Source organism: Anoplopoma fimbria, chromosome 23, assembly GCF_027596085.1.
Source record: "Anoplopoma fimbria isolate UVic2021 breed Golden Eagle Sablefish chromosome 23, Afim_UVic_2022, whole genome shotgun sequence".
Taxonomy (NCBI): Eukaryota; Metazoa; Chordata; class Actinopteri; order Perciformes; family Anoplopomatidae; genus Anoplopoma; species Anoplopoma fimbria.
In genome coordinates, this window is record NC_072471.1 from 6,550,647 (window position 1) to 6,694,825 (window position 144,179).

Genomic DNA, 144,179 nt, shown 5'->3' on the forward strand with positions numbered 1-144,179 from the left:
TGATAATGATTAAAAAGGCCCGTGAGGAAGAGAAAGAAGCCCCCTCTTCCTCTCTTTACGATACTCACTCTGTACGTCCTACCCTGCTCTCTGGCCTCGCCACCTCCCCCAACCACTCAACCACTGCGTGGCTACACTCTCTCTGAAGTCAGTCCGCACCAATTAGCCTTTGCTGCAAGCTGTGCCTTCTCACTGTCAGTGCAGATCACCTGCTTGTTCAACACTGCCTATTAAAGACGGAGATGACTGAACATGGAGGTGGTGGAGGAGGCTGGCTCTCAGGAGGCTTGTCTGCTCGTTGCGTGTTTGACTCGAGAGGAGATGCATCTGCACCAAGCAGGGTTTCTACAAATATGTAGCCTTTCTTCTTTTTGTTTGCCAAATTTAAGGTGAGAAAAAGAAAGGGAGGAACATGCGGGTTGTGTGTGAGTGTGTTTGAGAGGGAGAAAAAGGCTGGTTAGTCTTTGTTGGTCTGTGTAAATAGGGGCATAGAAAGTAGCCATAGGGAAGCTGCATCTCTGCTGCCCCTCTCAGGTAATGAGATGCAACTGCACATTCTCTTCTGGGAGTTTCAAAAAGGTGTTTCACAGACACTCTCTCCAATCTTCCTGGCTCTCCTCCCTCCTCCTCCAAAACAATTCTATCTTGCTCCTTTTCCTCCATCATTTTGTGATTGTTCTCCTTTGCTTCCCCATTTTCCTATTGTGTCTTTCATAGCGTCGCGACTCTCTCAGTCTCCCTGTTCTCCTCCCTCTCTTTCTGCTGCAGTACTGTGTAATGGATGCCCATGGGTTATGCGTACCTGCTGCGTACAGTGAGCGCATATAATCTGTCAGCAGAGATAAATTACTATGTGACATTCAAATGGGAAAAGGCAGATTCAAAAACGACTAAACAGACCCTTCAATATGGCAGTGATCTACACTAACAGGGCGTGAGCTGTATGGTAATCTGTGAACAGTAAATGGAAGTGTTCCCCTTTCATAATATATTTTACACAACACCATATAATTGAAGTGGAGTCACATTACTGGGCTATGCCACGGAGATCCACTTGAGACCAATAACAAGGACCGCTGGTAATGACAAAATTAATTAAATGCAGACAGCCATTGGAGAATAGGCATGTTTTCACTAGCATCAAATTAAAGAACTGCAGTTCCTCCTGAAATCATTGATTACATTTCCATTAAAGTTATACTAACCTTTCACGCGGTTACGTTTATGACTACCATTAGGCCAACAAGTTCGAAAGCATACGGCACTGAAACCACACAACAGCTTGTCCGTCAGTGCCTTCCAAAACAACACAAATGACTGTACCAAGAACAGTTCATGAGTGTTTCAGCTCCACCACCCCTGTAATTAAAAGGTTCTACACCTCAGTGCTCCACCTACAAAGATATGGCCTATTAAAACGCCTTCCCAGGACTGTGTGGAACTACGAAGACATTGGTGGTTATATAATATATTATCTCTGACCGTCTATTTATTGTTGTTCACCAGTCTTAGTGGGAGAAGTTACACCTTCATCATTCTTATTAGTTTTTGAGTATGGTGGCCTTAATTCAAGCAAAGCTCCAACCAGCTTCAACAGTAACAGAATTAACCAAAAGTGAAAAAACATGAGTGGGTGTTATAGGGCCTTTATGGTAAGGTTAAGTTTAGAAAAAAAAATACTCAAAATAATAGACAGAATGGGGTTATGGTTAAGGCTACGTATGTTAAAAGTTAATGACTATAATGTGTGGTGACGAAAACACAAACTGTTGTATTTTACTTTTTATGGCACAATAAGCTTGTTAATTGTACACATATGTTTGTTACAAGAATTACAACCAGCGGCCAACAGTGTTGTTTTCCTAATGAGCACAGCATCCAAAGCACAAAAGGGTGATGATTTTAAATGACTTTGAAATCAACTTTTGAAAAGAAACTCCTAGCTGAAATGAGCCTGGGTGTAGAGGTGCTGTCCTTTGTCCTGAATCACATTGCATAATGACTGACTGGGCCTGGAGCTGTCTGTGGTGCTGAAAACAAACGCTGTGAAATACCAAGCTCACGGCCATATTCATAGCTCTCTCTATGTGTAGCCCAGATGCTCAGTCTCACACAGTAGACGGAAGATGAAAGTGCCACATACGCAATTAAATGTACATCTTTTTTTTTTTTTTAAATCGCTGCAATTCTCATGGTATATTCAACTATATTGTGACGAAGGCAAAAGGTACTGAAAATGTCTGTGCTGGCGCTGTGTTGTGCTTGGGTAGTAGGAGCTTTACAGCAATGCAGTGACAGCACCACAGCTAAGTACAGAGTCTTGGGAAGATGTACTTAGAGCTTTAGTGGCGTATGCTAGACAGCAAAAGCTGACTGCGGCGTACTGAGCACCACAGGGATGCCAGAGGGAGACACGAGAGGGAGCAAGACGGGGGAGAGGGTGAGGAAGGGGAAGGAGAAGAGAGAAGGAGGGGGATGACAGAGGAGCTTCCATTACTAAACAGAGGGAACATTAAGAAGATTTAATTTGCCTAATGACAAAGGCAGATCCCTAAATGGCTGCGCACTATATTGTGGTGAAGCATATTCCATTAATGCAATACATCTCTGAATATTTAGGTCTGGCTCCCTCAGCTTTTTCTATCCTTCCTTTCAGCTTTTTGCTTATACCCCCTCTGTGCCAGTTTTTTTTTTATTACATAATATTGCGGACAAAAAGTACAGAGAAGCAAGTGCATGTGCATCAATGCTCTCTTTATGTCTCCCTCTTCTCTTCTACTTCTCTATTTCTTCAATCCCCTTACTTCATCATCAAAAAAAAAAAAAAAAAAAAAAAAAAACACAAAAAGTACACATACGAATACAAATAAGCTTTTAGTCACGCACGGATAAAGTGCACACGGAGACAGACACAGAGACAAATACCAGTTACTATAACACGAGCAGGTCCACATTCTTGTCTTGTTCCACAAGCACTCAATCAGATCAGTGCAATATGAAATCAAATCAAAGTTTACATACAGAGCTGCAGGTAGTGGGTAGAGCTTACTCATTTAGAATTTATGGCAAATACACTCAACCCCCCCCCCACACACACACAAAGGGGGCCTTAACTTCATCCTGCCAAAGTGGCCATTACTCAAACTGAGCTAGAGGGCCAAAACACAGAAGAAGTCTCTACACAAACTAATAGGTGCAGAAAACTCTGCAAAGCATACAGTAGCCCCCATTGACCCCAACACTTCATGTTATCCATAGAAGTACAGTTAGAGCAGAGGAAACCTGTACACAGTGAGTGTATCATTTCTATACACGTATAAAAGATGGATCACCATTTCTTTTGTCAGACCTTGGTCGGTGGGGTTTGTGTTTTTGTGAGGCTTCATTTGTTTTAGGTGCTGCTCCAATTTGTTGCACGTAAGCAGCTCGTTTCTCTTTGTTAGCGGGCTAATAATGTTATGAAGCAGAGGACTTTGTTCTGCTAGGCCACAGAGCCGTCTGAGGGGCTGGAACTCTCTATCCTCATCTTATTTCCTGTGTAGCTAGGCTCGCCTCTCCTTTGTGGACCGTCCCATATGACCTTGCTTTCTGCGGCTGAGTTAGAGATTAGAGATTAGATGAGGGGAGAATACAAACTGGGGGGATTTGGATGGTTAAAAAGAGAATCTGCGGTTTTAAGCAGGGATGCGGGAGAGAAAAGAAAAGGTCTTAAAAGATACATTTAAGCAGAGGCACAGCAGTGCTGGGAGATGGGGGGGGGGGAGGCAAAGGCCGGGTGTGCGTGCATGCTTTTCTCTTTGTACGCCTTCGGCTAGAAGTGGTGGGAGGTCTTTCGTTATTATTCTAACATCGCTGTTAATCCTCTAATTGTGCTTAATTACCTGATGGCTCTAATTAGGGGCCATTGATAGTAGGAGAGGAGGGACCCTCCTGATCGCCCCGAAACAGTGGTAAAAAGACCCCTCGCTGGCTGAAGCCCCCTAAGAAGTGTGGGACTATATGTTTGTGTGATGGGCCAAGGACACAAGGGAAGATGAAAAAGAAGTATGAAGATGATGAGAAATAAGGTGGTATTGCAGATAATGAGTCCATGTCAGAAAATGAGTTAAAGTGACTGAGCATATGTTCACTTCATTTTTGTCCCTCTCCCCCTTCTTTTCACCCCCATCTTCTCCTTCCTCTCTCTCTTCTTCTTCTAATAATGATGAGGGGTTGACATGGCAGTGGGCCCTGCTCTGTTAACCAGCTTATGTAACCATGCCCTGGCGGCTTGGAGGATGTGCTGACAGCATGCTTTCTCAGCGTCATTAGCAGAGTTACACAGCTGGCTCCGAAAACAGGGGGAGGGGCGAGGGAGAGCGAGAGATGAAATAAGAGGGAGGAATGAAAGTGTGAGTAGAGAAGTTGGGAGCAGAGCAAAGGCATCAGCAGGGATGAGGTGGAGAGATGGCTGAAGAGAGGAGGCGGGCTGTGGGAAGAAAGGGGAGGATGCAGGGCTGCCAGGAGGTCTATCCCAACATCACCACCATCACACAAACCTGTTTATCCTTTTTTTCCCACATTTTCTCAACTTTTTTTTACTGCAGCAATGCAGTAGGAGCGCTGCTGTTCCAACTGTTTTTATTGTTTTTTTGTTTCAAAGGTGACAGACATGGAAGGTTTCCTCCCATCGGGCGTCCGTACAGCATGCTATCGTGCCCCACATCAGAGACAAACAGAAAAAGCAATTCACATGCAAATACCAATCTCCCTGTGTACTGAACGCAGATTAGAAAACAGCAAACTTGCATCACAGACCCCCGAACAAAGTCGGGCAAGACGCGTCAGATAACACAGATGAAACGCGTCGAAAGAAACATCAAACGGAGCAGAAAACTGCGCGACAGAGGAAGCTGTCAGTCATAATGTGTGAACTCCGACATACTGTGAGGATCAAACAGAGTATCAAGACAATACACCACGTGTGCCACCTTTTTTTGGGGGTATTCCTTATACACATTCTGCAGCAAAAACAACTTGTGCAGTGAGTGGTTAGTGCAGTCAACAAACCTTTTTTTTTTATTTGGCAGTAAAGCTGCCATGCACATAAAACGAAACGCCGCAACAGGAGTTGAATCGGCGGCCAAACTATCTCTGAGGCAGTTACGGTCAATTTAAATTAAGCTACAGCAGCTATCATTTCTTGGCCACGGGTCTGGACGGCACACAAGCATCATAATGAGGAGGACAACTGATGATGGAGAAGACCGACTGAGAGTTGATGGGCTGATACTAAAACACAGGTGCAGAACCATATTTCCAACTGTGTTTTTCTCTTGATTTCCAAAGCACATAACCCCAAACTCCCCCTAAACACAGACACACACACTCTTTTCTGACTCTCTCCCCTGCATGGTTTAGCACAAGCTGCTCGGCTTCGCTCCGAGTATGGCTGGTGGAAGGCCCATTCCAACGAGAGCTGCGAGCTCAGGGCCTGAGTAAACATCCGCTGGGCACAGAACACAGTCTGAGAGAGGTGGGGATACACTGCACATCCAGCAAACAATACCCTCGCCACGAGCAACAGCGGCAGCAGAAGCGGCACAAAAACCTTCTCTTTTAAAACTTTGATGCTGAGGGGAAACTCTGCCGCAATCTGAGGCCTCTCGTCTTCAAGTGTTGACAAGACAGAGTTGAGTCTGGAGGAGGATTTGGTTAAAGCATGCTTAAGGAAGGTTTTTTTTTTATTATTCTTTTTTACGGTTTAAAAAGTGGTGTCAGCAATGAGGAGAGTGTTGCTCGGCTGCTCGAGGAATGAGAAAAGGATTTGGGTAAACAATACAGGAATATATGTATGTGGGAGAGAGAAAGAGGCCAACATATGCATTTGTTTGTGTTCGCTGCAGTGTATAAGACTTTAGAGCTTTCATCGGTCAGTCAATATCTCTTTGACAGCTTGCTTTTTTCCTACCTTGCATCTTTTTCTTTTTTTTTAAACTCCTTCTCACGCCCTCTTGCCTTAGGTAGAGACACACACACACACACACACACACACACACACACACACACACACACACACACACACACACACACACACACACACACACACACACACACACACACACACACAGACGCAAACACTGATGTTTTATTCTAAGTCTTATTCCCTCTCTCTCTTACTCTCACATCATTTCCCACAGTCTCCACCTTCACTTCTTCTTCTTCTTCTTCTTCTTCTTTTTGCTACCGCTCCCATCTCTGCTGCTGCTGCTGCTGCTGCTGCTTCTCTCCAGAGGGGGATATCTGTGGGACAAGTGCCATGTCATGGTTTATGGTTATATAACGTCTGTTTTGTTTGTCTGGTTGTGGGTTTCTAAGTGTGTGTGTGTGTGTGTGTGTGTGTGTGTGTGTGTGTGTGTGTGTGTGTGTGTGTGTGTGTGTGTGTGTGTGTGTGTGCCCGGGTGGTGTCTGTTCTGCGTGCGGCAGTGACGTCACAGACATATAACAGGCTTAACTTTGATGAGCCCCCCCTTCCCACAAAAGCCTTGGGGCAGTGCAGTGACACGGTTTCACCTCGAAACCGCAGAAACATCCTGCAGCAGCGCTTAACACAGAGAGCTCTGGGCTGATGGTGAGTCTGACATCTCCACACGTACGCACAGAGGTGCGCCTGAAGAGTCGTAAACAACAACTAAAGAACGGGGGAAATGAAACATGGCCGCAGGGTACAAATGAATTTGCTTATTAATGAGGTCCCTCTAAACTAGGGCGCGACAACATACGCAGTCTTATCTTATATGCGCTGTTATTGTCATATTTGATTGTCAGATTCACTGTTCAACTGCAAAGTCAGAGGTAATTTGCACATCGGGTAAAGTAAACCAAATGCTATTCTCCAGTGCACCCCTTACGTGTTTTTATTTGGATGATTACAAAGTTTACAAGGTACCTTTTGTACTACATATTTTTTGTCTTGACTTTTTAACAACTAAATCTGAGTCTAATCTGATTGTTTCAAAGAATTATCATTTCAAAGCCTGAGTTACATTTAAATGAAAATACAATTCAAATAAAAAGTTGAATTCATAAGAAAAGACATCATTTTGTTGAACAGTTTCACTTTCTTTCTTATCCCTTAACTCATCTGGTGACCCCCTGTGAGTTATTGTGGGATCCCTGGTTACAGCCAGTCAAAAAGACGAACATTTGACCCGTTCTCCACTGTCAAAAGTGGAGGCCTGTGATTTTTAACTGGATCTCTCAAAGCGGGTTGAAAAGTGGACAATGCAGTGAAAGAGCGTCGCCTCCGGGCCTCAATAGCGCCTAACTGGCACTAAGGCTCCTCCTAAAGACGGTTGGTACTCGCTGTGCTTTGGCTGCTGAAAGAACATCCCTTGAAGAAGGAGACAGAGCTGGCGAGTGATAGATGTGAGAAATGCTGCACATTTTCTATTCCGTGTGAGGTACGCCGCCTGCGTGCGTGTGTCTCCTGCAAATTTTTGTGTTTTTTCCTTCTTTTTTTCCAGAGCTCCTTTTAAGTAGCACACTGCAGGCAAACACAAATATCCCTGAGGCTGGGGCGGAGGGAGGGCTTGAAGATGGCACAGAGAGAATCGATTAGGACACACACACACACACACACACACACACACACACACACACACACACACATGTATACACACACAGGGCCCCCAGACACTTCCTGGTTGGATCGCGCATGCACATTCCAACACACACACACACACACATGGTGGATGAAACACCTACCCCATATCACTTTACTCTCCAGAACTGGCCCTCTGTCCATTTATCATTCACAGTTTTCTCATTTTGTGCCATTTTCCCTGGTCTCTGTTCTCTCCCTCGCTTGTCCTCCACATCCTAAACCCCCTGTCTCACTATTATTTTTCACAACATATGGGAAATGAACTTTCTTGTTCTTTCACTCACCCTTTCTTTTCACTTTGACTTTGATGAATCATTCTGTTCCCCTGCAGAGTCCAATTATATCTTAAGGGGATAGCTTCCATGCCATTGATGTTTACCAAGCTAACTATCCACTGCCGGGACACTGCTGCTGGTTACAACATGGCTGTCACTCACTTGGCTGAGCTGAGAGTATAAAACACTGTAGTGGGGGGTTCTAGCTGCCAGTGGCAAAAGTAAACACGTCACGGTGAGCCAAAATGGTGACAAAAATGTCATTGTTAAGAGACTGGAACAGTGACAATGTCCTTTTACAATCACTTCAATGTTCCTCCTTGGAGCCTGTCAGTAAGTTATTCGAGACATGTCTGTCATATTGTAGCAACTGGTACAAAAGCTGATTTGTGGAATTTAATGAGGATTTTCACTTTGCCAACTCTCCTCACAAAGATGAGAAATAAATAAACAGATTATTAGGAATACTTTGAGCATTGGCTCAGTGTGGACTCTGCTGGTAAAAACATTGTATTCGGTCTGTTTCCAAGCTGCACTTGCCATGTTTGTAAGGGCCGCTTTTCAGCGCACTCTCTGTTTTGCAAATCACTTTGGATAAAAGCGGCCGTTAAATTATAGATTAAGCACAAACCAGAATTGCACTTGTGATGAAATTATTTCTTTTTTAAGAGATGCTGGCACAAACATTTTACGCCGGCTGGCTTACAACTGGGTGCAGGTGGTCGGAGCTCAGTAGTGTTTGATTAGGATTTCTACATAATGAGTGTATGCATGCAATCGCATACAGGCACATAGAAAGACACACACACACAGGCTGTCTATCCTTGTGGGGACTCCCCAGTGGCTACATGCATTTCTTAACCCCATCAGAACTACATGTTAAACCAAAGAGTCACCCTGAACCCAAAAGTAAACTGGCAAAGTAGTGCAATACCAGGTATGGGAACTCACACTATAATATAATCAAGAGCCAACACACATATACTGTATTTGGCATAATGTCCACCTATTGGTATTCAACACACAGTGCAGTCTTGCTTTGATCTATGTCCCACTCGTGCCCTCCCCGTTCGCCTTCCTCTCTCTCTCAATCCGCCTCCGATCACTCTATTTACCTCAAAGACAGTTTGTCCATATCTTAGTCTGATTTGCATGACAGCTTTGGTGAGTCTGTCCTCCAAGTCAAGGTGGAAGAAGAGAGACTGTCTGACAACTTGATCATACAAATGCAAACTGGGAGCCGCTGCCAAAAATCAATAAAAGACAGAGCTAGTGACAGACACTCAAAATCATGTGGTGTTTGTATGGGTGAGCTGAGCTTAGTTCACAGAGAATGAAGACACTGTTTGATGTTGGTTTAGAGATTGAAGTGGTTCTTGTTTTTACAACTACATGGGTTTGTAATTAGCTCTCAGATTCCCAAATGCTTTCATTCTGTGGTGCACTCATATGATTTTGTTGACTAATCGATCTGTAAAACTGTCAAACTGAGTTTTTCCACAAAGATTTAAAACACCACTTTAAATCTAGTGTTTTCCAGACACGTTCTTACAAGTTTCTTGGAAATAAATCATTCCAGATAAATTTAAAAAAGTAGTCTGCCTGTCTGTACTTGTACTGAAAGATATTTCTATATATGATGATTATTACCTTTATAAATCATAGTGAAAAAACAAATTCCAACACCAAAAGGTATACTGCCATAGAAAAAGTGAGAAATCCAGTTTGTCTATATATATATATATTTAATGAAAGTGAAAGTAAAGATAACAATGAAAGTGAAAGTAAAGATAACAGAAGACTTTGCAGGGTGCTCTTCATCAATACATGCTCAACTGGGGCTTCTTTCCTTGTGATCTATAACAATAAAAAGGCAATTCTGAAGTTAGCCTGGAAGGGCATTGATCTGGCCCCGTGAAATATCAGCTTCGCATCCAGCCACACTTGGCTGAGCCCACCGATCGAACTTTGGCAAGTCATAAGAGGTACGTGTGAGTGTGTGTGCGTGCACATGTGCAGGTACGTGAGCAGCGGAAAGACCTCAACCCGCCAACACAGCACGCAGTATCGTGCCATCCAATAACACTGGGATTATGGGGATAAGATTGGCGAGTAAAAGTGATGTGTGCTCTCTTTGCTTTAACATTACAGTGTGGAACTAAGGCAATCTTTTGGCAGTGTACTCATGCATAGTCTGACAGCCTTGCCCCTGAGTCGCCCATGCCTAAGGGAAATGTGCTGAGTTAAGAGTGCTTCATTAAACTCTCACACACATATAGAGAAACACACACATCCAAGCACTCCCCGCTCCTTCAGCCCCTATAAATGTGCAGGTGCACAAACGCACATACAGTACGAATGCATACAAAAGCACAAATACGTACACACAGAGATAGGACCCTTGTCGCCTGAAGTGGGCTGGCTGGCACCCTCCCTTCACCTAACGGTTATTGCATTAGCTGTATAATGTAATGATGGGCAAGGTTTTGACTGTTTGCCATCCTTGAGGGGCCTAAAGACACTGTAGGCTTTTACACAGCAGAAAGGGACACACCAAGGTCAGGAAGGATTGAGGCTGACACACGAGTGTGTAAACTAAATTAAAATCAAGTGTTGAAGCGGCGCTCTGAAGAAAAGAGGACATGAAAGGAGTGGAGAGGAGGTTTAGTGCTTGTGTGTGCATGGGAAAGTCAATGACAGAAAATCGTCTGTGTGTTGATTTCATTCTGTAAGTGTTGACACTCAAACCGCGTTTTATAGAAACTTACAGACAGCGATGAGCAATTTCCCTCAAAGTCATATCGGCGTTGTGTTGCCAAGCAATCACCATGTTTCAACAACTTGTAAAAAGTGAATGAAAAACACTTACTGATGATAAACACTCATGGTTAAAAGAAATGCTGTATGGCTCCAAGACAAGTGCTATATAAGTATCTATAAGTGTAAATATAACACTTTCCCAGTGATTTTATGGTTTTAGAAAACATTTTAGTGGAAAAACAAACATAGAAACATAGAAATCATCATCTAAGTCTCCATAAATTATTAAACAAAAGTTGTAATACGTTTTCTTTTTGTAAGCAATAACAGGAACAATGCCTCATATCTAATAAATAAAACCCAAACTCTAGAGAGAGAAAGCCAAAAACTCCTTTAAAAAGACACAACAGGATTCCTGAAAGCCTCAGAGGAAACTTACAATGCATTAATCTCAGCAAGAGCAATATATTTCAGTGCAGCAAACAGCAAAATGGCCAGAGTTCTAAACAAAATAACCGAATAATAAAGATATACAGTTTTATATAGGGAACAAGCCGCAGTGGAAAATAATAAAAAAATATCTTAGATATTAGTGTGTCATGTTGCACAGCAGTAAAAAGAGTGAGTGACGGCAGGATCAGTCCAAAATAGGACAAATTGTGTTTACAATACTGGCTTGTAAACCGTTGGCCCGAGGTGCTGTTGGATTTTGTGACTGCTCATAAACAGAACTTTTTTTAGGGCCTGCTGTTTGGCTCAAATTGTCTGAATCAGCGAATCGGAGATCAATCAATCAGTCATTTGCGGATGTAGGGCAGTCTCTCCCCCATTTTCTTCTCCATTAAAGTCCCAGTGGAACACAAGTTAGAGCAGTTTTGGCTTCTGTGATGGTTTCAACGGTTTTGAGGCCTCATCCTGCAATCAGGGGCGTTAACAAAACATAATCCAATCAAATGAGAAGGACTATCTAGCCACACCAGTCATATTAAACCACACTTAAACCACAGATGTGTGTTTGGATTTCCATAAAATGTGGTACTCGAGCGAAATGTTGCCAATTTTCTACCAGCTCCATGTGACTACAGCACTGGTAGTGTGCGGATGATAGTTCACCGGATGACCCAAAACAACCTTTTTCTGACTATTGAGGCTAGAAGAAAATTACGAGACTTATGTTGCATCGATATATATACACACGTTATCACAACTCAAAATACCTTTAACTAACTACAGGCATCCCTATGCCCTGCTGGGAAAACACTTTTCTTCTTGGTTTCACAGAAAATGAAGCAGTATCATAAATAATTGAAAAAAGCGATGATGTTTATTGGAAGCAACAGGTCGTAATCAGATGGTAAGTGATGCTGACACATTACTGCTGTATACTACTCTTCTTATCTCCTGTCCTCAAGGGGCCATATTGATCTTTTGAGCACTGAAGTTGAAACAAAGAGCTCCCCGGCTCCCCGATAGCTGTCCTTTAAAAAGGGTTTCACTGTGTCAGAGCAGGAGGGCAACTTTTACAGCTCTTTATTTCACCATCCCAACTTCTCCCGCTGGAAGACAGTGTGAGCACGTAGACAGTTAAAAGAAGAAAAGTTTGGAGGGAAAAGGAAGCTGCTGTATTTCAGCACAGTTTACTGAGGTGAGGTGACCTCTAAAAGTGTCTTTTGATGGAATGTAAATTAAAGTATAAATCATGTCAAACCCGTTTCAATTTATTGCATTGTAGCGATTAGAGGGTGGAATTATATTTCAATGGAAATGTATTCCAAAATAATAAATTGGCACACTTCTACTTCAAGATGGAGGTTGACTTACTACATTTTCACAATCTATGCACAGAAATATATGGCTAGAGACCTTCAAATGAGATTATGATAACAATAACCTTGTCTTTAGGTATAGGAATAAAATGTGATACTGATGCTTATCTCGTTTATAATATTGCATTAGCTTTGAAATCTCCAGACACTCTTAAAGACTGATGGCTGGTGAATAAATGAGTGATCAAGCACCTTAAATATATGAGGGAGAAAATCACTGCATATAGTAATAAACTATGACCGTTCAGGGATTCTACCATCTAAAGATGTGAGAATTATCTTATTAATGGGAAGAAGACCTTGGAACATGTCATTAGCATAATACTCTGTGATGAATAGACAGTTCCCAAGGCGGTGTGCATTGAAGACTGAAGGTAGGCCGGCAGTGTGGTTTGCTGGCGCTCTGCCAGAGCACTCAAGGGTCAATTAGGGCATATCAGCTGAGCGCTTGACAGTCTAGTGGAGATCTCAGTGGGCCACACACCACTGAATCTTTGGGGTCCAGACAGGCAATTAAGGTTCTTCAGGTGAGGGGAGGTTGATGGAAGCGGCTTGTTTTACTGCAGCAGCATCGAATATAGCGTAACGGAAGCTGCTTCAGTGATTTAACACTGGTTGGGTGGTTTTTGGGGTGAGACAATTGCAGCACAAATCTGTTTTTTTTTTTTTTTTTTTTTTAGAAAGGTTAAGGGATATGGAGAAGCATGCACACTTAAAATCTTAAAATCTGTCTCTGTATTATGGCCAAAGTAGGAATGCTTTGTTGGAACGTACTAATGTTATAAATGTTCTCCAGCAACAGTCCTGGTTAATCCCTCAGATGCTACTTGTCAGATTCTGGTCCTCGCTCTCACTCACTCCTGTGTCATGAAGGGGCAATTGAGAGAGGTGAAATGGCCAAAGTTGTGTGCCGCAGGAGCAGGGGGCAAAGTCATCCTCGTGGATTGCGTTTGTGTGTGTGTCACAGCAGTTTGTGTACACACCAACTCTTGACAATAACAATGTATGGCACTGAAAGCCTGCAGCCACAACCCTGCTAGAACAGCATCCTGCATCACTCTGCTGTCTACATGGGGTGCACATTTAGAGGACACCGCCACACACGCACAAACACAAACACAAACACACACACACACACACACACACACACACACACACACACACACACACACACACACACACACACACACACACCGTACAAACACTGTCACAGGAAGTTGTGCTAAAAGTGTAGAGGACAGATGCGTACTCAGCTGGGGAGAGAAGAGAAAGCTAAAAGCATCGAAGGGCACACCTAACACTACAGCCACAGTGAGTTTGACGGAGAGAGAAACAGGAACGATACAAAATGGACAGCTAATGGCTGCCGAATCAGGTAGCTAAATCCAAACAAAGTACAAACAACAACTCCAACCTTGAAGCTGTGCCACTTAAGTTCCATTTTACAGCCAATCACAGCAGGAAACAAAGACGACAACAAAAAGGTCTAAAGAAAAAGCTGAGCCCGTGTCTTTCCTTGCTTAGAGAAGTAATCCAATGTGATATTACATTACATTACAGTCATTTAGCAGACGCTTTTATCCAAAGCGACTTACAATCAGTAGTATATTACATATCATTCACCCATTCACACACTGATGACAGGCTACCATGCAAGGTGCCACCATCAGACTCTAACTAACATTCATCATCCAGTCCACACCGATGGCAAGCCTTCGGGAGCAACTTGGGGTTAAGTGTCTTGCCCAAGGACACATCGACTGCCGAAGCCGGGTATCGAACCACCGACCCTCTGATTGGAGAACTACCTTACTCTCCACTACGCCACAGCCGCCCTTCATATGTTATAAATGTACGTTCATTTAGAAAATAAGGCAAGAAAATGAGAGAGGTAGAGGGAGATGAGAGAGATAGATGATTTGAAATGACCTTGTATAAGGACAGGGCAGGTGTTTTGTTTATTGATTGGACGTCTTGGTGTGAGTGTCCTGATATTTGCTCTGGAAGGCACAGAAACCCTGCATCAGATATGAAAAGTTAAAATGACTCTTCAATCTTCTTCCTACCATTGCCTTTTTCTTTATTTGTGTATGATACTTAATTTGAAGCAAAGATGTCAAGTATTTCTCCCTTAATGTTACAAATAACACATTTTTAGCCATATAGGGAAGCTGAATATCCCTCAATACAATGTTCTAGGCTATACGGGCATAGCAGTGCATCAGTGTTTGTTTTGTAAATACAATTCGTCAAAAAGAAAAAAAATAATAATCACTTACGGCTTCCTCAAGTCGATGACCTTCAGTGCTTGTAACTTTTACTTCAGCTGAATCTGTGTTTTTCTTCCGCTTATTAAATAAAATGATCTGTCTGAAAAGAGGGGCAAAATATAGTGCTGTACAGCGACTGCAAACCTCTAAAGAGCGATAAAGTTCACAGAGTCTGACCCACGCTGTTTTCAGCAGGAAGGGACATAACAGCCCGTTCCGTCAGTGTCCACACAACTGGCTCTACTGCAGCCAATGTGTATCGACTCTGTGGCCTTCATGTCCATTGTGCACACACATTTCTGACTCATCTCACCCACAGATGCATTCAAAGACATTGATTGTTTCCCGCACATTTCTCTTTCTCTTTTTCGCAGTCATGTTTTTTGCCTTGATCCCCTCTGTTAAATGTTTTGGACCGTTAATGATCTCATTCAAACTCTGTGAAAAGAGTCACTTGACGTGGGAGAGGGGCAACTTTGTTCCTGTCGTACCCCTTATCTACTCATTCCTGTTCAGGCGGCCGAGGAGGTGGTTTTGGGGGGTTGGAGGATTGGGTCAGATGGGGTCAGATTAGGTGTCCTTTCATATGAGTCCAAACACATTCTCCTCTTTTGCCAGCAGCTCATATTCCCCAGTGGACTACCCTTCACTCTCGCACAGCCAGTAGCCTAAATTAACCGTCTGGGGCTGCAGACAGTGGCAGCAAAACACAGACAAAATGTTCAAAGCCAAGGAAATAAAAGAACAAACTAACTCGAACTGCAGTCGAGCCACACTTGCGAGTACACTTCCACTGACAAGCAGGCCTGATGAAGCGTGTTGTTCGCACAGTTGCACTTGTGATTGAATAAATATGGACTAATAACGAACACCGACATGAGCCTCCCGGTGTGTGATGATTTACTGTCGCTACCTGCGTCTTGCTGTCGTCAGCAGGGACAAGAATCATTTCTGCTTTATTGATACACTTCCACTGACTACGCACAACACCTAAACCCTAATCATAACTTTAAGCCTTTCCACACAATCCTTAACCCTAATCTCACTCAATTTAAACCAAACTTAAACATGAGCAGTGTTACTTCTTTCAAGATATTCAAACTACAGTTAATTCGCTTCCTGTGAGGTCATATGAACCGGTACTGCTCATCAGACAGATGCAACCCATAGACTGTATATAATAAGAGGACTTAGTTACTTTGCAAAGTGACCTCACCCATTGGTTTGTGGAATGCGGTTTTGAAGCCACAAGTTTGGGATTTTGGCCAAAGTCATCTTGATTGTTGCGACCAGAAGTGACACAAGAGGGAGGGGGCCAAGTACTCTCTGGCAACCAACGTTTATGAACTGAAAACACATTGTGAAAGGGTCAAAGTTGTGGTACAAAAACAACAACAACTCCCACACAGGACATTGCCGTGGTAGCAACCTGTCAATCACAAGGTAGCCACACCCTAAAGCATGCCCTGCTTTATTGTATATTTTACTCTAAATGGGACTACAAATCTAAATTAACTTCAACTTGAAACTAGCGATTGAGACCATAAACTTATATTTACAAAAATGAACAAATCAAGTGAGAAGTAGGGTCATTTTCTGATAGACTTCAATACAATCGGACTTCTTTTTGCACACCGGAGGAGAAGCCCCCTGCTGGCCGTTATATAAAATGCATTCTGAAGGCACTTCCTCGTTGGCTTCACTTTTCAAACCCGGAGGTTTCCGACTGATTCAACCCAACATACCTTAAATATCAGAGTATGTAGAGTGTCTCCAATGACAATACTAACATGCTGATGTTTAGAAGGTATAATCTTTACTATATTCACCTTCTTAATTAGCATGCCAACGTTTGCCAATTAGTAATAAAAACAAGTCTGATAGATTTGGAGATTTGAGGTTTGAGTCCTTTATCATGAAGTGTCTTGTAAAAATATCCAGTTGTGCAAACTGGTTCTAACAAGACTGGCAACAAATAATTCACACATACCTCTTATCGAACAACACAGACGCATGCTCATCAAACAACAAACACCATTGATTTGAGTCACACACACACACACACACACACACACACACACACACACACACACACACACACACACACACACACACACACACACACACACACACACACACACACACACACACACACACAGGTCTGCTATTCACACACTCCCAATTCTATGTGGCATGGTAAAGAGGATCAATGTGTCAACACAACAAAGCCAGGGTGGTGGCCTCCTTGCGGCATGACAAGGTGGAAGATATTGAGTGCCTGGCCCCTGATCCCAGTGGTGGAGACGGACCCTCCGGGAAGGAAAAGAGAAAACTGAAGCCAGGAGATGGACAGACAAGAGAGCTCAAAAAAAGGTGGCAAAAAAGAGTAGAGAGGGAGAGTAATGATGGGAAAAGAATGAGACAGCGGAGATAAAGGTCTTAGAGGCATAGTGTAAGAGGCAGAGGTGGGGGAGAGGAAGAGACAGCTGAGAGGAGAGGGAAAGGTAGATAAACACTACTGTATGAGGGAGCGTGAGAGAAACTGTCTGTGTATGTGTGTGTGTCCTGAAGTTGAATGACAGTGAAAGGAAGAGAAAGAGACAGCGTGTGTGTGTGTGTGTGTGTGTGTGTGTGTGTGTGTGTGTGTGTGTGTGTGTGTGTGTGTGTGTGTGTGTGTGTGTGTGTGTGTGTTAGTGCATGCATATATGTGTATGCCATGTGCATGTGCACGCCTGAAGTGCAGTTGTACAGCACCATGTTCCTAGAAATCATATTGTTTGTTGTTGAGTTTCCGTCAGCAGTATTAAGTCATATTAATTGATTGATAATTTGATTATAATAAATTGCTTTTGTTTAACTAGCTGCAATTTGCTATGCGATACATTTTACTACCACTAGCTTCTGCTTCACAATAATGCGAGCATGATAATAGAGAAACATGCCTCTCTGTTTATATCAGTCCTGTCCCCACATGCTTTATAGGAATGTGTGTTCTCAGCTAAAAGGTTTTGTCCTGCAGTAGAGAGTAGAGAGTTGTCTTAAGTGTTTGACAAATAAAAGCAAAGCGTGAACAGTCATTAGACGTGCTACGACAGAAACCATCGGTAAAAGCAACTTGGCATTTGCGCAGTGAACATCACAAAGTCCACTGAAAGCATCTTTATTTTCTACATCTGTCACTCAGATGTTTATGGGCTCATTGAATGAACTACAGAATGAATTCTCTTTACATACATTGCTGTTTTTAAGAGCAGAGCGGTCTGACACATTGCAGACAAACACTGAAACTGGCAATGTTGTCAAAGTAACAGGTCTATGACATGTAAGGGTATATGTAGGCTATGCCTCAGCCTCACATGTTTTATTTTACAGTTCAAAATGTCATGGGATGCTTTTGTATTGTCTACAATTAACCAATTATGCAAAGTTGACTCAGTGGATTCACATGTTTCATTTTAAGTTTCATTTTATAATGATTTCATTTAAAACTAATACATGGACCGGATAATAAGGTGTTAAAAACATGTTTGACTTTAAAATAAAATTGTTTGTTTTTGTTGAAAAAGAGTGCATTTACGTTTCTAGTAAACAGTACATTAACATCTAATAAACACTGACAGTGAACGTTTCAATAAATGCATTCAAAAAATATATATAAAATGTAATGAGTTTCAATTACAAGAGTTTTGATCAGCGAGTAATAGGTGTGGCTTTAAATATTTATAGATATTTACAGTGTGGGCTAAAACATAAGAAGCCTAATTCACCTTTAAAACTAAAATGTGGAAGAAGCCACTATTTCTTTTTTATTACCTGAATTGCTCTCTGAGGTAACATGCCCCATAACCCTCCAACTACCTCTTCCCACTGGTTGGTTTTTTCCATATCCTTGTGCAAAGCCCTGCATTCAATAACACAAACAGCACTGCCAACATTCATCAGAGCAAAGTCCCAGCTTCTCTCATCACTAGGCCCTTCTTTGGTGTTTTTCCTTGCTTGGCTGTTGCACATTATTCTCAGATTTCACAAGTGGATGAGCACTGAAAGGAGTTGGCCGATGCATAAACAACCATGATCAAGCATATGTTGTAGAGTTTGAAGATAAAGAGTTTTTTTTACTGGGACCCTGCGTGTGCATGCAAGCATATGTGTTGTCAGTTCTGACACTGGGAAATGAAGGCAGCAAAATCTTGATTTACATACTGATAGATATTGAAGAGTACCTATTAATATTTAAAAACAACAGTGTGTACAAATTATGCTGAGTGAGTGCATCACAACCTCTTTTTTTGCATCTTTTTTTTCCTTTATGGCTGGGAATGTCTCAAATGCCAACATGAATTAATCACATTCTTGTGCAAGGGCCGCGTTTCTCCGTTATACAACAAGTGCATTGCGGCTGCAGAAGGACTACATTACTGATAAATATTTGAATATCTATACGGGCTTGCATCTGACGGCTATGGGGGCTCACTTCCCCACTACAATACTGCATTGCGGAGGATTCCCCTGGAATCAGCACAGAGGCAGTAAAGATGTTACCGTTCCCTCCGTATCTGGTCTTTACATGGAATACACTCCCTCCTTCTCCCTCCCTTTACCTTTACATTTCACCTATGAGCATAGACACATGGATGGACATTCAGGTGTTCACAGAGAGGGCTGTGTCTGAAGGAATCTTCTTTCAGCCTGTGTGACCTTGCACTCAAGAAAATATGTTTTTATCTGATGAATGTGAGTTAGGAATTACAATGAATAAATAGAGGGGGCATCTGCATAGATATGGCAAAGAACTCTGAGCTCAACATGAACATATTTACATGAATGAATGCAAATATGTATGCAGTATGCACGTTTATTTGTTCTGTACATCAGCAGCATTCCTAGCTTGTGTGCATTACTTTGTGAACATTTGTGTGTATGCTACAGTTTTGTTGTATAACGCTGCTTTGTGCACATTATTAGTTGTGTTGTGTATGCATACAGTATTTGCATTTTTGCTCTACCGAGGGTTAATATGTGTGTGTGTGTACGCCTGTGTTTTGTGTGTGCACATGTCTGTTTGTGTTTATCGAATGCGGCTGGCTTCGGTTCCTGATGGCCCAGCTCTGGGGGAAAGAGAGAGAGAGAGAGAGAGAGAGAGAGAGAGGGGAGAGAGAGAGGGGGGGGGGGAGTCAGGGAGGCAAGGATAAAAAAGAACGGGTCCAATCCTCTGAAGCTGATGACTGTGTGTTTGTCAGAGTGAATTTATTTATCACAGATGCCAGGGAAATTAGCATTGAAATGATTCTGGTGACAGACTCGCCCTGGATATCTCTGATGGCAGACACCCAAAATGTTTATGTTTACAGGACATGGGGAGAGAGTAGAAAAATGGACGATGGTGTGAGAGAGCGAGGGAGAAGAAGAGAGAAAGAGACTATGCCGTATGTATGGGGAGATAATATGAGAGGTAAGATTAGGTAGAATAAAAAGCCAGGGCAAGAAATCTGGAGGAAATGCTGAAAAATAGATAAAATATGTAAGAAGTACGAGAAGGGAAAAAAAAAGCAAGACTCTAGAGGACAAGCTCCACTGTAGAAATAGTTGAATTGTGAGTCACACTTGATAAGGACTCCAACTGAAAAAAAAGAGTGTGCTCCTCCTACACAGAGGGAGTGGGAAAGGAAAAAGCATACCAAAAGAATAACAGAAAAAAAAGATACTCCTCTATGTATGGGAGCGATGCTGCCAGTAGACGAAAGATGCTGGGAGAGCAAAAAAAAAAAATGTAAGGGGAGATTTAAAGAAGAAGAAAAAAAAAACATACTGTAAAAAAAGTTGGGCGAAGAGAAGCAGAGAAGTAGGGTCAATGCAGAGGAAGACATCAGGATGAAAGCTTCTAAGAAGAAGTGACAGAGCGGAGAGAAAGGGGCACTAAAGGAAAGAAGAATTTGCCAGAAAAGGAGCCAGGGGTTGAAGTCACAGGCAGGTATATAAAGTATACGCACCACCTTCTCCGATGTGGATGATAATTTAATCCATGCTATTAGCCTTTTTATTATTAAACAAGTATGTCACAGAGAACTACTGCTGCACCGCGGGCTAAGGAAATGGATTAAGAGACCGAGGGGTAGGTAGAAATGCAGAAGAATAACAGTGTCAGAGGAAGAAACGGATGAAGAAGAGAAGAGAGAGGATGTTTTCAAATCGCTTCTGGAGAACGCCGAGAGTAACAGTGTGTTGCCATGGTAATAGATACACTGTGGGCATATAAATGCGAATTTCTGCAAATTCAATATCTCAATTGAATTCTCTCACTTATCGCAGACTTTTAATGTCAGGGTTATGTCGTCACGATCCCAACCTCTCAACCATATTGAAGAGGTTTATAATGTGCGCCGGCATCCCATCAAGGCAATCTATTCACTAAATGAAATGTGTGCTTTCATAGAAAATGAATCAAGTCAAAATTTCTCTTAAGACTCGTACAGCTTAACAGAACCGTTGGGTAGGACTCATTAATAAGCAATGGAACACCAGTCTGCAGATAATACTCGCATCTAACTGAATCGCTGTGATATCTGACTGTGACTAAACAAGGAAAGATTGCAAAGCATTATTCATCACAGAGCCAGACTGTAAGCAAATCCATAGGGGCTCTATGAGAACCTTATTAAATCATGCAATAAAAGCTCAAATGAACCACTTATCCTCTTCATTTGTGTTCATTATTCAAGAAATCAAAAGCTTCGGTTAATGTTGTTTTGGGCCATTCAATTAGGAAAGTAATTGTTCACTGTACACCAGCCAATATTACCATCCGAATGTGTACCAGTAACAAAATCAGAGCACACTCTCACGCAGAATTAAACCAAACACGGACTGAAAAGTTAGGCGAAGCTAACAACTTCAAAATGCCTGCATAATACCACGTCAAAAAGTATGACTTTTTAAATGAGACGGAGCAGAAGAAGCAAAGTAAACAATCCGGGTGTTTAATCTTCTAATGCGTAGATGCTACAGCATAAATCCCTCACAGGCTCAGACATGCACTTTATCCTTCTGTTTACCTCTGATTTTGCAATTAAGCAGCATATTAAAAAAGGGGAGAAAAAAACTTCTTAAGCTCCTTCTTTATATAATAACGCATGCATAAATAAAGTACGACAATAGATAAACAACTCAAGGGGCTACACTGCAAACGTGCCTCGACTGCACAGCTCATGCCGTGTCTCACTTGGTGTGGAATGCTGGAGCAGAAGTAGAGAGTTGCATAAGCCCGATGTAAGTTTAACTCTGTGTTCTTTGGCCGCCTTTTCTGTTTGTTATCCGTGTTTCATTATGGTAATTAACCGCTGTACTAAGAGCTGAGGCTGGATGCATAGTGACTCTCTCCCTCTCTCACTGCAGTGATTGCTGCGATGCTGGAAAAGAGGAGAGGATGTTTCTGGGTCACCAGCTGCCAACATTTTCTGCAAACACAGCACTGCTAGACCTCACCAGCTGTTTTCTCTCACCATCGCTACCCCTTCGAACTTCCTCTCGTTCTCTCTCTGTGTGTTTTTTTTTTTCTTTCTTTCTTCTCTTTCTCACCACGCGTTTCTCTACACTGTTTCCAGATGCTTGCCTGCGGCTAGTGGAAAATTAACTGTCTCCTCTTTTACTACGGCTCTATGCCTGTGTGCAATTTGGTTTGCATATCAAATAAGAAAAGAGATAAGCGAGACTCAGGCAAGTCGGAAACAGTAGGACATATTGATCATTAGGGGCAGGGGGTGGGACAAAGGGGGGGGGAAGACATAAGTAGACCAGTTCTTCCTTTGATTTTGGCTGTGGTGTCATAAGGAGAAAGGGCTGATCATGCAGCTCAGGGAAAGATGTGATTACTCTCTACCCTCCAATTCATTTAATTATAACCTTGCAAATTAAGGGGAAGATGGAAATGGGAGAAAAAAATTTGAGAGAAATATAAAAAAAAAAAGGATAAAAAAGAGGACGGAGAGAGAGCAAGAATGAAAATGGAACCCGGAAAAGAGTAATTGGATAAGAGTGATAATTCTAATCATACAGCAGTTAAATATGAATAAATTGGATTTAATCCATGGGACGGCAAATGCGTGCAGCCGCAGTGCTAGAATGTGTGTGTTTTAATATACATGTCCTGTATTGTGTGACTGCATGCTGCTGTTTAAAATGCATGAAGTCTGTGTGTGTGAGGGGAAATGTTCTCTGCTCTTGGACGTTGAGCCAGTGGGTTGGTAAGTGTGTTCAATATTGCAGGTTTGTCTCTTTCACTGTCTAATCTACCTTTGTATCTCAAAAGGACATCCAAGAGATGTTCAAGTGCATCTCTACCTTTACTCATAAATATAGATAACAGTGTGTGAAAGCAGGTGTGGAGGGGAGCTAGCACAACTCCTCTTATAAAGTCATTTTTTTTTTAATTTTAAAAGTGTCCTCTATAACTGATGAATGGGCTTTGCTAAATTCCTGCGGGCCTGAACTCTAAATATAAACTTGATCAATATGTTCTGAGCCCAGAGCTAATCTCTTCATAGTCTGCAAGTACAGTACTATTCAATCTCTGTGTTTTGGAGGTAAAAGATCAAACACAGTCAAGTACGGGGATTTAAATTAGGAGGTCACATGCACCTACGCACACACACACACACACACACACACACACACACACACACACACACACACACACACACACACACACACACACACACACACACACACACACACACACACACACACACACATATCCACTGCGATGATGAGCACACAATCTCAAAGTCAGCTCATGTTCACCTATAGATTGAATGGCTTCCCTGACACATGCACACACCTATACAGGTTAAGTTAAATCAAATTAAATGATCCATTTGCTACTTTTTGCACTGTACACAGACACACAGATACACAACAAATGGCAGGAGGAGACAGTAACACTTAAAGGCAATGCTCATTTGAATTTAAAAACAAGAGATCAATCAGTTCAAGCAAATATTATCATTTCACACACTCGCTTTGAACAGACGCTGGTAGAAGATGCTAAGCACTCCGACAGCATCCGACATGCCCTTGACGCTCTTCACACTACGCCACTGTTCAGTGGATCCGCCGGGAACAGTTACAGCAAGCTACAGCAGCACCACCTCACCACGCCTCAGCTCTTCAATACAAACTTTGGTCTTTAACAAGTCAATATCTTCTGAACTTCAATCACTTCAAAGCAATCTGTGACCCTGTGTTCTCATACTATTCATCATATATTGGTTGTTTGAGCTGGGCTGGCAAAGGCTGTACACTAGGGCTTTCCATATGTGTGTTTCTTGAAAGTATCTGAAAAAGTTTCCATCTTGCTCATGCCTAAATCTTAACTCAAATGTGGCATTCTTTTTCTTCAACAAAATACATAGGCTACTTTGAGAAATCTATACTAAATTACCTCCAACCACTAGTTGTATAAATGCATCAAACTGTAATGTGAAATATAACAGAAATGTAAAGATTGAGTCAATGCTGAATCATTGTTTTCCCATCTCTTCAGCTATCTTACTTATATATCTTCCCCAACGTTCATATCCCCCTATTTCCACTCAGTCCATCTTTTGCTCCACCTGCCACTAATAGTTTTTCGCTCCTATATTCATGTACAGAATTTTAAATAGACTCCCTTTAAGAGTAGTGAGGAGTCAGCAGTCAATGACGGTATGAAACAGTTGATAAAATATGTTGACATTTCAAAAAATGTGAGTCACTGCAACCACAAGAGGTCATTGAGCGTACAGTCATTAATGAGCAGCCAAGAAAATATTACTAGCTAAAGGATCAGGCAGTATGCAGGATTAGCCCTGGACTGGACAGACAAACACAGAGATGCCCACGCTTGAGCACGCACGGCCGAATACATAATCTCCTGCCGGAGATAACCAGGTCTGTTGTAATGCTTAAGTAAAAAAGACAGCAAAAAGGAAAGTACAAATCAGTACATGCGATAACAGCATGAGGACAGGAAGAACTGACACGAGCACAGAGATGAAGAATAGGAACTAACATGAAAGGGATCCGACGTAACAGGAAGGATGAGCGAAGGTTGGAATTAGGGAGAGACATGGAGAATGAACTGTCAGAACCACATAAGCTATGTCACCATGAAATCCACACTTTTACCAGCTCATTTTACCGCTTAATCAAAGTCTAGCCTGAGTGATTACATGGGCCTTTTTTTTTTTTTTTTTTTTTCATAAAAGTGCCACTAGTTAAAAAAAAAAAAAGCTCCTAATACTGCGCTCTAGGAATCATTTCTAATTTATTCTCACCAGTCCTGGTCTGCCAGCCAAAGCTATTATAGGAAAGTCAGGATGATGTGCTGTCAGAAACCGGAGAAATAGATGTCATCCACAGCAATAAGCCTGTAATAACTAGCGTCAAATTATTTTCAGGGCCTAAGTAACTTTTCTCTCATCTCCCCATTTGGCCCCCGGTGCCTCCTTTGCAGCTTGTAAAATGTGTATTATCATAATTGCATAACTACCCATGTAGCATTTGAGATGTTGAATTCAGGCAAAATAGAGGCCTCTTCTCATCATTAACATACAAAGAGATTACTGAACTCCACTCGTGCACAAAAAACATCCTCTCGAGTGGATGGATTTTCTGTAATAGTCATGATGAAAGAATCTGCATACAAGTAGTACTGCCATGTTCACGCACACACACACACACACACACACAGTCTGCATTTACAGTGCGGAGAGCAGTTAATTACAACACTGACTTGGCATGGAATTTATATTCTACTCATTTCCTCAGGAGGGTAAATCAGGTGTGTCTGTAAATGAGGGAACGAGTTCAAGAGGACGAGAGGAGGGAGGAGAGCGAGGGAGAGCGCTCGGTTGTGTTTAGAGCGGCTCGCTGTAGTTAAAGTGACATTTTGGTGAGATGTGCACTTTCCAAAAGCCCTGTGGGGGTGCAAGGGGCATGCCCAGCCACGCCAGCCTCCTCTACGCAGTCACACTGTATCCTGACACTAAGAACAACAGGCAGCCCGGGCCACGTGCCCAAACACATTATACTCTTCCCCGATCTCACACTCAAATAAAAAGTCACACTCATTTTATCCTACCTGACATTCACACAATAACCTCTGATAATACATAGAATGAAAATGTGCACGTGGGGGGGGGGTTGATTGAGTGAGAATATTGTGTGTTTTGAACTTTGGCACTCTGTTATTGAATCCACTCGGGCTGGATTTAGAGGGGGCTGAAAGGCTACGGTGTGCTCTCATTTCCAATGATACACAGTGGGCTGCAGTATTGACTGAAAAGCATCACTTGGTGGGGAGAATGCTCAAAAAATACACATAGCGATCAGTCGGTCTGCTATCCTGGGGCGCCAAGGGGAGGGGTGGGGGGGGGGGGGGGGGGACAACAGTACGAGCTGATTCTTTCACATTCTGACAGATCCACCAATGCTAAAATGTCAGCACACTGTTGGAGGAGCATGCACAAATAAAATGAAAAAGAGAGACTGGAGGGAGAGGGACAAAGAAAGAGGAAGGGGGTAATATGCTAAACCAAAAGTCACAACTCCTCTGAGCTCAGGTTGGGGTTAATGTTACAGCTGCGCTTCAGCGCCCTGCCAACAGCAGTATCAAACTGCACACAGCTTGTGACCTAAAACTGTCAGAAATTAATACTGAGTGAGACACTTGTCTTTCTCTCTATGTATCCGACTTTCTGGCTGGTACGCACATTATTTTAGTCAATGAGGGAATATCAGATTTACTCAGATTCACCTCATTAACCAAACTGTTTTGTGCCACAGGGGGCACAAAGTATGAGGCACTTTTTTAAGCTACTGTATATCAATGCCCACAGCTAATCTAATCAATTAACTATGGCGACATTAGTGTTGGAAACTGTGGCATTAGTGTCAGTCAGTCAGTACCAGTCAAAGCACATTTAAATTTTTTGCTGCTTCGAGCTGCACTCTGAACGACCGCATTGAACTTGAACGTACAAGGGAGCAGGATCAGGTGAACTGTAAAACACGACAAGAAGCAGCCAGGCACAACAAGGTGATTTTAAATAACAGAAGCCACAGGACCTGGTCCGGAGCCAGATCTGTGCTGTGCTGTCAACAAGAGCTGTTTATTATAAATGGATAAGAAATGAAGTATGGCTCGTTGGAAGGGCGAATAATGTGCAGGGCGATTTGATCCCAAATATGAAACGGGGATACTATCAAAATAAGATATACAGTTGCAATCAGAAATATTCAACCCCCCAAAGATTTTAAGGATTTATCAATTAAAGTTTTTTCAAAGAGCAAGATTCTGCTTCAGATGACTTCTTTATGAGTTGAGTGATACATAAAATCAACACAAAAAATGCATGATGTAGTATTTGTGTGTAACAGTATATTTTGTTAAGATAGCCATGTCACAATTATTCAACCCCTATATAATATTGTTGTTTTTAAAGCTGTCTGACAGTTTTTATGGCCTAAAGTGGAGTTGAAACAAAATTAAGCCTTTAGGAACTCTATAATGATCCTTCGTTTGCTTTAGCTGTGATGCATATATAAACCCCACCCATGAAGGTATTCAAGGTGAGCTGCAAACATGGGAAAGACAAAGGAGCTTCCACAAAAGCTGAGAGAGGAGATTATTTCATCACACCTGAAGGGCCTTGGGTATAAGAAGATTTCCCAAAAATGTAATATTCCAAGAGACACCATTGGGAGCATTATAAGGAAGTTTAATACTTATGGAACAGCTGCAAACCTGCCTGGCCATGGAAGAAAGCCCAACATTTCATCAAGGGTCCTTAGCAATTTAGTCAGAACATCTAAGAGAAACCCCCGTGTGACTGCAAGACACCTACAGGATGACCTGATGAAGGCTGGTACTAGTGCTTCAGTGGCAACTATAAGACGTGCACTGAATAAACAAGGACTCCAAGACGCACTCCACTCTTGACCACAAGGAACATCAAAAGTCGACTAGAATATGCCAGGAGGAATTTGGATAAGACTACAGAGTTTTGGGAGACAGTTCTATGGACTGATGAAACCAAACTGGAACTGTTTGGACATATGGACCAGCGGTATGTCTGGCGTGCGAAAGGCCAGGCTTATGACCAGAAGAATACCGTCCCCACGGTCAAGCACGGAGGCGGGTGATTGATGATGTGGGGCTGTTTTTCTGCGGCAGGAACTGGCAATCTTGATCGTGTACCTGGCATCATGGATTCCCAGAAATACCAGGCCATTTTAAAGAGGAATGTGATGCCTTCTGTTGGAAAATTAAACCTTTGTGATCATTGGACTCTCCAGCAAGACAATGATCCCAAGCCCACCTCCAAGTCAACCAAAGCTAGGTTGAGAAAAATATCCTGGAACGTCCTGGAGCGGCCTTTTCAGTCACCAGATTTAAATCCGTTTGAAAATCTTTGGTGGGATTTAAAGATGGCAGTTGCAGCACAGAAGCCATCAAACATCACTGAGCTAGAGGCTTTTGCAGGTGAAGAATGGGCAAAGATTCCGATCGAGAGGTGGAAGAAGCTTGTCAGCACTTACCAAAAACGTTTGTTAGAAGTTATAAAAGCTAAAGGATTCGCCACAAAGTACTGAAGCTGGGGGTTGAATAATACTGCACATGCACATGTGTTAAAAGAGTTACATTTTGTCATTTGAACTTCAAAGTTAAGTCAACTTCTGTTGTCAAAATAACTCAAATATGTATCAATAAATATTTTTGTTGTTTAATGAGGTTTTTTGTCATTTATTGTCATTATCTTTCATTCACATCACTATAATGTCTTTTGAGGTGAGGGGGTTGAATACAATATATATCTGTACATATATAAATGACAAAGAGGGTTTTGATTTCACACCGGCTCGGCCCTCTTATGGGACTCCATGTGCAGTGTGCTGCTGGGGCCAACTTGTCTAGTTGCCTTAGAACTCTGAGAAATTGCATGCATGTGCACAGCCCGTAAGGGTTAGCCCATTCATCCTTATGGGGCTCTGGGGCCCTTTCACCTGCTCACTATGGGCAGTGTAGGGTTATGTTTTGCCGAAGGAAGACTAGCCGAAAGGTGCTGTATATAAAGGTGCAGCTTAACTCTGCAATGCTTTGGATTGTCTTTAAAGTACTCAAATGGCCAGCTACTGTTAAGGCAAGACAGCAAGCCTGATCTTAAAAGGCGAGATAAAGAGAGATCTTAATGTGTAAGATCTGGATAGAATTATAATATAGCAGTTTGGTAAAGACCTGCATATTGTTGCTCTGCTTTTGCGTGGAAGTTGGCTCTTTATTAAACTTGAGGCTGTAAATTTAGGTAAAATCTTACACATTGTACATTTACACACTAGATTCATCCAGAAGAAGCTTTGGCTAGAGTGCCAAGAATTGTCTCTTTGTTAAAGGAATAGTTTTAAATTTTTTGGGAAGTAAGCCTATTCATTTTCTTTCCGAGTGTTAGATAAGAAGAGCACTCTCATGTCTGTACGGTACATATGAAGCTTAGCGATCTAGTTCTGCCCAAATGTAACCAAATTTACCAACCAAATCTTCTAAGTTTCTATGGCCATGATGTAAGCTCTTCCTGTCCTTCATCGTATTACTTCACATGCTGGAAAGACTGATATCCCAAGACTGCATTGTGGTACAGAGAAAATGATTAATGTATTTATAGCCCAGCCCAAGAAACGTCCTCAGTATTGGTGAGCACTGTGGAGCTATAGGCACAACGCCCAGTCTGGTCCAGCAGCCTCTCCAGGTTTGGTTCCTCAGACAGACAGGGTGATGGGGCCCGGGATTGTATCGAATGTGGGCGGATCAATGATTTCACGCTGGGAAAGGAGGATGTCGATCCATTACACTGCTGGCTGGCTAGTTTAATCTTCAATCACAGAGTAATACTCACAAAGTATTGATACTCTGTTACAATCTGATCATGTGGTGTTTTGACAGAGGTTCAGAGACCTTATCTTTACATGTTTATTTTTTTTTATAGAGAGATGGAGAAAAACACTGCTGCTTTACTTGGTTTTGGAGTGTGTGATCCAGTTTTGGACAGCTTTGTGCTCATAAGAGGAAATATGAGTCCATCAAAATCTGACAAAATATGCCCGACATTCTTCCAAAGAACACAGGGAACTCATTAAGCCAATGATGATTCGGCTATAATGATTCTATCCTTCTCCTCAAACAGGGAAAGAAAGGACGAGTTGCACCCGTTGTATCCCATATGCAACATTAACAGTATAACCCCAGTACAGGCTGACCAACTGCCAAGCTGACAAATAGACATGATACTTTTCATGCTGTTCATGTTTGCTTATTGTGTGTCATCTGTGTTTTAATTTGTGATAAGCATATCTCGCAAATGCCCAAATTGTGTTGCAGATTTTGGAGCCTTGAACAAGCAGGTAAAGACAAGCTTCAAGAGCAGCAGACTTTTTCAAATAAGTCTGCACTTTTAAAAGCATCATCAATAAGGTACCTTTGACAAAACAAGACATCGCCGCGATGGATTACATAGCCGAAGCAAGTTTGAATTCCCTACAATACAGAAATGAATGGAAAGAAATGTCTCAAAAGGGTTTGCAAAAAACCTTCGCTTTGTTAGGAATACATGATATGATGAGCTAAAAGCCCTGTCACACTGTATAAATGTCAGCAACAGTAACTTTGATGTCTGAATCTGACAATGGAACAAGGACACCAATCAGCCTGTAACCTCACAACGGTGTCATATGTAACCTACATGAACGATTCTGTCAAACACTCCACGGCTTCAGAAAATAAATATGCTCTAAACAGAACAGGCAAGGGGTGAAGAAGAAAAAAAAAAAAAAAAAAAAAAATCAAACCCAATCACCACAAGTGTTAACCACTCTGTAAGGACATTGCTGGGCTATGACCGTCTTCTTAACTTTAATGGAAATAGTTCTATGGTCCAAAAAGCACAATCAAATACAGAGTGCTTACAACCTTGCTGACCAAGAATGTTCAATTTGTGCTTCTTCCCTCTTGTTCCTTTCTCTATATATACGGGGCTGAAGTGTATGTGTAGGCATACTGCACACGCACACACACACACACACACACACACACACACACACACACACACACACACACACACACAGTGGTCTAAGACTCCAGAGACCCAGAGCGCCCTTTCTCTCTCCCTCTTTTTCTAATCCTGGCAATTAGCGAGAAATAATTAATGATAAAAATGAAAAAAGTTGAGGGCAGAGAGCCTTGAAGATAGAGTTCTGCACCGTAAGCATTCAATTCCCCTTCTCAAGGTCCTCAAGGTCTACTGCTCTCTGGCTCTGATCCTCATACTGGGGGAGGTTTCGAACAAAGGCCTCTTTGATATCAGCCCGCCCTCCGTCACTTGATTTCACTCTCTACTCCTTGGTTTTTCATCTCCTGTTTTTCTAACCGTCTTTGCAAACAACTCACTTGCTCACATCTTCTTTTTCTCTCTCTCTCTCCCGACTCCCCTCGATGTCATCCACCCAACACCAAGGTTGTGGCCTGCCTGCTAAGGGTCTAAGGGTCCATCTGATATACTTCGGAGGTTACACCAGACATCTGCTGCAACCCCCCCATAGTAAGGCTTTGTTTGATTGCCTCCCTGTGAAATTAATAAGAGCAGCCATTAACAATCTGGTATGAATAGGAGGTCCGGTAGATGTGGAGCTGTGAAGGGCTGTGTGATGCAGCTGAACCTCGGTCGTGTGGTGCAGCGATGGAGCCGAGAGTGGTTGGGGAATGGGAAGGTCGTGACCTTGTGAAGTCACTCCCGGGCCACATACAAGCATAATGTGGTCTCGTGATCAGAGAGAAACTGCAATGTCATCCCACTCTCGGGAGCAAATGGGATGTGATGTCTGTACAGGCTTTTTTTAAATTTATTTTTTATTAAATGTGTGTACAACTGTTTGGAAACATCTAGAGTTCCCCCAAGGAAAATATTATTCATGTTCATGTGATATTCAGTGTATGCGTGCATGCATGCATGTACGTATGGACATTCACTCTGAGCAGACAGACAAACAGCTGAGGAGAAGGTATGGGTGAGAGAGGGTGGGAGAAAAAAACCAAACACTCCTGAGCACTCCTGCCCCCTGGTGTCTGTTTGCAGTAGCATCACTGTTCTGTGCGAGGAAGGCTGCGACTGAGTTTCAGCAGGAGAGGGACTGCTGTGTGAATAGTCTGGGGGTTTCTGCTTATTGCACCACCTTTTCCTCCTGAAGGGTGGCTTTGATCTTTGCATACATTTAAAATCCAAAGAGGCACCGAAATACCGATGGGATGGTAAAACTCATTCATTCATAAATAGAGCGACTGGGATTTAGATCTTGAATTACAGGGAGAGCGGACATCATTTCGTAATACTTCTTCAAGCTAATTGTGTTTCATTGGGTAGATATTTCAAATATGTAATGTCAGACTTTGAATACCGCCATCATAGAGATGTTTCATTGCCACTGGCAGAGATGATTTAGTGAAAATGTGAAGCATGCGCAGATACACCAGTTCTATAACAAGACTTCCTCTCTTATCCTATCTTTTTGGACACATCTGTTTGTTTCATCTCAACCAAACCACGGCACACTTTAGAGTAACCTAGTGCAGGAAAGCTGATGTGCAAGTGTAGAGCTAAAATGAAGTAGAGAAGGCAGTGGAGGATGATCACAGAATAGGAATTGCTTGCAGAAAAAAAGCTTTGTAAATGACCTGTAGAAAGGTATTTGATCTGGTGGATCAGAGCCAACACTGTGACTGTAGTTTTTGCTTCTGGCCAGCAGATGGCATCAGCAGTTAGTGCAGTGTGTTGTGGTGCAGTGCTAACACCCTGATGTTGCCTGTCACCTGGGTCAGTGTCGCAGGTGTCACAGGAACGCAACTGCATCTTGGAATTCTCCTGTTGGACCAAAGACACGTTTAGTCATTTTGAACGTACAATCTAGGTTCCAGATTCCAGGAAAACTGTGCAAATGCATGCAACTTGTTTGCATAATTCATTCCACTCAGTCTCCATCAGTCTCTGCTTGATATTCCAATCCTCTCAACTGCTAACCCTCCCACACACTTACACGCATCCCTGTCAAAGTGTCTTTGACCCAGCAGCACACCAGTTGCTAGTGTGTGTGTGTGTGTGTGTGTGTGTGTGTGTGTGTGTGTGTGTGTGTGTGTGTGTGTGTGTGTGTGTGTGTGTGTGTGTGTGTGTGTGAACAAAAGAAAGAGAAAGCGAGAGATCATTAATACACATGCTAAGGAGCATGGTAAAGCTAGCCTGGGGAATCAATAGAAACATCAGAAGGAGGAAGAGGAGGATTAGGTATTGACTGAAGTAATGGGGTGAGGTAAGAAAAAAATGCATTTGGCTAACTGCTGTTTTCATGCAGTACTAATGTGGCCAGTTTAAATGGATGGAGCATTTAATGCTCTGAACTGTAAAATGTAAAGAGTATCATCATGAGAATTAAGAGTGTAGGAAGTTGTTTAAGAATACGACTGCACATTCACTGCCATATTAAAACATTAAAGGGCAAACATTTTCCTTAGATGGATTTAACACGCTTTTCATGTAACCATCTTTGGACAAGACCACTGTGGAGAAGATATGAACCTGTTACAGATTGGGGTTTCTGTGTTCATCACATCTCTTCTCTGGGCTGAATAATAGCAAATGCTCGCTGGCCTCAGGACAGTAGATAGCTGCACCGACACATTAAAATCAAAAGCTCACTATCCAATCAGAAAAGTGCTGAAAGGAAACTACCAGAATCATATATTGTCCTTATAGGCTCTCTGCTTTTTGACAGCTCCTGACATCTGATTCCCACACAAAAAGGAGTCACAGGGACACATGTAGGCCTACACATACAGAATATCATCTAGTCATCTAGTTGACAACCATCAGCATCATCATCACTGTCACCTCGAAACCACAACGCTCAAACTCTCCAATCAGTCAGGAATCAGCAGTTATAAGAATTGTGAATAATCTGGCAAAACAGACAACAAATTTAAGTTTTTGTATGTCTTACCTATCATACATTATAAGGTTTTTTTGCAAATTAGTTTTATCAATGCAATAGATGAATCAAAACTCAGTGTTTTGATTTAACTGTGTAACAGGTGATTAAAAAATATGTAAGTACAAAGGTAATACCATATAAAATGTATTGATACCATGGTATTTGTAAAATGTACACTCATACTGTCCCATCATGGTAGTGACCAAGTTGCCATGGTAATTGGTTGCCAAACAGACATTAACCCTAAAAGTTGCACTTCAAGGCTGCAGCAAGGATGACACCAGCGTGCATTATAATATATTTCAACTCATGCAGTGAAAATGTCGCTGAACTACCAGGTTATAAGAACGTGAACGTAGAATAAATCTATCATATCCCAACATCCTTGCAAACTTCAGCCTAAAAATAAATAAATAAATCGCAACCCCTCTCTGAAAACCTCAACAACAAAAAGTGTGTTTGATAATATCACAACGGTATGATTTATCATGGCTGGAATAAGTGTTACTGTTTTCTAATATTTACACTGCTGCCACTATAATTACAAAAACAAACAGTGAAAATATGCATAAATCATCCACCTACCTGAAATGCCAACTAATCGTGCATTGCTAAAACGTGACACCTTTAAAGCTTGTTAATGTTAGCGTACTGGAAATGTTTTAGCATATATACAACAAGTTAAATCACCAAAACATCCGCAACATATACAGAATATATAATACATTTTATCTAGCAGTTAGCTGGTGGCTGCTAAATACTTTTAGCCAACAATAAGCTCCAGTTTTATGGAGTACCTTATCGCTAGTGCTAACTTTAAACTGGTTTTGAGCTAACATTAGCCTGGCTAACAAGTCTATCCATAATGTGGTAGTCTTGTTAGCTTAAAAGGTCGACACTGTGCTAATAAATAGCTCAGCATTAAAACAGCATGTAGTGTAAGGTTATAGTAAAGCTAAGCTAACTAACTCAGATCATTAACTCGCCATGTGTATGAAAGTTTGTGGCGTTTTAAATGTTTTTAGTTAAAACAACATCATAAAACCTGGTTTAAAGGTTCACTTAACCCAAATGTAATTGCATTTTCCACTGGTGGTATAAAGTTGGTCAACCCATGTAGCAACAAACTGGTGACAGATTAAAAGAAAACCCTGAATAAATGACTGGAGAAACCTTGCAAATGCACACGCTTCCATACAGCTGTAAACAGTTAAGCAGTTAAACAGTTAAAAACAAAATGCCTCCACTGTAAAACTGGCCACGGTAAAGTGTGTCTGCAGACCAAAGCATCTTTTTAAGATGGTTGATAATCTTTACTTGACAAAGTTTCAGTTGTGAATGAGAAAACATAGAAAGTCTCTTCTTCTTGGGCATGACGTGGGAGAAAGTGACCCTGCCAGTGCAGGTTCTATAGGCTCAAGGTGAACCATGCAGCCTGTGACAAGTTTGTCATGAGAATAACAGATCCACAGCGTTTTTTTAATGGTAACTCCCCCATACCTGCTGATGTAGGTTGATGTAGAAGCGGCTTATAGGGTTAAAGGACATGTATCATTTTCCATCAGCTTGTTGTGACAAAACATCCCTTAACCCATTCTGAGCTATCACCTGTTTTAGTCATGCCGGTTCCTCCCCATCAGGGATAAATTCATGAAAACCACCATATAGAAGACAGTGCTGTGCACAGATATTTTTGGGGAAGGGTGCCAAGACGATTTTTTTAAAAATAAAAACACCCCTCTCACAAATATTTATAAAAATGAAGTTACATACAGTAGCACATATTTTACTGACTGCATATTCATCTATTTCAATACGCACAATTATGCAGATTTTTTACACTCGACAGACGATGGATGCAATGTTGGACCCGTAGAGCCATGATAGTACAAATACATAGGGGGATTCTCCCCTGGGATTTTTTTTTTTTTTTTTTTTGATAAGCAGGCTCTATTTTGATGTTTACTTTTATGCAATCTGGCACCTTATTTAATAGAGCGAGAGAAAAGAGGAGAGGGAGAGGCGGAGGACAGCTGCGTTTGCCACGCAAGATTTAGTGGTTGAATGAGCTCATAATTTATATTCATATTAAATATTTTAGCAATAAAAAATAAAAAAAGACCCATGGCTATAGCCCAATATCCAGGCTCTAAACAAACACCATCGCCACCTGGCTGGCTGTCACCGATGCAGGCAGGTCAGGGAGACGTGGATGCTGCTCTGCAGTGCTCTCGATTAGCGTACGTTAACTGGGGTGGCTAAGAAAGTGAAAGAGGAAGGGGCTTGTGCAGTCTCGCAGTCCAGCAATCTTGGAGTCCTGTTTCATTTAGGTAAAATAATCAAAGAGAAAATAATGAAAATTTTGGGATTAGAGTCTTTCTTGTTCAAAACAACAGGTAACCAGGAAGTGTTGACAGAAGTAGTAGAAATCCCTCCATCAGTTATCTGCACTTGTTGGTAGCCAATCAGACCACATAGTTGCTGTGGTCATTGCTCACTCTTCTATGCAGCTAGAGTAATAACTGAGAAGAGTAGTGGCACATTTCTCAGAGAATTTTTTTTATAATAATGTGTCATGGAACACATACATGCTATGGTCAAAACCAAAACACAGAAATAATTTGGAAAGTATTATTTATTTTTGATTTTTGTGTGGATATTATTAATTTGGAATTACGAGCAATGAAAAAAAAAAGTGAAATATGTAACAAATATGGACAACAGTACCAATACCTTTTTTAAACTTAGTTTGGCAATAACTGTAGAAGCCTTATATATTAAACGAAACAAATAATAATCAAAATATTGAACAGAAACAACTGTTTGTGGGTGGCACGATTGGCAGTTTGCCATTGCTATCATCTCGCGATGCTGATGCTGCCAGAGCTTTCTCCTCTTCCTCTTCTTCTTCTTCTTCTTCTTCTTCTTTAAGGCCACAGCGTGAATGCAGCATCACCACTCATGTGCCAGTGCGCGTGCCTCCTGTCGGGTGTCACGAGGCTGGTGCGTGTGCTCGCGAACACGTGCCTGTGTGTGAGCGGTGGTGCACGATGGAGGGGTGCATTGGAAAGGAGAGGAGGAGGGGGGGGGGGGGGGGTGTCACTTGATCTCGAACATCGCAGCAGATAGAAGAAGCTAAAGCGCTTAAATGGGAGGAGGGCTTTGCGTCACTGGAAAAGGTGGCTGCCCTGGATATGTGAATGGATTAAGAAGACAACTGCACCAATGACTGCATGAATGGAAGAACAATGAATGAATACCATAGAACTATTTCCTACATTGCAGAAAGTAGTCCAGGAGTGTCGGCTTCATCATAATCATCAACTTAAGGTCACATATTGTCATTTACCAACTTTCAAACTGACCTGTGATTTATTTATTGCACATGTTAGGCCTACATTATTTATAGGAAAAGACACAGTGAAAGTAAAATGTCGACCTGGGGATAGGTGCATTATTATTGTGATCAGTAAGGTTAGAGATCACAATAGTTCTTGTTCATGTATTTTTTTGTTATGAGTAGAATTTAAGACTATGAGAGCCAAAATACTCAAAAGCTGTCCATCAAGTGTTTGGTTCCCTCCTCCATGAAGATCTCTATGTATAAAGAACTTACTATAAACACATTATCTTTTTAGGGGCTTTACAACTATTTCAGCGGAGAAAATTACATATTTTTGGCAATGACTGATGTGATCAGCTAAAGATACAATCAGTGTTTTGTTTGGTTCTTATTGAGAGCAGGCGTAGGGGTGGGAATCATTTTTTGGGAGTACAAAAAAATGTGACACATTTACTAGGTCCCTCACCATCTTTGAATCAAACTGTTTAAAATGGACCCACATTTTGTCTCTCCAAAGATGTCCAAAACAAAAACAGCAACATATACACAACAAAATATAGATTATTTCACATATAACCATTTGAGCTTGGTGCCGTTGATCATTATTCCTAAACTGTGATACGACTGGTTTGTAATTCTAGGAGGTCTTTTGTTATAACTGCACATTAGTTTTTGATTTAACCTGCACCCAGTGTCACAGGCATCAACAACTTGCTGATTAGATGGTATAAGAGGACAACCAGCAGTGCTCTATAGGTCCAGCGTCCCAGGTTTCCTGTATGGACAGTTCACCATGGCTCACTACGCTCGAGGACCATTAACTTGATGTAGGTCTTGCTTTACTTCTGGATCCTTAATTCTAGTTTGGAGACTTGTATTGCTTCAATTTTGCACTTGCATATTCCTTCAAATGAAAATGTGTTTGATCAATTCACCTAGCAGACCTATAAACCTATTAGAGGAAGAGGGGTGGGGCCCATCGAACATTGGGTTAGATCTGTCCATGAATTCACCTAAAAGGTTTCAGCCGTGACACTATAGAAGCATGTCTGTTAAGAGTGTCTTCTATAAAAAGGTTGATAAATGTGAGGAAAGCATAAACTATGGAGTGCCTTGGTAGCTGAATGGATGCATGCATTCAACTGTAGGACCCTTTTTGCATGTCATACCTCTCTCTCTCTCTCTCTCTCTCTCTCTCTCTCTCTCTCTCTCTCTCTCTCTCTCTCTCTCTCTCTCTCTCTCTCTCTCTCTCTCTCTCTCTCTCTCTCTCTCTCTCTCTCTCTCTCTCTCTCTCTCTCTCTCTCTCTCTCTCTCTTCATTCTTTATCTGTTCAATAAAAGGCAAAAAATGTAACGACCAACTTACTACAAAGGATATTATTTTAAGAGAATCACACAAAAAACACAAGAAATATTTTACTGAATGTGATCATTATAATTTAAAAATATTAAATAGCAATAATGTATTATCAGGTTGGATGAAAAAATGAAAAAGGGATATTTCCTTATGATTGGAATGAATGTGTGAGTGTTTGTTGAGATGGAGCTCAGAAAGCAGTGAAGGAAAAAAAGGTGTGTGTGTGTGTGTGTGTGTGTGTGTGTGTGTGTGTGTGTGTGTGTGTGTGTGTGTGTGTGTGTGTGTGGGGGTGTCCGGGGGGGGGGGGTCAGAAGATTATGGATTGATAGAAAGAAATAGTCGCCAAAAACAGCCCCCAACTACCCTTTACCCCAGCCCCCTCCCCCAGCCTGGGGTTTGAATTAATGTGTTTCTATTTTTGGCTCTCCCGTGTTTCCAGGGGAAACCTAATGACGCAATGACGTCAATGCAGGTCACCAGCAAGAAGCAGACTGGAGGAATTGAGTGGCTTCCATTAGAGCTTTTGCAGCATTTTCCACAGAGGAGGGAGGAGGACAGATTAAGATTAAGAAATGCACAGAAATAACATAAAAAAATAGCCCGAAATGAATGGGAGGCAATGCGACTGACGTCTGGGAAGAGAGAAGGATGGAGGGAGGCTGAGAGGGTGGAGGTGGAGGGGTGGTGGTGGTGGTGGTGGAGGAGGGGAGGGGGGGGGGGGGGGGGTACTGCTGCATATCAATGGGTGCCGTTCAAATTCCCAGGGATTATTGGAGGGAAAAAAAGGGGGAAAGAGAGAAATGATGCACGCTTCCTCGGATCGGTGACGACTGGGTGAGCCAAATTCTGTTCTTATTATTATTATTATTATTTATTTTTCTTTCTCTCTTTGCTTATTGTTGAAGTGAGTGAAACAACAAGCTGCCGTCCTGTTTTCCTGCTTATAGACAGTGTTGCCATCCAGAGAGCCATTGAGAAATTCATTCCCCGAGTTTTGACGGTGACGTGTGAGTGCATGGCCAGTGTTTTTCTCTCCGGAGAGACGTGTCGATGTGTGTGGTGACAGGGAGGGAAAAGAAAAGAAAAGAAAAAAGAAAAAAGAAAAAACATGTAACAACTAAAAGTGTCTTCGTGTTGACTTCCACTGAGTTGATTGCAATTCTTTATCGTCAACCGCAGCGGCGGACGTGCTCCGTCTACAGCCCGGTGATGGGCACGATACACATTCTGCATCCATCGATACAGATTCACCGCTGAGAGAGAGAGAGAGACACAGAGAGACACAGAGAGAGAGAGAGAGAGCGTGTGCGCTGAGGGGGAAATGCATTTTAGTGCAATAATTGGATTTTTTGAAGACTATATCGGTGATCTCCGAAATGTTAGAAACAGCATTAAAAAAAAAGCATTAAAGGCAAGACTTGAGAGCAGTGTCGTCTAATTGCACCGCCAATCACTCCACACCTTACATCAGTCTGAGTAACAGCACAATGTCAACCATCCAACGTCGAGCTATCTATAGAAACGGAGCTGCTTGATCACCATTTGTCAAGAAGCTACACTTTTGCACTGTGTGTGTGTGTGTGTGTGTGTGTGTGTGTGTGTGTGTGTGTGTGTGTGTGTGTGTGTGTGAGATGGGATGGGAGAGGGGTGGGGGGGGCAGTCGTGCGCGTAGAGCCCAGAAGAAGTAACGTTACTTCTTCTAAGCGTGGAATAGCGAAGATTAGACAGTTTCCACGGGTCAAACTCATATATTTGCCACAGTCGGCCTTTTCGATGCGTTATGGCAACAAGTGCCAATTCATGCAGGATCAATTCATCCCCAGACTGCTGCACACCCCGTAGTGACGCCCAAGAAGAGAGCTTTAACACGGTGGTGTCAGCTGCTTTTATTCTATCTCTTTTATTTTTTTTATATATATATATATATATATATTTTTTTGGATTGTTGGTGTTTCCTGTCACCCTTAACATTTTTTTTGTTTTTTTTTTTTTTTTTAAACCAACTCCACTCCTCCTCCCCCCCCCTCTTTCCACACAAACTGGGCTCCAGTGCAGGGCGTTCACCACGCAGCTTGGTTTCAGCACCGCGGACAGCTCCCGGTGCTGTTTCAGGACCACGGAGAGCGCTCTCCCTGGATCTGTGAGGCCGATGAGCAGGTGCCAATGCAATCGTCTCTGAACACCGGACTGATCATCCTCTGCTGCAAAGGCGGATCTACCTGATAAGAGGGGGGGGGGCTCACACGGGTTAAGGGGCCCGTGGATCTGACACAGCGAAACTGAATTAACTGGAGTGCGTTTAAGCCCTTACAGATACACAGTTAGTCATGATGGTTGATAAATAATCAAAACAGACAAAATGAAGTCGAATATGGGACAATGTAGGACACGTTTTAAGAAAAAGAGCAGTAGGGGATGTGACACTTCTTTTTTTCCCCCCTCACATATGACGCATGTGGTGAGGTAAGTGTGGCAGATGCCTACGTGTGCAGATGGTCCAGTCTGCTGGTCCCTATCCGCCCTGGGCTTAGCGGAACGCCCATGTACACGCATAGGCACCGCCGTCCAGATGTGGTCATGTGCTGGGCACGCCTTCCTCAATACACATCACAAAAAACCCTTTTTTTAAAACTTGTTCTTTACTGGAGCATGAAATTTCATGAAGTAGGCCTACACATTGAATGGATTTACACTCTCAGTTTAGGGTTTGATGCAGGATACCCCCCCTTTTTTTCTAGATTTGAGTCAAGAGTTCAATTCAGATGTTGATTTCTGGATTTATATTTTTTGGTCATTGTTTATGAAGAAGACCAAAAAATGTATTTATTTAGATATTTTTCTGTACTGATGATTGCTGCAGGTTGTTACATTTTTTTAGCATGTGTAAGGATATTCTCTGGAATATAACCCCTCAATTCGCACACTCCCTCCAATATAGAGGCGTATAGCAACGCATTACAGTTTATATAAGTACAAAATGAATTGCTCAAACTCAAAGAATTACTAAAACAACATCTATCAAGGTTTCTGAAAACTGTGAATTGACAAAATACAAGCCGTCTGACATGACGAAATTCAATAGTTTTTCTTGAATGTTACTACAAATAAAACAAAATACAATAGATCCCCATAGATCGAGTGGTAAAAAAAGAAAAAAGTTATGATGACAATGTCAACCTTCACACAGAACCTCAATTGTCTAATTTTTAAAGATGAACGTAAAAATTGTGATTACAAGAACTTGGTAGTAAAAAAACATTTTATTATACCGTGTTTGAAAAAAAATGAGACTAAGATTTGCAGGTAATTACTTTGTCATGATAAGGGGAGTGGCATAGAATGGCGTTTGGATAGAACAACAACCTGTATTCCCTGAATTCACACACACACACACACACACACACACACACACACACACACACACACACACACACACACACACACACACACACACACACACACACACACACACACACACACACACACACACACACACACACACACACACACACACACGGTGGCTGGCACGTGATGGTGTGCAGGGGTTGTGGAGATTGAAGATTTTATACTACCGTGTTTTCCTGTCGGGCAATTTGAATGAACTGAATAATCAGTATGTAGAAAGAAAAATTCAGACATATATGAGAAATTAGCTCATTAAATCCGTCACGTTTTCATTCCAATTGTAGCAGCTATTTCATCCCTGCGTGGGGTGTGGATGTTGTGGAATTGTGTACTTGTGGTTTAATTGCCTTAAGCAACCTTCAAGAGCTTTTATGTGGATTAGTGGTTCTATCATAGGCTCTGACATGGTAGAAGCCGATGAAGTTGAGTTTTGAAATATCTGCACTGAATGTCAGAGATGTATTGCTGCTGCTGTGGTTTCCTGAATGGAACTCTACACTTGAACAGCTGGAATTGTAAAATCAGTTTCAGTTTCAGTCCAGTTCTGTAGTGTGTTGTAGGTCTTTAGGGTAAAACTCAAGAGGTGGATGATGTAAAATCTTAAGTAGTGTGTTTCAGTTAATCAAGAATGAAGAGGTATTCATCTGTATTTCACCACAACAGTCAGATAATTTGATAAAACTGTTTCACATAACTAATGTGGTCTTCAATATCAGAAAAGAAAGTTGAATTTACGTTCCATCTGAGAAACCATATTCAAAGGAAGTTGTCGTTTGTAGATATCATCTCCTGAGTTCTTGAATTTTGCACGAATGAGCTTCTGAGATGTTGAGCCTGCTGTGTTCGTCATTACGATGAGAAGAGAATGGCAGCTTCTTTTAGTTCTTTTGGTGATTAAACAGGGGGAAGAGTGTGTGTGCTTCCTTCATTACAGGTGATTCTTAAGGCCTTGTACTGCTTCAGAACTGGATGAGCATGTATGTTTTCTGGTTGCAGATGGGGACAAAATATAATGTAATTATGACAAAGATTGTAAAACGAGAATAAAGGGATACTTCAATACAGGAGTGCCAAAAATTATCCAAAGAAATTCAGAAATTTGCTATTTGACTCCTGGATATAGTCGGTATCACTAACAAATCGTGTTTGAAGTGTAAATGTTAAATCTTTTTCTACCTGAATCAGCATGGAGAAACTGAACAGGTTACACATTGAAAGTCACACCACCAACAACAACTATACAATGTTTCAGTTAAATTCCAAACCGACTTTAAAATATACAAAACAGATTGCATTTGGAAACATTTGTCTTGTTTTGTCCTTTTCTGTAATAGGGCAAGGTATCCAGTGAGATTAACCTCTTTAAAATATCACAGCTTTAAAACAGCGGTTCGGTTGTACACCATGTTGCTGCTGAAGAAGTGAACGGACACTGGATTAACAAGGGTCTGGTGATGAACAAGATGGCCTGTTGGTGACGTTATGACCAAAATAAGACCTTCAGAACACTTTCATTTTATTTCGGTATCATACAATCACACCATACATGTGCTGGAGATCGTGTTTAGACACGGCAAGCAGGAAGCTCAACAGTAAAAAAAATCAACAGTATCATGTAATCCAGCCTGAAGCCCCAGTTTAACATCTGATGAAGACGATATGTGAATTCAATCAGTGTCCAACTCTGCTGGTGGCTAATTAACAACAAAAAAATGTAAACTGTAATTCTTGCAATGACGTCTTTAGTATTATTATTTCTAGCATGTCTTTCATTCAAATTTCATCCAGTGTTTGAATCTTATGTAGCAGTAAGGACGTCACATCCAATTCACAAATTCATCTCATTCAGTTATACCTGTAATACATCATAAATCCTGCTTAGATTTTTGTAGCTACACTTTAGTGGATGAGGCCTGTTGTGCGCTCTGTGGATGATGGAGGAATCACGTTTAACAGGAGACATAATTTAAGCTTTTCTGGACAGAAGAGTCAAAAAAAAAAAAAAAAAAAAAAAGATTCAGACCAAAGTGAGATGTGCGAGTTGGCAATTGATCTTACACGCTACCAAGTGTATTGAGTTTCCAAACACTACATGCTTTATGCATTTCTTGCGTGCGTCAGATGTGCTAATGGCTCCGTTTCTTCCTATAGATGCTGAGGAGTTCGCCACAACATAATGAAGTCACATTTTCTTGTCCTTTGTGGGTCTTTTTGCGGTCTGGGCTTGCTGTTCCTAAGGCAGTAGCCAGGAAGCCCTTACCCCAAAAAGTATCTGCACTGGATTCTGGCATCTGAACCAGGCGTCGCCCGTCTTTCTTCCCAGTGAGTATCTGTCACCTCTGCGGGTGTTTCAGAGGGAGGCCACCACACATATGAGGCATACACGAGGCGCTCTGAGGTCTTTAAAGCTTATGCACAATCTGAGAGTGTCAAGGATTGTCCAAAATGGCTTTTGATCAGTTGTGAAAAACAAAAGATGTGATTTTTAAATCAGGAAGTGTTTAAGATACAGGATATGGCAGAGCAGATGTCTTAATGTCTTACCCGAAGTGAGGAAAATCTGATGCACCTGTTCTGCAAAAGGTCTTATTGCAGCAAGAAATGATAGCAGCTATATTCACCCTGACCTCAGAAAGAAGAGTGTAAAGCTTTACTTCCTAAAGTTAACCCTTTTGTCAAAATATACATTTGGGAAAACATCTATATAATATACTTTTATATTTTTCAAACATGCAAAGACAGTATACATTCTCCACTATCATTAGGCTCCAGAAAAAGCCCTCTACTTTAAATACACAAAACAAACTGTCTTTCACAGAGAAATCCAGGTAAATCCATTCTTCATTCACCATATTACATATAAGTCCATACTAATACGTATAATAACACAGGACCAGGTCAAAGAAATGCAGATGAGTTATGCAGATGTGGATTTTGGAAGAAGGTTAAATTACTCAAAATGTCAACCAGATTCTTCTTATATTTTATACATGCATATGGCAAATTTTGATGTCATTGTGTTATATAATTTTACTATTTTTATGCCAAAACACTATGTCTTGCTTTACCAATGAATGTAAATCTTTCATGTTTCTTGTCGTCTCTCCTCATGCATTTGTGTTGTACATTTTTTGCATTTGTGTTGTCATGTGATGTCAAAATAACTGGATGTAAAGAATAGAGTCTTTTAACACCTCCAATAAATCAAAAGGAGTCATTGCTCTTAGTTCATCAATTTATGCAATATTTTTATTATATAGTATTATATTAACAGATGATATACTTATACATTATGTCACATATGTTATAGGAGTTTTTGTTTCATAAAAAAACCCCCACAAACTATCAATTTCAATGTATACACAGGCCAGACAATTATAGAATTACCTCGAGAAGCAACAGAAAAAAGGGATTCACACACTGAACAAACGAACTGAGGGGGAAATTAACATGTAGCTTGGAGCCTCTGACGCACTATGTGTTACGTAAACGTGATTATTTACCCAAACCCGTGAGCCTTCACAATGTGGCTTTTGTACGTCAAAGCCACTTCGCTTACACTAACCATATGACTTCATCGCTCAGGGACTGTTCACATGCATGAGCGTGTACTGTACATTTACAGTGCACACGTGTGTACATGTGACGTTCCTCGCAGCACAGTGGGCAAACACAATCAGGAGCATGTGTTACGTGAGATTATGCAGATGTGTAGCGTCCCTCATTACCTCATATTACGTGGTCATTGTTGTGAGCGGGACATTTTTCTCTTAAGTGTTATGTCTTGTTGAATAAAGATTTGAATAAAGTACATTAAATATTGTACTGTCTTGTTGTCAACATATTATAACCAATATAACCTTTCCTTTGGCAATTGATTTGGTACTTTATGTGTCTGCAGCACTACAGTAAGTGTGTATTTTTTGAACATACTTAATGCTGCAAAATACTTAATTATGCTAAAACAAAGGTTTCGTTCATGATTTGTCAGTGAAAAGAATAATAAATAAAGTAATTGGGAATTCCTTTTTTTCTGTTTTCAAGAAATGCTTCACAATAATTTCTCGGTGCACAAATAACAAGTAGAAATACACTACAGTTACTACTGGAGCAAACCAAAAAGTACAATGCACTGATTATTGATGCCTAAAAGGAAAACCTGCTGACTCTTCCTGCCTTGTGGGTGGCAGTATCACACGGAGTAACATGTTTTTTCCGGTAGACCGCGCCTCTGCATCCATTAATTGACCCTAACAAATCTCTTACTGACCTTCGGATTGGAGCCAGAGATTCCCAGTTAAAGCGCAGCCGTGGCACCCAATTTGTGTGTCACACTTCGCCCTGGGAAATAGGGCAGTGCCTCATCCATGTCATCAGATAGGGACGTGGGTTATAGTGGATGCACTTGTGCTCCTCTCCCACTTGTAATCGAGTCAATTAAATTGGTGACCGCAGGCGAAAAGACACTGGAAAGGGATGTTTTTTTGGGAGTCTCATATCACTGTACAATATCTATTTCAATAGCATGTCCTTTAATACAGAATACAATTAGGAAAAAGGAAGTCAATTTGTCGGGGATGGATTCAAATGTCCCTTTGCCATTAAATCGACAGGACTGATGATTTTAAGAATATTTCTAAAATAAAATTGAAGGCAAAATCAAACTGTCATGCCAGTCGCAATAAGATAAACACTGAATATTAATTAAAAGAGTAAAGAGGAGAATTGTTAAGAAGAAGAGAGTGAAGGAGAATAAATTCCAACAAACCATGGTGAGCGTTTGGCCAACGCTACAGGAAAATACGTGCTGATGTTCCATTGTGAGTCAAGGACATGAATAAGAAAGAGAGGAATGTCATGCGGTATTGAGACATACTCAACACAAACGGGCAAACTGCTCCTCAGTTGAATATCTTGGTGTGTATAGCTCTCCAGAGGATGTTTTGGGAACTGCAATCAAGAGGACGTTGTGCAGATCCATCAAGATAAACTGAGAAAACGGTTTAAAAAAAAAAAGTACAGAATCAAATTTAAAAGTGTTCCAGGAAAGTTTTCACAAGACCCAGCTGGACACAGAATGGGTCGAGCAGGTTTATTTAGATCTATTATGATATCTGTACTGGTAGTCTCCTCCCCATGACACATTTAGAACAAGGTTACGGTAAAAAGGGTTGAAACGTGAATAACAATTTAATGTCTTGTTTGGTGTATGCTATTCTTGGCTTTCTGCCTTTCCAAGATCTGCTAGATGTCTCGGTGTTTTTGTCAAACACTGCCAAGAATTTTGTTTCAACTCAATGGAGAAGGTAAATGTTTTTCCAGTCACACATGCTGCTGGAAGGACTGGCAACAATATTGTGTTTTCACTCAGCCTCCTGGAGATGACGCAGAAATCCAAAGGAATCTGGAATCATGGGGTAGTTTTGGAACCAACAGCGACGCGAGAGACATTTCTAGGCTACCCAAAAAGTTACAATTAACTTTCATGAACTGAAAACACACTGTGAAAGGGTTAAAGCTCTAAGATGAAAACACAGACGACTTCCAGACCAGGTACACACCGTGGTAACCACCTGTCAATGTCATAAAGAATACCCTGCTTTATGGACTATTTTCATTAGCGATTGAGACAATGAACCCGCGTTCACAAGTTCTCAATTTCTCATAGACTTCTATACAATCTGACTTTCTTTTTGAAACCCCCTGAATGCTATTTGAAAGAACGCAAGTGTAAGGCACTTCTGCATTGGCACTTATTATGGGGTGAAGAGTTAGTTTTTTATTAAATATTAGAAATATTTGCCAAATTTCATTGCATCCGTCCAGGTGTTTGTCTGAACCAAAGTGGTGGACAGAACTACTGGCCCACATTGCCATCCTTACAGCCATGACGCTAGGGTGGCTAATACAATGTGAGTAAAACTACTTTGGTTTGAAATATAATATAACAAAATATAAAATATATTTTAAATATAAGTTAAAAACGAAATTTGGTTGATTAAAAGGCATAAGTAAAACCATGCAAGACGTCTAACCCACCAGATACCATGACTGCAAAATATCTTATTGTAATGACTCATTGTATTTTATGAATTCTGCAGGATTCCAAGGAAATACATCGTCATTAAGTAAGCTTTAGATAAATCTGTCTGTGACATTTGATCGTGTGGGGAGTTTTATTTCTGTCAAACTGAGTCGGACCCGTGCCATGTCAGCTTCCTGGAATTGAAGCAGGACCTTCCAATGAATTTTCTCCTCCCCAGGTCTCACGCCACGTTGTTCCTCCGAGATAAAGGAGCGATGTCTCTGTGTGCAGTGGGCCCGACAGGATGGCCAATTTTATGATTCTCGCTCTCAGTTTAAAGGGGAGTCTGTACCCGGTAACAGTAAGGGACAAGAGCAGTGAGTTTGTGAAAAGAACAACGGGAATTAAATCAGTTAACTGGAATACTTCACTACTACTAATTACTTTTAATTGCCAACAAGTGCAGCTTAAGGACAGATTTCCTCCGTGACTCAAGGGTTCCACATACATAAGCGTGGTTTGGTATCGAGGAGGAACGCAAAAGAAGCACGTTTCATTGTGTTCTGACTGTGTTGACGACTGGAAAATATGGCTCATCGATTAAAGTGTCATAATCATGGAAGCGTAATGTATTTATTTGAGAAAAAAAAGTTTTTCTGAACTTATTAAGGTTACTATCTCATAATTCTGAAAAAGTTTTCAGAATTAACAAGATCATTATCTTAGAATTATGGGAAAAGTTAGTGTTTGCTTCCATGAAATCATATTCTAAAGAAAATGAGAGCTTCTCTTGGGATTTTAAATATATTCAAACAGCAGATTTCTTTTTTACCCCCCATGTAAAATTCATTCTTTAATAATAACGTTAATTCAGAAAAAAAAAGAGCGTCTCTTTTTTTCTATGAAAACGTTTCTCATAATTCTGATTAAACAATCTTGTAAATTCAGAAAAAAGGGCAGATTTTTATCCATGAACACTTTTCTTGTCATTGTAAGATATTACTGTTACTGAACTTTTTTCTCATGAAAACTTTTTGCATAAATTTGAGATAATTAACTTATTTTTTCTCAAGTGAATACATTTTGCATCCTAAAAAAGTCCTGGATGGGGCCCTACTCTTTGGCTCTCAACTGAATTAGTCAGGCCCAGTAATATAGCCATAGCACTGAGAAGCTGTGATGACACATTTAGCCTCACTTCTACAATTTCTCTTTGGCAACAACACACAAAAGGTCAGCCAAAGAAGTGTGAGTACATCAGGAGGAAATCATACACACATGTGAGGGCCTTTTCTGACATAGGCCTGCCACACGACACAGGCATGAAGCAGCCTCTTATTTAAAAGACACAGAGGAACATTCCTGCTATATGCAGCAAAATGGAAAATGCATTCTTTTTCACGCATACAGTAGTGAGACAGAATTTGAAAAACACATCCGGAAACCACCACAGTTTAAAAAACCGCGTGCCGTAATTATGTTTCTATTTTTGGACATCTTATTGCTGCTTTTGCGTCTGGTCAGTAGGAAACGTCATAGGAACCATGTTCCGGCAAAGACAGATAAATTCCCACTTCTTCTTTTCATGTATATCATTAAAACAATATCAATGCTATCACAGTCTTGTGTAAAGAAAATTCACGGAGGACTGTCAAAGACGAGAAGATGTCAAATGCGCATATCAATACAATTCACCTGTGTGTAAAATAGCATACACATATTTAACGATACTTTTCTTCTCTACCTTATCATTCATTTCTGTATTCGTACACATGAGTATTATTGGGTTTGCACAAGAGGATGCCAGTTCAAGCTACAATCTAGCTACACATTTTTCCAGTTCTTATAGTTAAGACAGGCTTACATCGGCCGACACGCACGCATCAAGTGAAATCATCTTACGGGAAAGCAACACTAAGAACACAGGATGTGTGCGAGTTCCAAGCGTCTGACTCAGAATGAAGTAATGAAGGATTGTTTATTTTAAAATGGCATTTACTTTGATTTTCCTCCATAAACCAGAGCACGTTAGTTAGTTGACCTGTAAAGGTCAGGCTCAGGTTTGAGTCGGGGGAGGAGAGAGAAGGGGGAATGGACCCGGGCAAGGCTCAAGTCCAGATCAGAGACTATTTAAAGGGGAGAAACCTGCAGAGAGGCACGTGTCCTCTCTCTGTCATTCAGTGTTACAGGAGCAAGGCCAGACAATGGAAAGACACAGGTAAGACTAACATATTATCTATATAGCAGACCATTATGAAGGAGACAGAAATAATGATTAAAAATGCCAAAATGCATTAGTTTGACTTGTATTATGATGTTCTTGTCGATAATATAAGTGATTTTTTTTTATTTTTTTAGGATGCACATCTTTCTGGCTCTTCTCTATGTCTCTCTTGTAGCGGCTCCTGGGAGCTCAAGTCTTCCAACAAATGGAGGATCCATCAGAAATTCCATACACAGCATAATAAACATTGCTCAGATAACACTGGTGCACATTAAGAAACTACAGACAAGGGTATGCCTATAATAATATGAACACAAGTTACCAGTTGTTGCACAGAGGAATCTAAAATCATATGTATCCTGCTTTATTCATTTAAAAAAAAAAAAAAAAAGATATGTTATCCGCCTGGTAATAACAAGCTTAGGGTAGGGTAAAACTAATCAAGTTCACATGTCCTTCTTTTCTTTAGATGCCGGTGTCTCAACAGATAGAAACCAAAACTCCTTCCATTCAGGGACTAACTAGTATCAGCCATGATCTTGGACTTTTGGATAATGATCTGCGGAGCCCTCTCACGGAGCTCTTCATCCAGATCCAGGCCGATGTCTCCAGCTTGGAGGGACGGGTGCGCTCCCTCGCGCTGACAATGGACTGTCCCATCGCGGCCAGACCCGGAAGAGAGCCCAGCGACAATTTGTTCCCCGACAGTCAACATCACCTGACTCTGACCAAGGCGCAGCACTACCTGGAGGAGTTTCTCCTCCACAAGGACAAACTCAAGGTCTGCTGAGAAATCCACACTAATAGCACAAGTATGATAAGCCTTTCCATAAAGCAAATATAAAGTCAGCAGGTTATTTGCAAAAAAATAGCTCAGTGTAATCAACAATGTAATTTGTCTTTGCATATACTATTTTACTTTTATATTTCTGCAAAAATGCTCTTCCTTTGGTTTGCTAAACATTTTGCATGTAATGCAAGTAGCTCTTGACTTGCATATTTATGTATGACAAAGGTTATAAAGTTTGAAAAAGATTGGAACTGTAGCTTTATTGTGTATCATTTTTGCAGGGGGTATTTTGATTACGTAATGGAGCAGAAACATTGAGCCTGGCCTACGGTTGCTAGGAAGTGACAATGTTTAGCTGAAATGTCATTTGTTAAGTCCCACTTTGCTATAAAGACAAATATATGTTACATCCTGACTTTCATACACTGTTCCTCATCATTTCTTAAGAAGACAATGAATAAGAAATTACGCAAATTATACAAATTTAGTTTCCTACAGAGGTCATTTGTCAAAAGCGCAAGAATGTGTCAGTAACAGCTGAACTCTGACTCACATAAGATCTCACCAATACCAACGTCATCATGCAGTGCGGCTTTGTGACACACACACACACACACACACACACACACACACACACACACAGCTGTAAAGTATTACAGTACACTAATCACCTCATTCATCACACATTAGATCTACAAAAGCAACTAGTGAAGAGCAGGGAGTGCTCACAGCTGCATTTTATGCTTTAGCGAAGACACGAGGATTGATTTTATATTTATGCTCACATTCATCACGCACTGATTGACGTTACAATGAAGGGAAAATAATTCAATTCGGGATGAATTTAGAAAGAAGCGTCTGTGCGAAAGATGGTCAGTCACTGCTGTACATTCCACATATGGGGATGTAAAAAAAAAAAAAAACTAGTATTGGTAATATGCACTCAGCAAACTCACCATTTAGAACAGGGGTAGCAATACAATCACACTGTAGAGTACACACAGTAGGCGATCTGTTTAAATAAGCACAAATCCATGACCAAACAAGAATAAAGTTTGATTATTTACAAGTCTTATAATGAGTATGATTCTGAAATGAGTCATTCTGCACTATGAGTACTCTTGCTTTTGTTACTTATTAAGTCATTTTTGAATACTTTTGGACTTTCACTTTTAACAGTGTTTTCAAACTGCAGTATTGCTTCTCTTACTTAAGTAAAAATGTACATTTGTAAGACAACTCAATTTAAAACAGAACTGACTGTTTTGTGTGGTCTCAGATTTAATCGCAGTACATAATTTGGCCAGCAGGTGTCGCTGTTTTCTACTAGCATTAAATGCATCGAAACAGTTTTGTCAACTGAACTGCGTCACAGTGCGTCAGAAAGCAGTTTCCCTGCAACATTTAAAGTTTACTAGTGTGCACTTTCGTAACATAAGCCCAGTCACTCACCTTTCTTCTAACCTCCTGGCAGTGTCGGCCATGTTTTGCTCCACCTGCTTTAAAATCAACTTTTTTTTTTTAATACCCAGTTCAGATAATGGAGACTCACCTGAGGTTTCCTGACATGCTCCTGTGACGTCAGCTCTGCATGCCCATGATGAACACCCATATATTAACAGCACCCGAGTTTCTCCCTCTCATTTCTGCTTTTTAGCTGCCCGACATTATGCCTGTTCAAAAGTGCTTGTGGCCTAACCTGTTATCTTTAGAATTCCACGGTTCACCCTCACCAACAAACAAATCCCATCATGCACTATGGGAATCTATGCGGGTTTTATATGAACGTATTGTTGCTTCTCTGCTGAAATAAATACAGGAAACAAAAAAAAATAAGACAATGAAATTCACATTAGAGCTCTAAACATTTTATTCCACATATTGTGCAAAAACAGATCTGGTTTCCAGGTGCAAACAACCAGATCTGGTATTAAGGTGCAACAACAATTCATTAAAGAACACTTCCTGTGCAATGAAAGCACCACGTGACCCCACAGTAATCAATGAAATAGTGCATATCACTTTAAATGTAACATTTGTTGAAATCAAAAACAACAACAATCAAACAATTGAGGATGCTTAAAAAGGAGAGACAAAACATCTTTTGTTTAAATGACACCATTAATCATGCTACAGATGCAAGATAAAAAGATTCCAGTAAATTATCTCTGAAATCATAAAGCGTCATGCAAAAAAAAAAAAAAAAAAAGTAAAACGAAACATTCACTCCCCGAACGGTTTAAATATTTGCTTTGAGGGAGGAAATGGGAAGGGAGTTCAAGAATTTTTCCAGTGTAGAGAGGTATTCTTCCGGGTGGCATCGCAAGTGGGCGGCATGTTTCGACTCCTTCCACTTCTTGCTCTCCACAGTCACGCCCCTCTTCCTCCAGTGGTCGATCAACTTCCCCACGTCAGCCGGGTTGCACAGGGCGTCGTTTTCACTGAAGAAGAAGAGGGCTGGTGTGGTTATTGGGCTGTTGTGGAAAACCTGGATGCCGTTGTTGTAGAAGTCTGCTGTGTGTGATTTGAAGAGCCAGAAGTAAAGCATTGCGGCGTTTTTGACAAAGCTCTCAATCCGGGGAAACAGAGTCTTGCCAAGACCTGAATAACAACAAGAGAAAGAAAATAATCAAAAGGGTTAATATTTCATAATTAAGTGTACAATTACATATGTACATACACAAAACATGTATAGGGCTTAATGTCAATTCTTTACGGGTGCCGACAGAAATGTGTCTTGCCACTCCTACGTTAACGGGTGTCATTTTCCTATAATTTCTAAATCAGATTTATGGATGTTTATTAGTGATGGACATCAGAGGTACTGATGTTCTTTAACCAAATATGCAGATGTTTTGATGTATCATTTAAGATGTTTTTCATGAAAAAAGCCAAACATTACATAGTTCCAGTTTCTTAACTGAGAGAATCGGCTGCTTTAAACATCTGTGGGTTTTGGACTGTTGGTAGAATAAAGCTTAATATTTGTATCACCTTGGTATCTGTTCAACGGTAATGGGTACTTTTCACTGTTTTGTAGATCAAAAGATGAAATCGAGTAAATAATCAGCAGATAAACTTGAATGAAAATTGTAAGGTGCAGCTTTAGTCAATTACTTAACAGCAATGTTGCTCATTGAATAAGAAATCTTATCATTAATTGAGCAAAAATGTCACAGTTCTGGCTTCTTAAGCTTTGGCATTTGCTACCTTTAGTTTCTTTATATTATAATAAATTCAATATATTTGGGTTTTGGACTGTGTTTTTTATTCTTCTTCAAACATTGCCTTGGTGTCTGGGAAACAGTGATGGGAATTTTACACCATTTTGGGTTACTTTTGGGGCTAAATTATGCTGGAAAAAGCCTTAGATAAATATGAACTGTATAAACCGTTTGCAACCACTAGCTGGGTTAGAAACAAGCTGCCACAAATAGTTCCTGGACCCCTGACTTGAGCAGTGTGTCAGCTGGCTAATGTATTTAAAGACATTGAAACACATCCAACACCAGAGGTAACCTGAGGTGAATCAAACTCGCTCACCTATCGCCATGTGCTCCAGAGAGCCAACCACCAAGCTGTCATAGATGTGCCCCTTCACCCTCTGGGCCAGGTCTGTGTGTTGTTTCCCTCTTTGAGCAATGTGGGTGAGTGTCTGGGTGAAAGTGAAGCCTCCGATGGAAGAGGCGTGGACCAGCACCGCCCTTCCGGAGAACTGAGGCTGCTCCAGGACCTTCAACACCTCCAACCCGTAGTCGAGCCCCCATCGAGGCCACAGGAAGTGCATTACTTTGCTCTGGACCAGGAGGACGTCCATGCCCCGGTCCAGGTAGAGGTCCCTGTACTTGCCCATCCCCGCTGGCTGGGCGCCGAGCCAGGAGAAGAAAAGAAGAAGAGGACGCGAAGAGAGTGGACAGTCTGATTGGTTTTGGGGGGAGGGGTGTGGGGGGGAGGGTGAATCTGAGAGCAAAGGAGAGGAGGAAGGATCTGCAGAGGAGGAGGAAGGATCTGCAGAGGAGTCGTCGTCGCTGAGGGGGGGTGGGGGGGAGGGGTGGCAAAGAGCAGTGGAGGTTTGATGGTCTTTGGCAGCACATGAAGCCCGTTCCCCTGACCCCGAGCACGGAGTGTAATAATAAGTTATGCCGTCGCTGATCCTCGTGGCTATGAACCTCGCTCCAGTGACTTGTTCAGACATGGTTGTTTCACTCCTGAAGAGACTGGAACAAATTACAAACCACAGTCATTCCCACAGTCTGAGAGAAAAGATAGAGAAATATACACGTTTCTGCTGAGACTCTGAAAAATGAAAGGCTGGGTAGTGCAGTTTTTTTTTAGATGTTAAAAAAAACATTTTAAACATTTAAATACCATTGCCAATATTACTCCCAATATCGTGCACAATATTACTTTGCTGTTTAAATTTCTACATTTTACTGTTGTTTTTTAATCTGAGGTTGTTGTTATTTAAATTTACATTATATTTACTTACTCTTAATGCTATTCTATTTTGCACTGGTGTCAGTATTACTTCTTATACTCTTTAATGCTTACATTCACACTTTTACTCTATTGTTTTTTTCCTTCAATCTTTCTAGACCTAATATATATATATATATATTCATTTTTTTACTTTATGAACAATTACTCTTAATGCTATTCTATTTTGCACTGGTGTCATATTACTTCTTATACTCTTTAATGCTTATGTTCACACTTTTACTCTATGTTTTTTTTTCTTATTCTTCATTGATCAATCTTTCTAATTTTCTTTTTAGACCTAATATATATATATATATATATATTTTTTTTACTTTACCAATGAACATTTATTCTACATACAAACAATTAAATAGATTTCTTGTTGCCATCCAAGCCTTGATCTGTGTGACGCGTGTCCTAAATTGGGGGAGGTCCTGCATCCATGATAAATTCCATGGTTTCCATCTTGTGCTGGATAAAAAAAAAAAAAAAAAGGGGAGGGAGGGAGAGAGAAAAACTAATCTCCCAGAAATGAAGCTGGGCAGTGCATTGATCCAGTACGCGTCCCTTTCATCTGCGCACATATAGTGCCACAGGTGCAACATGAAGAGTAAATTGTCTTGCTGACTGAAAAACGCGCACTTAAACGCATCGGCGGATGTATTTCAGTATGAGTCTACTTTTATTTTTTTAAGCACTCATGCAAGTTGTGCATGACATCACATAGGACATATCACATGACAGCGTTACCCGGTGGAGAGCAGCAGATTCCCCATTCTGTGGAGCCGGGATGTGCGGATGGACAGCCCTGGTTAAAAGTCAGATTATCCTGCTGCGGTGGTGCCGGTGTGTTGTGCCGAAGTCTGCTCCCCAGTCATACAGTGTCTCCAGTCCGTTCAGAGGGAGAGCGCCCCCACTCGGTGGTTTGTGGTGGTTCTGGGTTCATTCTGTTTAGTTAAAGGGGGGGAGGAGAGAGATAGTGAATGCATACCAGTGTTGGAGAGGTGCTGACAAGCAGTCCAGAAAGCTAAATGCATTATCAGTCAGCCTGACCATGTCCTCAGTAAAGAATTTAAACTAATGCCTTCAGGGCGGCGCTACTGTTCAATCAGGACAAGAACAATGAGGTACTCCCACTCTTTTATCCCTGCAACCATCAGGTTACTAAATGATGACAAAAGTCAGGAGTAGGTGGAGAGCACACCAGTGTTGCTGGGTGTTTCCGGGGGCAGGGTGGTTGTTACTGACGGGTTGAAATGAATTGTGAGTTAAATGTGTGTGTTGGACTGCCTTTGATATATGTTTTTGTCTATCTCCTATTGCTATTTATTGTATTTATTTTATTAAGTAATTTATTATGTGAGACGGGAAACTGTGAACGAAATTGCCCATTTTGGGATAAATAAAGTTTTTCTAATCTAATCTAATCTAGACCAATATGCAAAATGTATTTAATAATGATTAGTTTTTAGTTTAGTTTAGTTTATTTGCACAATTGAAAAACATTTTTTTTTAAAACATAACATTGATAAATGATATTACAGTGCAGGAAGTAATATTGTATTCGTATTAGTTTGTTGCACTTATTGTATTCGTATTAGTTTGTTGCACTTATTGTATTCGTATTAGTTTGTTGCACTTATTGTATTTATTAGTTTGTAGCACTTATTGTATTTGTATTAGTTTGTTGCACTTATTGTATTCGTAGTAGTTTGTAGCACTTACTATATTCGTATTAGTTTGTTGCACTTATTGTATTCGTAGTAATTTGCTTCTGCACTATACTTTTGCTCTGGTTTATGCTTTTAGATGCTTGTTTAAGAAAGGAGATGCACTTATGACTTCTGGTGACTAGTAGTTCTCTTGAATACCTATGTTGAATACACTTCCTGTAAGTCGCTTTGGATAAAAGCGTCTGCTAAATGACTGTAATGTAATGTAATGTAATGGAAGAGGCAGAAATTTGCCTCCACCTATATGGAGGCAAATTTAAAACATATATATATATACAGTATATAATATTTAAAACAAAACCGCAATACTATATATATATACGAATACAAAAAGAAAATACATATGATATGAAATACTATTGAAAAAGCAATTTTACAAGATATGATTTATAATAACAATACATTATAAACAACAAGAAAACAAAGAAAAAAATGCAATGACATGTCCGTCTTCTTCAGGGTAGAGATGTACAGAAGCTCCACAGGACTTAAATATGGATAGGACACAGGTGTTTTCAGTCCTTACAGTCTATGGTTCAATCATATAATAAATAACATAACTGCCTCACTCTTCGGTTATTAAAAAATTACATTTGAAGGAATGATTTGATCAAGAAAAGCTCAGGTTGTACAGTCAACAATAAATACTATACATACAAAAAACAAAGAGTATAGAATGCAGCTTATAATGACACTGAGCATTAAGAGATATATCATAAATATCATTTTAGGAAAAAATTGATTTCCTCAGGTTCCATTTAGGTTCCTATAAAGGAGACCTATTGCTAGACAGAATAATCTCAGGTAGATTTCATTTAACACATTAAGAATATGAGTTATATATTAGAAAAAATATTGGAGAAATACTATAGACATATATTAGAAAAAACATGTCGGCACATCAGGAAAAGTAGTCCCTCTAGGAATAACTTATTCAATTTTGCATTTATGTCATTTTTGCATTTTTGTCATTTTTGCATAAATATCCAGTTATTCATTCATTCATTCATTCATTCATTCAGGGTCAGAGAGAGGATGACAACTGTCAGCTCTGTTAGGAGGAAACACACATCGACAAGGAAACATAATCCGGCACTACACTGCCAATGTAGCAACTTCTTCTTCGTGTTCTTTCTCTGATGTGTTGTTTTTATTGGCGGTGGGCAAACAACGAAATGGTACATTACCGCCCCCATCTGGTGTACTGTGGAACAGCACAGTTCATTTAAGCCGCTTACAAAAAATAAAATAATAATAATAATAATAATAATAATAGTTATTTATTATAATATATAATAATTATTATTACTATCATTATTATTTTATATATGTAAAAAATTATAAATTAATACAAAATAGTTTCCCACCTTTCTTTCAATCTATGCTTAATTACACTCCTCTTTTTTTTTTTACTAAAGTTAATCAATGTGGTGCTTTCTTCTTGCTTATAGTACTAATTCTTTCCTTTGTTTCCAATATATACTGGTAGGCTACCCATAGAAACAACCCACTCATTTGAATTTTGTATCATATCTGCTATAATGCTATCATAATATATCTCAAACAGCAGGTTCGTCCATTAATTAAAGTCTTCTACAAGGAGCGTAAAACTGTAAAAACAGTTTTGCGTCTTTTGTCCATCAAGTTCTTTAAATTCCACATCTGTCACTTTCCCCAAAACATAGTGAGTTAAATGATATGGTGATGTATTTAATACACCCTATTGCAGCTTGAACTGAGCTTATGTCTGGGTCTGTTAGACTATTTATAGTTCAAAGGATATTTCCATGACGATAATGTAATAATGTCGTGTTAACTGCCACTTCATCTAAATACGGATACAAAAAAGGTCATGGCGTAGGCCTATATTTGTTCTGACCTACTGATCAAATAACTGCAATACATGTCAGTGTCACAAGATGGAGCCAAACTAACACAGAAACAAGAGTACTGTACTACTTAAGGATGTAGAGCCTTTTGATGAATGTGTATAATAAAACATATTGATTACTTTGTAGAAGTGTCGGCCTGTCATTTCTATGAATTTCTGAGGATTTAATGTCTTTCAAAGTGACTTGGGCCTCATGGTGTTCATAATTCTAAATTTGAATCAACGCTGAGATAAAATGTTATTAATTTGATAAAGTGATTTTGCAAAATGTAATACATTCCAGCAATTCATTATTCTTCATTTTTTTGTAATCATAATGATTTTTTCAGCTGCCCACTTTCCTCAAACTGCTCAGATTCATCTAAGCTGTGAAACTGCAAACCATTTCCAGAAAATTGAATCCCTTCGAAACTACCTTTGTGACATTCAAACATGGATGTCTCAGAATATCCTCCAAATTAATTAAGAAATACGCCTTTATCCACTGTTGGAAGAAGTATTCAGATTATGCCAGAAAAAGTAGATGTACCACAATTTAAAAGATACAAGTATTGCATTCAAAACCTTACAAATGCAGTGGAGTATAAAGTACCTATGTTCTTCTGAAATGTAGTGAAGTAGAAGTATGAATTAAAATACTCAAGTACCTCAAAATTTTACTCAAATACAATGCGTGAGTAAATGTATTCAGTTAGACCTTGTCCAAATAGCTTTCTTTTAATTAATTAATTAATTTTGGTCTTACTTAGTTTTAACTGATGTCATTTTTTCATTTGTCTTATTGTAAAGCACATAACTGCATTTTTGAAAAAGTAATATATAAATAAAGTTGCTAACATAATTATATGTTGTATTGCCTTGTCTTCTTCCATTTCAGTTATTCATTTCAAACTTGCCATTTCATCTTGAGAAGCTAACCGCAAAAATCTGATGTTTACAGTTGTTTTAAGATCATTTCAACCAAGAAATTCCACTCTAGCTGCTGGAAACATCCTGATGTGTCACGTTGTCTACATTTAGACGGCTCAGAGGGAACATGAGACATCCTCCACCAAACCAGTAGAAAAGGCACAGAAACAAATTTCCCCGCTGCGGGACTAATAAAGGATTATCTTATCTTATCTTATCTTATCTTAGAAACACAGGGCACATCAACCTGCTTCAAGAGTGTTTACTTATGTTCTCCCTGAGTTTTCCTATAAACCATCTAACCTCAAGTTTTCCCCTTTGAATTCCCCTTAAGTAGCTTTAATATAGAAATAAACAACTGTCCAACAGCATCACACATGTATCATCTTGTTCCATCTCTTCATTGAATCTACAGTGTTTACTGAGTAAGATATTTGAACCCGCTTGGTTTCATGGCTGCATTATTCCATCAACTGTAATTACTCTCAATGTATCATTTTAAAAACACTCCTAATGTGTTTAATGTGACTTTAAAATTTGAGATTGCTAATGGATAAAAAAAAAAGTTTTGTGGGTTTGAACTAAGCTTGGCTGCACAGCACACGTTTACAAATTGATGTTATTTGCAGTAGGCCTTCATGTATGTTAGCTTTTTTTTCATGACTCTCAAAATGACAGTCCTGGCATCGCCGTCAGTTCATCTCAGCACTTCTTGCTGTGGATGTGACCCGCGGTTGTCATGACAGTGTTATGTGTAGGTGACTGTAAAATGGCTGTCGCAGTTGTGATCGGTTCTTTCCATTCTTTTACATACAGGCAGCAGAGGCAGTTTTAGGTCATCGCATTCACTCACTTTCTTTTTTTTTTTCTCTTTTTCTCCAGGTCTACTTTCCACAGTCATTTTCACCTTCCCCCACCGACACACACACACACACACACACACACACACACACACACACACACACACACACACACACACACACACACACACACACACACACACACACACACACACACACGCATGACCTTTTATTTTCCAGCAGGTTACTTCTGTTTGGACCTTTAGTTTGATTGCAGTTAGTATTAGAAATCATTTTTCGGCTCACAAATATCATATGTAAATATAATATCCTTGTTTCAGAAACCTTTATTTGCCTTTAACTTGATTTTGAAAACCTTGCAAGCTGTTCTCCAATAAAAAAAAAAAAAAAAACTGTTGAATTGAAACACCTTATCCAGCTTTCAGATCTGGTCTGCCAGAGCCTCCTCAACCCGAAATAATGTCAAACTTAACAATGACGATCTATTGCTAACTGCTCCACTCACCAGCTACTCACTAACTTTGTCAAAACAATAAGCTAAAAGACACTAAAACACTCCAAAGAGCTGAGGGTAAACGGCAGAGTCAAGTGAGCCCCCTTTACATTAACAAATTTCATCAATTGTTGATATAAAAAAATATGCATTAGTCCAGCTTTAATCTCAAATGTTTGGCTAACAGTTTCGTTTTGTGTGCAAACCTGTGCGTGTGTGCGACAGATAAAGCGTGAGATTTTCTTTGCCTGGCTCAGCATGATCACTTTCAGACTCAGTCAGGCAGAAAAATGTTTTAAGTCCCACAAAAACATAACCCTCAACCCCTCAGCACTAGCTGCTCTTCTCTACCATACATCCCCATCCTACGTCAACCTCTTTAACAGCCCCCCTTATTCCTGCTGACTCTCTAAACATTCCCCTCATCAAAACTCTCTCTCTCCCAGGGAAAGAAAGCCACCATCACTCTCTTCTGTCCCACCGCTGTAAAGCTCCAAGGCCTTCTCGCCCGTCTTCCCCCCTCTCTGCACCTCAGACCACCCCCGTGTTGCTGCCGCTCAAATCCCCGGACTTTCCTTTTTTTTGCATTGTTTCACTGTGGCCCCTATTGTCAAAGCAAAAAGAGAAAGTTTGGGAGGGAGGGGAGGGGGGGGAGGCAGACAGGAACCCGAGGGGAGGGGAGGGGGAGAATGAGTCCTCTCTGTTCTCTGGGCAGGAGGGGTCCACCCACATCAGGGTGTGGAAAATCCGTCGCAGCTTCCTGCTTTTTTTTCCTCCTAGTTTTTCCCTTTCACTCCACTCACTCATCTCTGTCAGATTTCCTCCTGGCATCATGTGCCTTCCTCACTCTTCATGCATAGGATGAGATTACACCAAGCATGGCTGTGTTAAAACACACGCACGCACACACACACACACACACACACACACACACACACACACACACACACACACACACACACACACACACACACACACACACACAATATGTCCTTTTTTTACTTGAGTTGGTAGGAGCAGGTGGCAACAACCCAAAATTGAAGCTAAAGCATTGGTGGGAAATTAAACATTAACTAACTGCAGGAAACATACAGAAATCTGCAGTTTTATGCTTACTCGTGCTCGGAAGGTGAAGCAAATCTTCTTAGAACCAAGAGCAAAGCAGTCTGGAGTTGTGCTTTTATACATCAACATTTTCATGTGCTCTTCATCAATGATGTCAACATCTGATGTTCCTGGTAAAGGGCTCAACTCCAACATGTTCAGCTTTAGTCTAAATAGTGAAATCATTCTGCAAATGAAAACTGTAAACTTAAGCTAATTATGAGTCCGTCTGATTTTTTGTTACGATCCCTGATTTGCTAGTAACTGTACATTGTGAATCTTGATGCATTCATTTTGAGCCACGTGTCTGGCCAATCGGTGGATATAAGCCCAACATTCACACTCCTTTTAGCTGTAGTTTGGTCTCCACCATCTCCTTTAGCTCTGTAGATGCTAATTTTGCCTCCCGTTTGATGCGGAGCAGGTAATGTTCATCGAGATAGAGCTTTTTTTTTACTAAAACACATGGTTACTTAATCCATTGTTGATATAAAAGTATTGATTGCAGCAGATTTAATCATTGTAGGTATCATTTCCCCCACAAAACAAGGAAGCAGCGTTAAGGCTGACACAACCTTTAGCATGTTCATCGACCATTTCTTTATCTCTCTGCCATGCTTTCCATCAATCTTCCCCTATCCATCCTTTACCCTCCTCCATGTGAAGGCTGCGATTTGCATTCCTAACATGCTTAGAGGCTGTTGACACCTGTCGTCTGAGGGAGGCGCTTTTTCTTTTTTTTTATCCCATCAATCTTCCTCATTGTTATGGAGACCACGTGACATCCCCAGCAGGTCCATGTAGCTGATGTATTAAACATACAGTCATTGATTACTGATGACTAGCCCTCATCTGACTGGACCCACATGAACCAAAACCCCATCTAAAAACTCTAGCTGTCATTTTGTGTTTTGAACAATCTGCTATATTGTTAATTTAGGTGTTGCACCATGAGCATGGAGAATACTGGTTTCTGATTGGTTGGCAGGCTTCAGGTAAAATTAGGCAAATGCCTGCACTCTGAGTACATAACAGTTTGAAGTGGATAAATACATACAAACTGCCACCGCCAGCTGATGAACTGCCTCACGTTAGGCCTAAATGCATCTTTAAATTGAGTTCTCATATTCACTCTTCATGCACCATAAAAGGCACCTGAAAAAGGATTTAGCAAAGTGATGATGGCTCATTATTTATCCCAGAGGCCATTCCCTGTATCTCTCAAGGAAATGCAGATGATTTGTCCACCAAGGTCATCTCTGATCCTCATCTAACTGCCGTAATCAACCGGATCAAAACTGCAGGGAACAGTCTGAGAACACATTCATGAAAAACACACCAGAACTTACCCACACACACACACACACACACACACACACACACACACACACACACACACACACACACACACACACACACACACACACACACACACACACACACACTCTTCGTCAAGCTTAAAGTACACATGCAAAGAGGAGTGAGACTTGAAACACACACATATGTATTGGATTTCTCTCCCAGTCAGAATGTCTTCATAGATTTGTTAAAGGTTGCATTTACATGGTGACTGCTGCAGTTCGATATAAAGACCTTGATTAATAACACGCCTCAGTCTGTTTTTACTTACAGTGAATTATTGTTGTGTAAAACGTGAAACATCATTCATAAATATTCCTAAATGTTAACATCTGGCGGCAGAAAGGCATGCGGCTACACTCTGCATACAGACACACATACACACAAAGACATGTTTTCCATAATGAAGGCAAATGCTAAATAATACTTTAGCTAAAGTTTTTGGGATAGTTGGAGTCGTGACCTTGCTGTTGCCATAAAAAGACAGCGAAAGCGCCCTTTGCAGGGTCAATATAGATGGCAGAGCCGATAAACTATTGATAGAGTCCGTTGTTGTTTTTTTCAATACAAAGAAACTTTCTTTGACCTCCACAATCTGCCATTGTCTGGAACTTTCCGCATTCTGGAGCCAGCAGATTGTACAGGGAGAGGACATTAGTGTGAAGCCACGCAAACACACACACAGACACACACACACTGAATTCTTAGTATTCTGTGGGGGACGGCGAGTGTGACTGTGCTTTAGAGTGTCCCCAAGACCCCTGACAGACAGACCAGAGAAAGCATGAAAAAGTCCCTTTAACACACTGAAGTCCACTGCCATTAGTCACACTGATAACACAGTAATATGTGTAAACGTGCCTGAAACGGTCCACCGGGGTTATCTAAAATTAGAAGAGGAAGTGTTCTCAGCATTACAGCGGGATAAAGGGGCTGCTTTGATGAGCTGGAGTAGAAGAGATAACCTCACAGCAGGCAAAGAGCAGTTGCAGCGTTCATCAGAGATACAACTAACAATTAGTTTCTTTATTATTCTCTCAACTAATTAATAGTTTTGTCTTTAGATGTCTTGTTTTGGCCGACCAACAGTCCGAGACCCAAACATATTCAATGATACAATGATTCAATCAGTTAATAGATTTTAACACAGAAATGCATATATATAGATCGATATAACTTCAGTATGTTATGTATTTAAGGTATTAGTTATCCTAATATCTACTAGTCAAGACCATGTTTTGTTGTGTTTAATATAATATGTTGTTAAGTTGTCTGCCCTCAGTTATGTCTTATATTTATATAATTGCACCATGATGATATGAATAAACAAAAACTGAGCTTATGATCCTTAATTAGAACATACATACTCTCGGCCTGTTGTCAGAGCTGTCCTGCGGCACAGTTTTAAGGTCAGCCTGCCCTGTCCCAAATTCATAACTTTGTAAGACTGACATTTTTCAATCTGTCCTGAGATCAGACTGGGAGTTAAGTGAAGCCTGCAGGCTGGAAACAAGCGCATGTTTCTACAGTTATTACATAAATGATGTGACTTCTTCATGGCATGAAACCGGGCTTTAAACAAACCCTGCACAATATCTACTGTCTTCAAAAACATGATGCTTTTACCTCGGAATTGTGAATCCTTTATAGTTTGTTTATAGTCCTTTTCCAACTCAGTTTGGTAGAGGATATACAGTCTGTGACAATCCCATAGTCTTTACAGTATTAGCGTATATCTTGAATTCTTTTGAAGGTCAGAATAATACTGTATTCCAGTTGTACATCTTCAAACAATACGGTCTAATCTAATTCCAATTATTCAATATAAAATACAATATATTGACTTCAAAGTAAAAGAAGCAGCCGAGTAGCAGGAAAACTAGTCTTTTATCTCACTGAGGTGAAAGTAAAGGCGGAACGAATAGCAAGGAGAGTCAAGGTCAAATATGTTATTAAGGCGATTTTGCCTACGCCGGAGGAACCGAGCCTAGCTGGGGAGGGGGCTTCATCACAGGACTCCTCAGCTACCACTCAGGAAATGATGTTTCCTTGGGCTGAGAGTTATGCTGATTGTTTCTATATTTAGGGAATGCACAACAATAACCCCCTCCATCGATTAGACATCTTCGATGTCAACGGAGATGAGTCGTCGACGCCCTGTCAGTCTCTTCAACCTCATGTAAACTTTGTAGGAGGTTGGACATGACGTGAGTTGTTCTGTGCTTCGGAAGGCTGGGATAGAAAGTAATAAAACAGATGCTTTAAAGGACAGCTTGGGACTTATTTTGGAGTTTTGGCAGCCTAGTATCCCTAGGAATTACGCTCATACTGGACGATTTTGTACCCCACAATAATGTCAAATGGCATTCAGTGCCAACACAGGAAGTTATTGTGCCAGATATGCAGGATATTGCAAATTGGTCTGGAGATTGGGGAGTTGGATTAGTGGCTGCTTTCATGCAGGAGACCAGAGTTCCCCTCCCGTCACTGTAACCATGATCTAGTTTTTTGCCATAACCACGATTTTTCCCTTATCTCATTTTCCAATCACAGATGTTGGAGATGATTGATGTTCTTGTCTGGTGACGGGGTTGAATTTTAGAATTAGCAAACGACCAAAACTACCAAAACGAGATCTGAGTTGTAATTGATTGTAAATAACCTTTAAAGTTTGACTTAATATGAATATAACTTCTTGTATATGGAGTGGTGGGTGATTTGCTTGCAGAGCCCAAAAGTCAACATCAGCATTCTAGTTATATTAGGTGTAAATATAGTACTTGAAAACAGCTGCACTCAGATTTTACCAGCTTATAGCTTGTGTGCGTGTGCAAAGCCTGTTGTGTGTAAAGCCTGCCCATGTAATATTCATCATGTGTGTTTGCACAACTCTGCTTCCCAGTGACCGCGGCACTGGGTGATCTCCGCTAATGAACAATCTGCTCGCTGAGGTGTGACCACAGGCATTGTGATGGGAGCCACACAGTGGACCGCTGATGCAGTGAGCGAGAGAGATTGAGATAAATAGAGAAAAAAGAGAGGGAGAGAGGGAGAGGGAGAGTGAGGGAGAGAGGGAGGGGAGGGACACTGGAACTCAATTCCACACAGACGAACCTACACTGGCACAGAAAGACGGTCTCTCCTGCAACACGAGCACACACATTGCTAGCTGTGGATTCTCCATCTTATTCCAAACATCTGTGGGTAAGTCATGTTTTCATCTGTCTGTCTCTCACTCTCTCTCTCTGCATGTGTGTGTCAATCAGCTGCTCTGCATCTACGAACAGGGAGTGTGTGTGTGTCTGACTCCAATATGCATGCTGTTACACGCTGAGAAACACACTCTAGCTGCAGCTATAGGTAAACACACTGAGACACACAGACATGTTATATTTCCTTTAACACATGTAAGAGGGCTTGTGCCTGATCTGGGTGCAGTGATGCTCAATGATAAAGGAGAGCAGAGGGAGTCATCCAGTGATAAATCAAACAGAAAATGGGTATGTTGGTAGGTGTATTTGTTTTAGGTGTGTGTGTGTGTGTGTGTGTGTGTGTGTGTGTGTGTGTGTGTGTTGTGTGTGTGTGTGTGTGTGTGTGTGTGTGTGTGTGTGTGTCTGTCAGTGTGTCATCTGGATAAACCTTATTTGGAATTACCATGAATATCTGATTTGGATTATGCAATCATATCCATGTTTACTCTTTGCATCATTTTAACATAATGATGTACAGAATGGATACATCCATGTGTGTTTTGATGTTTGCAAACCAGCAAAGGCTCTTGCCAGCATGGATTGTTTGTGTGTGTGTGTGTGTGTGTGTGTGTGTGTGTGTGTGTGTGTGTGTGTGTGTGTGTGTGTGTGTGTGTGTGTGTGTGTGTGTGTGTGTGACTGCTCATTTGCATGTGAGTGCAGCACACTCCTAGTGGAAAAGCGGAGTCCTAAAGGTGCTCAAATCCCAGGGATTAGCAAGACGTTTTTGGCTTCAGCTGTCACCATGGCAAAGGCAGCCGGTGGAACGCCTGTGTTTGAGAGCGTCTTTTGTAAGGGGCAGGTTCGCCGCATTCATCAGCTCTGGTGCTAACACAAGCATAAGCCCGGCACAATTAATGTCAGTCTCATGCATGGGGAATATGTTTCATGAGTAGTCAAAGTAGGGGTTTAAAGAGGTGGAGTATAAGAGGCATGGAAGATGTGTGGAGAGCCAAACTAAGCAAGGAAAAAGGGAAAAATTGAGTGCATCGGCAAGTATTCACAGAGAAATGAGTGTCCAGAAGATGTTATTAAAGGTACTGCTAACGTTCTGAGAGGATTTCTGCAAGTGGGAATTGGATTTGTAAGATTGCATGTCAAAGAATCACCAGAGGAAACCCCACAGATAAGAATAAGAAGGCATTAATCCTGTTAAATAGCATGACTCAGGAGGATGTTGTTTGGTTGTAAAGCCTGCAGGACACACGTAACCTGTTGGAGTCTCGCCTATGATGCTGCTCATTTGACCAGAGGTTTGTCTATTCTCGGACATGAGAGCAGCTCTCATTATGGTCAATAATGCCCAGGGACTATTGACTGTAGCTGGTTGCACCGTTTCTATCTGTGGATCTGTCACAGCAGATCAGCAATGGGAACTTAAAATGATGTCAAACCAAGAATTATACAGTTAACTTAGACAGCGGCTGATGAAACACATCAGTTAATGCCTAAAGCTAGATGTTACCACCTGTTTCACGTCTTTATGCTAAGCTAACCGGCTGCTGGTTGTAGCTGTTTAATTACCAAACAGATATGAGAGAGATATGGATCTTCTCATCTATCTCTCAGCAACAGATAGATGATTAAGTGTATTTCCGAAAACGTTGAATTATTCCTTTAAAAGGGCCATGCCCTACAATGGAAAAACAGCAATGTGTCTTTGTTTTTTTAGAAAAACAAACTGGCCGGTGGAAAAGTAGCTGCACACAATATGCAGGCATACCATGAAAACATGACAATACCAATAACCTGAGTGATTCATATTGCATTACAACATTGGTATGGTATGTACTATCTAATCAATATTTATTGATATAAACATTGTAGAGTTGTGCGTAAGGATAAAATGAGCCAACCGTAAAATGAATCCTTGGACTTGGAAGTCAATAAATAAGGTCTTAAACAGTAAATTGTTTTTTTTGTGTGAAATGAGTACATTAAACATCCAAAATTGTATTTTTTTCTGGGTGGTTCTGTACACCCCTCTCTACTAAACTTTCACAAGAATTTGCCATGAACATAATGTCGTCTACATAGATTGATAGGTGGTGGACGGACGCTTGGTCGCTACATTAAGCTCTCTAACACCTTATACAAGCCCTTCAAATGTATTGCTTTATGCAGAATAAATCCCTGCTGGCTTAAAGCGGCCAGTCAGATTGAATCTGTGCAGTAATGACATCCCTGCGTAGCGTCAAAGTCAGAAGAGGACAACAGGAAGAAAGCCATATGTTTATCCCAAGATTGGAGATAGAGCCCTGTAATGTTGGAGAGCTGCAATCGGACCCAACAGCACGTGGGAGGATGCACACATAAATACAAGCGCACTTACATACAACCATGGAAATAATACTAGAGTGAGTACTAGCGCTTGTAAATATGCACGCCCACACAGCGGATTCAGAAAAACTGTTACCAACTACGGTAGCCATTTGCAGGGAGGTAAATTACTCCATTATCCTAGCCTGTGTCATTGATCCACAAGCCTTCTCGTGCTCATAGCAAGTTTGTTAAATGGTAATGACATGGGCCGCAGTCAATTCGTCTCCATTTGTGACCGCCCCCCCTTCAGAGTAGAGCCTCTCCATTTCAATCACTCAAGAGCAACACAAACCTCTAATTCAGTCACTCCGTGTCTCTTTCACCTGTCTCTTTCTTTCTTTGTCCTCTTCATCTTGCCCTCTCTCGTTAGCTTCAGCGTCCTTCATACGATCGCAGTGATCACAGAGGGGCTTGTGATACTTTCGGCGGATTCATTTAGAATGGAGCATTTTCCATAGAGAAATATGTTACAGCAGGGTGAAGGCTGATTGAGATCAAGATGGCTGATGGCCCTGGGAGAAGTGAGAGAGTAGGGGGCTTCTCATGAACACACACACACACACACACACACACACACACACACACACACACACACACACACACACACACACACACACACACACACACACACACACACACACACAGACTAAATTGAAAGACAGGAGTCTGTTTACCGAGTTAATAAAAGAGGTTCTGGCAGTAAACTAAAATGAGCATTAGGGAGACTGCAGCAGAGTTTACTCTCCGGGACCACGAAGGCCACAACTGAATGTCAATATGGTGTCTTTGTGTGTGTCTCTCTCTCTCTCTCTCTCCTCTATTGCCCTTGTCTTTTGCTCTTAGCCCTTATCTCCTGTCTCTCTTTCTCTTTCCTCCATCTCTGCTCCAATGAGCACACTACAGCAGCAGGCCCCCGTCTTTGTCAGGAGCAGGGAGACAAAACGCCAACGAAATAATAGAGCGGACTTGTAAATTCCCCACAGACACTTTTTATGGTTCCTTTCCACTTGCTTCGTTGCTTGTCAAACCAGACAATTCCTTCGCTAACAGGCATGTGTTTGATGTGGTGACAAGAAAGTTAAAGGCCCAATCTAGAATTGAGTAAAGCACAAGATGTGTTGTGGTTTTTGATTCATTACTGGCTAGCACTGTAGATCATTTGTTAGTTTGATTGCTAGTTTGTTTACAAATGTATGTTGATTAATGCAGTTCTCGACAACAGCTATAAACACTAGCTCTACATTACTTCCAAAAATGTGTTTACATGTTAAAAAGCTGCTATTCATTTTCTTCTTTTTTATTAACAGTTCACATGACGAGGTTTAAATGAAGGTGGTATCTCATAGTGACAAATCCACAGAGAATAATGTCTCAACTCTGCAGTTCCCCTCAATCCCATCGATTGTTTTAGGGTCTTTCAGCTCAGTTTTTTTGGATCGCAACTTGTCAACTTGTCGCAACTACCCAGCACCAAAACAGAGCTAATAGAAGAGTGAATATTGGACAGACATCCATCAGGTGACCAGAAACAAAACTCCAAATGCTAATAATGCTAAGTATCTGCAGGATATGCAAATAGTCTACTGCTTTCTGACATGTTCACCATATCAACTTGAAAGTGATAATATGGTTGTGTTGTGTCGTGTTACCGGCTTTATTCTGTCCGAATAGGAAAATCATGACCTTGAAAGGTTTATGTGTATATTCCCTGATTGATCAACAACAGAAATTATTTTGGGGGGGCTTTAATAGATAGTTGCAATGTTATAATCAGAAGTACTTTTCCAGAGTTGGTAGACTTAAAAACATATATCTTCAAGAAAAGCTGTTTGCATTTAGAGGAAGATTAATAAGCCATCAACAAAACCCCATCTAGATACTTCAAATAAAACAAAGTAAGAAAAGAAAAGCCTTCTACTATAGAGCGGGATGGCACACACTCAATTTTGCCCAAAACTGTATGTGTGATGTTGTTTCAAAATATTCAGAGATCACAAGACTGACTTTGGTTAAGTGAGCTTAAAAACATGTTGGAAGATATACTGTGAAGTGAAGCGTTTAGCGCTCTACACAAGTTTCCTTTTACAACGCTGATACTGAGCTCAAGTGGTACAGAAGTGAATTGTGAGAATGTTAGCCATAATAAATTATGCATATTCCCCATTGTTACATAATTAATCGGTTATGCGTCAAATCAACAAAAAGGCAATTAAGGATAGAAGATCATTTAAGCTTCAAAACTAAATAAAATGTTTCTATACATAATACAATGACCCTGGTTACACAACAAAACATCTTTCCCTTTCGCTTTAAAGGCAGCATTTAAATATTTTAATGGCCTTTTGGGTAATCATTTAGAAATAGCTGTCAAATTGTCTTGAAGAAGCCAAGAAAGTTTTCATGCGTGGGTGTGTGTATCTACCACAGAACAGTACATTTGGGCGAACAAGCACACAATTGCACAAAGACACAGAGTCAGATCCAAAACCATCTACAACAACAATTTCTCCACGTATGTCATGTGACTGTGTGTGTGTGTTGGTTGGTGCAAGCTCGAGCTTTCAGGCATCTAAAAACAACCCCACCTCATTGGAAACTGATTTTTCATGCTGCTCAGTCAAAATGCTAAATCTGGGGAGTGAGTGGGAAGCTTTATGCTTGACCCCCCACTGGTAGTGAGTTCTTCACACCCAGGCTTCTGACTGTATATAGGCTCGTTTCATCCCTTTCAGGTGGGAACGGAGGCGGAGACGGCAGGCAAAGTTCCTGCCTGAGACTCTAATGGTAGCAGCTGATTGATCTTGTGTGTGCTTATAAGAACGAGAGAACCGGCGTGGATTAGGGGGGGAAAAAAGCGAGTCGCTAATAAACTTGTCAGAGAGGAAACGGAGGCTGACAAAGCAGAAATAACACTCATAAAGAGAAGGAGAGCAGGAGAGAACCCCACTCTGATAGCGGATTTGTGTGAATATTGATGGGGTTCTTTTCCCCCTCTCCCACACAAACAGATCTTTCTCCCTCTGCTTGACAGAACAAATAAATCTGAGATTGAAAGAGAGCAAGGACGAAGCTGGGGGGGGTGGCGGGGTTTAAGTACAGCTAAAGCATACAGGTTGTTGTTCTCACAGGGGGAAATTCCTTTGGTGCTCCAGTCTTTTCACTGAGGCAACAGGCTAGTGACTTTGAACCACTTGGTGCTCCACAAAAGAAAAAGAGGTCCTTCTATTCTTATGTTGGCGGATCCGGACCCTAATTCTTCACTATCCTCCCCCAACCCTTCACACACACACACACACACACACACACACACACACACACACACACACACACACACACACACACACACACACACACACACACACACACACACACACACACACACACGTACACACACACACATTATTACTTGACCACTCTACATTGAAAAGAATACATATTGATGCGAGTTTTTTAAGTTTAAGTTCTTTAACTGGTCAGTCTGTGTAGCCGCCCAACCACTGCGACACAGCATGACATAAATACTGACCACCACATCTAACCGGACACCACTAATTGTTGGGTGTCCATAATACTTAAGCTCTTGCAGTGATTTGCGGTGTTTGACATGTTTTTTTTTAGCCTGCTAACTTCAGCAGTCGCTTGTAATAGGTGGCATCGTTTCTATACTTGCTTTGCTTCACGCTCTGGAAATAAAAAGCTGAAAAGCAGGTCACAACCAAATATGTTTTATGAAAAAAAATAAAAATAAATAACAGATGTGAATTCTATCAAGTTTTCGTCAACTTAAATTTAGCTGGATGGAAAGTGTGTCACACGGTGTCCTCTGTGTTCTTTTCTTTTAGGCCATTTTGCCGGAGAGCGAGCCAAACCCGCCTCAGGGAGCAGGAGAATGGAGAACAACATGTGAGCGGTCCGTGAGCCACTGTCGACAGCATGCTTCGCCTCCTCCGGACCTTGGCTTTCTGCTTCTGGTGTTTTCTGCTACTTCACAGGCCGGCTGTGGCTGACGAAGAGGCCCTCTGGGGACCGTTATCATCAGGGGAAGAAAGCCTTTCTGAGGCCTCTGAACCAACTACCACTTTGAGTCGGGGGCTCCTAACCAGCGTGACAAAGATAGGAACAGACTCACTTCCCACGGGGACATCAGATTCTCCACACAGCAGCATAGCGCAGAGCGACAATGAAGCTCCTGTCTTAGACTCCTACTCCCCCACAAGCAGCTCTATCAGAAACACTCTGGTCACCAACAGTCCCAACAGCACTAACAGTCCTGAACAAAATGCAACACATACCCACCCACCAAGGGGCACCACACCAGCCACAACGCAACAGCTCCCAGAGGAACAAAAAGATAAGGAGGCTGAAGATTATACAGAAAAGACCTTTTTGACAATAGCGCCAGAAACCACAGTTCCCACTGCCTTGACATGGGAAACAGCCCAAACCACAACAACAACCCCAGGACTGGTGGACACCACTCTGACCAGCAGACACCCTCTGGGGCCTGTTACCCCTTCTACGTCCTCAGAAACCACGTTTGTCAGAAAACCACAAGACTCGACTTTTGGTATTACGCTCCATGCTGGAGAGGCAACAATGACGGAACCTCACCCCACTCAGAGCGAGGCTGATCTGGGCATCTCTGAGGCCAGGTCAGGGCCCGTGGAGGAACAGCCGGGGTAATCACCACAGCCATGGGGATCGATCACAAACTAGTGCCGGAATTCATAACAAGCACAGCTCAGAGCCAAAGGGTTAACTTTCAAATAGCAGGAGGTAAGCAAAGTTAAAAACCAGTCAATAGTGGCTGGATTGACTCCATAGATGTGATCAATCATGGGCAGGCAGGTCTTAAGTGTTCAATAGCTGGCTGTGAAAAGGCTGCAGACCGTTTGGCTCGATTGATGACATTTCTGACATGGGGAGCAGTAAAAGGTCGACATTAGCAGAAATCCAGAGCTTGTTGAAAACATGTCAACCGTCATTTAGCACAATTCTGGGATCAACACTGACATGATAGCTAAGATTGTTTGAAATAATGTGGTAGTGTGGTAGTGGTGGTTTTAATGTCTCAGGCTACTAATCCTGTGGACAAATACATTTTGGCAATATGACAGCTTTTTAGAAATGGGAGTTGTTGCCCAATATAGCAATCAAAACCGTCTACAACACAATGAAACAACTTTATTAGATTTCCAATGCTCGCTTTCCCACAGACTTTGAACGATTCAATAAAATAGTCCCATTACACAGAGGAAATGGAATGAAGATTAAAGCATCAAAGTATGTTGTGCAATCTGTTGTGGATCGTTCTAAATCTTTTTTGAGAGATGTGTTGTTGTTGTTGTGGTTGACTAAGTTCATTTAGCATTTCACAATCGCCACCAGTGAGTAATTTGTACCACGCTATTATAAAAGATATATTTAACAATCTTTAATCAGCAGTTCCTCTCCAACATTTCATTCCAAGGCATTACCTCAGTGAATGGAAGGAAAGAGTATTTGATTGAATCCTCGATGGGGGTTTCGTTTCTATGAAAAGGGAAAGATGATGAGCTAAAACAGCTACTGGGAGCCATAGCCAGTCGGTTTCAGAAGACTTTGACACGACATTGAGGCAACGCCTCCTTCTTCAAAGCCCATCCCCCAACACTGGTGGCAGTCTGGTGTCTGTATGCTTAATGAGTCTTCATAGAAGGTCCTCCTGCAGGTACAGATGCATTCATCATTTAGGGTCGAAGGTCTGGCAAGAAAAATGATGAGTCCATTATTCTCTGCCGGGGAGGTTTCGGTGTCCATCTGATAAAAACGATAATCGTTTGGTGGATGTACGCACACAGTCTGCGATGTGTAGGACATTACTATTCTGCAGTTGCATATTGATTAGCTTATGTTGGACAGTGCTGCCTTCCCACCAAAGGTCCATTATTCCAGCACAAATACAATCTTCAAAATTTAAATAAGTTCACAGATACTCATACAAAGCATTATGCAAAAGAATAATGAAGCAAATCGCAGGAAAGTACTACACCTGTTCCATATTTTCACCTCTTAAAATAAAAATGTTTTTAACGCTAGAATATATTTCTCTCAAATCATCTTGGCTTTCTGTTGTTTTTAACTACTTTTGGTTTACTGCTTGATGAAATCTCATGTTAAGGTCATTTTAGGAGCTGTTCTGGAGCTTTAAATCATATGACACCACCCGACTTTGTGTGCGTGGAGTTTTTGAGTGTTTCAAGGACTTCTTCATGTGTGATCCAGTGAAAAGCTTGAGAACGGCTACGAAATGGACCTTGAAATGGGATTGTTTTGTCGTTTTGCTATTTCCAAGGCCAAAAATGGGCTTTGAGACTAAGCTTTGGATATTTACAGACGGCAATGTATTCTGCACAATATCAAAAAAGTACCTTAAGAAGTCCTTAGTGGAAAACAAAGCAATTGCAACTATTCCCACACTGCTTTACGCTGCTCGTATAGAAACTGGTAATGTTATGTCTACAGCGCGCCGGTGTTGTGTCTGCACTATTTTTTCAGTTGTGCATCATGTGGCGGCATACAGAAAAGATAGGGGTTTGGCCCGGGTGGGGAGGGCTGCTGTGACCGTGGATCAGTATTCCAAACACACACTCAGCGAAATCACCTCCTCTCCACTGGGACCATCCGCTCGCCAGTCGCTGTTCATGGATGCTGAACATGCTTCTTGCCATTTAGTCTCCCTCCCTCCCGTCCCTCCCTCCCACCCTCACTCCCTTTGCAATATTTTTTGCCTCTGTACAAACACAAATCCCTGTCACTTTCTTTGCATGGAAAGACATGTCAGCTATGGTTGCTTTGAAGGGTGAAAATGTCTTGACATGGGTTTAGAGAAGCACGGAGAAATGAAAACTAATAAAAAAACATGGTGCTTTTATGCACCCTTGTAGTCTGCTTGGTGTGGCATTGCGCTGGAGTCTTGCAGTGTTTAAACAATCACACCTTCGCAAAGGACACGTGAGTAGATTAATATAAAAATGTAAGCACGGCACCTCTGCATTACCATACATTATCCTAATGAGAGCATTTCTATCTGTGAGCTGGGATGTACTTTTAAGCTGCACAGGGTGAATCACTTCCCCACTGGAGGTGTGGAACATCTTCACCACACAACAGAGTGGGTTCTCATTGATCGAGACAGCGTTTGCTATGTGGCGTTGCCCTTGAGGAGGCTGTCAGGTGTAAAAAAAAAAAAAAAAACAGCAACGCTCTGCATCTGTGTCAAATCCTCTACTAAGGGACACTCCAACGTCTGATAGCAAGGGCAATGAGGAGAAGGGAGAGCGGAAGGAGTGGGGAAAAAGAGCTGGGGGTTGAAGCTGATGAGAGTAGGGGGGTTGAAAATGTAGGTTTTTTTAAAGCCTCTCAGATAGCCACTGCTGTAAATTTTCTTCCAAACAGCTTTCCTTTATCCTGCTCCTTCTTTCCCCCCTCCTCCAACCTTTTCCATTACTGTATGCCATACTAATAGGCGGCTGTGAGGCTAGACCTTTAACACACTCCATTACCTGCAAGAATATATTGTCCCCTTGATCCCAGCGCTATAGCAACCAGCTAAAGCAGAGGAATTGACAGATTAATTGATTAAGGAAATCGATTTACACACACAGCATCTGACATGAATAACTAATGCACCAGTGTGGAATTTACATGCAAAAGGGGCTTAAATGTAAATCGAAAAACTGTGGTGACTTTAATATAATGTTAATCTTCTGAGTCCACGAGTTTAAAAAAACGTTTTATGGATAATGGCTGTTTGTTTTTAGGATTTCACCCACAGCTCTCTAAATTAACCTGACTAATGCAAATATTAAAATATTGAACAATCTGGATTATTTCTCACCTTTATTCAGACTGATTTTCAAGTGTAATGGAGTTTGAAAATGCCACAGATCCCTTAGTAACCATCTTACTGAGCCAAATTAGCAAAGACGTGATGCAATTTTGTGCAAGTACATTTGAGATGCTATCCAACCCACTCCTTCTCTGTCTTATCACTCTAGGCTCATTGTGTTTGTTACCAAGCCATGTATTCTTTCACAAACTCACTCGGGGCCTGCATAGATGTATGGAGTGCAATGGAGGGTGTAATGGAGTGCAACATCATCTTTTTTTTATATTTCTGGAAGCTGAAGATAATGAGGAGCCTCTGAAACAGTGTACACTGTGAATAACGACCACGCCGAAATGGCCGTCATTGCCTCAAATGCGTTACCCGTTGTGGATGCTACTTTAAATTCAATTTAGGCTTTATCTCAGGATGAAACCTAAGTTAAAGAAATATCCATTCATATTCATCTTACTTTAAGGTCATGGAAGCTATAAGGTCATGGAGGCTAGAATAAATAATGTGTCTACTAATTAGGTAAACAGTGAAAGGGCAATTCAGCATATGTGTAGTGTTGAGCTGTTCAATAAGTCAAATCTCTAAGTAAGTGTGCATGTACACACTGTGCTTGTCTCTACATTTCTAGCAGATCTTGTTAGATGTTGTAATTGAATCTGCAGGCACATCACAGTATCTGTGCTGCAGATTTGAGATGCTGCGGTGATCTGGCTTTGCTGTACAGTGTCTCCTTTCAATTTATTTGATCAACAAACAACAGCTTAACTGTAAAAACTAAAAAGGTTGTGACGACAAATGAAAGACAATGCACTAACCAAGAAATCTAATTTATATTGTTAAACCTTGACGTTAAACTATAACAACACTGATTTATCGTGTTTACTATGTGGGATTCAACAGCCCAATAACTTAGATTTTGCTTTGGAGACCTTTAAAACTTACGATTAACTTGGGTGCTGTGAGCATGACCTAGATTATTCTGTGCGATAGAAGCTTGCATGGCCTACTAGTTGGGGGTTTTTCTAGCTCATTATTCCTCCCGCTAGCCTCATGCCTCTGCGTCTTTTATTAATATTTATTCTGAAGTTATAAACTAGCAATGCACCTGCTATCCCGGGCTTCATCACAGAGTCTGCTCATCAGTTTTTCCCAACAGATTAACTCACTGAATATTGTCCCAAGTCTCATCTGGTAAATCATTCATTTATAACTGCTGCACTATGTTGTAAAACACACAAATGCTGTCCAGAGGGGAAGACTTTGAATACATATTTTTAGAGTGAACCAAAGAGATAAGAGAGAGACGTGGCTCTGTCTTGCAGTCAGTCATTTCTCTTCCTCTCTATCTGTGCTCGTCATGAAACGGGTCTGGGGTCTGGATTTGTGATTGACCGGGACGTAAACACACTCAGAAACATGCACGCACACACACACACACACACACACGCCAGGATGTCATTGTAATTAGACTACAGAGAGCCAGACTACTGTGCTATGGGTGACTGGCTAAAACTAAGTGGGCGATGGCCAATCCATCTGACATAACTGGGTTAAGAAATATAGTCCTTCCATGTTCTGCAGTGTAAAGTCTCAGATACGCTGTGAGCAGAGAACATTGAGGGTTAAACTTTCTCTTGGCAGACTCCAAATTTGCTAATCTGTTTTTCCCCGACTGCTTGAATGGACCATATTGTGTTCTTTAAATTGTGGTCCTGATCGCTTTGAGATCGCTCAGAGGTTAAATTGCATCTGTCTTCCCAGAACTGCCAGTCAAAGAGGATAAGGAGGATGAGGAAGGTGTGGTTTCTTCAGCAGACGGGGAGAGTGACACCAGGTTGGCAGACATTTCCACGGCATCCACTACGCTGCTAACAACGTCCCCGCCACAGAGCACAGGTGAGCAAACAAATCCCTCGAGATGTAAACAAACACTTTTTGCATCCATTTTCAGCTTGTGTTTGCACTGCCATACTGTTAGGAGGCACCACTCAATGGACTGCAGGCTGTTTGTTTCATAAACCATCCCGTAGCTTTTTTCAGTAGCAGTCAATCTGTCAGAAGAATGGAAGAAACAATTACCCTGCACCCTTTGCCTGAAGCCGGTAATTGCTTCCAATGGGAGGAGAAAACCGCTCATTCAAGCTGTGATTTTGGAGAACTCCCGAGAACAGAGATAGGGTACAATGCCACCCAATGAACAAATATGTCTCTCAGATACATAGTCGTGATCTGGTGACTATAGCTGCCTGTAAAAAAATGAAAACAAGTATTGATTAAGTGCTGGCCAATGATAGCAGAGTACTTTAACATAAGGAGTTGATGCACACGTCAGTTTCAATAGGTATTGGTCTTAATCACACTTTGGAATCCATTCGTTAAGGCAGGGTGTCAAATTGCTTTTATTATAGATGTGTGATTAATTTCCGGGTTAGAGGTTATTACATACAAAAACATTAGGTGTAGATACTTTAGATAATATAATATAGGAAGAAATCAAGGCTGGCCATATTCTATATTTTTGTAATTAAATGTTTTTCTACCTGTTTCTGAGCGACAAATCCCATGAAACTACTACAACCAAGAATTTTCTCTCAAAACTCACAAACCTACAGTATGTAACCTGTCCGTAGCTTTCAGCCCTGAGCTCATTGTCTCTTACTGATGATGTAAATCTAAACAAGCTGCTCACACACACACACACAGCTTGGCACTTTAGTTTTTTGCAAACTTTCATTAAACAGGAGTAAACAGGGCATTTGTTTTGGACAATTAACAATAACAAAAATGAAGAATGTGTTTACTGCTGATAATGCCGTCCTGACCGTTGGCACAAAGTCATAGGGCCCTTCCACTCTTCCCCCTCCAGACCAACACTGTTATCTCTATCAGCACAGTTGCTGTTGTTTGCACTGTTAGCGCTGTTAGCACAGTCAGCTGCTAGACGCCGGCTTAGCCGTCACCATGGTAAGCACCGTGTAGAGGCAATAAAAAATGCTCTAAATTTCGTACCGAGCACCATTAAGACAAATCTAAAAGGTTATCATAATCCCACTGTTAAATCTGGTATAATATCAATGTACAAAACATTATATATTATTATATTATATTATGTATTAGTCCATCAGCATGAACTTGACTTCTGGTAAAATATGTTTATTAAAAGATTCACTCTCAGCCTAGTTCACAGGAGCAGATGTAACCCACATTACCTTGCCCAGAATAGCACATCTTGCCAAGTGATTTTTAAAAATAGATGTCAAATGTGCCACTGGCTGATGATGTGGTGCTACGGGTCTCTTTCTTGGTGTGTCACAAGTGAGTGAGTGAAACGATAATGTTAGTAGTCTGTCTGCCTGCCATTTGCTGCCTAGAGACAAAAATCTGTTGTTGATACTATTGGCTGCACATTAACAAATTTACAGCTATCATACAAACTTTTCCATTTGCTCTAATGGACCCACATGAAGTGTTTTGTATGCAGATAAACCCTCCACACACCTCCCATCACACAAAACTAGCTGCTCCTCAGTATGCAAGATCTAACTTCTCCATGAGCTCCTGCTAAATTGCTTTTTCTCTGTTTCACGACCCAGAATCAACACGCAGCCAATTAAAGACGAGATCGTGGGGTTGTTGCTCATTTAACATCAGAAGAATCAGTCACCTTTATTACCTTGGCTGGTCTGCATATTAAGATGCTCTGGATGAGACTGTTTTAAGATTTACTAGCAAAACCCAAGGAAATTAAGACAGGAATAAAGCCCCAGTGCACTAATTGTGTTTCCACTGAGACCTTAATGAAACCACTCCTCAAAATGAATGATTTCTGAAGCAAGTCATCTTATGGGGTTTGCTGGTTTTACAGAAAATTTGTGTTAATTTATCTTTTAGACTGTGTGCTATTGGCCTGTATTAATTATTAAGTGAATCATCTTAAGGCAGCTCTAGGATCTTAAATTCTTTTGATTTAAACTGAATCATACATCAAATATTCGCAGTAATCATCACTTATTAGCTGCAGGCTTTATGAAAGCAAGGTTAAAAGACCAATATTGCTATGTTGATCAAATGAAACCTTAACGTATGTATTTCAGCCATGCTATAGTAGCCTAGCATACTAAGGACGGCGATATCTCCACTAACAGTTGCATGGATTGACACACATTTTTTACAGACAATTGAATGAGTTTTGCATGCAAACATATAAACTAAGATGGGGAACAGGGTAAACATTATACCTGCTAAACATCATTCTGTTAGCATTGCCGCTGTGAGTGTGTTGCCATGCTAGAGTTAGCATTTTAGCTCAAAGCACTGCTATGCCTAAGTAGCTACTGTGGCTAAGTCCAATATTTACTTTCTTTTAGCTCAGCTTTTGGTCAACCAACTCCTGAGGGATATATCTGTCTCTTTAGCTGCTAAATGCTCCGCTACGTTCACCAGCTAGTCGCTAACTGTGACTGTCTGCCATTTGTTGCTGGACAGGTAGTGTAGAGTCGGTGGAATTCAAATATCAGGTGTTTAAAGATGATATTTTAGCCTTTTTTTATATTAGTTCAAATGACCTCTCAGTTTGTGTCCACCGGCACTTTGCTTTGTCTGTCTACTGTTGATGTGCGTACTGTTCCTAGCATGGGAGACTCGTTCCTACAGGAATGTGTCAGATGACCGAGCAGCATGCATTGGAACACAATGCTCTGATCCATCCTTGTACTGCAGACATCGCATACCAAACCCCCGTCCAGGCCGCGCGGCCGGCCAGGCAGCTCAGATGTGACATTTATCGACAAGACGCGGCACTAATTCAATACCGTTACACGTTTTCCACTCGGCCTTACAGGCATCCAAATCAACACCAACGCCCTGGAAAGTAAACACATGGACGGACGAGTCATTGCCACCACAACAACAGTGTGCTGGACCCCACCTACTTTATCAGTGGCCCTCACATTCGGAATGCCTGCGGCGGTGTGTTTATTTTACACTCCAGCCACATTTCCCACACAGCTACTGTCTGTTATGAAAGGATGACATTGCCAGTGCAGTGATACATGGCAGGTTTATTAGAGCACTGACATATCGAATTACCTCATTTAAAGCTGCTAATGTTATAACTTTCAACAAAACACCTCTGGGCACTTGTGATTTTAAATCCACCACTGTGTTTTATAATTCGGTCATTCCTTCCTGGCATATTAAATGTCAATATGGAACAGTATGTTTAGACTAGTTGCTAAACAGACTCAATGGCTGTACTGCTTTCAAGTTCCTGGCAGTAGTGCGGCAGAGTGTGAATGTGTGGCACATCTGAATGATGTTTACACATATCGTTCTTGTTCTCTCATATTTGCTGATAACAATATAATCCAGTGTAGCGCTGAAGAATCATTATAAGAATGACGCACAAGGGAGCCTTCATAACAGCATTTCAGTCTTTGCTATTCAAGATTCACCAGGGTTTAATTAAAAAACTGTCCATTTATGCTAAAACAAAGCCTCCCAGAAACTCTTCCATCCTTGTTTTTTTTCCTCCTGTTGAGGAGGTGATTAAACTTCAAAAGACAGCTCAGGATGTCTGAAATGAATCTGCTGTATCTTGCTACAGTAAAAGATGCATCAACATCTGGCAGTGCAGTCATATTTCCTCAAGCTTGACGTTTTCATCACAACCTGGGACAGTGATTCAGCTCTGGGGTTAGGAGACGAATGAGGAAAAATGATAAAGACAGCAGGACAGTTGTAAAGCACTTGTGAAAATCCTCTTCAGGATCAGAGGCAGGAAAAGAGCAAGGCTTTGTTCAGCCGGGGTACTTGAAAACAGCAAGTGTCAACAGTATTAACACATGCAAATGAACCGGTAGACACTCCAATACGAGCACACATAGACACAAAGTGAGTGCCATTTCGTTCTACTCCACAGAGCTGCAGACATGTCACATGTTAAACATAATGGATGCAGCAGCTGTCATGCATTAGATCTATACAATTGGGGGGCACAGCAGAAGCAGAAAACATAAAGCACGGGAAGAGAATTGTAAAAAAAAACAGGGCGGTCTAGGAGGGCATAAAACTGTCCCAGTTTAAAAATAACACGACCACCTATGGGAGTTTCCACTTTTGGAAGGCGAGTGTTGAAGGGAAACATAAACAAACGAGTGAATTAGGGGACCAGGACAGGGTGGGATGGGAAACACAAGAATACAACCCATAAAAGTACATTAAAAGAAAGATGAGAAAGACTTAAAACAAAAATTCTAAACCACATAGATCATGCTTTTCGTTATATATAGGAAACAAATTAGTCATCCTCAATCTATAAGCAAAGATTTAGGGGTTTTGCGGTGCTGATGTCTGCACATTTAAGTTCTTTAACTGGCATGTAACATCACCACCAGATATAATGTATTTACCAGGCTTCGCTGGACATATTTAAACCCCCTTTTTTAACTGGTGTAGACAAGAGCTACATTGCTTCTGGGCTGTATACACCAACATTTTTACACACAAAAAGTCTCTAATCTCACAAAGAAACAGCATATATATATTTATGAATGTTCACTTCACTGAACCTGCTTGCTGTGTGAATTACTGTGCTGTCAGTATATCGAGGTCATTTGTCCCCTTCTCTGTGGTCCATTGATAACGGTCTTTATGGAGGAGTGATTGTCTCGGATCTGCAGCAAAATTACTGATGAGCCTGTGTATGTGCAAAAGATGGAGATGCTGTTAGAAGCTCCTTCTCTTGTGCTGCATTTGACAACCTTTTTTTTTTTTTTTTTTTTAAAGGCGGAAGGTTTTAAAGGTGCCATCATTAGACGGAAGGTTTACATTTTTTTCTTTTCTGTGGTGGAAAGATAGCATGTGTGTGATTGAAGGTGATGTTTATGGAAAAGAACAAGGTTTATGATGCGAAGATTGGTGATGTCGAGACAAGTAGGTTGAAAAATGTTTTTCTTTTAGCCCATCTGTGAGGCATTATGCTGTGAAGAGTGACTTGTGCTACGTCGCGTTCAAGTCGTCCTCCAGTAATTGAGCTACATAAACATGTACGGCGCAGATGAGCTTTGCAGCCGTCTCTGTTGATCACGGAAGCACACATGGTTGCCCCTTAATTTTCCCAAGCTAAACCATTTCCTTTTGCAGTGCTAAAACACATCTAAGACTATCATAATTAGCTGTACTTGCATGGAAACTCCAGATGGCTTACGTAATGCAAGAGAAACCAGCTCTGTGGTTCTGAATGGGCTGTTCTCTAACACACACACACACACACACACACACACACACACACACACACACACACACACACACACACACACACACACACACACACACACACACACACACACACACACACACACACACACACACACACACTCTGATTTGGCCCAGCTCAGTATGAAGTTGCTTTCCTACAAGCTTCTAAACAGGATTAGCACATTAGGCAGAAAACACGCTTTCACCATCCTGGACCTGAGCCAATTTCTTCAATGGCTCAGACGGTTTGGACCTTGATTAAATGCTTCTGTGTATTCTCATGAGTGGACAATTAGTATGCTTTTAAGTAAATTAAAAGAAGATGATTACAGCTGTTGCCAACTTCAAGTTTGGGGATTTTCTTGTATTCTTCTTAATTACTCATATTAATCTTGTTTATCCTACCAGCTATTCAATGCAAATTTGATCTAACAGAATTTCTATTTTCTTTCCACCCAGAAACTCCCTATATCCCTCTGCAGACTGAAGACTGGATGTCCAACCAGGCGTACAGCGACGCCACCTTGCTTCCAGACTGCAATCAAGAGCGCACCGGGATCTGCAGCTTCTCCGACGCCTGGGACTCACCAACCTCCTCGGAAGTCAAGCCCACACAAAACATCACTGCCACCAACCAATCGGCCAACCCCTTCCTGATCCCGGCTCCACCCATGTTGGTGCCGCTGTACACCGACTGGAACAGTGCCATGGCCGCTTGGGGCCTGGCCTGGGAGGCGCATGTTTACGGAGCTGGTTGCATCTTTGCAATGCTAACCATAGCCTCGGCTCTCAATCTGCTCTGCCTGCCTCTACGATGCCCGTCCGGCTGTGGCTACTTTGCCCTGGTCAGTCTGTTTCTACTAGCGGCTGGTTGCACCAGGTCTTTCTCCCTCCTGTACGATGCCTACGGCCACCAGGACCGCTTGCCCTCTACAGAGGCCTCACTGATACTCTACGAAGCACCGTTTCCCTGCTTGACTGCAGCATTCGGTGTGGTTTTCCTTCTACTCTCCATGCGCTCAAGGATGCAGCTCTCCTACTCAGCTTTCCAGAGACCCTGTTTCCTGGCCTGCCTGGTTGTCGTGCACTTTGGTGCTGCATTCGGACCAGTGACATTACTGAAGTTCTACCACGAAAAGCCTCCCCTTTGCCTCTTTCTATCACTCGTCTCCCGTGGGACCTTTGTAGCACTGGCCACGTTTCTGTCTGCTGCCTATTTCGTGTTCTACATCTACGTGCGGGCAGATTCTAAGCACATCTACCACCTGAATAACACGTCTCCAACACCTGCTGAACGTTACAACCGCTGCCCCTTTGCTGAGAGCCGGGACTGGGACCGCGCAGCTGTAACCGTTTGTATTTCAGCATTGTTTTGTTTAGCATGTGCAGGACTGCAGTTGTATGCAATGCTCAATGCTATGGGTGTTGCAGGTGGAGAGGAGGTCTTCCACCCTTGGCCATGGTGGGCTTTCCAGTTTAGCTGCAGACTGTGTGAGCTCGGGGTTTGTCTCACCTTGGCCTTGGTGGTAGCACAACCTGTCTACTGCTCTGACCATCTTCCATCTGCAGGGAGCTGCTGGACTGAACTTTTGGCGTCCAAGTCGCCCATCCTGCCCGGGAGCTACCAATGGACCTTGAGCCAGCAAGAGAAGCTTGCAATCATTGATACCGTTGGGCTTGGAGAGACAGAGAGCCTTCCTCTTTACACTCTGGTGGATGAGAGGCTTGGTAGCAGTCTGAACGGCCTGGACCTCCTCTACCACAGCAACCGAGCCTTGGCATACCGAGACCTGGACTTGGATTTGGACTTACAGGGTTCAGGAAAACCGGAGAATGGAGGATGCGGAGAACCCTCAGGTGGATCCTCGTTTACGAGTGACTCCACCACAGACCTGCGGCCTCCTTCGCCGATCAACCTGCGTCGCAGCATAGACGAGGCACTCTTCAGTGAAGCCCTCTTTCCCATGAGCCTCTTTAGCCCTGCCAGGCCTCTTCGCTGCAGTGATCTATCCTTAAACAACCACTGTGCACTTCCATGCAACAGCCTCTGCGATCCCCTCTCAGCCGACCCTGGCCTTTATCGAACCTCTTCCTGCGTGGAGATGGCATCGCAACCCGAGCCCTCTTGCGCCCAATCTCAAGGAGACCCCATTGTAGGTTCTCCACCATCTCCCTCCCTGTCGTCATCCTCCAGCTGCTCGTCTCCTGAACGTTGGAAGGGCAGCTCTTCCTCCTGTTCCCTCTACCGAGAACCTTTCGGAGGCTCCTCACTGGTCCTCTGTCCAAGCTCAGAGAGACATGCTCAGCAGCATCTCCAGCAAGGGGGCATGGGCCATATGGCATCCTCTGGCCTCAACGGCAATGTCGACCCCCAGAGGCACTATCAAACACTGGGTGCGGCCTCACAAGAGAGCCTGGACCTGGACATGTCGTCTGAGGCAGACCGCTCCGTGCAGGAGGAGTTCATCAGCGTTTGCAGACAAATCGATGCTTTGAGCATCTGCAGCGAGACTATTGATTTATAAACAGGACAGTCTGGTCTAACAAGGGTTACATAGAGGACTTATCCAGAAGGAGCCAGAAGGGTAACTGTCAAGTTTTTACAGCCTATTTGGTAGTGCATGGTAGCTTTTGAGTGCACCGTAAAAGACCTATACCTGCCAAAATAAAGTTTTGGAGGTTTGATGAGTGGTAATTAGTGAATGTCTTTGAGGGTCTAAGTGCCAAGAATGTCAAAAGCCAAAAGGTAATTTGTAACTTTTACACGTTTGATAAAGGCTGGGGAAGTTTGATACAGTCAAAAGAATAGTGACATTTTATGGAGTGGAAATAACAAGAATTTATTTGTACAAATGTTTTTATCGCATTCCAACATTCCAAATAATAGTACTGTACTGTGACTAAAATTAAGCACTTATTAAAAACTACTGAAGTATTATGCTTTCAATTTCAGCAGCATAACATCATCATTAAATGTCATGTTGAATAAATTGGATTGCTATTGAGTTTGTCAAGCTATAAACTCTCTATACCACTATGCTACACATCTTACTTGCTGTTCTGGTGCAGCAGTGCCCTCTACTGGAAAGGATTGCACACTAGGTTACCTTATCCTCCATTTATCACCAATGTGCTGTGCTTCTACATACACTGGCAGGATAATCTATGACTTGCTTACTAATTTATTTATGTTCAAACATATAACTTTGCTAAACACATTGTTTAATAAAGTGTCTTTTATAAAATGTGGCTTCTTTTATTTTAGGTTCAAGGTGACATCCATTGTGACTTTGCAGTTCATATTCAATAAGACATAAGTCCAAACACTGTTTGATTTATTTATTCTTTTTTTAACCACATTAAGCAAAAGCAACAAACCGCTGTTGAGTGTTTTACTGTAAACATGTGCTGAAGTGATATTTCTCAAAAATTCCCAAATGGTTTTAATAAATACTGAGTCTTTTCTGTCCATCTAAAAAGCCGTTCCTTAATGTTTTGGTTATTGGTTGCAGAAGCTTCTGCAATGTTCTGACAAGTATAGCGGCTTAACAACGTCATGAAATCATACAAAAGTGCAGCACAACAACAAAAAACCTAAACCAAATATCTCACTTATCACTATATTTGTGCTTTTTAGTTGGACTAACAGAACTCAGTACTTCACAAATTTGACATTTAAAATAAAAACCTGTATTATCTCTTCAGATGGTAAACTGAAAACAATCAGCAGTCCTTTCGAGCTGGATATAGGTATATATTTCTCCATATATTCTCTTTCCATTTTCATGTATATTTATGTTGCAATTTAGTCCAATTGCAAGGCTTTTGTTAGTCGAGGGGAACCCTGTGCAGGGTAAATACATTAGCACGTTAGAGGAATCAACTCAACTCTTACAATCTGGGACATTTCATTAAAAAAAAAAAAAAAAAAAAAAAAAAAAAGACATCTGGCCAAAAGGACATCCAGTATGAAAATGTTAGATAAGCCTACTCCTACATAAGCTGAATGATAAGAAAAACATAAGCGATGCCGTTTCAAAGTAAGAAAAAGAGGCGAGAGGGTGTGTAGCATTATGCTTTTTCACTGAGCTGTCACGCAGCCTTTATCCATCCCCCTTTCAAGGCAAATCTCTGGTAAAAAAAAAAGAAACAAATTCATCAGAAAGAAAATAAACTTATCACGGAGAACCTATGCCACACTGTTGAGAACTCAGGAATGAAGTGACACGCGGTAACAAGCGACTTCTTGTGCGCAATTTTGGTTTTCGAAATTACAAAAGAAAAGTGTCTAGAGGAAGCTTACAGACACTTGGCAGTATGTATGCAATCACAATAACGCAGAATATAAATACAGCCATGTTTGGCTAAGTGGAAAAACAAACATGCATATCAAAACACTTCATGCGCAATTCAAAGCCCCCCAAGACTATACAGGTTTTTATATAAAGTTTGTTTTATCTAAAAGTATCCAAATTATGGGTGGAGAAATAGTCCTCTTCATTTTGAACTACTCTTGATTGATGCAATACATTTCAGTTTTTTTCAGCTATTGGTCCCTTCCATGCTCAACATATGAACACTATGCACTGAAATGGGACAGTGATTATTTGCCACGGTGTCGTTTAAGGGAAAATGAACGCCCACAGAGGTTAAGACTGCGGGTCTGGGTTCGGTCTATTGATTGTAGGGGACACCGACGGATACAAAGTCTACAGGATAAACGTCACAGCCAATATCTCGTACCTCGGGATCCACAACACAGGGAAGTAAACAATATGCGCTGAAGTATAACCAGCTACTGTTCAGTAAGTAGCTTAGACCTGTAATGGCTTAAAAATGAGAACGGAATAGGGAGATTGCCATGAAACACCGACACACTGCACATAGACAGACAAGTGTTTCGTCTCGTTTTCTGCACGTACTGGTGTGTTTAAGAGCTGGATTGTGAGAGGCTTCAGATGGGGAGCGTGCTGGTAAAACGTGGATCCCAAAAAAAGGCCAAAGTAAGATGCTGATGTGATCTGCACCGTGGCCGTTTTAGACTCTATGATATCAACAAGTAAACACAGCGCACCTTCACTTTATTTTTTCCCAAAGACACATTTTTAAACACTATCACTCAGTCAGTCACACGTTTCCCTTGATTCACCAGTCACACACACACACACACACACACACACACACTACTATCAACACGCACGCTAAATTGGGATCGGCTGCATGCTCAAGGTACAGGTGTGATATTCCGAAAAACCCTGATCCGCCGCTTCTTGAGTGCAAAAAAAAAATCCCAGGTGTTCAGAGAGAGTCGGGTGTTCGGGTTTTGAAGATTCTCACTTCGCTTCTGTGCCTCGTTCCTCCCAAGAGCAGCCGGCCGGGATCAGAGAGAGAGTAACGGTGGATACGACAGAGGAGAGGGTGTAGTGGGTGGTGCGTGTTTTAGCAGAGGATTTTTAACATTTGGTCACTGTTAGACTTGCACTGATCTGCGCTCCATCCCCCCCCGCCCCCGCTCAGTAAAGCCGCTTCTCGTAACTGTGGAGGCAGAGAAAAAAAAAAAAAACATCGGGAGAGAAATCAGCGCCTGCTCGACTGTTAGGTAAAAATATTGCTGCAACAAGTACGTTAATTGCGATTCACTTTAATTGAACAAATTGCAATTACTGGTTACATGTTTTCTGAAAGAGTTTAGCAGAAAATTGCTAAACTGCAATTTACAAAAAGGGTCTCTATGGAAAGTCTGGGGAGCAATGGTGAGAATAATGGAGCAACAGGAGAGAAACGAGCATTTCTTTTATTTGCTGCATTGCCTGTTCTTTCTCTCAACTATAAAGCAGGTTTATTTTCCATTGAAGCATTTGCCAATGCCTACGCTTACAGGAAGTACAATAATGCTGGAGCCAGACTGTTTCTTAGCAACGTAAGTGTCAAAGAAAACCACAATTTACAGTTCCCATTCCTGCTTCTGGGACTGAAAAAAGGTATAACTTGCTCACCCGGTAAAACCAGACATTTTTGTTTCACAACAATTCAGTCCACATTCCTTTTAAAAAGGAGGGTGCTTGTTGTCTGTCTGTGCACATTCCCTACAGAGGACAAAGTAAAAACTTGTACTCCCAAACCCAAAAAAGGTATGGTTTATTGCACAAGAGAGGTTTTTCTTGTACTTACGAGTGAAGTCCATGAACACCTCCCTCCACCTGTGCCGACATGGTCCTCTTTTCAAACTTCAACTCTCCAGAGTACATCATGGAACTGTAAAAGACAGAAAGATGGTAAAAACATAATGCACATAAAAGTGAAAAACATCTGTATTATAACCGGTGACTCACACACTACTCACCGGAGGACAGAAAGACTCTTTGCCCCGATGTCCTGGCAGCCGTGCTGGATACCAGCTATCAGGTAAGGTACAAACTTGTGGATGGAACCCTTGTCCTGGACCGAGCCCGATACACCCTGGGCTACCTTCACATTGTCGCCCTCACTGTGGAAAGACACTAATCAATATTCCTCCAATGGGATCACAGCTCTTGTAATTTGGCTTTTCACTGCTTTTAGCCTCCTACATACCTAAAATAGCGTTTCTGGCTGCTGGTGCTCTTCTCCATGGCGTCCAGCGAGCCCATGCCGCGGTACTTTTTCAGCCGCACACCGTCTGAAAAGAAGTACTCCCCTGGAGCTTCGGTGGTTGCCGCTAGCAACGAGCCCATCATAACTGGAGTGGGGAGACAGGAGAGAATGATGTGGTCTTTCATTACCGTATCTAACAGCCTCACTGCTGTGAAGACTGGATTTATGTAAGGTGAATAAGCTTTGTGAAATATGACTATCAGATAAGGCCTTCTTTTTCACAATGTTACAACCTTCTCTATGTCATAATCTGTGGAATCTCACCAGTCGATGCTCCAAGAGACAGAGCCTTCACCACATGGCCCACAGTCTGAATGCCGCCGTCAGCGATGACTGGCACACCGAAGCGCCGGGCGTACTCGGCTACCTTGTACACCGAGGTCCCCTGGGGCCTTCCACATGCCATGACTAGAAGAAAGAAAACATATTCAACATGACTGCCATGGAAACAGATCAGGTTAGTGAGTCAGATCAGACCTTGGGCCAAACAGAAAAGCAGCATCTATTTAAATGGTGACTAACAGTTATTTTAAGTTCATGTCCTTTTGCTGCATACATCTCTGTACTCTGTTCTTGATGGGGAACGTGACACAGTCTGAGCACGAGAGGCCGGTTCCCATGGTTACCCAGAATGAGGCCTTGGCAGATCACCATGACAACTGGGAGGGTCTCGGGCTATTTTTTTACCATTAGCAACGGATGGCCTTTTTTTTTTTTCCCCACTGTAGCTCGTAGCTAGATTAGGAACAGGTACAGCTAGAACTGATGAGCTACAGCAGAGGACTTATTATCATTCATTATACCAACTTATTCTTTTCCCATTTTGAAATTCTCATCTCGCATTTGTGTTAACTTAAGATCACCAGAAATGTTATTTATCTCAATTTCATTTGAGATTAATTGTTAATGAAAAAGAGAAAACATGTTGTAACGGTGTTCATGAGATGGCCTTGAAAAGGAAGGGTCAGTACCTTCCTGTGTGATGCAGATGGAGCCGCAGCCCATGCCGACTCTCAGAGCATCGACACCAGCATCGATCAGATTCTTGGTCTGGGCTGCTGTGACCACTGTGGGTAAAAGAAGAAAAAGTGGCAGAAAAAGTGTGCAAACTATTAGATTTTGTTAGCATTATAAGAAAGGCTGGCTTAAAAAAAAACTAAATCAAACTCATCAGGAAACGACATCAACAAGCATCTCTTATTTCAATAAACTCACCATTTCCTCCCACCACTTGCAATTCCTGATACTTCTGTTTAATATAACTTATCATGTTGATTTGATACACCGAGTTGCCTTGTGAAGAGTCCTGGGGATGCAGAAACAATGATTTAAGTACACTGACATGGACCTGAGTACTCACAGATAACTTAACAGATAACACAGGCTAAGGAATGCATGCAATGTGCGTTTCACACAGGCATATTTCACGGTTTAACCATCAAATCACCCACCAGTACAACAACATCCACTCCAGCCTGCACTAACAGGTCCAGTCTGTATTTGTCGTCCTCCCTTGTGCCGATGGCGGCGCCACACAGCAGCTGTTTGCGTGAGTCTTTGGAGGCCAGCGGGTAGTCCCTGTTCTTCTTCAGATCCGTCCTGGCGATAATGGCCACCAGCTCGTCGTTATTATTTACAATAGGAAGCTTGCCTGGAGAAAGTCAGAGTTGAGGTTATTTGAATTGCATGAGAGCGAACCCAAATCCAACTCGAAAAAGCTGCTGTAACACATTCACTTCTATTCACCTTTTTTACTGCGCTGCAGAATATCATTGGCTTCTTTTAGGGTAACACCGGCTGGAGCCACTACCAACTCCTCCCTCTTCGTCATGGCCTTGGAGACGACAAGCAAGAAGCAAATCAGATGAGTGAAGCCATTACAAACATTTGTAAACTAATGGATGGCTCAGTTTCCTAAAAAGAAAAATACACACCTCCTCCAGAGGTTTGCCGTGGTCTTTCTCAGAAAGGAAGTCAATGTCTCGGGAGGTGACGATGCCCACCAGTTTGCTGCCCATCTTGCCCGTCTCTGTGACCGGAATACCAGAGAAGCCATGTCTTACTTTGGCCTCAAACACATCCCCAACGGTGTGGCGCGGACTCATCACAACCGGGTCTGTGATAAAACCCTGCTCAAACCTCTGGAGACCAAGAGAAACCAAACGGAATTATTACTTTTATGAATTTTTTCTTTGTGCAAAGCAGCGCAAAACATCACACCAAGACACACGACAATAAGTTAATGTTAATAAGCAAATACAAGAAAACAGTAACATACAAAACACACACACACAAACAGATGGAAGATCAATACAAAACAACGAGAGGTCATTATATGGTTCATGTGACAGTCAAGTTAGGTTGGTCGAGGTTTATACTTTAGTCCTTTTGGTGTATATACATTTTTTTACAGGCATGCAAGTGGGTATTTGTGAAAAAAAACTATAATTCTACTAAAATCAAACATGAATAGTGAGCATTTCACTTAACTTCACATGATGAGATAGTGTGACAGATTGTGAAAACAGTGAATTGTACATATGAAGAATACTCATTTATTATCATTATTTACCTTAACCTTCCGGACCTCATTGGCTTGGAATTCTGGTGTGCAGTTGTGGTGAATGATGCCAATGCCTCCCATTAGCTACCAAATAAAAAAAAAATCAGAATTGAATTAGGCAATAAATTAAAAATGGTGCCCTTTCTTAATAGCAGTTTATGGCAAATCAGTGTCTTACCGCCATCGCAATAGCCATCGCCGACTCTGTGACCGTGTCCATGGGGGAGGAGATGAGGGGGTCTTCAGTGTGATCTTCCTGGTCAGCGCTGACGTCAGGTCCTAAGAGACACAAAGAGAGTGTGTGCACTTTTTAATGTCTTCAAAAAAACTCGTTTCTGTAGGTTGGCACATGAACCACCAGGGGGCAGACTAAACTTTACAGATTCAATATACTGTAGTATTTGATATCTTTAGATATGTTTCAGTGACACCAAAGGAGTCATGTTGTTACTTGTGTTTTAATGTTTGGTGTATGCAAGAGCTGCTTTAACATAAAAATGTACATCATTTTAGTTTTACTGTGTCATTACATGTTCATTTGTGTGACGTGTCCTGTTTGCTGGTTCTTTGTCTTTCAGGTAGTTGATTGCTGCTGATGAGCCACACCTGAGCATCACAGAGTGCCAGTCATAAAGACTCCGCACCTGAACAAGGAGGGGCAGCTCTCTCCTCCTGGGGCTTTCCCTTGGCTGACCCAGCTGCTGTTCTGTTTGCTTTGTTTAGTTAATGTGATTTGTTAATAGTATTTGTTAAATAAATGTACCTATTTATTAGATTTACACCCGTCCTGTCTCCTTCATGTTGCAGCGTGAGAGCCGGGTTGCTACAATTTGTAAAACAAGATGTCTGCAAGGTGAATTAGATACAAGGTTCTTTCTCTCAGGGACAGAAAAATGAAAATGAGCCTTGCCACTGTAATAACAACTTCAACATCTTACTGATTCCCACAACAGCCATCTCCCGCTTTTGTTATCTTCAACTATGCGTGTGTGTGTAAAACAATGACGTTGTTTGCACATGGGAAACCAGCAAACGAGTCCTGTGGTGTCCAAGCATTCCCTCCTTATCTGTGCCAGACACTCTTCTCAGGGGTTCACGGCCAAGGCCGGACAAATCACATCTCCATGTGGAGCGCACAGCTGCACCGACCTGCCAATCTCAACTGAGCGTTGGGACATCAGGTCGAGAACATCGCAAACCCGAAGAATTTCCCACAACGCCTCCACGCGCAAAGCTAGGAAGTATATTACAGAATTCGGTCCGATTCTACAGAGGCGCCTTGTGAATATGAACTACTCCATTCAAAGTTGCGACTGAGGCCAAATGTGGAAGCGCTTGTGTTATTCGTGCTTGAATAGACTCACTATCCAGTGGAAAACTAGGGCAAGGAAAAGACTCTGTGGAGACAACCAGCCCATGACAACATGGCGATACAGACAAGCATCTCGCACAGCAACGAGAGCACTCTGTAACGGGGGGGGGGGGGGATTAGAGATACGTTCAATTTAAGTCTGCTGAGATGAACGAAGCAGAAGAGAGGGATTTCATCTGAAGCCCGGAGATTAACTCTCCCGTGTTCTTCTTCCGAGAGCAACCGACCAGACAAACGTAAACACACGGGCGAGGCAGCTGCCAGCTGGTGACCACATTGGGCAAAAATAGCAAAAAATAGCAAGGCAAAGGGGAGAGACGAAATGATGCAGACGGGACAAAAACAAGACTGTTTTTGTAAGAGCTTGACATTATGAAATTAGGTTGAGGTCTGGGGTGGAGAGGATTGTTTATAATAAAATGAAAAAGAGAGACCACTCGTAATAAGGCTGATGGTTTCGGCCGACGACAGTCTGCGTGCCGACACTGCCACAGTAATTCTCATGTGATTGGCTCGTCTTTTCTCAGATGTGACGGAGACTTGCAACAACCAGACATTGAGTGTTCTTTTGTGGTCCAGACATTGCGTGTTCTTTTGTGGCCTCATAAATGTTCTTCACACGTCGGTGTACTCACCACTTCGTCTGAGGTAAAGTCGATGAAGCCAGGTAATATCAGGAAGTCACTGAAAGACATAAACAAAATGCAAAGTAAGTGACGGGTGCGACTTTGCATGGCTGGTTTAAAGCATTCTTTGAATAACCAGAAGCTAAAGAGTTCCTCGTGTTTAAACCAACATGAATATTTGTAATATATATTCTGCTAAATATTTCCAAGAAAAACAGAATTTCACATGTTTTCTTATTCCTACAACACATGTAGCTCACAGGGTGAATTGCATTCGAATTTGAGTTCTTCTGAACAAGGTTAAAAACAAAAACTATGTAAGACAGGTTAAAAAAACAAACTGATTTAGATTTTAAAAGAACATTTGCATTCAACATTTGTTAGACATTTAATTAGTTTGTCATGCCTGATCTCTTTTGACTTATTTCCTTCTGTATACCATTTTTAGTTAGAACAGCGCCACAGTTTAGAGCCTGCAACATATTATTGGATACTCTTTTACGTCTCCTCGTGGTTCCCAGAATATTACCGAGTAGGACAGTGACTGAGTACAGACACTGAGTGTGGCTGGGTCACGGTGGGTCCTGTGCTTGGTCAAAAGCTACAGTTGCTCTCACTCAGCTCTTGGACTGTATGTAGGGTGATGAGATGAGTGGGAGTGCAAGAGCGAGACACAGGAAAGGTGTGTTTGTTTTCCATCCAGAACCCCATGTACATTTTTGCAGGAGGGTGTGAAAACAGGGCAGGGTGACAGACGGAAAGATGGAGGAACATAGAAGGCTTTGTGTGCCCATGTGGATGTTTGAGGAAGCTTGAGAGGGGAGGAGGACGACTACAGAGCACAGGTATGTGAAACAGGTAGATGGTGAGCAGTACAGGTGGACATAACAGAGTCTAAATGAGAATGGGGGATGGGAGTGATCTCTGTGTGGGTGGGAGGGAGGGAAGGAAGGAAGGTCAGAAATAGTCGCACAAGATGGGACACTGCGAGGGGGGAGGAGTCCTGTTAGTTTGTTCCTCCCTCACTTTAAAAGTCCAAACAACCCACAAACATCAGCGTGGGGACGAGCACGAAGTCCAGCGCACATCTGCTAGCATTTAGCGGCAGCCACAAACCTCAGCTGCGGCTCACGGGCTGCAACCAGTGCCTCGGGGGCGGGGGGGTGTATTAATACACCAGACGCTCATTGTGTTGGATTTGAATTCTAAAAGACAACACTGGCTTGGTGAGGCTTTATTATGGTTTTGAATGTTTGAATTCGTTTGAATGTTAAATGTAGACAAATTCATGATAATAAGCCGGAGCGTTTCAGAGCGCAACCAGAGGCCATAACTGATCCGCCCCGGTTTGTGCAGATGCCCATTCTTGCCTGGGCATGAAATAGAAAACACCAAAAGAAACAAAAAAAAAAATAAAACATCCAAAAGCAGGTGGGAGCATGGCACCCAGTATTTTTGGAAATGTAACAAGGGTGAATCCCAACGAGTAACATCTGTATGTCGGAGTCACACTCTTGACTTCTTTGTGACGAAGACCCTGAGGGAAGAATATTATTACACTACAGTTAGCAGCAGGGACTTTTCTGCTACAGCTCTGTACGAAGTGAAACAATGAGAGATATGTTCTTATACGTCAGTCAATTTATGGTTTTAACAAAGCTTGGTCTGCCAAGCAACTTGACCATAAGGCTTTAAAAAGATGAGAGATTTTACAGGTCATTAGAAAGATAAAGTGTGTGATTGGTGAACATCCTGAGTCCACAAGGTCAACAGATTCAATTTCACAGAATGTAGTATTTAGTGCATAGTTTAAATGATATGGTTATGTTGAAGTAGCTTTTATTTTATTTTTATGAATGGCAGTGACCTAGTATTTAACTACCAGCCTGTGGCATAAGAGGCACTTTAAATGTTGTATCTTTTGTAAATGTATTTTACAGTGTCTACATGTATAAACTACAGTTCATCACCTTGCATCATAACGGAACGCGAACTCTTTAAAGTGTGCCATCTCTGTGACTCGTTAGGCCATTTCAATAGTGTGGAACAAAAGCAGCTTTGATTAAAAGAACATGCACCTAGTTAAAAAGGTCAAACTGCTGCAGGAACCCATTTATCTCAAAATACAGTTTGTCTTCCTGTGTCTGTGGCTCACTTAATTTGGGTGGCTTACTTCCTTTTCCTCTAAAATACAAAAAAAAAAAAGATCGATTACATCCTGTTTAATTGTATTCTTAGATTCAGTGCCTGTGATAAGAGCCTAGGTGTCGATCAAGTCATTGGGGACATTTAAGATTTATATCAAAGATTACATGAAGCGTTTGAAGTCAGCATTTTTAAATAAGCTTCTAAGAAATCTAGCATTAGAAGTTGAACCGACCCCATCCACCCCAATTCCTCCTGCAAACCACATGATGTCAACTCACTCCATCATGTGTGCAAACTTTCCTTTTGGTCGTGATGCTCTTCATTACAGTGTGGAGAGCTCGTTCAATCACACGCGGACACACTCAAACACCATTACGTTTTCTATTCAATTAGCTTCTGTAAAGCAGGAGCAGCATGATCAGTGTAGTTGTAGATAAATGTAGTTTTGTTGTGCAGACGGAGAGTTATCTACCTTATATATATCATACAGAATAATACATTGACTAATGGTCTTCTAGGGAACGCTGAGAGGGCGGGCCTCTTAAGGATTGATTGTAATGCTGGTTAGTACCTGTTCAACTGGTAAAGCACTGTGATGGATGTAGGAGAGAGTTCAAGCCGTTACAACCGAGTTACACAATGCTTTGCTTCTTGTTATTAAGGATTAAGAAAATCAGAGGGCGATTAGTAGGATTATTAAAGAAGATTTCAGACAAAATGCATGATGAGTTCAAATACAAAGCATGTTTGTTTAACACCAGAATGTGTGGCAGAGCTGAGTGAGGTTAAGAAAGATGTGAGAAATGAGCGCTTGATTAGTGAGTAAATCAAAGAAAAGTGTGTTTTTTTGGAAAGAAAGGGCATGAGCTGTTCTGGCATGCATGGTGCATTCACAGGACAGATCGTGCCCTTTGATGGTAAATTGAAGTAAATCATGCAGTTATGTTCAATGGAAGCAAATTTGATCCCCATGGCCTAGATCATATTGAGCATTCCAACAAAAGCCCTCCTTCTATCATCCACATGCATGCACTTTCATGACACCAGATTGAGGTTTTGGCATGGTTTGTTCCGCTCAAAGTAAAGTTGCTTTGGAAGGACTGTCATTTGCTTCCCCCTTTTATCAATTCACTATTTGGAGAGACAAAGGATTTTTTTTAACAGCACAGTTTCAAAACAGTTTGAAGATGACTGTTCTACTCACTTGTAAGTCAACCCATCTCCTTTAGAGCATAGCTCTTCAGCCGTATGACCGTCGGAGACAACGCACTGTTGGTCAGATCTGCTGGTTCAAAATGTGTTGGCCATTACAAAGCACTGCTGCGTACACTTCACCCGCCACTGCGCGCGGGTGAGGTTTTGAAAATAAGGTGACCTTACTTTGAATTAATTTAAATGACTTTACTGAGATTTTCCAAAGAAAAATAAAATCTAAATCAAAGTCTGTGATGCAGGGAAACTTACTTGTACGTAAGGCCATCTCCAATTGAGAAAAGCTGCTGAGCTGAGAGTCCATCTTCGGGGACGTATCCCGTACCACCGCTGATTAAGTAATCCGCCATGCTGCCAAATGATAAGGAGAAGCAACTTTAATCAACTGTGCAGCCGAAGACTCGGATACATATGTGCATCTAAAAAAAGGGGGCAGTAAAAGGATGCTCTGCAAGAACACTAGACATTAAGCATCTTCAATAAACTCTGCAGCCAAAGACTCGGATACATATGTGCATCTAAAAAAAAGGGGCAGTAAAAGGATGCTCTGCAAGAACACTAGACATCCACTTTGCAGGAAGAGCTTTGGTGACCTTCTCATAGGAAGACATTACCATAGCAACATCAACATCACCCAGACAGACGCAGGTCAGTGCGCCTGCGCGGCGGGAGCATGATGCGACTGCTTCATCCGCTTGCAAAGACAACAATGATCCGGTAATAAATGTCTAACAATGTTATAAACGTTGTTTTTTTGTTTGTTTTTTATGACTGCTGCAGATACATTAATTTAACATTAGATCACACAATGTATCACAAAGACATATAGGTCACTGTAAAACATCCTACTGTTTCTGTGTCCATTTCTAAATTATTAATACCAGATTTCTATTTTCATAAAATAAATGGTGCGCATATGACATCAGTGCACGTTGCTGTGCAAACATGGCCGGATGAAGAAAAATTTTTAGAAAATGTAATTACAAAATGTATATAAATTGAAATGTTGTCCCAAAAAAAAAATAATAATAATAAAAAAAGAAAATCCTCGAAATGTGTTGCCTAGATTTGAACGGTGAATAATACATTACAATACAGCAAACATTCACTGCTTTTGCACTACACACCCATAAATAAAATAAAATTTAAAAAAAATGTAAGGTGGCAACGCAACATCCTTGCTTTTCATCCTCCACGTTGCAATAATCACCCACTAGCCCTCATGTTGGCCTCCCATACCTCCCACCTCTCAGCCCTGTTAAACATACCACAGTGCAGCCGAATTAAAGAGAGCCTTTTTTTAATACACTCTAGGATCAAACACCTTCTTGTACTTCTTATGACGCCAATTAAAGAAAAGAAACAAAACTATTTTAGGGAGAATATTAATAAGAGTCTGGTGTTGCGTTCAGGTGTCGTTCGAGCGTCACGTAAAAAGGACGTGTGTGTGCACGCTGGTTGACACAATCTACCTCGCGTTCAATTTTTTCATAAATACGTAGCAATATTAAGAAAAATAAAGTTCAACGACATAAACAACCACGTCTTTAAATACTACACAGTCGATATTTGACATAATAACCGAGTTTAACGTCACCTTAAGTCAACCCCGTCATAGCATTCAGATAATCCCACTGTACACGATGTTACTTATATATATATATATATATATAAAAAAAAAACCAGGTAAACAAACCCCATTTGCGCTACAATATAACTATCCCTGCTCGTGCATGTGTGTTTAAATAATAAATAATAATCCACATATGTGCATGCAAACGAGGTTTTGGCAACCCACACATTTGCTGAGTTGTACTTGCAGACATGTGGGAGCAGCATTTAGCATTTAGCATCCACGTTAGCGGTCTGGTTCTTTTGGGTTGACATGTGGGAACGACTTTAAAGCACGCTTGTCTATGTAAACATTGATAATAAAGTGGTTTTGGGACCCACGCAGCTTTTGATGCAATAGTTCCCGAGTTGCGTTCGCGAGCTAACCTTTCCGAGCTGATGCTGCCCACGTTGACCAAAGGGGAAGCAACTTTCCAGCTGTGACTCTACACAAATCAGGATAAATGAAAATAAAATAAAATTTAAAAAAATAACACCATAATATACACAGTATTTCCTTCTACCTCAAAGAACAAACTCGATGAAGGAAAAAAAGGTGGATCGGTGCTCCAAGGATGTAAAAAAAAAAAAAAAAAAAAAAAAGTAGTGGTTTGCAGTGAATGAGAAGCGGTCGCCTGTCGCTGCAGACAGTGCGTGTTGGTGTTATGTACTGGAGGAAGCGTCACATCCCCTCTCCTCCTCACAGAGGCGTGTTTAACCCTCTGCATGAAATCAGTGGACGAAAAAGGGGTGAATTATTACGTGGAAGTTTTGCTTTTAAAAAAGATAAAAAATAAATGCTGGCAGCTTATTATTCAGTGCATTCAAGTTCCTTCTAGGACTCCCATTTGGAGTGAAGATTGCCTCTATACTTTCATTTTTAATATTGATGGTTTTACAAGCTGCTTTTTTTTTTTTGCAAAAGATGGCAGATGTTACAAGGCACGTTTGCTTTGGTGCAGTTTAGAGGGCTTTTTACTTGATTGCTTTCCATAATCATCCTTCCATCACATTTAAAAAGGAATATGCTGTTATTTTTACTCCACTACATACAGTACACCAGTCAAACGTTTGGACACAACTTCTCATTAAATGGTTTTTCTTTATTTTTATTTTTTTCTACATTGTAGATTAATATTGAAGACATCCAAACTATGAAGGAACACATATGGAATTATGTGGTAAACAAACAAATGCTCAACAAACCAGAATATGTTTTATATTTTAGATTCTTCAAAGTAGTTGAACGAGAAGGTGTGTCCAAACTTTTGACTGGTACTGTATGACAACAATGCATAGTATTTTAGAAACAGAGTTTATATATATATATATAATATATATATATATATATATATATATAAACTCTGTTTCTAAAATACTATGCATAGAAAAAAATAAAAATAAAGAAAAATCATTGAATGAGAAGGTGTGTCCAAACTTTTGACTAGTACTGTATATTAAACTTTCCAATGGTGTGTGTATAAAATAAGTCCAGGCCCATGCATCAATATTAATATGTTCCTTACATGTAAAACAATATTCACCCAATATTTGAATATATATCACAGTACATTCTGTTGATGATACACTCTTATACTAAAGTAGCATTTTGAACGCAGAGCTTTTAATTGTAATTGAGGACTTTTACATTTATGCAATGCTACTTTACATCTTTTACCATTGTTATTTTTCAGTTTTACTTTTTCTTTCACTTAGTCAATAGTTCTATTTTTTGTATTCTTTATAAAGTTGTCATTTTTTTGTCTAATTACAAAGATTCAGAGCATAGTGGGAGTGAATGGGAACGTATATGCGCATGACTTGTTAACAATAATAGGAAAGCAGCACTGTCTGAATCCTGGTCACATGTCAATCATGTAAACTAGATTAAGTAGACTGAAATGTTCACATGACGACAATTTCAGGATGTTTGCAGAGAAGCAGCTTTGAGAGGAACACAAAGGGTTGATGTGGATCAATTCACCGTCTCTTTTTTTCCTAATATCTTTTATATATATATATACATTACCAAAGTGGATATAACAGTGAATACAGCGGGTCACTTAGGGGAATGAGAACACATCTTTTAAAACTCATGTCATAAATGTATGTGAAATCGAATGTGTAAAAGGTTTATACATTGACCATTAGTCTTTTAAGATAAAATAAAACAAAACTGCTCTCCGCATTTAGTTACAGGAGATTGGAGTTGGACAATCACGTAACTTTCTGGTAAAGAGAATTAGTGTAAAACAGCACACACATTCACATTACTTGACAGAATGTCAGCACGCTGCCCATGTCATCGAGTTATTAGTTGCATAAAATATAATAAAGGATTATCTTATTTTATCTTATAAATGCTGACTAAATGCTGACAGGAAATCACTTTTGGTTTCTCACAACTATAAATATCACTGTCAGTATCTTTTATCACCTCAGAGTACAATGGTTCACTTACGATAAAGGTTTTGCTGCCAAAAAGGAGGGGCATACTTTGTTACACTTAAAGTCCATCATTACAGGCTATAAAGTAATATCAGAACTATTCTAGGGGTTGGAATTTCCGGTATATTGATAATTTCTTGCAGAGATGTTTCCCTGATTGCATTTCAGACATTGAATCCAATGGAGAACCATGTGGTCTTCCCTATAACCTAATATGCGTACAGTCCTCTCTTGTTCTATATTAACCTTGAGTGAGAGCTACTAGATTGGTCTACCTAGGTGACTCAGGGGGATCTGTTTCCCGCTTTGTGTTTGTGTCAAATTAAATGTGGGTCATTGCAGATATGGGTCAGTGGTTCCTTTATGCACTGTAGCTATTCTGAGCAGTTGATTCAGGCCTTGTTTATCCTCCCTCCGGCATGCTGCTCACTGCTGCCTTGATGTTGCATCGCAGAATTGTCTGTGTGCACAAAGGGCACCAGAAACACGTCCAAAATAGCACCGGACAATTAAAGATAAGCCATTTTGTTGTTGTTGTTGTAGCATCTGCTCATAAGACAAAAGTATTATCTATCCTTATCCTTCAAACAACTCAAAAGTGAAGTGTGCTGTCCGAAGCAAGGGATTTTTTTTTACCTCAAGGGCATTTGCAAACTGATCTAAATGCAAGTGTGTGTGTCTGTGTGTGTGTGTGTGTGTGTGTGTGTGTGTGTGTGTGTGTGTGTGTGTGTGTGTGTGTGTGTGTGTGTGTGTGTGTGTGTGTGTGTGTGTGACAAGTGTGTGTGTGTGTGTGTGTGTGTGTGTGTGTGTGTGTGTGTGTGTGTGTGTGTGTGTGTGTGTGTGTGTGTGTGTGTGTGTGTGTGTGTGTGGACATGTAAACTGACCCGACGGCATGAAGTTAATTTACATGTGCAGTCTTATGAAGGCACAGCCAGGTAAAGCATGAGGACTGACATCACATTGTCATTTAACTTGAAATTGGATATTGACATTGAGAGGGTTGAGATGTTTGTGGCATTATTCAATTTCATTGTTAATCTTGTCTTTTAGTTTCATTTGCATCTTTTTTTGAGTCAAGACTAATCCTCTAGAGTGTAAAATTCTGTTTTTTGCAGAACTCTCCCTCTCCCTGGTAGGAATGTCACTTTGCAATTAAAAATAGCTACAAAAACCCTTTCTGTGAAAATAATGAAACAAATGGATTGTGTTTTAATCTAGTTACTGTTTGAGTTCTACCTAAAGGTGGCTCATTCTTCATATATATTTTCAAAGCAACTCACCTCTCTGGGCCTAGACCGGCCTGGATGCGTGTGGCGCTGTATCGCTGGGCTGCAGTTTCATGTCCATGGCCATGTGAGGTTTGACGGACATAATGTTCGCCCTCCCGGGTTGAAACGTCCTTACTTGAGGGCTGAGTGTCTCCTACGATTCTCCGATAATCCACCTCCTGGCTCTCCCTCGCTCCATCTGCACCAAAGTGCTCATAACCATACCCCTCCATCGTCCGTCCAAGGTCAGTCTCTGAATCCAGTGGCCTTTTAGCCTTGCTGTGCAGCTTGCTTGCTTTGAAACAGATCAGTCAGTGAAATATATCCAACAGTTGAAGGTTACATTTGTGTCAAAACTTCTTGAAACCCTGAAATCATATGAACATTCCGAACCCACGTTTGCATTAAATTGCAAATTTGCAAAACAAATGGAAACTCTCGCTTTGTTTCTAAATATTCTTATCTGGATTCCAGTGTCTGCTCTTTTTTAACTCTGCCTTCCAGACCAGATACGGAGCTGCATAGGTGTTCCCACAGAGAGAAAACACGAGGAAAAAAAAAAGGAACCTGTGTCAGGCTCCTCCGTCTGCTGCCCCTCCACAGGATGCACCTGCTTACAAAAAGGCACCAGCCACCTCAAGGCGTGTCAATAGAGGGCGTCACCTAGGAGATTCTCCCACTGAGAGGGTGTCACCGTGGAAATTATGCCAGCAAGCAGAACGTTGTTGTGGAGAGGCTGTTGTGTTGATGTTCTGGAAAATCTTGGAGGAGAGTTTCTGTCACGGAGGCACAGGGTAATGGAAAGGGTAAACTAGCCCTGTACTGTACTTGTATGTAGGATAAAGCAGTCATCGCCCTGAGCCTTCCTCTGCAAGTTGAATGGAGAGAGTGCTGCTGTCCCGCTGAGTGCTCCATGAAGCTCTCTAATGTCTTGCTCCCTCTCTATGTATGGGTTAATCCTGCTTTCTAACGGTGGCACCACGTCATTTTCACAAAGAGGATTGCAGAATTAAAATGAACAGGAATAGAGACGAGCTCCGCAAAAAAGAGAGCAGCACATTTTTTTTACAGCAAAAATAGCAAGACCATCACTCCGGCGTGTTATTATTTGAGTCAGTGGGCTCCACTAAAGACAAATACTTACAGCAAACATAGCTTTTCTAGAAATATTTGGTACAGAGGAGCGTTGTTGGGTTTTTTGTATCATAAATTTAGCTCCTCACACCAGGACCAACAGGGATGTTTAGTACTGCGACTTGTGCTTTGTGCAGGCCTCATGGAAAATGTTGGTTCCCCATCTGTTGCTGAGTAAAACTGGGGCTTAAAAAAACGAGTGTACAAAAATAAGTTCTGGTGTAACTACTCCACCCCCTCAAAAAAAGTCAGAGGCCGAGGTTAGACCTACAAGCTAACACAACATTTACTTGTACCTTTACGCTGCTGAGTGAAGCTCGAACCAAAGTGTCAGTGTCACATAAACACTCTAACTAGTTTGAAAAGGTTACACCCTATGGTCTGCTAGCATGTTTTTTTTAACATGCAGAACCACCTTTTAACAGGTCACACTGATTCTTTCTGAAATCAGAAAAGGGTATGAACTCATGCCTTTAATGTGATGTACAGAATGTATGTGTTGACTTATCCGTTGTTCTTTTGGTTGGTGTCAATCTAAAGTTTAGCCAGTGGAAAAGGATTCCCCTCCACACATACACAGACAAACACACAAGTGCTCCGCCGCTCCTCTCAGAGGGATCACCTCCAGGTGACCGACTGTTTGTGACAGTTGGTGAGACGTTAAGATGGAAAATCCTCTTAGCCCGTCCTCTGAGGTTCCCCACTTACAGCTTGCATTCATCGTTAACACATGCTAACGGAAACACCTCACCCACCCAGCGAAGAGAACACGTAAGGAAAGTGACTTTTAGCACCAAACATACATTGGGAATAATACATTTGTAGACCATTGCGTCTGTTTGTACCTTAAAATGATGTTATCAATGGCACTAAAGGGTCTGTGTCTCGTGCACTTAAAGACATGGGAGCACACTCTTAATTTCAGATGTGCATGTCCTTAAGTTGTGAACGGTCCCTCTTCATTCAATTACAATTATCATAACGAATGTCATGTGCACAGTGTGGAAACTTATTGGCTGGCTGAGACAAATCAGAGTCATACGGTTTACCACAAGGGAAACCATTCCCCACAAAAGAGTACTCCTTTACTCCTTGTGTGTCAATGATTGGTGACTGCTGATGATATAATGCATCAGATGATCCGAATTCACAGAAAAGTTGTAATTCATTTCATTGGTTGCCCCGTCGCTCAGAGGTCCCTGCGGCCGATCCACCCGGTCACAGCTTTTTTCTGTCCTGGCCCCTCAGTGGTGGAATGAACTCCCCACCGACGTCAGGACAGCAGAGTCGCTGCCCATCTTTAGGCGCAGGCTGAAAACTCACCTCTTCAAGAAGTACTACCCTGAGCCTTCCTCGTAGCACTTATTGCACTCGTATTAGTTGTTGCACTTACTGTATTCGTATCAGTTCGCTGCACTTATTGAATTTGTATTTGTTTACTGCACTTATCCTATTCGTAGTAGTTTGTAGCACTTACTATATTCGGATTAGTCTGTTGCAATTATTGTTTTCGTAGTAATCTGCCTCTGCACTATACTTTTGCTCTGGCTTATGCTTTGAGATGCTTGTTTAAGAAAGGAGATGCACTTATGACTTCTGGTGACTAGTAGTTCTCTTGAATACCTATGTTGAATACACTTCCTGTAAGTCGCTTTGGATAAAAGCGTCTGCTAAATGACTGTAATGTAATGTAATGTAATTTCACGTCACACTACTTTGACACGGCACAGGCCTCTTTTTAAGTGATAGCCTTCACTAGAGCTGCAGCTAGGTGAATGAAATAAAAGTGTCTTCTTCTCTACTTGTCAGGAAGGCTGGCAGTGTCCTAGGATGTCCACTGGATACTGTGTAAGTGGTGGGAGACAGGAGGATGATGGCAAAATTATACAATATTAAGTTATACAATAATTATTGTGTCTGTATATATAATATTTTTAAGTTATTGTGGATTTTTAACTTTTTAACTTATTTAATATTATTTACTGTGTGATTACTTTTTACTATGTCTCTTGTTTACACTATCCTCTCTGCTGCTGTAATCCTGCAAATGTCCCCACTGCGGGACTAATAAAGGATTATCTTATTTTAGTTTAATGGCCTCTTAAAAAGTATTTCTAAAGTGAAACTGAAATTGGGATTGATTTATATTCATGAGTTTTATCTTTCTGTGATTGCTGCAGTTATTATCTATTAACATAAGTGTGAGCAATTGCAAGGAACACAGGTGACTAAGAGCGGGCAGAAATAGCAGTAGTAGAGTTGAGCAGTAATATTTAAATAAACCTTGATTTTACTCATCGGAATCAGTGTACTGGTCACTGGAAGTACTATGCAGCCTGTAAAACAGTTGTATAATATATTCTTTGGGGCTGGTGAGAGAGTAAAAGGATGGCCTGGGTTACAAAAACCCCAGGGCAAAAATTTGCAGTTGGTCCACCGCCACTTACCCATATATACACATTCACCATTTGGCACAAAGCACACTAAAGACGGTACATGGCAGCTTCACTATATTCCCGAAGACCAACCAGTACTCCAGTGCGTGAAGTAGTTTGATTTATCAATGTATGTCAAATCAAAACTAGATTTTGACTCGCTATCATTCCTCAAAACCTTTTATTTATTTTTTTTATTACAGGAAATTGGTTGTGTTGCTTCATCATTCTTTCAGCAGTTACCAATTTTACTTGTTTACTCAGTTTCAGTTTTTATTTATTTTTTGTTGTTTTTATCTCAACTTTTCATATGACTTTATCTTAATAAGTAAAGCACTTTGTAACTGTCTTTTGAGGTTTGTTGCCGTAGTCTTACGCTAGTCTACAAAAACAGATATCCCAGCACAGAACAGTTACTCAAAAGAATAAACTTAAATGCAAAGATCAAACTTTTGTTGGCTGTTCACCAAATTATTAAAATAGCTGGTGTGGCCGTCGGTGCGGAGCAGAATGTCTCATCAAGATTTTGGCCTTTTTCACAGAAGACAAAAGTTAACGTGAAGCTAATACTGTTTATGGCTGCTCTGTTCCAAATATAAAAATATGTATAGAAATATATATACAAGATTATTCACAGAACACGTATTGACATGTGACAATAGGAAAAGCAATGTAACTAACATTGCTGATGTGTCAGTTGCAGGGTCCTGATATTGTGCATGTTGGCTCACTGTCACACTCCCATGGCTTACTGAGACACTTGAATGGAACAGAGACATTGTCAATATTATTAGTAACAAGTCTGCTAAGACAATGTGTAGTATGATACAACTTCACAATAGAAGACTAAATACAACATACACAGCATTCTATTGAAATGCAGTCATGCAAGACTCTACAAGCCTGAAACCTGAGCTCTGAACTGTCCTACACTGACACCTAGTGGATGTAATGTTGCATCACCCAAACACCATTATACATTATTATTATTATTATATTCCTTTATTGATCCCCATGGGGGAAATTCGGGTGTTGCAGCAGCTCAACTACATAGAAACAGATAATAAATACACATATTATACAATAAAATAAAAATAGAATAAAAATTAAAAATAAGAATAAAAATAAAAATGTACAGTATATCCACATGGGGGGGGTCAATCACCCTCTCAGTCAATCAGTCCTCTGTACTCCTCCTCGTTGTCCCTGGTGATACATCCAACAATGGAGGAGTCATCGGAAAACTTTTGGAGGTGGCAGGAACCAGAGTTGAAGCGGAAGTCCGAGGTGTAGAGAGTGAAGAGGAACGGTGCCAGTACAGTTCCTTGGGGTGCGCCGGTGTTGCTGATCACAGACTCAGAGACACAACAATCCACCCTGACGTACTGTGGCCGGCCTGTGAGGTAGTCTGTGATCCAGGAAGTGGTGTCGGGGTGCAGGTTCATCTCCAGCAGCTTCTCTCTCAGTAGGGAGGGCTGGATGGTGTTGAAAGCACTGGAGAAGTCAAAGAACATGACTCTCACAGTGCTTCCCTGCTTCTCCAGGTGAGAGAGGGCCTTGTGCGTCAGGTAGATGATGGAGTCCTCCACCCCGATGTGTGGCAGATAGGCGAACTGTAGTGGGTCCAGGAAAGCTGTAAGCTGGGTCCTCAGGTGCCGCAGAACCAGTCTCTCCAGGGTCTTCATGACGTGATGTCAGGGCCACAGGTCTGTAGACCCACTGGGACGACTCTTCTTCGGCACCGGGACAATGCAGGACGTCTTCCAGATTTGGGGCACCTTCTTCAACCTCAGGGAGAGATTGAAGAGGAGCCTGAGAGGAGCTGCCAGCTGTCCAGCACACACTTTCAGTAACAAACTGAGAAAGGGATTTCTTTATGTGCATTTTAATTACTTCCCTGCATGTACTGTACTATATTTGACAACTCCGTGCTTGTTCAAAGCAAATCAGAATATTTTCCCAGCCTTTAAGACTTAAAGTGACAACTACATTTTTTGAATTGTGTTATTTATTTGTTCATTCTTTCATATAAATTACCATTATGTGCTCATTGCTTCACTTTTAATGATCATCTGTCAACACTTTGGTGGATTCTGTGTCAAATGTCTGAAGAGTTTCCTTTGATTTATATTCTCGTGCTTTCTCTCTGTGTCATTGTTTGCCTATTTTACTGGCTCTGCTATCCTTTCAGTGAAGTAGCAGCATGAGATTGATTGTTCCTCCTTGAGAGTAAGCAATTGTTAAGTGAAAGCAGTGAAATGAAACAACGAAAGGATTTCATGCCTTGGCGCATAGTCATGTGAACTATTGGCTGCATGTCAACTTCTGGCAGGGAAAACTGCAGAGTAGACCCAGATTCTAAAAAGCTGCTTACATAACTCAGTGCATTTTTATTTTTTTAACCATGGGAAATTCATAACACTTCTTGTGTCTCTGAAAATGAACCATAGCAACATACGGAGGAAATTATTTCGAACTTTGAAGACTTGAGTGAGTAAAACATTACACACAATGCTCAACTTTCTTAAAGTTAAGGTGAAGTCCATGTCAAGTGTTAAACTAAGAACGTGATTAGTCATATACTCTCTTATCTAATGTTTGGTGTTGATTTAAGGGCTAGACCTACTTCTGTGATTCATCTCCCCAGTGAACTGTGCCAATAACCATCTGCGTTCGAGTTTCCTTAAAAGTAGTTCCAAGCCTCAGGGGAAGTTAAACCATGATAGAACAGCACTGCTATTTTGCTCTGATAATACTTCTGAATGGGGAAATTTCCAGAGTAAAAGTCTGGAATCTCCACTCTGTCATGTGGACAAATTTGTTACATCTAGATTTTTTTTTGGTTTTGGTAAAAGACAACAAGTCTTCTAACTATTTTTTACAGTGTGGATCCAGGTGTAGGAACAGGTCTGAGCGAGTCCATTAAGGTATGTGTATTGTAGAAGTGACATTTGAATACACTAATTCAGTAAATGCTCACTTACTTTGTGGCTTTGAGTCACTGAGAACACACGTCAAATGTATTGCGCAACATCATTTTTTTTCTTTTGTCTGTAAGCGTTAACCTAACCTATGACAAGATCAAAAATGAGGAAGTAAAAAAACATATTTCAATCTAGCTCTAAACACGTTCTATTAGTGTAAGATATAAGATATGGTATCTCTATCACGATATACAATGCCTCAAGTCTCTAAAACAAAGTCTGTCCAACCAGAATGAAATATCCCAACAACTTTTGGATTGATTGCCATACACATTCATTGTAACCAGAGGGTGAATCCTTCTGACATTGGTGATCCCCTGACATTTCCTCTATAGTGTCAGCATGAGGTTGACATTTGTGGTTTTATGTGAAATGCCTCAATAACTATTGGACAGATTTCTATATGGTTCAGACATTCATGTTTGCCTCAGGATGAATTAATAACTAAAAAGTATCAAAATGAATGCAGCAGAACCAGAGATATCATTTTTATTCTGGTCAACACATGGCACCTACATTGCCCACAATGCAACTCCATGGCAATACATTTATATAAGAGATTTGGGTGTTAAGCTAGTAGAGGCTAATGCAGTCACAAGTCTCTAGCCTGTGGCAGAGATGAACAGTGGACAACAGAGCACTGGTAGACTCACTTCTTTCTAACTCCCACAGGCCCAAGTGATAGCCTTTTTTTCAAGCTTGTAGCCTTCAGATACAACTAACGCTGCCAAAACCACAGCTCCTGTGACATCACTTGTGCAGCTCTCTCTAAAGCCATCAATACTTTATACTCCCCCATACTTGTTAACAGACTTTGATGTGTAGAATTGGTGGAATTCCCCTGTAATTTTCCATCCAGTATCAGTCGTACGTGTTCATTTGACCAAAAAGCTAATGACTACTGGTACTGATACTTGGTGTTTTATCACTTATTAGCAAATGTTACCTTGTTAAACAGGCCAGGCTAAGATGGTGAACATAGCAAACATTATCCTGCTTGCTAAACATCAACATGTTTGCATTATCATTATGAGCATGTAAGCATGCTGACTTTAGCTTTAGTTTAAAGCACTGCTGTAGGCCCAGAGCCTCACAGAGCTCTGGGCTGTTAATATTCTATAATACAAATATAGCTACCAGAGTGTGTGCTTTTTAGGTTAGACCCAATATAATTATAATTTACTTATTTTACAACAAATAAAAAATATATATACAGTACCAGTCAAAAGTTTGGACACACCTTCTCATTCAATGTTTTTTCTTTATTAAGTGGAAGAAAAAGTAAAACTGAAAAATAACAATGGCAAAAGATGCAAAGTAGCATTACATAAATGTAAAAGTACTCAATTACAATTAAAAGCTCTGCGTTCAAAATGCTACTTAAGTATAAGAGTGTATCATCAACAGAATGTACTGTGATATATATTCAAATATTGGGTTATTTTATACAAACACCATTGGAAAGTTTATTATATGACAACAATGCATAGTATTTTAGAAACAGAGTCTATATATTATATACAGTACCAGTCAAAAGTTTGGACACACCTTCTCATTCAATGGTTTTTCTTTATTTTTATTTTTTTCTACATTGTAGATTAGTATTGAAGACATCCAAACTATGAAGGAACACATATGGAATTATGTGGTAAACAAACAAATGCTCAACAAACCAGAATATGTTTTATATTTTAGATTACATTACATTACATTACATTACATTACATTACAGTCATTTAGCAGACTCTTTTATCCAAAGCGACTTACAGGAAGTGTATTCAACATAGGTATTCAAGAGAACTACTAGTCACCAGAAGTCATAAGTGCATCTCCTTTCTTAAACAAGCATCTAAAAGCATAAACCAGAGCAAAAGTATAGTGCAGAGGCAAATTACTACGAAAACAATAATTGCAACAAACTAATACGAATACAATAAGTGCTACAAACTAGTTGAATGAGAAGGTGTGTCCAAACTTTTGACTGATACTGTATATCATTTCTGGCAGTGTGCAAAATAACAAAAAAAAAATCTACCGGAAATATAATTGAAAAAAAAATAAAAAAAATATACATGTAGGCTAATAACTTTTTTTTTTTTTTTTTAAATGGAAAAAAACAAAAATGGGCACACACTAACTAACAAGAGAAAGTGAAACAATGTGACCTTTTGTATCCATACAAGTATTAAATTGGCACAACAATTCAGTGGAAACTGCCCCTCCAGTCATCCACTGTAAAGGTTAAGGGATGATGTCACTGTGACGCATGATAAGTGAAGACTGCCTGATATGCAGTGAAGACGGGAGGCAGACAGCAGCTTCAGCGGCATGAAGAGCTTCTCGGCGTGTTAAGAAGAAGAAGAAGAAGTTTTCTCTTTTGATCAACAGATATCAGTGGGGTTTTTTCTTGTTTGTTGCTAGAAAGCAGCCTCCTTCAGCAAACACACCAAACGAGAGGGAAAGAAAGAGACACCGCAGATCAGCCGAGCCTCTGGTAAGTTATTTCACCCACGAATTATAGTTTGTTTTCCACTGAGCACGGATTAAAGACGCGTTTAAGCGCATCCCTCTGCTCTGTGCTGTCTTATTCTCTCCAGAGCCATGTGCTTTTGTTGGGATGCTACCTTCAAGGACCTTTCCGAAGCGTCTGCATTTCAGTTTCATTAGATATAGATTTAGTAAAGCACACTGCCGAACAAAACTACAGTACTTCTTACAACAACCGTGGTGTTTAGTGGCTTTTATTTTGAAAAAAGGAAAGGAAGCCTGTAGAGTCGTGTTTTAAAGCACATTGAAAATGGAAGATAAATAAGAATAATATGCATCACTACAAATGTTTAATATTTAGCTCAGCTATTCCGGCAAAAAGGTTGTTTTTGTGTTGCTTATCATCCTACATTTTACATTTCCAACAGCCTCAAAGTGCACCAATACCCTGGTTCTTCCTGTTTGGTGTTGTCTGAGGACCAGTAGTTCTCCATACTCAAGTCATTGTATTTAAATCATACAGTAGCAGTTAAAAGTGTGGACACACCTTCTCATTCAAATACTTTGAGGAATCTAAAATATAAAACATATTCTGGTTTGTTGAGCATTTGTTTGTTTACCACATAATTCCATATGTGTTCCTTCATAGTTTGGATGTCTTCAACATTAATCTACAGTGTAGAAAAAAATAAAAATAAAAATAAAGAAAAACCATTGAATGAGAAGGTGTGTCCAAACTTTTGACTGGTACTGTATGTACTGCAATAATTAATTAAACATGCATACTGTCGAAATTGTCCAAAAATAATTGCCAATGTGTATTAATGCATGCATGACTGTTTTTAAAAATTTGAATATCTATATATCTGGAACTACATCTCCCAAAATCCCCTTAAATCAGTAATTACAAATGTACCCTAACTAATCTTAAAACTGATCAATCTTTTTTTTTCCTTTGCAGCCTTCACCACGGGAACCATGGTGGCAGCAGTCCTCAAGATGTACTTTATTGGAACGGCGCTGAGCGTCCTCGCAGTCATTTATGGAATAGTGGACTCCTTTGGTGGTCTGATGTACGCCCAGGACCATCACTACATTATGGACTTGGACCAACAGACACAGCGGCAGCTCTCCTCGAGCAACCAACAGAGAGGATCCCCTGTGACTAAAAACATTGGCTCATGAAGGGAAACATCTTGGTCAGGATGTTTATCTTTAAATGGCAGCTGGATGGACATGCTGGATACTGTGCCAATGGATGAACAGACAGGACTTCAATCTAATGTCTGACTTGTGAAGGCATTAGACAGATTGTTGATTTGGAAGCACAGTCCCACAGCGAGCCTTTGTGTTTGCTGTACATGATATCATGTGCTATCAAACAGAGTTGCAGTCTGTGTTAAAGCAACTAAAAACTTGATAAGAAATGTAACAGCACTACTGAATAATTTGCACTTAAAACAAGAATTTTTTCTTGTGTTTGTTTATTTTGAGGTTGGTTTTTTTTCCCGAATAAAAGGAATTAGAAAAAGTTAAGTGTTGTAGTGAGTAACATCTGAAGCCTTCCCAGAAAACCGTTTACTTGAGAGGTAGCAGGGAAATGGAGTTGAGCAAACTAGTCAAGTCATGCCAAATTTAAAAGTATATATCACACGTGATGTTTTAATGGCAAGCCACAAAGATGAACAGGTCCCAGCACATCCCAGCCTCCCCAGTAGACAAGAAAAAAAACAGCATGTAAGAAAACAAAGTTAAATGAGAGCTCTTTCCCTTTTTAAACAGCTGGTTGCGCAACAGGAACACTGTGATTAGGCTTATCTGAATCATTGTCCCTGTGGTCTATGAGGAAGTATTTACAATAAAACAAATGGATGAATCACTGGAAACACGACTGCTCAAAGCGATGAAGGCGCATGGAAGTGTTACTAATGTTTAGCATATTTTATTTTATTTTATGGGTCAGTTTCTGTGTGGCTAGGTCTCATTGCTCTCATCAGACACACATTTTAGTGGTCAAAGGTCAATGTGACTTCCCAAAATGTGTTTTTGGGTATAACTCAAGAATTCATAAATTATGGCAATTTCACACAATTGTCTAATAGGATACAATAATTAAATCATTACATTTGTGGACCAACAGGCATGCAAACTGAGAGGTTATTCTAGTTTATTCATGGTTTAAGAGAAAGTTATCCTTCTAGTACATTCATTTAAGTACAAGTTCAAACAAATCTTTAACACTGAATCATCAAGCTTAATTATCTGAACAATGTGTCTCTCTGGCTGAGTCAGTCGGTTTCAGCAGTGGAATTTTCCTCCGGTGACTGACAGCACAACATCATCTCAGCTGGGATATAGAACACGTCATCTCTTGGTTAAGAAGCCAGAGAAACAGATGTGATGTATACTGAACGTCGGCTTTCAACAGACTGAATTGACTACTGAATCAATTAGTCAGAAGCAGAGCAGAGTGTCAGAGAACAGTAATTCTTACTGATGTAAGGTTAAGTTCTAAGCCTTTGTGGATCCCCAAATTCAGGTGCTGCAGAAACACAAGGACAGAAGTGAGAACAGATACACAGTGAAAGTTTAAAACATTTAATAAAGAAGGATATAAAGAAAAAGAATAATACAAAAACAAATGACAATTGGACTTGCTTCATATCTGCTCAGTGTGTAAAAAGCAACATGTTTTCCCAACTAAGGGACAAAAATGGCAAATGGACGTTTTTGTCTTTAAAGGCCGCCCCCTTTTGGGTTGCCATGCTGTTGCTCTGTGTTTCTGTCTCCAGGTCTGCAGGGCAGTTTTAGTCAGCACACCTGGGCCTGCTATGCTCTGTGATCAAAATCTGGAGTAGCAGACAATCCATTACACAGATGTGTTCCCATCGTAAAATGGACTCTAGTTTGTATTTGTTTTTTGATAAATCTGTTATTATTTAGTATAAGGTGTGTCTCCTGTTTTTGTCTAAGAGCGGGCTGTGACACTTTCAAAACAACACATTTAAGCATTTTTCAAGCCCCTATTGGCAGGATGACAGTGTTTGTTGGTGCCTTCTTAAACGGTAAAATATGACCCGTACAAAACTAATTCACGAGGTTGTTTCTGGAAAGCCCCAAAAAAACCTGTTACAAACCGAGGATATTATGGGAAATGTAGGATTCAGCATGTATTGAGCCAGACCCATTTGGGCAATATGTCAGGTTCTTGGGTTCGTCTGCTTTTTGAAGAGTTTTTTCTTACCTTAAGTTGCCAAAACAACAAACAAACAAAAAGAAAACCAACAGTGTGGAGCTTGAACAGTTAAGCCTCCATTAAGCTCTCCCCAGTCTACATTTTTCTTACTCCTCTGTTCCTTGTTCTCCTTCATCGCCCAAGGCAAGGAAGTGTAGCAGCTTGCTCTAAAACTATTCCTCTCCAGAGGTAACAGAGATGGCTGCAGTGGTAATAATAATACACCCACGCACCAACAGAGACGAGTCAACAGAAGTCAGTCATTAAAAGGCCACCATGTTTTATGTTTGAAAGTAATGTATCACTAATTCACACAGAGCAGCAGTTTTTCTACTTGGCTGATTTGACCTCTCCTCATTTGATATGTTTTTGCCGAACAGCAAATATACTGAACAGCATGAAGCCTAGCCAATAGAACTTGTAATGACATACATTTTTCTCTAATTGGATCTCATGTATTATTTCAGAAATGAAACATCTGGATAAGATTAGAATGTGTATAATGTAAAGTAAACTGAAGGACAAAGAACACTTATTCAAGTATAAAGGGTCAAAAACAGAATTATGAGGCGAACACAAGATTCATCATTTTCCATGGTAGTAGGATGAAGTAAATGGTCCCAGCTGTGCCAGATAAGATCCCAGCAAAACAGCTGTGTGTCTTCTGTCTTACTAAGACGTGGCTTCAAACAGGAATGTATGATACTCAATCGGTTGACTTTCAGGCATTTGTTTGAAACATATTACAACTGTACTGCAGCCAATGCTACCATAGTTGTGCGTAAAAGCGATTTGGCACCTGACTGAGAGTCAGTCACCTGGAAGCATCATAGGTGAACACATGACGTCCTCTTGCGTTCAGTTGTGCTACTACCAATAAAATCAGGAAGAAAAAAAAAAGTCTATTGTCTGTTATGCTGCATTCACGTTTCATTCGAGTTTCAGAACTTCTCTTTTTTTTTTTTTTTTTTTCTGAACGCACATATGAACCTCACACTGATTCCCCACATTTACCTTTTCTTGCACTGGTTGCAAATGGCCACAAGGTACATTTCCATCAAATACACTTGAAGTGCAAATCCTCCCAGCAGCTCAGGTCACCTGGATGCGGGCAGAAACACCTGCTGGGGGAGGACACACTACACACTACACACTACACACTACTTCACACAGCACTTTTTTTCTGTAAAGGACCCATCCAAGCTCGTCCCACCCACACTTGCTCTCAGAGCGCAGCACCAATAACCGAGCCAGTGTCGACAGGCATCTCGCTTTTCAGGTACTCTTATTTTTTTTTTTGAAGTGAAGTCCACTTATTTTCTTATCGGATATGATCTGGAGACTCTTGGTCCTCCACGTCCTTCTTCTGGGAGCTGAGAGCAGCGGGGGGAGGACGGTGACTTTCCACCGGACTCAGCAGGATGACAGCCAGGGCCAAACGCACGCACGTCCCATCAGGGACACCAGCAGCTCCTCCGGCACCACCAGGGCCTTTCACGGGCCCAGCTTCACTCCCTGCAAGACCCCCCTTACTCCCGTCGAGCACAAGGTTCTGGATGACAACACGCATGAGGTGAGGTGTGTTTGAGTTGAGAGGCATTGTTCTGAAGCTGGGGAATGTTTGGTAAATAGACAGGAGCAAAGTAGTCATATGATTTTTTTTTATTAATTAGCAGTTATGCATTTTAGTAAACGTGAGAAAATGAATTTCAGATCATTCAGAATAACTTTTTTTACTCTTTTCAAGGTTAAATCTTTTTCTAAAACACAATAACACAAGTGAAACTGCAATAGAAGCAAGTGGAGCTTGACTCAGAAAGAAAGTTTAAGGATGCTTATGACATGACATTTGTGCAAACTGATCTATTGTGGTAATCATCCATTTAACATTTTTTTGTAATATTTATAAACCCATTAACCCCGTTTGGCAAGCACAGAATGTGGAAATTTTACATCATGATATTTATTTATTTATTTATGTATTTATTCTAACTTCAGAGGCGATGCTGTCATATGTATGAACATCTCTTCTCTCTTTCTCCTAGACAGGGTTTAACGGTGATGATGGCTCCTATGTTATTCTCACATGGGTGGGCGATGGCACAGGGGTGAGTATCTTAGCATTACAGTGTAGCACAAAGGTCAGACAGAAACGTGTGTGAATATTCAGAATTCATACTGCTGTCTAATCTGTGGCCATGCATATTGTTTCTCTAATCCAAAATATTGTATTTATTTGTTTCTGGCCTACTTTAGTTTGAAGTGTTCTGAAATATATACATGTTAAACTATCTGAAGCTCCCTCATAATTAGAAATAAGAATAGTATGTCATACTCAAATTGAAATGATAAATTGCTAAATCTCCATAATTGGCTTAACTAGATTCAGATATTGTCTTATACAGCCATGTCAAAAATGTTTATCACATTGCATCATTTCCTAGGTCGTCCTGGTGCTGTCAACATTTAGTGCTCCAATAGATTCTTTCATCGAAGGCGGCTCCTCACGACTTTATCGAAGGTGAGCTAGCATCTGATCCATCACAGGGAAAAGAGTGAGCAGCACACCCCGAGTAGAACTAAAAAAAACAGACAGTGGAAACCTGTTCTTTCTTTCCTCTCTCATCAGCACGGATTATGCAAAATCCTTCCACGACATTTCCCATCAGATCAACAACACCTTCATAAGGGAGGAGTTTGGAGTCAGTGTTGGACCGGGGAGCTCTGTGAGTCCACGCTGTGTGTAGTGAGGGAGCAGTTGAGGGTTCCTGTTGGGGAACCGTGTTGCTACCCGGGGGGGGGAGGCGTGTGTGATGTTGCCTCACAAAAAAAAGTGTAAAGACATGTCGCGTGTTGCTCTGCTGTCTGGTCAACTTGTTCCACATTCTCACTGTCAGACCACGTTGCTTTGCGGCTGTCTTCAACATGTTGTGGATGACCTTTTTGGTGCCAGCAACAGTATCATGAAACATAATCTTGTAACAGAGCTCACGTTGTTGTACAAATATTCACAAATTCACAAATTTCTTCTGCTTTTTCTACATCATTTCTAATTACTCATGTAATTATGAATATTTATGAACTGGGGGAGGTTTGAGATACAAATATTAAGGATGAGAGTATCTAAAAAGATATTTTCTCTGACATACAGTTTTTTTATAATAAGTAAAACTTTTTGAAATATAAAATGCAGTAGGAAGCAATGTGCTGTTGTTTTCTTTATGTTTAGTAATTGCTTTGAATTGACAGGTGATTCTGACAGCAGACATTCCGGTGGTGGACAACGCAGGCGGGATCATCTTCACCTCCACTGATGCCGGCGCGACCTTCAAGTTCATCCAGCTGCCCTTTCACCTGGCTCAGCCAATCACGTACCACTTCCTCAACCCTGACTACCTCGTGGCACTCAGCATCGATGTGAGTCGCACACGGCTTTCAATGTTGTTTCTCTTACTTTCTTTTTTCTTAATTTTATCATACACAAGGCCACGGTAGTCTCCCCTTGCTCTGTGTAATAGCTGTATAGAGTTATCCCCCCCCCCCACACACACACACACACACAGAGTGAGCACACACCTTTAAGTACAGGTAAACACTCCTGTGTTTCTTTCCTGACTTGCAGGGAGGTCTGTGGCTCTCTCTGGACTTTGGCGCCAAGTGGACAAAAGTTCACAATGGAGTGCATTCCTTCTCATGGTGAGAATAAACAGGAAACAAAACCACACATCAAATCACAGTGTGCTTAAAAGAAAGTACATGTTAGCAATGAATTTGACTGCCATGTTTGGGTTTAAATGAATATCTTCAATATGCAGTGTGTTTTCTCCTGGAGAAGAAAAGTAATGGGTAAAAATGGTTCTTTTGGAAGTTGTTGTGACATGTTTGGGTGTTTGTGACATTTTTCTTAACTTCCTCTTTCCATTAGGGGGGCTGGCATAAATTTGTTCTTCAGCTGCAGTCGAACAGACGCAGGTAAAAAGCTATATGAAATGCACTTTCATGATGTGACCGGTAATTAAGACTTTTTTTAGAACAAGTTCAACCTCTGTGGTGCTTAATTACAGAAAGCACACCCTTAAACACAAACAACACATCCCAGACAGACTGTTATACAAAAGTTGCCTTTAAATATAGTTTTTTTTGTCTGGTTTTATGTTTTTCTTTTATTATGTTTTGTTGCAAGAAAGACATTCAATTAAATCTGTCATTAAAGTGCAACCAAATCAAATTAAGAAATAATCAGCATTGTATGGTTGTTAGCTGTTCATTGTTCCATAAGAGGAAATCCTTTTTGCAGTATGCCTGCATAAACAAGGAACAGCACTAAAACAATAGATGACTAAAAGTGGGATTGCTGTTCATTATAACACACAATAAACGAAAGTAAATTGTTTAAAATCGAAAGGGGTTAGCATAAGGATCAGAGGCTGTGGGGGATCCAGTGGCAGTTTATGGTAAATTAGAATAAAGTGCATTCATTACACTTTGAGTTGAGCTTGATGCCTTCATTTTTAGACACCTGTATCTAAAGGAGAGGATGTAAAAAACAAGATTTAAAAGGAGTAGTTTTTCAGCTAAAATAAAGTGTTTAATTGAATTAATGGAAAGTGAAAATCAATCAATAAGAGTCGTGAGTATCTCATATCAACAAGTCTTGCTTCTTGCTTCCACAGTTGAGGCAGATGAGAGAGGGGATTTAGTGCTGAAGAGGACAACAGATCTGGGGAAGACCTTCACCACGATCCATGAGGACATCTACAGTTTTGGCTACATAGGAGCCTTTCTCTTCTTCTCTGTGATGGAGGATTCGGTAAGATGTGTGAATATAAAACCTCCTATTTGCAAGCATATTGTTAGATTTGATAATCAAATCACATGATAGACCATTAATGTTATACTCACACGTCAAGCATTAACAACGCAGTGATGCATTGTTTTTCTCCCAGAGATCCCCTCGTGTCATGTATTTCTCATCAGACCAAGGAGAGACCTTCAGTCGAACTCTGCTTCCTTCTGCCTCCACTGAGCAGGTGAGAACGAGATTTAAAAAAACTTCCTGTAAAGAGCTTCTCAGCTGAATCAGGAAAGATTCTAGTTTATTACAACTTTTGGTAACAAAAATAAAATCCAAGTGATAAGCTTTAAACGTTACTTTTACACGGCCACCGTATCCAAGCTAGTTTAGCTTCATAGTTATCAAATCACACTGCTTGTTTGGTATTGATGAAGCACAGAGTATCCAAAAATGTTAAGTATCTAATGGACTTGTGTTCTCATTCTTTAATCAGATAGTTCCTAATTTTAACCAACATTTTGACAATTTTAAATAATTTATTTGAGCAAAATTATGGTACAGCTACTACACATAAAGCAACATTTGTTATCAACACTAGTACTAGTATCGTAATATTATATAATATAACACTAGCACTAGTATCGTAATATTATATAATATAACACTAGCACTAGTATCGTAATATTATATAATATAACACTAGCACTAGTATCGTAATATTTCAAACGATACCCGGCTCCACCACTGGAACTGTACAGATAATTATCCTTTTCTCTTGCACTTTTGAGTCAGACAAAAGTTTCAAACTCTCGGAAACACACACGCTATTTATGCTTGGTGGTAATAGAGGTTGTTTTGCCTTGAGTAAAAAACAGCGATGGCTACATTTCCTTTTTCAACATCAACTGAACACACATCTGATCTGGCGAAACACCCACCCACATACACAGCTTGTTGACAGCACAAACACACAGTCTCTCTCACGACGATTAGACAAGGTTTATAGCAAAGATTAAATTACTCATAACAAATGTTATCATTATTCTTTTTTTATTCCAAATTTCTCTCTCAATATGTGTGCTTTGCAGTTCTACTCCATCCTGGATGGAGATGAAGATATGCTCTTCTTGCATGTGGACAACCCAGGAGGTAACAGACAAAAAACACACACACACAATGCACAAACACACCTTAGAAAAAACACCTTAAAAACAAGCTTGATACATATTTTTGCAAATATGCCCGTGTTGTGAAGACAACATGAGTTTAAAGCTCTCTCAGGCCCCTTTGTTGTAATGGAAAAGCTCAACGGTAAAGACAGGACTGGTTTCACAAGTTCTTAGTGTTGCTGACGAATCATTCCATCATACTGAGACTGTGTTTGTGCATGCAAATCAAGCTGCCCAATCTTTGTTACTTTCTCTTACTCCCTCCCCCACTTAAGTCTCTTTTTCTCATTCACATTTACTTTTGTTACCTCTTACATTAGTAATATGTATTTGTTTCCCTTGCTAGTGCTCCAGTTATTGCTCTATGGGTTAGGTGTTGGGACTGTTGTACTGCTGAGAGATAAATAGGGGAGATATGGGGCAGAGGGGCTTTATCTTTTGTTGGCTGGAGGGAGGGAGATTTAGTTTACAAAGCTGACAAACATATCTTGGGATCAGGGTATAACACAAGCATGCACGTACACACACACACACACACACACACACACACACACACTAGAAACGTAAACCTCATCCATCACCTCCCTCAGCTGCTCTCGTCCTTCATGGCTTTAGCTGACTCGTGTGTGAGCGTCTCACAGTAAAAATATGATTGATGATGAAGTTATTATGCTGATGTTGAAAGGTTTGTGTCAACGTTGCATCTGTTGTTTCCCAGGTGCTGATTCTCTTTAAAACACGTCGTATTTAAAAGGTGCAATGTGTAGCCAATTTTTTAATCCTTTTCCTAGAAAGATATTGGGCAGTGTTTCACCTGGACCTTGCAGTAGATATATCTGCAGCACAATACTTTGCAGTATTGGGCATTCCTTTAAAATGACGTGTTCACATTATTTTGATAATGTTAGTTCAGTTGAATGTTTTAAACTACATTTTCTGGCCAGATCTTACATGTTGCACCTTTAAAATCCTAAATCCTCAGTGCATTCAATTAGAGACAGCACTATTACTGCAGCTAAAAGACAATCATTTTTAAATCCTACAACAATGTATTTTCATCAAATAACTAAATAGCCTACTGGCTAACTTTGACAACTTGCCTTTACAAGTGTTATCACACGTCTGTTTTACTGTGAGTGACTAAAGTTCTCCTTTGTGGTCTGTCCGCTGTGTTCTGTTTCACCACAGACACCTTCTTTGGAACCATGTACACATCAGATGACCGAGGCATCTTGTTCTCCAAATCACTGGAGCGCCACCTGTTTGACGGGCAGAGGAAGAGCGATTTCACCAACATAACGTCACTGAGAGGAGTCTACCTCACTAATAAACTAGACGAGGGTAGGGGTTTTCATGTATCATTTCAGCACTTTTGGTTTGGGCATTAAAATAATGATTTTATTTTGTGGTCCGTAAACTATTAAAAACACACAACTGAGCCGCAGTGTGGACATGTACCTTTATTAGTATGAGCATGGGAACTGGAATTTTTTTCAAGGCAATCCCACATACACCGTTCTGCTGCCGTAAATACTCACCAGAGCAGCAAATATGTATTATTCCACCACTGGAAATAGTCCCCAGCAAATGCACTACTCATTCCTGTTTGTGTGACATTTGCTATAAACTACAGTGCCCAGCTGTTTTAGGAAATTACTAAAGCCTTTCAAAAAATATATTTGTGAGAAAGTTTTAAAGACTTATTTCTTTAGTTGTATTGCGAGACAGGCTACTACATTGTGATTTTTTTTGGATGAATAAAAAACAGAATAATGCCAGCGTTATCCTTTAACGATGAGTAGGTAAAGAAAAGAGACCCTTATGATAGTTTCATTAACAGATATACTTAATCTTAAGGTTTTAACTACCTTCCTTACATCAAACTGCTTGTTTATACACAGGCATTTGTTCATCTTTCATTTAGATAAAATACTGAAGCATGTCCTTAACTATGTGTTTTGTTGCAGATGGCCGTATAAGATCTGTCATTTCCTTTAATAGAGGAGGGACGTGGAGACAGCTTAACAAACCTGAGAATGTGGAATGTGGAGAGCAAGGCAAAAAAGTAAGTTATATGTAGAAATATGGAATCCCAGTCTGCATGTGCATATTAACATCATATTCTACAAGTGAGTCAGTGTTTGCTTCTAATACAACATTTGTGTGTGTTTTCCATCAGTGCAACCTTCATATTCACGGAGAGCACAGTCGCAACATCCGCATCGTTCCCATGCTGGCTCTGTCTGAGCCAACTGCTATCGGTCTGGTTATCGCTCATGGTAATTGAACAGCAATGTTCTTATATTTACTTTTTAAATAAAGTTTAGCTGTATAGTCAACTGTGCCCTTTTTAGTTTAAGCAAGTTTAGAGACATGAGTCATTCCCTAATTCATTTTAAGATCATTTCCTTTAGTTGAAGACACACAACTTTTCTATTTCAAGTTTTCTGAGAATGTTTGTTTTAATATGAAAATGAGGCATTATCTTATGAAGTATGTAGTAATTTGCATGCAGTTCCAGAACAGAAATCTGAACATTGGATAAAGCCATGTACAGAATTCTTGTTTCATTTTTGTTGACATGTTAGAGTTAAAGGTTTTTACACAGGGGATTTAAAATATCTTTATTTTATCACTCCATAAATCTGAATATACTAACAACTGCCAAAGAAAAAAGTGTTTTCAGCAAGTTTTTAAGGATAAATTGTTCCATAAATCATGCTATAAATTGTATATGAACAAACCCCTCTGTAAAATCCTTCAGCATATAGATAGGAGTGAAACCGGAAAGTTTGATTTATGTAAGAGGTACCGAAGTAGAGATTTTTTTCTGGCTCAGTCTGAGAAAAAACTTGTTCTGGAAAAAGTGTTTTCTTTCAACTTGTCTGACATCAAAAATCTCAAAATTGAACAGTTAATGTTTTATTCCCTTAACTTATCATTGACATTATCTTAACTCAAAAATAACGTTGATTAAAATGATGTCCTCTCTTCTCCAGGTACTGTGGGGGACTCTCTCTCGTCGTCCCAGCACCCAGATGTGTTTGTCTCCTCAGACGGGGGTTATAACTGGAGGGGGACACTGAGAGGTCCTCACCACTACAGCATATTGGACTCTGGGGGTCTCATTGTGGCCGTGGAGGCCCAGCGTGAAGGACAAGTCAAGAATATCAAGTACGGAACTGATATTTTTACAAAAAAACAATAGTAGTATTTGGCAACGGAGGGCAAAAGGTTTTAATAGCATAATTCTGCCACCATTTCCGGTCACCAGGTTCTCCACAGACGAGGGTCAGTGCTGGAAGTCCTACAACTTCACGGTGCAGCCCTTCTACTTCGCAGGCCTGGCGTCCGAGCCGGGGACCAAGGCCATGAACGTCAGCGTGTGGGGCTTCCGTCCCGAGGAAGACGGCCAGCCCATGTGGGTGGCCGTCACCATTGATTTCCAGAGCCTCATCACAAGAGAGTGTGAGTCAAGATGCCACTATAATATTTATTGTCCCCTGGGCTCGCATATGTTACTGTCTGGCGGTAGGTGTTTCAAGTTGTCTCCAGTGAAATGGAGCCTTACAGCGGTTTCCCATAACAGGAAATTTAACAACCCATGACCTGGGAATTTCCACAGCCTAAACTTCTAAGAATCTATGTTCCTCTTTTTCTCCATTTCTATTGCATTTTACAAAACAGCATGTTTTGGAAATCCAGGGCCCCAAACAGTTTGACATTTTGCTTTCTACTTTCCTCCATGTGTTGTGTTTCCCTTTTTTTTTTCTAATTTGTTGCGTTTTATAGTCATTAATATTTCATGTGAAAGCGAAATAGTTAAGTTTCCTGAAAGTAAATAGGAAACTTGGATTCGGAATTACCCCTTGAGCAGGGCTGAAACCAGTGCCTACACTTCTTGTAATGGAAAATATGCATCACAGATGTTGTTTCCAGGGAAAATCAAGCTAACCTTTTGACATTGTTTTGGCTTCACTTTACCAGCAAATATGTAATAATTGTCAGTGACAGTTCTGATGAGTCGTCATCTAATTCATCAGGTAATGACGAGGACTATGAAGAGTGGTTGGCTCATGCTACAGATGGAGGAGACTTGAATAGAAACGGCTGTCTCTTGGGTGTCAAAGAGACCTACAGGAGGCTAAAGAAACAGTCTGTGTGCAGAAATGGCCGAGGCTTCGTGGTGAGCAAGAAGCAAAGCTCCTGCCTGTGCACCAGAGGAGACTACTTATGGTACGTCAGTTTGTTTTGGACTACAGTATCACAACTTGAGCTTGAATGGGATCATGTTTTGGTACAAAGAAGAAAGACAGCATTGTTAAAGTCCCTCGTGAAGCCCTGACCTCTGTCCTTTTCAACAGCGACTACGGTTATTATCGTCATGTGAACACCTCAGAGTGTGTGAGACAACACAGCGCTGCTAATAAAACCTTGGAGCTCTGTCTGAATGGAGAGGAGGATGAGTTGCTGACAGCGGGGTAATAACAGGCCCCCCCTTTTTTTTTTTTTTTTAATGAAGGAGACGCTCCTTCTGTGCATGCTCACACACACACACACTTCTGACTGTGTTTTGTAGGTACCGTAAGGTCCCCAGTGATCGGTGTGAGGGGGGGTTCAGTCCACAGCTCGCAGTACAGACAGTCATCAGACCCTGTGGTTTAAAAACCAGCCCCGGTCCACCTGCCGGGTCCTCTTCTCCAGTCACGCACTTTGACACACCGGTCAGTGGATGCATTGCTCTAATGAGTGTGTATGTGTGTGTGTGTGTGTGTGTCCTTTCAGTTGTTCATGAAGTATTTATGATTATAACAGCTGTTTTGCGTGTGTTTCCCAGCGAGAGAGGCTGGTGTTGATCCTGGTGTGTGCAGGAGCAGGGGTCATCGTCCTGATAGCTATCGTTTCAGCCATCTTTGCCGTCAGAAGGGTGGTTTACAGAAACAGGTGAGCTACACACACGTCTGTGCTGCATGCAGACCTTTATGCGCCCAATAGCAGCTGATCATTCTGGTTTTATGTCGCCCTCCACAGGTCACCAACGTATCGTTTCTCCAACCTCCGGATTACGGATGAATACAACGGCATCACTGCTGACCTTGAAAGCGCCACCAGCAGCAACGGCACGGCCTGCCAGCCAGAATCAGATGATGTAGGAATTATCACTATCACTTATGTTATAGTTTTAAGATATTGTTCTGAGTTCAAAACCTGTCATTTCCCCATTTTGACTAATACAAATGTGTTCTAATATCACCAGGATCTTATTGAATGACACAATGCTATGGATATACTGAGTATTCATGATTGGGATCAGCTGTGCTGAAAAAGACTGCCAAAGGCATTTTGTTGGACTTATCCCTGATATTTTGATGGGAGCACCCTGCGTGGCAAGTTCTGAGGATTCAACAGACGAACATGAGAATGTCTAATTTATTGAGCTACCTTAATTTCATTGCGTTACTTTGCTTACTCTTTGATTTATTTGTACATATATATTTTTTTTATTTTAATGTAGTTGCCACCTTTTTACTTTCTCTTCAATGTGAAAACAAAACAAGATAATCATAAAATGTGCATTTATAAAAAATAAAAAAAAACAGATAAAGAATATTGTTATGTGTCTTTTGCAGTTTTAAACATACCATGGTCGGTTTAAACCTATAGATTGAACACACAATAAACTACTCAAAGCCTCTGCTCATCAGAGGACACTGGTGGCGCTGTGACGTCTACCATTTGTGTTCGAACTGAACAGAGAAGAAGAAAAGGGAGGAAGTCGATGTGACGGACACAAAGATATTTTATAAATGTAAAGTCTCACTCGCGGAAAATCTCCTCAATCATGCAGTTAAAGAAAAATGCAGCGAGATGGCTCATAAATCCCATGCAATATGTGGATTTACCACTAGCATACCATGTTCATTGCTTTTATTTATTTATCACTGGTATATTTGTCAAGAAAATGTGGCTATGTATCTATAATTGGCATCACTCTGATAGCATACATATATTTATTATGTATTTCATACACAAATAAAGCTTGTTGTTGCAATTTGTTGCAATTGATAATCTGTTTTTTATGACCTTGAATTCGCATTTTTTTTTTTACAACTTGCTTGTTAGATTCTGCTCCAAAACAAACAAAACTACAGGTCTACCTGCTTGTTCGTCTTTGGTTTCTCCAACGGAGTGGAGCATCACTCCGCCTCTTCACTCCGCAACGATCTCAGCTCTTGACCACATCGTTTAATGACCGTCTGTGCAGAGCTCACAGTTACTCTGGCGTTTGAACAGGTACGGAAGGTGTGAGCATTTCACGCAAAGGATCATTTTTTTAACGTTGCTTTCCAAATGAGAACACCTGGTTTAGTTATCCAGCTGCCTGTTTGCAAAAAAACGCAGACAGAAAGGAGGAAGTTACACAGCAGCAGAGGCAACGTAACCTCTCTGAGGGAGTAGCCAAATTTCCTATTTCAGTTATTGGCAGTAAACGCACACTGAGTTTAGGGTGACGTCACACTGAGACTGTCAGTGTTCACTTCCCGCAGACACGTGAATGGTTAATGGGACACATTTTTTATTATTATTTTTTTATTGCCACAGGTTTTTATCTTTTGAAAAAGTGAGTGGAGGATAAAATGGCCAGGGCTGGAGGTAAGTGTGTCATTATCCAGTGTAATGTAATACACATTAGAATAACACTATGGGGAATACATGTGTGATGTTTAAAATATATTATCCTATCTATCTGTCTGTCTGTCTGTCTATCTATCTATCTATCTATCTATCTATCTATCTATCTATCTATTTATCTATCTATCTATCTATCTATCTATCTATCTACCTATTTATCTATTTATTTATTTATCTATCTATCTATCTATCTATCTATTTATCTATCTATTTATCTATTTATTTATCTATCTATCTATCTATTTATTTATTTATCTATTTATTTATTTATCTATCTATCTATTTATCTATCTATTTATTTATCTATCTATTTATTTATCTATCTATCTATCTTTCTATTTATCTATCTATCTATCTATCTATCTATCTATCTATCTATCTATCTATCTATCTATCTATCTATCTATCTATCTATCTATCTATCTATTTATCTATCTATCTATCCACCCATCTATCTATCTGTTTATTTATCTATCTATCCATCCATCCACCCACCCACCCATCTATTTATCTATCTATCCATCCATCCATCCATCCATCTCTCTCTCTCTCTCAGGTGTTTTGAAGATGGCAGCAGTCGTCTTTGCGTTCCTCCTTGTTATATTTATGGCTTTTCAGCTGCTTGAGATAAACATGGACTTTAAGATTGGCAGTGTGATCTGTGAGTATCATTTCTTGCAAGATGAAATTCATCACAACGTCAGCTGTTGTCCTGAGAAAGTGTCAACACTTTTGTAAAGGGAACAGGACACCTATGTTCAGTTATTGTAAATGAGCAGTGTGTTATAGGGATATTGTTCTCTGCTCTCTTGTGGCCCGTGGGGTTCTCTTCACATTACAGAAACCTTATATGCTCATTGTGTGTGCTCATTGTCCTTTGCATACTTACCATATGTGTGTTAAAGGCAGGGTTTTCTTTCGAAAAAAGATTCCTTTAAATAATTGCCATTGAGGTGTACAATGAAAAACCCATTTAATATGTATATATATTTTTGCTTTTCAGCAAGATCTGTGCCAATAAATGAAGGCTGTAAGTATGTTTGAATTATTATTATTATTATTATTTTCATTTTTACAGCCAGCGACAGCGACACTGGTATTCTTTTCACCCTGTGAGCTGTTTTTTCTTTGTTTTTTTAAAAAATGTCAAGACAAAAGACTAAATAGTGACTGAACAGCATTTTTGTTGTTGACAAAAGACAACCAAGAAAAGCAACAAGAAGACAAGAACAGTGAATACCGACCAGTTAACATGCAGAAACATTCCAATGATTGGAGAACAAGGTTATTTTCAGTTGTCGTTTGTTGTTGATATGATTTTAGTGTGTGTGTGTGTGTGTGTGTCTGTGTGTGTGTGTGTGTGTGTGTGTGTGTGTGTGTGTGTTGTGTGTTTGTGTTCAACAAACATAATAATTAAGTCTAGGGGAGTGCTGCCATAAGAGAGAAAGAAAGGAAGATAAACAAATAGGAAAAACAACTTAGAAAAAAATGCAATGAATAAAAGAAAGACAAACAAAAACGTGAATATTTAGGGAGTGACTACATAAAAAAAATATATAAAATATTCCTGACAAATATTTAACTATAAATTAATAACAAAATATAAATCCATCGGTTGATGGTCAGAAAGGTGTTTGTGGATGTATGCACACATTTTTAATCATTATAATGTCCATAATAATAACAATGGCAAAACATAAACATGAAAACAACAGAGATTTAAAAAGAATATAAAATAAATATAGCATAACATAGAAATATAAAGAAGGGATTTAAGTTTATTGTTATTATTACTGACTGTCTATGGACAGATCATGTTTCTGTGATAGTGTCGCAACCGTGCACGATCACAAAACTTTACAGTTGTGTAGTTTAGATTTAAATGGTGGTCGACACTGTAGATGGACGTGTATTTTTCCTTTCTGACTGGTCTGCTTTGATAAATAGATTCCTCTATGGTAGAGCTCAAGCCCCTGTTAGTGGATACGCTCATATGATCGGACCACTTGTCACCTGATATCGTGCTTCCTGATGACTCTTGTGTAAATGGAGTTTTCTATTCACAGCAGCACAGCCAGTCAAGTACAAGTGTGGGCTCTCCAAGTCATGTCCAGTTGGACACTTCGCCTTCAGGATGGCGAGTGGAGCGGCCAGCGTGGTCGGACCCAGAATCTGCCTGGAGGACAAACTGTAAGTGAAGTAACACACCTTAAACCTTGTAAACACAGGAGCACATACTACCAAGTGTTTTACCTTTTTGGTAATGAGATGTTACTACACACAAAACTGTGACACATGTTAACTGTCATGTGTTTTATTTGTCATAAGTTGCTGTTGTGAGAAAAATACCTCGGTTGGTGCTTAGGATAGATTGAAATGTTACAGAACCCATCAACACAGTTTAGTTTGTTTTTGTAGTTTTCAGGAATGCATTGTCGCCATAGTAACTCAGCAAGACAGCCTTAAAGCTTTAAAAGCAAGTTTATTTTGGGCTGTATTTCCTTGTTCAGCAGCCGTCACCTTGGATTTAGACACAATGTACTGCATCTGAAGTTGAAAATGTGCAAATTGCAGTGCTGACATCGATTTGTCAGTTGACAGAGAATGAATAATTTATCAGGAATAATATATAGATTTATAATAATAATAATTGCTTGTCCTCAGTAAAAAGTCCTGGCTGTCATAATGTTTGATAAAAGGTATTAAAATATAATGCACATGCACACCAATTCCAGGAACTGCTGTCATTTCAGACATATCTCAAGATAAGACTTTACTTTAAGTCCCCCTCTTTAGCATTCATAAGCAGAATACAAACAATGAATTAGTGATTATAATGTGGTTGAACGCGAGTGTTTCTGAATTTACTGTATTTGTTTTTCAATTATTACTTCACCAAGACATTTTACATCATTAATTGTCCTACTTAAGGGACATTTTTTTAATTGTCCCTTACATCATTGTCCTTCTTTTGTTTCATTTTAGAATAATGAGCTCGGTGAAGAACAACGTGGGGAGAGGAATCAACATCGCCCTGGTTAATGGTAACCTTATCAGCTAGATTCCACACCGTGAAGTCAATTTGATTGATAAGCAAGTCCCTGCTGATAGCAGTGTTATACAGCAGCACTGCTATTTAGATCATAGGTCATGTTAGTAACAAAGGTGTGGTTCCTCTGTCTGTTTCAAAACCAAGATATGCTATTCTTAATGTTAAACCTGTAAGGAATAGCGAAGAACCACTAGATTGTGTACTTGTTGTGTTTTATTAAAGTTGTGAATTAACGAAAATGAAACTGTAAATCTCTGTTTTACTCAACATTCGATTTAATGTTTTCTAAATTGGATATTTTTTTTTCTCCACAGGAAGAACAGGGGATGTTATGAAGACGGATTATTTCGACATGTGGGGAGGAGGTGAGAATGTTTCATTTTGTTTTAGACATATAAAAAAAAAATATATATATATATATAATATATAAATATACACACACACATTGTGTTAACCTCTTGCTACCTTGTGTAGATGTGGCTCCCTTCGTTAAATTCCTGAAGGGGATTGAGGATGGGACGGTCGTGATGATGGCCTCATTTGATGATCCGTCAACAAAGTAAGGACTTTTTTTTTTTTTTTTTTTTTTTTTTTCCCCCACAACAGCCCCTCGCTTACTAACACAAGTTTAGATCCCCATGTTTAATATAAATTGCTTTCGTTATCTCTTACACTGTCTGTGTCGCTGCGTGCGTGGCCATGAAATAACATCTGTCTTATCTTGTTCTGCAGACTCAACGATGAAGCCAAGAAGCTAATTGCTGACCTGGGCAGCTCAGTTATCTCTACTTTGGGCTTCCGCGATAACTGGGTCTTTGTGGGAGGGAAAGGCATCAAGACCAAGAGTCCATTTGAGCTGGTAACCTGACCCCACAGATGGTTTCACGTTTACATCTTCTCCCTTAAATGAAGTATTACAGCCCTCTGTAAAAAAAACATCGTAGGGCAAACTCCTGTTCTTCTTGGCAGATGGCGAGTACAAAGACACACATCATATGTTATCTTCAATCCATCTGACCTGCCCAACCCTGCTCATGACAGTTGTCCTGCCAATGTATTGTCCTTGCTGTCGTTTCTTTTCTTATCTGTTTACTCTACAGGAATGTCACACTCGGCCACCTAGTTCCTGTCCAACCAGGATTCTGTGTCCGTTTGCATCATTTTGTAAAATGCAGGCTTATTTTATTTCCCGTTAAAAGACCAGGTGTTGTGTTTTTGTGTTTTACCTCCTCAGCATATAAAGAACAATGCAGACACCAACAAGTTTGAGGGATGGCCCGACGTTCTGGAGATGGAAGGCTGCGTTCCTCAGAGGCAGGACTGAGTGGGAGGTGCTGCTCTAACGGCCGTCCAACCCGTCCTCCTGACATCCCTGTCCACATATGACTTTGCAGTGGTTACACTTCTTTGAACTGGCGTCATTTTTGTAGCTCTCGCTCTCACAGCGCTTGTTATTCACATTTGCCTACTAAAATAAAAAAAATTAAAAAAAAAACTTCCAGAATATGCTACAAGGAAGGCGGTGCTGCTGTGGGAACTTCAGTGAGACCTTAGCAGGAATGTGAAGCCTGGAATTATTTTCTAGTATTTCCTGATTGAGTACTTTAATGTAAATTGGTATTTGGGAGCGAGGTAATAGGTCAGGTGCACTGAATAAAAATGGACTCTGTAACGACCACAGACTTGGCTGTGATAGTGTTACATAGCTGCGTTGTTTGCTTATGGAAATGGATATCATAGCCCAGATTTTTTTTTTTTTGGGGGGGGGTGGGGGGGGGGCTAAGTTTCCATTACCTGTTTCCTGCCTTAAATCTCATTATCTTATTCCTTGTTTGAAACCAACATGCCTTTGTGATTCCTTTTGTTCCTGTCAGAGAGAGCATTTATTCTAAGACACGTTTTTTCATTAACAGGGTTCTGAGGATGCTTCTTGTCATTATATTGTAACCAAATGTACCAAATTCACTGTGAAATCTGTAAATATTTCTTTAGAAAAGAATAGCGAAAAGATCCTAATTTAATGCGCGTTGCCATAATAATATAATTTCTTAAAATAAATGATATTGGTAGTAATATGTGTGTGAGTTGATGAAGTGTGTTTTGTTATATATAGCGTTGTTATGTAGTTATTTCTTTGTGCTAATGATATTTGTACTGATATGTAGTTTGTTTTTATGTGCATGTGTAAATTACAGTATATCTCAACAGTTATGGATCAACTGAACATCATCAGTATCAACATAGATGTTTATCTCACTATTGTACAACCGCTTTGAAGGAAATTATAGTATGATAACTTCACACATTTTATCACCTCACCCTTGTTTACTTTATGTGGTTGACACAAAGGATATTTCTTCACACACTGTTGTCTCAAGGTGTGCCGTATTGGTTTAAGGTTCATCTTAGGAATGTCCTTAACAGAAATCATTTCCTTGCTTCTAAGGAACGATTATGTATTTAAAACAAAGTTGTTGACTTGGGCGTATTTATTTGATAGGGACAGAGCATGTTAACATCAGTATGAAATACAAGACATAAACAAATGCCGGAGTTAGCAATAATGCTCATTTGCATCTTTAGTCCTTAGGGAGGTAGCAAAAACAGACATTACAGGTGATGATATAGAGATACAAATATGCAATACACAAGTTAACAGGACAACATTAATTGTTTAAAATGAAACATTAAAGTTGTGTTTATTATACCTTTTTTTCACATGACTTTTAAAGGTTAATGTAGAGTTTAAAGCGACCCCAAGGTACATAAACTCATTTAATTAAAAAGCAAGCCCCACCACTCCCAGGAAGACATTAAAATGTGTCACCTCTACTGGTTGTTTTGTGAACATCATACACACTGTTTTTTGGGGGGAATTCAATAAGAGACATGATTTAATAAACCTGAACAGTGAAGCCATAATCAATGAAGATGTAAGGATTAAGGAGTCTTCTTGGACATCTTTTACACACACAAAAATAACTGCATCATTCGCATTCATTTGAATATTGATGTTTGGGCATGCCTTAGGTCGGTCATTTATATATAATGCGATTCAAATTTGTCCAAGAAAAGAGCCTTGTGGGAGTCAAGGTAAGATTTGTTTGGTGCAGTTGACACAAAAACATTGCTTTTCATCAGAAAAGCTTCTTTAGAATTATTTTTATAGTAATTTAGACAAAAGAACTGGTGGTAGACGGTGTCAAATGCCTTCTTTCTCATTTCTCATTAATGTGAATTTCTGTCGTTCTGTACTCAGACCGGACTTCAAGGGTTCTTTAAGCCGCTTGTCTCTATCTTTCAACAGTTATCTACATTCATCATTCAGCCAGGACACAATGTTCCCCTTTTTTTATTTTGACTCTGCCTTCTAGTGAAGGACGCCATCACTTCACTGATTGTTGTACAAAATCACATCCGCTCTCTTCATCTTCGCTTGAGAGGACTTTACCCCAATCAAGCTCCTTCAGCGCTGCCTCAAGGTCTTGCTGTTTATTCTTTGGGCCTGTGTCATAATAGTATATTGTTTTAAATGAATTTGAGTTGTTTCGTTAGTTTAAATTACACGTTTTCATTTGTCTTTTGCTTAAAAAGTGTAAGTAGAAATTGTAAATCTTTTCATGTAGAAAATGGCACAAAATCAGATTTTAAAGCTCCAATAAGTATTATTGAAATATTTAGCTATTTTCTATCACTTGAAAGACTAGTGAGTACATACAGCATGCAAACCAGTGAAGGTCATTTTGACTGCTTTGTGCAGAGTGATGTGATCTCAGGTGGGAAAAATAAATAAATGAAAGCAAATAATACAAAATCATTCCATGATATAGGGGCCACCTCTACTGTTTGATTTTCTAATGAGCAAGTCATTTAATGTGTTTTTTCTTGAATGCTCCATTATGTTATTGACATATTTTATAATTTCTAACGCTCTACATTTAAGTTCAGACATTCTTAATTGTTGACTTACAATTGGTGCAACTGGAGAATGAACTGTATTTGCTACAGTAGATCATACACACATTTAAAGCAAACTTTTAAAAGAATGACAAAACCCTCTCCCATACTTCATCATGTTACCCTCCAAGCCTTTCTGCTTGTTTCAATACGCTTCAAAGGAAAACCTCAATGGCCCATGTCTACTAATTTCACTCTTTTATGTTGTGCAAGAAAGTGATACCTGGTTGCAACATCTGCTTTTAGGGAATTGCTGTCTTTAGGTAGACCAGCAGAGGGCGCCATTGTCTCATTTAATTGTGTGCCCTTTGGTTTGTACAGTATGTGCAGTTGTTGTTGTTGTTGTGTTTGAAGGTGTGCTTCAGTTCTACAGCAGATTAACTATATGTTGGTGGCCTCTCTCATCTCTTCTCATTTGAGTCTGTTTACTAAATCGACAACATGATCACCTTCTAGTGCTATGTAGGGGATTTTTATCTCAATAATGTCACACAAATGAGGAACAGATAAATGTATGTTGCACATGACTCCTCTCAAAGTGTGTCCCTCTGCCAAGGGAGTTATAGTCTGAGTTCCCCTCAACTCAGAGCTCTTCCTTATTCCCACTAAATGAAAAAACACCAAGTTGCTCTCCCTCTGATCTAATCTGAGCCCCATGCATGACATCCCTCTGGCATCTTATATCCCCATGTGTGTTTCTGTAATGGAGAGCATTTGTTTCGCGGGCGTTCAAGTGTGTATAAATATAATTTATGCTTAACATTACAGATCCTTGCATGCTGCCCTTTACGGGGGCCTCGCATATGAAGTCATGTTATTGTTTGCCTGCGTGTAATTATAGATATACAGTACATGCTTGTGATGCCTTTAAGAGCTTTTGTTCGTCAGTGTTCGTGTAGGCTGAACCCCTTTCGAGAGCCCATGTTTCTGAGCTAGCAGAGAGCCGAAGTGTGGGAGTGAATCGTCTCCAGCTCGCCTTATATAAGACACGCTATATGTGCTGCATTATGTATGAACATAGAATATATCTCCCATCCCATAAGCCTCTAATGATGAGACATCTCGTGGGAGCCTGAGGGCAAAGCTGTATAAACTTAGGAGGATAACATGCTCTCACGACACAGGAGAGGGTTTTGTTGTTGTTGTTTTCCTTGTATAGAACCAGTTCTTTTGGTCCTCTGCGTTCTTCCCAAAATAAATCTGTCCGCTAAACAAAAGCACTTGCTCTGCATAGAACCTCTTATGAACTCATTCCCCTTTGCTTCGGTGTGACCTCTGACCCCTGCACCTCTGCCCTTTTCACCCACTGACCGGGCCGCTCCCATGCTTCTGTTTGCTCCAAAACAACTCCTCTCGTCAACTTAGCATGAACCTTTAGGGTTAAGTTTAGTCCTACCAACGTTGTTGCCCTACTTCTGTGGCGAGAAGTCATGGCCATGGCCTTAATTGCCTGCTGACCATATCTCTTTCATGGTGACTGAAAAAAAACACGATAACCCCCACTGCTTATCATGCACACACTCTAACACACATCTGTTTACACCCAATACCTGCCTCCTTTGTTTTGTACCTTCCACAAACCTCTACCCTGCAAGTCAGCTGACCATAATCAAAATATTCTCTTGATTCTGCACAAACTCATATCACTAACTCCAAAGAGGCACCTTATATGTCTCTGCACTTCCAAAAGAGACATGACTGAAACACCCAAAGCTCAGGAACACCATACATATCATGACCACTGGTGGCAAAACGGTGATATTACAACAGTATGTGAGTGTTTTTGCAATATACTTTCTGGCCAGCAGTGGCAGCACTGAGCTTAAAGCTGCTTCCTCACTCCAGGAGGAGGAAAAGTTGCAGCTTCTTTTAGTGCTGCAGTCTTAAAAAGGTCAAATCCACTGATTTTACGCATCATCATCACTTTACTTGCCATTCCTGTGCAAACTGTTTCATGTCTGTGGCTGTTGAGGTGGCTTTGTCAAGTGGGAGAGCATTACATTTCGCATTACATTCATTTGATAGACACTTTTGTCCAAAGGAAGACTTACAATTTGACATGCCTCAAAATTGATATTGTGCAATACAGATTGAAACTTTATTATGGAAGAATGCTTTATCTCCCATGAGTTTGTCTCCAGGCTCTCTGATGTCCATATAGGCCTTATCATGTAACGTGAATGAGTGTCCTGGATCAGGGCAACTGCCAGCATAAGCATAGCTATTTGTGAGCTCCTATATTCTCTGTGGGGTTGTAACCACTCCCCTAATCCCTCTCTTATCTGATACTGAACCCCAAACAGAGCCCAGCCCTCATGTTTACACCCAGCTCAGCACAAAACCTTTTCAACTGTTTCTTTCAGGTCCCACACTCAAGTCAAGCCAAGTCAGTTATCAAGCAAAATCTCACTAATCTCAAATTGAAAAAAATCTACCCACAAAAAAAAACTCAGACAGTCATGTGATAGATAGAAATGGTCTTAGCGCATAAGCCCCAGACCAAACATAGACTACACGTACTAGGCTTAATAAATTAATTGAGACTGACCCACTGGAAGGATTGTGGTAACAGGTACAAGGACGGAAATAATCAAAGAATAAGCAACTAACTGAAACATAAAGCTAAAAAAAAGATGTAGATTGGAACTTATTCCAGAAGAAGGGGGCACAATAGATGAAGGTGTGGTTTCTCAAGGAGAGGTTTGACCTTCTATGGGGACAGTGCCAGTCATAAGTGATAAAGCAACAGCCGTTTTCAGCATTGTAGGAACGATGCTGGAATGTAACCAAGTATGAGACAAGTTAGTGGAATCCATAGTTCCTTCATAACAAACTTGATGTAAACAAGGCCATCTGCTTTCAGCTAAGGCTGTGCCATCAGTGTGTCAGTGTGCGCAGACATTAGTTTAGATCCTGATGGGCAGCTGGAAGCCTCTACCAGTGTATGAATGTGTGTGTGGATGGGTGAATGCTGAAATGTACAGCGGAACGAGTGGACGGAAGACTAGAAAGGTGCCATATAAATGCAAGTCCATTCACCATTTACCATTCACCTACTCACTACAATAATGACTAACGCTGAGACTGCATTGATCGGAAATTGAAAAAGTTGCAAGTCAAATACGATGTTGACTTTAAGCACAGAGAGAGTAATAAAGTGAATGTGTAGATAAGTGATTTCAACAAAATTGTGGAGGGAGAAAGTTGTCGATCTCACAGAAATCACAAATGCACCGTGGGACGCAGAGTCAGGCACCGGAGTGGTTGTGCAAAAGGCGTAACAACCCCCTTCCCCCCCCTCAATCTCAGCAATGACCCCACTGCCCTTGGTTTCTGCCCCACCACCACTCCTATAATTGCCTCTCCAACACACACACACACACACACACACACACACACACACACACACACACACACACACACACACACACACACACGCACACAAATCCAGACAGCTGTGTTTACACTCAGTGGGTCTGTGGGAACTTCCTGCTGACCTCAGCACAGACAGACAAACACCACGCTGGCCTCAGACTCTCCTCTTAACTGGATCGATTCCTGATCATATGGATATTTTCACACAAGCACAATATTTCTTATTGAAACAAACGATCAGACTTAATTTGACTAAATGATTTGCACAAAGAATCAGGCAGAGGAACTATTTTGCGTGTTAACTAATGTCAATGTCTTTATTGTCGTTATGATAGTACATGTGTTGTTTTTCCCAACTCAGACCTTTTCTGGGAAAACTTAATCAAGTTTTAAACACTATGACATGCTAAGCACTGAAACAGCACTAACCTTTTAACCCTGATGGCTTACATGGTTAATACACAAGGGTCCCTCTGGTCTCGTCTGTAAAACAAAAGTCTCTTTCATAGCCATCATTCTGACTTTCCGCGAACTCCAGCTCAGGGTCGAGGAAGTTGAGGTGGATCGGATCACTGCTGGTGAAAAAAAAAAATCGACCAACTGGACCAACTCCCTTTCTCAAACTGGTGTTTCTTTAGGTGCAAACTGTGCATTGAAAAGTTTCTTTTTACTTATTAAGAGGATCATTTGTGTCTTTGTAACAACAGAAGCTTTGCAATATTATGTAGAATATTATCTTTTTAGACAGCTGTATAGTACTTATGCAGGGTTTCTGCTTAATGCTATTAGCAGTGATTAAAAAAAAAGGTGCTGTGGGTGTTTAGCCCCGGGAACTGAATAAAAAAGAAATGTTACTTTCTCTTTACATGCAATTTCAGTCCAGGAAAAAATAATCAAAAAAGATAATAGTTGTGTGTTTGATTATATTAAAAGATACAAAGAGTTTGACTTTAGTTGGAATACATAAACACTTTATATCCTTACACGCAAGCATATTTAAAAAGAGCAAAGTGGGTCTAAGAACATTTTAGTCCACTTCTCTTATTCTATGTGTTAGGAGAGCTGTCCATCACTTTGGGATGTAGACTTTAAGTGCTCATTTTGGACCAAAGTGCATTTTCTGACTTTTTGTTTGTCATACCTACAGTATCTACCCCAGTTGGGAAGTGGTGCATTCAGACATCAGAGCATATAAAAGCTGTCTGGAAGAATATGGTTAATGCAGGCCATGGACTTTCACTCCTGTGACCACAGAGTGTGCTTCATTCATTATGCAACAGTAAGTCTACAGTCCAGACACCACCCTCTTCTACTTTCCCTCTCCGTAAGCTGCGATTCCTTCACAGAGTAATGCACCTGCCATTCCATTGACTGTCTTGTTTGCATCACCAGTATTAATCAACTGAAATGGTAATATATATATATATAATCATGTTCTGCTTATTTTAGAGATTAACTTTAACAGGAAGAGCTGGGTGACTTTTTTGCCTGTCAACAACTCAGTTTGAGTTGATACGTGTATGGATGTGATAATATCTGTTCTGACCAAATCAATGACTTTGCGAGTTATGTGTTTATGTAGTATAAAAGTATATGAGCAAATGTGGCATGAAAAGTCACAGAATGATTACATGCTTTTTCGCACAGCCATAACTATACCAGCTGATGAGAGGGCAGCGAGAGCAGAACATCACTCTATGTTTTTATGGAAAGCCAGTGCAGCCTTTTTTCCCATAAATACAGCCGCCTCATGAATTTCATTGCATCAATTTGCATCTTGCAGAACAGCATACCATGAAAACCGATGCTGAATTACAAAGGGCACCACTCTGAGCTGCTTGAATGTCGTTGCAGTGAGCTCATGTCATCACTGTGTACTAACGGTGCGTTCAGGGCCAAATAATGCATTTCTCTTGCACAGTAGCAGGGCATATGACCTTTATTACGGCCCTATAGGAAAGCTTTTATCAGTCTTTGATGATGGCCCTGTGTGTATTTGAATGGTGCATCATCTTCCCAAGACTCTTATCTATGCACAACTCTAAAATGATGTCAAGAATGTGTATTTAGTTTTTCATTTCATGTTTATTTTTTATAGGGACAAGTATACAGAATGATTCAATGCAACACACCACAGGATTCATGAGCTACTTTCCAATGTTTGTCCCAACAAGTAAACAAGACAGCTCTGAAACCAAACAATAAGAAAACTAAATGTTAATAGCTTATCAGTAAATGATCATTACAGCGCCAACTAAGGAAAAATAATGGTGTAGATAGAGCAAGCTAGCCTTTGAAGATGATTTTATAAAGCTTAGATAAACCCAGAGCAAAGAGAATTTGTTCATTCGATATGTTTTCCAGATATTTTGAGTTACCTACTGATTTTTATAAATTGCCTCTAACTGCAGTGGGCTTTGGGAGGATTTGTTCTTTCAACAAAAATAATTTTCTGCCTACTCAAGAATGACAGAATCATCCGTCTGCCTCATAAAAGGGTCAACAAGAATCCAAAAAAAGCACAACCACGGATAAGAGCTAGGGGGTTGTAAGAATCCTCAAGATTCATACTCCCTATGCAGTTTGTAAGCATGTAGAGCTGGATATTGAAAACCTTTGAAAAACCAATTTCTGCAACAGCAGCCTCGCGTGCAACCTCAAAAACAACAAGATGTGTGCAGGGGAGCCCCCAGACAAGGGAGGGGTCCTTTAGCCACAGGTCGGCCCTGCTTTGTGGTTTCACTGTAGGCGATGTATTAGATGATGTCCATATGTGGAGGGAGAAGGGTATTATTACGTAGTAGTAGTTTCCCTGGATATATCTCCTATTGTCCTTTTGCAGCGTCGTAGCAACATTAGCAGCATGTTGAATTACGTATCCTAAAGTAGTTCACATTGTTAGTTTGACAGTCTCTAAGTTATCTGGCTTCTAGTTTTATAGAAATAGTTTTACACTCAACATGAGCCTACAAAGTGTAGATTTGTATCACAACCGTGGAAAATCATGTAAACTGTGGGCTTGTAAAACTGTGAAATCTCGCTGTACTGCATGGTCTTCTTTCTCCTGGAACGAAGCGTAGTGAATCACTCCTTGTGACCCTCTTTATCAACTCTGTATCTGAGGGTCAACAAGAAACTATTTTGAATTCATAACTTCAGAAACAATGTCGATTTAACAGGAAGGCTACATAACTCTCATGGCGTAAGAACCAGAGAATCAGAGCCTCGAGTCGAGGGAACATGATTCATGCTGCTCAGTATGCCGCAAGGATTTCATCTTATTGTACCACTGCCTTTCTTTTAAGGGTCACATAGAGGTTTTCACTCTCTTCTAATCCTTTACTTTATATCATATGGGTAGAGGCACATGGATCAGATTGTCACTAAAGGTGTTAAATGTAACCATATGTGGCTATTTGAAACCAGTCTTAAGATGCTTTGATTATTTTTCTGCCCTCCAATATTCTCATGTGTTATTATATACACTGTCATAAATATACTCTGTTATATACTATTATATATTGTGTGTGCTACATTTATTTTTTTATATGGGGTTGCCTGCACTGTGGTCTTTCTTTTTTTAAACATATTTTCTAACAGACAAAATGAAATGGTTTCCATACAAGTACTATTTTGACTGGAAAAGACCTCAAGAGTCGAGAGCCGACTGAGAAAACAAAGTCCACTAATGGCAGCCATGTTGCCTTACCATTTGTGCGTGCATACTTTGAGATCCTGCCAAGCCCACTGTATACGCTGTAGGTGATGGTATTTCACAATTCCCCGCCCGCTGTACAAACGCTGGGCTGTGTGTCTTCGCTTCCATAAAAAGGATGCACCTACACCTCATGGTATGCCCCAACACACACACACACACACACACACACACACACACACACACACACACACACACACACACACACACACACACACACACACACACACACACACACACACACACACACACACACACGTATATATCCTATGAGAGTTGTGTTGCCTCACACTCCCAGGTGAATCTTGGTAAAAGAAAATAACTGCAGGCTGTTCTCAACCCGAAGGGCCTTTGAGTGTCAACAGAGCTTCAGAGCTCCAAACCTCCAAGTGTACATGCATGCGAAGATTCACACACACACACACACACACACACACACACACACACACACACACACACACACACACACACACACACACACACACACATACAAACACGGCCACTTCTGCATACTTTGTTTTGGAAATGATCTTCACATTAGATTTGAAGAAGAACTGAAAGTCAAATAAAGCTGCAGAGCATGCAACCTTGAATGAAACTGGGCAAGCTGCATCATATCTCTACATTGTGTGTGCGTGTGCGTGTTTGTAGCTCTTAGAAAAACAGTGTTAGACATTCATCAGAGTTTTGTATAAACACCAGGAGCGGAGGTCACTGAACCTTCAGAGGGTGTTGCAATCTGTCTCCTCAGGTGACCAATGAGAATCCAGAAATACCTGGTGATAGAA

General features: G+C 40.7%; 6 protein-coding genes across 9 annotated transcripts; 4 read left to right on the forward strand and 2 right to left on the reverse strand.

Moving 5' to 3' along the window:
- Positions 1–50,326: 50,326 nt before the first annotated feature.
- Positions 50,327–50,981, forward strand: LOC129112765 (leptin-B-like). Its single transcript, XM_054624985.1, has 2 exons — positions 50,327–50,482; positions 50,661–50,981. The coding sequence occupies exons 1-2, from the start codon at positions 50,327–50,329 to the stop codon at positions 50,979–50,981; spliced, it is 477 nt and encodes a 158-aa protein (XP_054480960.1).
- Positions 50,982–53,215: 2,234 nt separating this feature from the next.
- LOC129112727 (uncharacterized) lies at positions 53,216–56,371 on the reverse strand. Of its 2 annotated transcripts, none has more exons than XM_054624943.1 (3): positions 56,211–56,371; positions 54,525–55,198; positions 53,216–53,582 (listed from the first exon to the last, which is right to left on the reverse strand). In XM_054624943.1, the coding sequence occupies exons 1-3, from the start codon at positions 56,234–56,236 to the stop codon at positions 53,221–53,223; spliced, it is 1,062 nt and encodes a 353-aa protein (XP_054480918.1). In that variant the 5' UTR covers positions 56,237–56,371; the 3' UTR covers positions 53,216–53,220. The 2 variants fall into 2 exon arrangements, with proteins under 2 accessions (XP_054480918.1, XP_054480916.1); XM_054624941.1 differs by lacking the exon at positions 56,211–56,371 and adding an exon at positions 55,821–55,925.
- Positions 56,372–66,898: 10,527 nt separating this feature from the next.
- Positions 66,899–87,632, forward strand: prrt4b (proline rich transmembrane protein 4b). Its single transcript, XM_054624821.1, is given in 5 exon segments — positions 66,899–66,974; positions 73,183–74,015; positions 74,018–74,116; positions 78,984–79,118; positions 84,939–87,632. Coding segments are annotated over 4 exon segments (3,042 nt in total). The 5' UTR covers positions 66,899–66,974; positions 73,183–73,273; the 3' UTR covers positions 87,005–87,632.
- A 177-nt stretch (positions 87,633–87,809) lies between these two features.
- On the reverse strand, positions 87,810–101,194 carry impdh1b (IMP (inosine 5'-monophosphate) dehydrogenase 1b). Its single transcript, XM_054624366.1, is given in 18 exon segments — positions 87,810–90,014; positions 90,651–90,734; positions 90,823–90,966; positions 91,053–91,197; positions 91,377–91,520; positions 92,084–92,179; positions 92,328–92,418; positions 92,564–92,763; positions 92,859–92,946; positions 93,047–93,253; positions 93,685–93,759; positions 93,854–93,909; positions 93,912–93,954; positions 95,683–95,731; positions 99,026–99,106; positions 99,286–99,384; positions 101,032–101,090; positions 101,169–101,194. Coding segments are annotated over 16 exon segments (1,623 nt in total). The 5' UTR covers position 99,384; positions 101,032–101,090; positions 101,169–101,194; the 3' UTR covers positions 87,810–89,992.
- A 16,475-nt stretch (positions 101,195–117,669) lies between these two features.
- On the forward strand, positions 117,670–128,157 carry si:dkey-159a18.1 (sortilin). 2 transcript variants are annotated; one of them, XM_054624555.1, is made up of 21 exons: positions 117,670–118,208; positions 118,681–118,743; positions 119,080–119,156; positions 119,265–119,361; positions 119,885–120,052; positions 120,258–120,331; positions 120,561–120,607; positions 121,309–121,445; positions 121,582–121,665; positions 122,519–122,579; positions 123,788–123,940; positions 124,567–124,664; positions 124,779–124,878; positions 125,599–125,773; positions 125,874–126,067; positions 126,643–126,835; positions 126,964–127,080; positions 127,179–127,323; positions 127,437–127,543; positions 127,631–127,748; positions 127,857–128,157. In XM_054624555.1, exons 1-21 carry the CDS (start codon positions 117,966–117,968, stop codon positions 127,869–127,871), a joined length of 2,466 nt encoding a protein of 821 aa, XP_054480530.1. In that variant the 5' UTR covers positions 117,670–117,965; the 3' UTR covers positions 127,872–128,157. The 2 variants fall into 2 exon arrangements, with proteins under 2 accessions (XP_054480530.1, XP_054480529.1); XM_054624554.1 differs by lacking the exon at positions 127,857–128,157 and having other exon boundaries at positions 127,631–127,847.
- A 654-nt stretch (positions 128,158–128,811) lies between these two features.
- fam3c (FAM3 metabolism regulating signaling molecule C) lies at positions 128,812–134,582 on the forward strand. 2 transcript variants are annotated; one of them, XM_054624461.1, is made up of 10 exons: positions 128,812–128,893; positions 129,203–129,253; positions 129,849–129,953; positions 130,296–130,322; positions 131,359–131,482; positions 132,278–132,336; positions 132,659–132,709; positions 132,819–132,903; positions 133,077–133,203; positions 133,579–134,580. In XM_054624461.1, exons 2-10 carry the CDS (start codon positions 129,238–129,240, stop codon positions 133,666–133,668), a joined length of 684 nt encoding a protein of 227 aa, XP_054480436.1. In that variant the 5' UTR covers positions 128,812–128,893; positions 129,203–129,237; the 3' UTR covers positions 133,669–134,580. The 2 variants fall into 2 exon arrangements, with proteins under 2 accessions (XP_054480436.1, XP_054480438.1); XM_054624463.1 differs by having other exon boundaries at positions 128,827–129,253; positions 131,362–131,482; positions 133,579–134,582.
- Positions 134,583–144,179: the final 9,597 nt, after the last annotated feature.

Bases quoted from the DNA above. Each gene is read 5' to 3' on its own strand.
- LOC129112765 (XM_054624985.1), top strand. From the start codon at position 50,327: ATGCACATCTTTCTGGCTCTTCTCTATGTCTCTCTTGTAGCGGCTCCT. The intron at 50,483-50,660 runs GTATGCCTATAA...TCTTTTCTTTAG, and splicing joins TTAAGAAACTACAGACAAGG to ATGCCGGTGTCTCAACAGAT.
- LOC129112727 (XM_054624941.1), bottom strand. From the start codon at position 55,900: ATGCAGGACCTCCCCCAATTTAGGACACGCGTCACACAGATCAAGGCT. The intron at 55,199-55,820 runs GTATGTAGAATA...AATTTGTTCCAG, and splicing joins AGAAATCTATTTAATTGTTT to TCTCTTCAGGAGTGAAACAA. The intron at 53,583-54,524 runs GTGAGCGAGTTT...GTTGTTATTCAG, and splicing joins TCTGGAGCACATGGCGATAG to GTCTTGGCAAGACTCTGTTT.
- si:dkey-159a18.1 (XM_054624554.1), top strand. From the start codon at position 117,966: ATGATCTGGAGACTCTTGGTCCTCCACGTCCTTCTTCTGGGAGCTGAG. The intron at 124,665-124,778 runs GTAAGTTATATG...GTTTTCCATCAG, and splicing joins GTGGAGAGCAAGGCAAAAAA to TGCAACCTTCATATTCACGG. The intron at 126,836-126,963 runs GTACGTCAGTTT...CCTTTTCAACAG, and splicing joins ACCAGAGGAGACTACTTATG to CGACTACGGTTATTATCGTC.
- fam3c (XM_054624461.1), top strand. The intron at 132,337-132,658 runs GTAACCTTATCA...TTTTCTCCACAG, and splicing joins CAACATCGCCCTGGTTAATG to GAAGAACAGGGGATGTTATG. The intron at 133,204-133,578 runs GTAACCTGACCC...TTACCTCCTCAG, and splicing joins CCAAGAGTCCATTTGAGCTG to CATATAAAGAACAATGCAGA.